Source organism: Onychomys torridus, chromosome 3, assembly GCF_903995425.1.
Source record: "Onychomys torridus chromosome 3, mOncTor1.1, whole genome shotgun sequence".
Lineage (NCBI taxonomy): Eukaryota > Metazoa > Chordata > Mammalia > Rodentia > Cricetidae > Onychomys > Onychomys torridus.
This window is the reverse complement of record NC_050445.1, coordinates 107,733,926-107,875,584: the sequence shown is the minus strand read 5'-3', so window position 1 is coordinate 107,875,584 and position 141,659 is coordinate 107,733,926. Positions and strand designations below refer to the sequence as shown.

Here is a 141,659-nt window from a genome sequence, read left to right as displayed (position 1 = left end):
CAATTTGCATGACCTGGGGCTCATTGGGCCTGAGTTTCCCTGCGTCTCGGCACAGAACTCAAACATCCCCCTGCTTCCTTGTGCTGTGCCCTGACGGCTACCCACGGAACATTACCATACCTGTCCCCCACCCCGTCCACCCGCCCACCCGCCTGTGTTTGTTGCTGTGAAGACAGCTACCAGTGAGCGTGGAGGGGCAGGAAGAGCAGGAGCTGGCCTTGCTGGCCGCTCCTCCACCAGGTGCCCAAGGGTCTCTGGGCCTTGGGGTGGAAGAGCTGAGTCCTAGGGAGGATCCCATATGGGATGCAGGCAGGTCATGAAGGGTCAGGAAGGAGAGCTGCAGGGAGGGACCTCTGGGATATGGTAGCCTGCTGTCCAGATCAACCAGAAGATGGGCCCTCCCTGACCTGGTGGGTTCATTCCTCACTTCAGTCTGGGAGGGCCTTCTGGGTGATGGTGCCCATGGGTTTGAGGAAAGTTCCATTACCAGCCTCCAGGGGGCACTGGGTTCTCAGCCAACAGGCAGGAGTTCCTGGTATGAATGTGGATGCCTAAGGAAGAATGCTGGGGGATTCTCCAGTTTGGGTTCCCCTCAATAAATCAAGGTCCAGACCTGTTTTTTTTTTTCCCCAAGCCCCTCTATGGTGATGGGGTGGAACACTGAGGATGCCCAAGGCTCCCATTTTGCCAGTAATCTTCTCTGTTCAACCTGGGGGCAAGTTTGGAGGAATGTTTAGCTCAGTAGTGACCCTCCAAACTGGAGTTTTTAAGGGGCTGCTGGCCAGGATGGAGAGGAGAGGAAGGTGAGGCCCAGCAGGTAGGAGTCATGTGGAAGCTGGTAGTCCCTAGTTGGGACTTCCTGGTGGGAGGGCAGCAAATGTGACATTTAAGTGCAGTGGCTGCACAGACCCTGGGTGACAATTTCCATTGGCCTTATCCAAAGTGCCAGTTTCCACCTCCGTCTGTGGCCCTCTGGCCATCTTAACCTGAGGGGGACAGCCGGGGCTCTCTATGACCTAGGCAGGAAAGCACCCACCCCTAGCCAGTGATTGTCAACTTAACCAAAGGCACGGGGGGTAGGAGGATGTGGGCCAGCTGGGCTTTCTCCTGCCCTGGATCTGCCCCAACTACAAGACTCATGTTCATTACCATGTGGAGTATTCCCACAGCCTCCACGGCGTCCCTCATACTCCCTCTGCTGGAGTGGGGAGGGTGCCAGAGTCACCAACTGTCCAAACCACTGGCCTGGACCAGACCCCACAGTCTACCCCTCTGCCATGGCCTCTCCTCATCTGACTGGAGGTATCTCCCAGGACACTGGGGGTGTTGACAGCAGTTTATCATTGTGGAGTCTCTGTCAGAATGTCATTCAGGCTCCAGGTTGTTTCTGTGTGTTCTGAGGTAGACAGTCCTGCCTCCAGAGGACCACTGGAATAAAGATTCAAAATTCACCAATCCAGACATTTGACCAGGGCAGCTGCCCAAGATGGGTTGTCGGTGTTTTGCTTTTTTTTTTTTTTTTTTCCCATCGATGGAGACCTGCGGATAGCACAATTCCCATTTTAGCAGATAAGGAAACTGAGGCCCCAGAAGGAGGGTGAGGAGTTTGAAGAATGTCTTTCGAGTAATGAGCAGAGTTGCAACCCTGCTCTGTCAGCTGTGGAAGCGTGAGGCTCATCTTTTGCAGCGGTGAAGGGCAGGAGTTGCTCACCAGTCAGAGTATGTGTGGCGTCTCTGGCGTTAAGATCACTGGGGTTAGGATCTGAGAAAGTGAGGGGTGACAGGCAGGCAGATCTGGGCTGGGATGGTGGCTCTGCACTGTGGGTGGGGCCCAGCCAGGGAAGTGGGTGGAGGGGTCATACAGACCTGTGAAGCAGTTGGAACACACAGGGATGTGTTGGCCCTGGGGTAGGCCTCCCGTCAGGCAGAGCACCCAGAAGTGTGTCAGCTTGGCAGAGTAACCAGGCATGCCCCAGTGGCACAGCTGGATGAAAACTGTGTTGAGACATAAAGGGGGCAGGACAGTGTGAGCACATGGATAAAGGTTGGCGTTGGTTCAGGGTGGTAGGATTTACCATTTGTACCTATTTCATAGGTACAAAAAAGGAGGCAGGAATGGGTTAGTTAACTCCTTGATGAAAGTCCTGAAGTGGATGAGTGAGGATTTGAACCAAAGTCTCAGCTCAAGCTGTCTGCAAGCTATCTCCTCATTTGTATAACGGGGGTTACAAAAAGACTTGTCCAAATGCCTCTCCGAAAGACACCATGTGAGTTTGCTGCATCTAGCAGCTTGTTCCAGCAGAAGCATCATGCCCACTGGAGGCAAGTGTTCAGATTTGGGGCCCATGTAAATTGCTGTCTGAACATTATCCCAGGGGCAGGCGGTGGGGGGTGTGCCTCAGCTGGTACAGTACCTATCTAACTTTCATGAGTCCCTGGGCTCCAGCATTGCATAAAATCAGGGGGGTCTTGCACACCTGTAATCTCAGATCTCAAGAAGCCGAGACAGAAAGGTCAGTCAAGGTCATCCTTGGCTACAAATCAAGTTTGGAAGCCAGCCTGGATTACAGGAGAACTTGTCTCCAAATTAACAAAATAGGAAATCATTGGAGCTGGGTCTGTAATCCCAGCGCTCAGGAGGCTGAAGTGGGGTTATTTGACAGTGCAAGGTAAGCCTGTACTTGGTGAGTTCTAGGCCATCCTTGGCTACAGATGAGCCTCGTTTAGAGGAACAGAAATAAAGATTAAAAAGGAAACAGTCCTAGGAGAACATGTGGACTTTGGCAGAGGCTGGTGGGCTGCTGTGATCAAGGGCAGAAAATGGCTGGAGTTTCCGGGACTCTGGAGAGAGAGAACCTGGAAAGACATCAGTCCTTGGCACCCTCAGCTCACAGCAGCTCGGATGCCATGCCTGTATGTGGCTCTGTAACTTCTCCAGGTACTCTCCTGAGGAATGTCCCCATCTCAGTGATGAAGTGGAGTCCTCTGTGCCCATGAGTTGGGTAGACTAGAGCTTCACCCACTACCTGCAAAGTCCTGTTGGCCTGGGCCCGGCTGTGGGGGCCTGGCTCTGGCAGCCTCCCTTGTTCTCAGCTGGCAGGGCTGGAGTAGCTGTGTGTGTGGAGCTGGGAGGGTGATGCAGGTGGCAACCAGAGCCTGGCACTAAGCATGTGTTGCTTGCATGTGGCTGCCTCAGCCTTATCATCACAGACTCCAGCACAGTGTCCTGCCTGGCTACCGGGCTTTCAGAGACAGGGAGAAGGGATCTCCTTTCTGGAGTCAGCTCTCTTCCTATGGGGTAAGAACAGCAGTGCCCAGCTGTAGGGGCCCTGGCAGGGTACCCTAAGTCTAGCTTAACAGGGCCCTACTAGAGAGTTCAAAGATAGGAATGAACGCACCACCCTGCTTTCATATCCCTAGCTTCCTCTGCACCATTTTTTCAGATAAGAACACAGACATAAAGTAACACCTTCACGGTCAGTTATGCTGTGGGGAGAGGAATGGACCCATGTCATCTGACCCTCTTATGGTGCCTTTTCTCGCAGCTGGTTCTCAGGCAAAACATGTCTTGGTGAGATGTAGTCTCCTCATATACTGTCTTCTGACCCCACCAGCTCCCAGCTTACCAGCCATCCTCAGAGAGGCAGGTGGCAGCACCCCTATAGCCTAGACTAGATGAAGAGCCTGGGAAAATGTCAACCATGATGGCACTGGGTGGAGGTGGGGGTTATAGGGCTGAATGCAGGGGGTTGCCACTTCTGAAAGGTTCATGTGGAAAGCACACTGGGTTTTCTGAAGGGTGAACTGACTGTCAGCCAGATGTTTTGTAGTGCCAAGAGGTGCCCATGGGTGGGTATGTGCAGAGGACCAGAAGGCCTGGCGATCACCTGAGCTTCTATTCATGGCTTTGGGAGTACATAGATGGCCTTTGCGCTGTAACTGGACAGGCCTCTAGGAGGCGGAGACTGTCCTAAGACATTATGGAGCATCTTGGCTCTGTGCTCTTCTGGTCCCCACTTCCTGAGATTTTTTTCCCCTCTTACACTCCCTGTGGGGCTAGGGGTTGCAGGAGGGTGGGGTCATGCTGTACATTCACTTTGCTGGACCTGACATGATGGGTGTGGGAGACCCCAAAAGCTACCTCCCAAGCCTCACCACCCCGCAAAACTTTGCTCATCCTAACAACTTTGGAGGCTCTAGCCTGTAAACTGAGGCACAGGGAGGTCTACAGGTGTTCTTAAGGTCACAGGCAGCTAGCTAAATGGCTCTGCCACTATCAGGATACTTTCCTTGGTTCTGCTTGTCATTAGGTCCTGAGCAGGGAGGAACCATGAACTCTCTGAGGGGTGGGGTGGGGCATGGCCATCCCGGGCTTGAATTCTCTCTATGCATACCTCTAGTGTGATTCTAGACAGATTACATCCCACCTCTGAATATCTCTAGTTGGGACTGTTGAGATAATAAAAGTGAGCTGGCATACAGTAGGTGCATAATGCCACTACTTTCCCTCTACTTCAGTGCAGAAACTGGCAGACTTGTTTCTTAGTAAGTCTGTAGCCTGGGCACTAGGTGGCAGAGCAGGCTGAAACCTCTACTTGATACTCGCCTGGGGGCTGGGTAAGGCCTGGGCAGTTAACAAGGCTATCAGGTGCAGGGACAAGGGCTGGCCTCTGGACACCTCTCTGAAGCTCTTAGAACTGTAGATACAGTCTGCCCCTGGCCGAGGGGGCAGCTGCCTTCTCAGGCACTGTGGTCTGGTTTATGCCTGGAATCCAGTTGTTAGCTACTGTGGACAAATGACATCACTGTTTGTGCCTCAGTTCTCCTTGCCCCACCTCCCATTGTTGTAGGCATTAACTCCCTCATTCCCAGGTTTGGCTTGATGCTGAAGGAGACTAGACAGGCAATGAGCTGGCCTATGTCCCTCACCTCAGGCCTCACTGGCCACCCTAGCCATTAACCACCGTTGACACTGCTTGTCCTGAGACGGTGGCTCCCCTCCAGAAGCAGGTGAGCATGATGGGCAGCAGGCTCAAGCGTTGCCTCTGTCCTTTAGGCAGGTGTGAGAGAGAGCACTTGGTGCCTCAGTTTCCCCATTTGTAAAATGGGATCATGTAAGTACCAGGCCCTCAGGTTGACAGGTGAACAAACCCACTTAGGTGTCCAAACTGCATCTGACAACCAGCTCTGTCACCAATGGCCTGGGTCACTGACAGAGTAAATCACTGGCCTTCACTTCCCTCAGTGCAGAGCTCAGTGACTGCTACCTGATTTGCTGGATGCCAGGCCCTGTGCTGGATACTGGGCTGTAGACTGTATCTGTCTTCCCACTGCACTCCATATTTCTTGAGGGCAGGACTCTAGCTGCTGCATTGCTGAAGTGATCCAACCAAGGTCAGGTCCAGGGTCAGCACGGTAAGGACCCTCATGATCCTGAACCTCTATGCTAGTTAGTTTTTGTCACCTTAACTCAAACTAAAGTCACCTGGGAAGGTGGAACTTAATTGAGGAATCGTCTCCTTCAGATTGACCTGTAGATGAGTGTATGAGGCCTGTAGAATGTGTGGGAGGTCTCAGCTCACATGGGTGGTGCCATTTCTGGGCAGGTAGGCCTATACTGAATAAGAAAGCAGGCAAAGAAAGCCAGTAGGCAGCATCCTCCATGGTGTCTGCTTCGGTTCCTGCCTTGGGTTTCTGCCCTGACTTCCCTCAGTGGTGGACTGTGGCTTGTAAGCTGAAATAAACCCTCTCTTCTCCATGTTGTTTTAGGTCAGTGTTTTATCCTAGTAACAATCTCATGCAGAGTCAGGGACCTGAGGCCCAAAGAAACAGAGAGCCTTGCCCCAAGCAGCACTAGAGACCACAGGGAGGCAGATTCAGGGAGGCAGAGGCCAGGCTTTCCCTCATGGCCACGTGGGCCTATTGGTCCCCACACCAAAAGGACTCAAGTCTTACCATATTGACCAAGAATATCTTGTTTGGAGCAAGAGAGGCATCCTTATAGCCAGTACTGCCTGGGAGAGTGTCACAAATGGAGTGGTCTGGCTTTGAGGCACCCCTGAATGTCAGGGGCGCATGAGAAGTGGCTTTATTCCCGTGTCTGCTCAGTGGGGACTATGTGCCTCAATGAAAGTCTTCTGGCCAGGGTAGAAGAGTCCAGGTGTCTTAGAGCTGCTCTTCTTGCTCTAGCTCCACCCTGAGTGCCCTGGGGAACATGGGCTTCCTGTACCCCAATAAGTGTGTCAGTGGGAGGTTTGGGCCTTTGGACCCGTCTGGCTAAGCAGCTTCAGAAACCTTGCCAGCCCCTTTACAGTTCTGACTCTGCTGTTTCCAGACTGTGGTGGTGGGGCCGTGTCCAGGGGGCTCACACTGGGCAGAGGGGAGTGGGCAGAGCCCAGAGAGGCTGATCCTGTCCACCCTCCAGCCAAGGCACAGCCTGCTGCTCTGTTGTCTCCATAACCGATACGCAGGCAGCCAGACAGTTACAGTGTGTGTCTGCAAGGCTATTTTGTCTAATATGCTAAACGTCTTTGGAAATTCCCAGTGCCCATCTGGTCCTAGTTATACCACAATATTGCTGTCTCTTAGCTCGCAGACACGGGACCACTTTTATTTCTTCCTTCGTAGCTTAGGAATGTACTTAAACACAAGCCGGCAGCCGCCCAATCTGCTCCCCAGTTGCTTGATTGTGGTCACACCCATCATTGTTTTAAAGGACTTTGCTCTTTCCCCAAGGCCTCCAGAACCTCAAGAGTGTTTGGAGAAGGCAGATGCTTCAAAGGTGGCACTCTTGGCTCTGAGGTACTCTGGACCTCCGCCCAGTTTCTCAATGGGTACCATAAACTTGAACAGGTCCCTTGGCTGATCCAAGACTGATCAGGAAAAGCCACCTGAAAGATGCTAAGCTGATGGCTATTCCTTATGCCTAAACCCCTTTGTCACCCATAGCCACCCAAGAACCAGAAGTGAGAGCCAACACTCAGACTCCATATCTAAAGCATCTGGAGGGGCTAGGCGGGCCATGCCTACACTCTTCCTTGGCTGGAGTGTATGTTTGTTCCTACCCAGGAATTCTTGTCCCTTTGGATCCTTTGGGGGTCCAGCTGGCTACAACATCCATCCAGAGACTTGGGGAGCTACTCCGTGATGTCTCCCCTCCAAGCTGACTGACCCTTGGCTGCTGCCTTGGGCACTTCTCTGGGGCCAGCTGGCACCCTGTTCCTTCCTTGAGGAAGTTCTACTCTGGAGTCTGGGCCCAGCCCCAGCCACTCCTGCTGTCCCAGAAGCATGGTGTCATTCAAGACTGGGCATCAATATCCCTCTCTGTTCCCTCTGAGGTGTGATGTGGCGGTACACTTGTTCTATGAACTTGTGAGCTCAGTGGTTTGAGGGATTTCCTGTGGATGCTTTAAGAGCTGCTGTCCAGTCCTGCATGTTCCCCCCAACACAATGCTGAGAGTACATTTCAAGCTGTAGGGCTGGACACTGTGGGTCTCTGAAATCTCAGAATGAAGAGGGCTTAAATCCAGGCATAATAAGAAATAAACCTTTCTTGTGTCTAGGCTAAGGAGGCCTTCGACTGACTTGTTATAGAGCATAATCTTGCCCAAGGTGACTGATACATGTTCCTTGGTGACAGTTTAGTGATACATGTCACAAAATGGAGCAGAGTCATTATACATTTTCACTTTAGGATGGGAGAAGGGACCTTGTCTGTAGAGTTACTACATTTAGAGCAACCGTATTTCCTACCACAAACAGCAAGTGTGTTTGTGGTATTGATAGGTAAAATGCAAGAAGAAAAAGAATCCTGGTCATGTCACAAAAGGGATGCTGTGCAGAGCTGCACGGATTACACACTGCATAACTCTAGAAGCTGCTATTCCACAGGAGGTACAGTAGATTCGGGAACAGGGCAGCTTCCCAGCAGAGAGTAGGCAAGTGTCTTCAGGAAGCCCTTCACTACCTGGCTGGCAATTGCTATGCCAGCTGACAACCATGACTAGCAAGCCTGTAGTTTCAATCATTGTGTGGTCTCCAGAGCTTGAGAGGTATTTGTGAGGATGTATCCATGTGATAAACACCCTCTGCTGTTAACTCTGCTCACAGCAGAGATGTTGACCTTCTGGTCACCCCCAGGTGCTTCCAGCTGGCATTCTGCTTTCCAGGGCAAAACAAACAAACAAACAAACAAACAAACAGTGCAACAGTATCAAAGGATGTGATACAGCCTCTCAGAGCACAAGCCCCAAGTACCAGGACAGCAAAAGGGACTGCCCTGGTTTCCATGTGGCTTTCATTATCCAAGGGCTCCTCTGTAGGAGACCTGGTGCTTAGCTGGCTGTGTGGAGATGGTGGGATCTTTACAAGGTAGAGCCTAGGCAGGGGAAGCTAGGATTCCTGGACATGCTGTCCCAGAAGCAACTGGGGTAGGTCTCATGGGACCCCCAAATGGTTCTCTTTAGAGCCAGAGCCTATCTCCTGAATCACCCTCTGGCTGCCTGGTTGGTGGTTCTTACACACACTCTACCACTTGATGTCCTCAGTCATGAGGTGGTCACCAGAGCCAGGTGGAGCCTCACCCCAAAGCTCCAGGATTGTGAACCCAATAAGGCTCTTTCCTTTAGAAAATTACTCAGGCTCGGGTATTTTGCCTTAGTGTTGGTTGTACGCAGGACTCCAGGATGGAGCCACCATCTCCTGACAGCTGATAGCTATTCATGTAGCGGCCACTGCAGAAACCACAGAAAGCCCTGGCTGAGTAGAGCAGCCAAGTGGCAGGCCAAGGGAACTGTGGGAAACATTTTAACAAGCATCTGCAGACAGACTGGCAAGCCTGATTGTGAGCATTTAGCAGCTCTTGGTGTGCTCTGGGGTGGGGTTTGGGATGTGGGGTGTTCTTCCCCTTCCCCTCCAGGTCTGACAGCTCTTCCCTGACTGGTCATCACTTATACTCTATTTCCATGCCTATAGTCAGCCAATCAGGACATCAGAATTCAACTGAGGATGAAGAAAGGATTTGCCTGAGATGGACTCACAGGAGATGGAGCGCCCTACACACACACACACACACACACACACACACACACACACACACACCCCTGAGGCCTTTGCCTTGGGCAGAAAGATCTGTAGAACTATCTTCTAGAACTGGACCTGACAGGGGACATCTCTGCCCTGGCCTCTGAAGCCCCCTGCTTCAGTTCCCAACTTCCAGATGTCTGTGAGACAATCCATTTTAAGTTCCTTTCCCTTATTTGAGGCTTTGAGGCTATTGATCCTGAATGATAATGAAATATCTCCTGTTTGACATACCTACTCAGTGCTGTCTTCCCCCTGCAATTCTTGGAGGAGGTTGGGACAAGAGCCTAGTTGGGTACAAGTGATGGTCTGCATGTGCCACCTCGATAGCAACACAACCTGGCTAATGCAGGGGCCATCTGTGCAGGTGCAAGAGCCTTTCCTGTTTCACCGCATGGAGCTCCTGCTGTCTCATGCTGGGGCCGGGCAAGTGTCAGCCATGGTCAAATTCTTTAGGAATACAGAGAGATACTGCATAGGCTTTGCTTCCCTTTGCAACCGTCAAATTCTAACAGTGCTGTTGCTTAGAAGAAGGGGCCAGAATTATCTAGGGAGTTCACTGTGTGGCTGAGCTAGATAAATAACGTACCATTGTAAAAGAGAGGATGGTGTCAGCCAAGGTCCAGCTCCCAGCTGTCCTCTTTGCAGGCAGCAGAGCCCTCTCCCTGCCCACTCCCCACCCCCAGACAGGGCTCTGACCCCACTGTGCTCTGCCAAGACAGCAACCTCTCATGATCTAAATGATGGTAGGTTTCAGAGGAGATCTGGGGATAGCTATGGGCCCTGGGGCCAGATGAGGGATGAGGCCAGATGATCAGGGCCAGGAGGAGTCCCAACACTGCCTTTTCCAGCCAGCTGAGGGACTCTTGAAAGCTGCTCCCCGACCTAAAGCCACAGGTACCATTTCTCTGATGTTGACCATACTGAGGAACCAAAGGAGGGTCCAGTGGGCCTGGGCACAGCCTGGCAAGTAAGTACTTAACAAGGCCATCTGTCCCCAAGATGGCCCCTACGAGCCTAGAGCTTGCCGAGACACTGAACTTCATGGCTTGACTCTGGGGGCCTTGCTGAGCCCCTGTGGTGGCATATGCTCTCTGAGGCTTGGCTTCATCTGTCCAGAGAGGATTCCTGGGGTGCTGGAAACACATTCTAGATACCTCTGGCTTCGCTGTTCCTTCCGGCCAGGTGTAAGTGGCAGGCCCAGAGCCTGTGCCTTTGACACGGTTCCAGAACAAGGCTGCAGACACTCAGTAGGTGCTTAGTTAACACCCTGTCATCTGCTTGTTGGGAGAAAAATTAGCTAGTGTGTCTTGGGGCTCCCCATCTTCCAGACTGTGGGGCTAGAAGCCAGCAGCAGCCAGGGGCCAGAAACTTGCTCCAGTCTCACCCTGTGGGAGGACGAGATGGGGGGCATCTCCTCCAGATGCATGAGGCCACTCCCACCCTTGAGTAGACCTTCCACCTCTCTCTCTGCCCCCCTTCCTCCCTCTCATGTTTGTCAGCCAGGCCTGGCACTGCAGTACTTGGAGGAGGAGACTCAGGCCCTCCAGCCACCCCAGCTCAGCCAACACTACAATTGTTTTTCCACCTGCAATGTCCAAGGAGCCATTGGCAGCCAGGAGGGGGCTCCGTCTGAGACACCAGCAGATGCATTAGGAGTGGGACTCCCCTCTGTGTGCAATGGCACCTGGGCTGGTGTAGCTGAGCCAGTAGCTGGTCCTGGCCCTTGTCCTTTGGCCTTGAACTAGTGAATTACTATCCCCCAGTCTCACACTTCCATCATCTTTAATATTTGTGGCTATTTCTCAGTTTGCTACTCCACAGGAGACACCAGATATGCCTGGTAGAAGGAATGTACCAGGAACCAGAGGTCCTCATGATTGCTGCTCTGTCATTCCAGCTGGGAGCTGGTTCTGACCTCTGAAGGTGGCAGCTAAGTGACACAGGGTCAGCTCAGGACCCTTCTTACCCAGTGAGCCCCCACATGAAGGGGGGAATGTGATGGCCCCAGCCAGAAGGAGTCAAGGAGTAGGGGGTGTTTCCTCCCTTCCTGTAGCTTGGGAGAGTCCCAGAGTAGGAGATGGAACCAAATAATGGCAAGAACTGCCTTGTTCCATCTCCCATCACACAGGAGAAAAACAGCTGGGCCAGGGTGATGGGGTCACTAATGCAGCTGGACAGACGACAGTTCAGTGTAGCCGAGGTGTGGCCAGGCTGGGCTCCCTGGGGTCCTGCTGTGGGAACAAGCTGTCCTGACTTCTGCAACAGCAGCCCTTGCTGTTGTTTGTCTGCAGCTCAGCTCCTGCCCCACCCTCCGAGGTGACTTGGGCTGCCACCTTTTACCTCCATCAGAAAAGATGGAGCTATGGGTGCCCTTTCAATTCAAGGTCAGAGAGAGGACAGGTGGTCCAGTGTGGAGATGGGTGCTGACATAGAAACCACTAGAGCCACCCCAGGACTTTCATCCCTGGGGCAATCGCAAGGAGGGAAAAATGGTTGTCAGTGTTGGGTAGACACAGATGTTGTCCTAGCTAATTTATGTCAACTTGACCCAAGCTAGAGTCGTCAGAGAGGAGGGGGCCTTAGGTGGGGGAAATGCCTCCATAAGATCTGGCTGTAAGGCATTTTCTTAGTCAGTGATCAGTGGGAGAGGGCCCCGCCCATGGTGGGTAGTGCCATCCCTGGGTTGGTGATCCTGGGTTCTATAAGAAAGCAGGCTGAGGAAGCCAGTAAGCAGCTCCCCTCCACAGCTCCTGCATCAGCTCCTGCCTGCAGGTTCCTGCCTTGCTTGAGTTCCTGCCCTGACTTCCTTCAGTGATGGCTACAATGTGGAAGTGTAAGCCCAATAAACACTTTCCTCTCCAACTCACTTTTTGGTCATGGTTTTTCCTTACAGCAATAGTAACCCTAAGATAGCTACCTTGACCATGTGGCTCACCTCACGGTGGGGCATCTCTCACAGACATGTACAGCCCACCTGCTCCACCCCAGCTTCATGCTCACTCAGAGTGTGTTTGTGGGGGAGAGGCAGAGTTCATTTGGCCCCTGGGCTGACAGTGGATGTGGTCTCCAGGGAGAGGGACAAAGAAGCACAGGGTCCTTGGGATGGGGAGCAGAGAGGTCTACTAGGTCGGCTTGGCTGCAGTGGAGCCTGGTGAGGCGACGGGACAGAGGCAGAGAGACCACATGAAAACTGTCCCCTGGGGCTTCTAGTCAGCAAAGGATGCTGAGGTATGCAAGAAGCCCAGGTACGCAAGACCCAAGGAGTATTGGCTGCTGTGTGGATAGTGCCCCCACCACCCCCGTGTCTCCCTGGCAGGTAGGAAGTTGCCATCTGTTCAGCTGAGACCAACCAGGCTGTGGATAGGGAGGGCTTGGGGATGTTGAGTCTGGGTCCTGTTTTGGCAGCCTGTCTAAGATGCTTCCTGATCACAAGTCTGTGAACAAGGTGATTCTCTCTCTCCATTGTCTTTCTCAAGTGGAAACTAACAATTCCAATAGAACGCCAGAGAGGAATAATCTCAAATGCAGGACTGGAAGAAGCCAGAGTGTAGCCAGGGTTCTCACAGAGGGCCTGGGAAGAGGTCCCCAGTACATTCGATTTGTGCACTGGTTCCATGTCCTCAGAAGCCTCCAGGCTGCTCCTGGATACCTCTGAAAAACAGTGCCAGCCCAGAGGTTGACTGTGCCTGTAGGAACTTGGATCTGTTGCGGGGCTGCAGGCCAGACAGTGGGGAAGAGAAAAGGCAGGCCAGAGGTGTTGCCGGGGCTCTGTCAAGGCATCGGCATGATACGAAGAGTGGGCATAGGCCAGTGCCAGGGTGTGTGCTACCCACTGAGAGCTAGTCATGGAAGGCTGGGAGCCTGCAGCTGATGAGGGAATATTTTCCCAAAGGATATTGGGAACAAAAAGAACTTAGCCAGATCCCTGTGGTGGCTGGACATGGGATGTGCCAGAGGGGTGCGGTGGCACCTGCTTAGAGTGTGGGGGCCGTTCCGAAGGCTGGCAGTCAGAGTTGACAATGAGGGAGCTGGGCCCAGGCATCTGGCTCTAGGGCCCAATCTCCTTGCTTGCTTGGGAGGGCTGGCAAGACTCAAGCAAGCCTTGTTTGGGAGCTCCCAGCCTGGGGCTCTGGGTTTACATGAGGTATCCAAGCCATCACTAGAGCTGTGCTACCCTGCCAAGCTGGTCTTGGAGCAGTGGCCTCCTGGGTCAGGAAGCAGGTCCCATGCCTTCAGTGTCTCTGTCCCCACTTCCTCAATAGTGACTTCAGACCCATCTTGCCCTGTGCCACTCAGGGTTGACTCCTCAGAAAGCTTGTGAAGACCAAGGAGAAGAAAGCAAGAGGGCAGGAGATAGGAAGAAAGGAGTGCTAGCCCTGGTCCCTAAGGAACCTCCTGCCTCCCCCTCCACCACCCACTGCTGCCTCTAAGATCCATGGTCCACTTCTCCCCAGCTTCCCACCCTTCTGTATCCTGGGACTCTGGGCACACTTCCTCCTAGCCCTCCTGGTACTCTGGATGTCCCACACCTCCTCCCCTCTCACCCTGGGCAGTGTTCATTAGAGACAGAGTTCTCCTCTCTGATACCCTCAGGAGCCAGGCTGAGGGCTCCAGGTCTCTGCCCCTCACTTGGCAACACTGGAAACATGAGCGGAGAGGCAGGGACGGGGAACTTGGTTCAACTGCTAAACTCCATGGGGCTGTAGTCCTCTTGGCTGTGGGAATACTGGAGCGAGGTCCAACTGGGGAGAACACACTCCCGAAGGAATCCTCTTAGGCAGTCCCAGTAGGCCAGAGCCAGGGGCTTCCCTTCTCCTGGAAAGGGTCCCTGGCTGAAGAACCTCAGAAGCCTCTGGTCCATCGTGGTAGTCCAGCATAATCAACATGCCCATGGAAGACGATGTAGGTCCAGGGACCATGAGAAAATCCTTCTAGTCCAGGAGAGCTTCCCGAAGGAAGAGACACATGAGCTAAGCCTTGAGGGTAAATAATACACTCCTGTGTTAGGAACACTGGTCCAGGTAGAAGGACCAGCATATGTCAAATGCCAAGGGTGTAAGGAAGCTTAGAGACAGGCAGGGCTAGGAGCCTGGGATTCTGCCGATGGCAGGAAAGGCGGGGGTTTTCTAGTCTTCTTGCCCCATGCCCTTCTCATGGTACCACTTTCCTTCCCTACCGCCTTAAAGCTGTCTCCTCACAGGCGGCTGTGCTGCGGGGTCCCTCCCTAGCTCTGACCCCACTAGTTTATTTAGCTCTAAGCCAGTTAACTTTCCAGAGTCTCAGTTTCCTTAGCTATAAAATGGGCTTGCGTCTCCTTCTTCCCATAGCTGTTGTGAGTTAAAAATAGTCTATGCTCAGAGAAACACCCTCTCTGGGCCTGACATGGAGTAAGGCCTATCTATGGAAAAAAATGTAGAAGGAAGCAACATTGTGAGCTTCCTTCCCCTTCCTGGGGGGGGGGGCGGCTTTGTCCCTCATCAATTCCTGTCCAGTCGGGGGGGGGGGGGCACAACATTCCAGGAATCTGATGGCTTTTCTGTTGTAGCTTCCCACTGTGATCTGAAAGGGACTCCACTTTCTTCCTGGACCTTGGTTTACCTATCTGTGAAATAGACATCTCTGAGAGGTGCCATAAAGAGGATGCTTGAAAAGGCCAGCCTCACACCCTCCCCCACACTAGACTGCTTTCAGCTGTCATCACTCAGTCGATGGTCCTGCTGTGACCTCAGAGGAATCAGCTGGGATGGACCCCATCGCTGCTGTCTTCGTGCTTGAGTATGTGAGGCCCAGGGCTGGATTGGCACAGTCATAGACTTGTGGCTCAAGCCCCGAGAGCCAGGTCCCTGTGACTCCAGACTGTAGAAGATGGAGGCTTACAGCTCCAGGTGCTCTGGCTAGGAGCTTGTTACCCTGGGCTTTATCCAGCCACCCGGTACAAGGCAGCTGTTGTAATCCAGTTTCCATGCGGCAGGCAGCACCTGCTAGTCTTCAAGTTCCTGGCTGGGCCTCGGATGTGTGGACTCTCAGTAGCTGCAAATGTTCCTGCTCTTGGGTTCTGAGTCTCTGAACGCCTGGTCCTTAAGACTCAGCAGCGCCCTGGAACTCCAAAGACTGGATCCTGCAGTGTCTCACTTCTGGCTTCCCACAGCATCTGTCTTTCTTTGGCTCTTCATGTTCTCACTGGTCTGCAGGCCTCTGACAATGTCCCAAGACTCAGAAGACTCACAGGGAGTGGGCCATTGCTCACATCTGTGATCTCAGCACTCAGGAGGAGGAGGCAGGTCTACCTCTGTGAGTTCTAGGTCAGCCAGGATTACACAGTAAAGCTCTCAGAACAAACAAACCAGAAAAGATTCACATGGTCTGTATTATTTTCATAACAATCATCAGTATTATTCTTTTTGTCTTGCTGACATTTTCAGTGAAGAGAGAAAGACAGAAAAAGTGTGAATCGGGCTGTACTTTGTGCAAGTGTGTGTGTGTATGTGTGTGAATATATGTGCCTGTGTATGTGTGAGCAAAAGCCAGAAGAGGGCACCAGTGTCCTCCTTGCTCACTCTCTGCCTATTCCTTTGAGGCATGGTCTTTTCGGAACCTAGAAGCTCATACTTAGCTAGGCTGACAGCCAGCAAGCCCAGTACTCTTCTTGTCTCTGTTACCCTTAGAACTGGGGTTATAATGATAAGGTTCCAGTTTGGAAGTGAAGATTAAAGTGTAGGAAACTGTGTGCTGGCTTTAGGAGGCAATGCATAGAGACTCTTCTGTTGATGCGGCCAGAGGTACCACCATATTCAAGGCTTAGTAAATAATGGAGTGTGTCACTATTTGAAAGACAAGCAGGAAAGGAGTTCCCGAATGTTAGAGGCGTGTTGTGGGAGCCATTTGGAGAGCAAGGTCAGTCTCAGTTTTCAAGTAAATCGCACATGAAAACATTCCTGCAGCTGATGCACATCCCACACTGCAGCTGGGGTTGAGGAAAGTGCCACTCACTGCCTTTGGGTGCTACAGCAAAGGAAAGCATCTGGGACTTTGAAAAGGCTGTGAAAAGGCTCTGCCGTTTTCTCACCCCACATCTGTGGAACACCAGATTTTCTTCGCATAGGCTCAACAAAAATCAGATCTTATGACAGACTGAAGAATTCAGCTGTTTTTAATGAAGCCAGACATAAAGAGATTTGTAAAAATGCAAAATAATAATGACCACACTTCTCATTGACTTTTCTTCTTTTGAGACAGGGTCTCCTGTAGCCCAGGCTGGTCTCAATCCTGATATGTGGCCAAGGACGGCCTTGAACTCTTGATTCTTCTGCCTCCAATCCCCAAGTACCGGGAATAAGCATGTGCCACCACATCAATTTTTATGTGGTGCTGGAAATCCAACCCAGGACTTTGTGCACATCAGGCAGGCACATTACTACCTTGGCTACATCACTAGCCCATCACTGAATTTTTGAAAGCACTTTTTGGGGCCTGGAGAGATGGCTAAGCTGTTAAGAGCACTGACTGCTCTTCCAGACCTGGATTTGATTCCCAACCATCTGTAATTCCTGTTCCAGGGGATTCTAAGCCCTTTTCTGACCTCCACAAGCACCTTACACCATTTCCAGTTAGCTCTTTCTGCCCCAGATGTAAGCAAGCCCTCAGCTACCGCTTTGGTTCCATGCCTCCTTCCATTTCCCCACCATAATGATCATGGACTCTAACCCTCCGGAACTGTGAGCCCCGAATTTAGTGCTTTCTTTTATAAGTAGCTTTGGTCATGGTGTTTTGTCATGACAATAGAGAAGTCATTAAGGCAGCTTAGGAAGGAAAGGAGATTGCCACCATGTCTGCTCAGGGCCACAGAGACAACCTAACAAGGCACATGGGCAGGAGGACTCAGGCTTGAGGCAGCATGAGCATCAGGCCTGGAGTTTGCAATGAGCTTGTGTCCTTTGAGGACTGTCAAGGAACATGAGACATGACCTACTATGCTTAAATCTGGGAAGGTAAGCCTCTGGAGGTCCAAGCAGTGGACTCAGAAAGGGGCAGGAATTAGCCCAGAGGTCTGCATCAGGACATGACAACCGGAGGGAGCCCACGTCTGGCCCTTCCTGGCTCTTCTTACTGCAGGATGGGGCTGCTGGCCTGAGGTCTGTGGTGGGAGATGCTCTGCAGGAAACTTCCTTCCTTCCTGGCGGAGGAAAAGGAGTGATAGGGGAAGGGTAGAGGACCAGCCAGACAAAGGCCTCTTGTGAGAGGAAGGCTTTGGGGCTCACCCTGTCTGCACATAGGATTAGGGTCACCAGTATGCTGATGCAGGCTGCCTGCTGGGCCCAGGGGCAAGCTGTGGGAAGAAGGCTGCCAAGCAGACTGTCCTGGAGGGGTGGTGAGCTCACAGCCTTCTGAGCTGGGAAAACGAGACAGCAGCTAAGGGTTTCTTAGGATGCCAGGGCACAGCCAGAGAAATGTTGGTCCTGGGAGACTTTTAACTTCCACTGCCACTCAGCCTCAGGACTGGGCTGTGGCCCAGGTGGTATATAGGTGGGATAAGGGCCAAGAGAATTTAGAGTTCCTGGCTGACCCAGGGTACATCTTTGTGGTGGGGCAGCAGGAAAGACCACTCTTTGGAACTGAGAGGCCAAAGCCACTACTGCACTGAGTGGGGGTGGGCAGGCATCTGTCCCAGGACAGCCAATGAGGGTGGCTAGAGGGGACCAAATGCAGAGCAGAGGGAGAGAATAAGAGGGGTGCAAGAGAGGCCGAGGTGGGATCTAGTAGTACTAAGAAAGGAACTACCCACTGCTCCCACTTCCTACAGACCAGATCTCTGTTAATATGACCCCTGGTGGCTTCTGCCTGATGGACAGTCCTGCTGCCCTGCTGCCCTGTTGCTGTGAGTAGTAACTGATTGGTCCCAGCCCCATTCTGCCCTCTATCCGAACTTAGAGGCAGGAGAGTATGGAAGGGGGCCTCAGGAAAAGCAGGGACACTGACTACATGCTCTCTGTGGCCCTCTGCTACCTGACTCCCCTGCTTTTTCCAGCTGGTCTGTATCCTCTGATTTTTTTTTCTAGGCTACTCCATCCTGCCTTGCCGTCCTCTTCCTTTTCCTGCCAAGACCCAAATGGATCAGTCTCATGTGGGGCTTGTCCCTTGCTCAGAATCCCTAGCAGGCCCCAGCACTGCCCCTGCTGGACAGTCCTCCATGCAGCCAGCCCTGGGGCCCTATCCTGGTCTCTCTCCTGGGTACTCCTTCTCTTTCTCACTGCTCTGGTTCCCTCAGGGCTGCCTCTGCTGCCGCCTTCGGTGTGTCTGCGTCTCCCCAGAGTCCAGCCTGGATCACTGGGCTATCCTCAGCCCCAGTGACACTGCCAGTGTCTCTCTTTCCTTTAGTGCCTCACCTCCTGTCGGGACCCTCCCCTGAGCAAGGTCCTAATGTCCCCCTCAGCCCTGTGTTCAGTCCCCCTTCCCACGGTCCCTCTTTCTCCTTCCATTCTTATCCTCCCCTTTTGTTCACCCATCTGCCCCATCCACCCATCTCTTCCTCCCCTTGTCTACCCCTTCTATGTCTCTCCCCTCCCTCCCCTCCCTCTCTCTCCAGCACACTCCATCCTCCCTGCCCCACCTTCTTCATCTGTTCATTTTGTCCCACTTTGTGCCTCAGATGTGGTTCTTGCCCTTGAAAGCAGGAAGCCCCAGGACGGGGGTGGGGGGAGTTAAGCCAGAGCTGGGTTCTGCAGGATGAGTAGGAGTCTTCTTTGGGAGGAGTGAGAGGAAAGGGCCTCAAGGCAGAGGGAAGATGGTGTGGGTATGGGAAAAAGGAAACCACAGAGCCAGCTCTTGAGCCTTGAAGATCAGGCTGAATCATCCAGATTCTGGCCTGGTGACATAGAGGGCACCAGGGCTTCCAGGCAGGGTGTGGCGTGGACAGCTGTATGCTTCTGGAAGAGCCTTCCTTGTGGCCAGAATCAGCTGATTGACAATCAAGCTGATCGACAGGGGTGAGGACCACGTGCTGGGCCAGCACAACACTCTCTCGGTATCCAGACCTCAGCCAACACGGAGCTTGCAGTCAGTGTCTGGTTTCAAGCCTGTTGCTTTTTAGCCTCCGCCTTGGTCCCCCAAACCCCAGCTAAAGCTAAACTGCATGGTATCAGGGAGCTCTGGGGATGTCTCTCAGGACATTTAGCTTCAGGCTCTCAGCTCAGCATGGGAGGCTCAGGGATCAGAGAGAATCAGGCCAGATCAGGGCCACAGCTTGGTCTTGGCTGTGGATAGCTCCGTCAGATACACCCACTGGCTTTTCAACAGAAGCCAGAATATAGACTCTGCAAGTGTGTTGACTTTAAAACTATTCCAGGCAAGCATAGTGCCGTTTGTGGCCCAGCTCTGGGTTGCTGGGAAGATGACATGCCGCATGGGTGTCCCCTCCACATTCCAACCTCACCATGCTTCTCTCCTAGAAAACAGTAGGCCTGCTTCTTCTTTTGAAGCTGAAGGCTGAGCCCCTGGATAGAGCTGAGAGTCTCTGTAGGAAAAAGCAGAAATGTATTACCCCCAAAGACATGAGAATGGGGATGTGAAGAGCTACTAGCATACCCATGCCCATCACACACTAACCACAGCCGTAAGCAAAAGTGTCCATTGATGGGCAGATGGGCGGATGGGCACAGCTCAGCTGCTCCAACAATAAGCTAGACACCCACATCCAAAAGACAGGGGATTGAACAACAGCTGTATCATGGATGAATTCTGGTTATTAAAATGAACAAATTGATCATAAAAGGACACACTTTGGATAATTCTTCTTGTATAACATCCCTGAAACAGTTAGATTCAAGCCAGAAGGAAACATAGTATTGCCAGGGTCTGGGAGTTAGCTTTTAAAAGGGACAGAGTTGCCATTTGGGAAGATGGAAGGCTCTGAGGCATTGGCTACAGGTCTCTGTGACCCTGCCTCTTTCTACTGAGCTGCAGTAGGAGATTGCATAAACACTATAGCATGAGAAAAAGAGAGAGATGCTCATGGAGGAGGGGAAAGGCAGGTTTGGGAAGCTGTTCAGGGCTGGAGCACCTATGGATCTGGGCATCCAAGGGGCCCTGGAGTCATTGTAGTCTGAAGTGACAGCTCATGTAGGTAGGGTCAGCTTCCAGCTCCTTTCCAGGCTTCCTTTATGAGAGGAGTTGGGCTTCATCAAACTTGCTCTCCAGTATGTATTCAAATGGCTGTGGACCTCCTCCTCCTCCTCCTCCTCCTCCTCCTCCTCCTCCTCCTCCTCCTCCTTCTCCTCTCCTCCTCCTCCTTCTCTCCTCCTCCTTCTCTCCTCCTCCTCCTCCTCCTTCTCCTCTCCTCCTCCTTCTTCTCTCCTCCTCCTTCTCTCCTCCTCCTTCTCTCCTCCTCCTCCTCTCCTCCTTCTCCCCCTTCTTCCTCCTCCTCTCCTCCTCCTCTCCTCCTTCTCCCCCTTCTTCCTCCTCCTCTTCCTCCTCCTTCTCTTCTTCTTCTCTTCCTCCCCCTTCTTCCTCCTCCTCTTCTTTCCAGCCTTCTTCTAATAATATTTTATTATTTTTATATGTGTAAGTGTTGCCTGCATGTATGTCTGTGTACCACAAGCATGGAGTGCCCATGGAGACAGAAGAAAGTACTGGATCCCCTATGACTGGAGTTATAGATGTTTGTGAGCTGCCATGTAGGTGCTGGGAATCTGTCTTGGTTACTTTTCTATCTCAGTATCTTATTGGGAAGAAAGGAGATCAAGCTGTGGCCCACACGTATCTTTAATAAGATACTGTGACCAATGTGAGTTTATTTTGGGTTTACAGTTTCAGAGGGTTAAAGTTCACGGCCATCATGGCAGAGAGCATGGCATCAGGCAAGTAGGCATGGCACTGGAACCGTAGCTGAGGGCTTACATGTCAAAACGCAACTATGAGGCAGAGAAAGCTCACTAGGAATGGTGTGGGCTTTTGAAGCCTCAAAGCCCACCCCCAGTGACACACCTCCTTGAATGAAATAAAAGGAATAAAAAAGGAAAGGACATGATTTGCTCCTCGGTATGGTGGAAATGAAGGTTTATTGTAGATAAAAGGGAGAACATAGTTAAAGGCAGAGACATCTGGGAGAGTCCAGAGTGAACATGACCAGACAGCTGGGCTGTGTGAGGAGAGAAGGGGAGGGAGAGCAAGCCAGGATTTGCCAAGCGAGAGGGGCAGCCTGGGCCAAGAGACTGGCATGACCAAAATGGCTGGATTGTATAGGGAAGGGCAGCTAGGGGAAGGGCAGCCCAGCCCCCGGGCTGGAGAAATTTAGGGTAGGGGGATGCGTATGTCAGCCATACCCTGTAACAAGTAGGGACTAAGGATGCAGAAGCCTGGCATCCAGTGTCTGCTTTGACGTGTTAATGGGCACCCCAGTCAGCCATTTGTCCCAGGTTTGAGACCTAACACTCCTAATCCTTCCTTAACAGTTCCACCACCTGGGGACCAAACATTCAAACACAAGAGCCTATGGGACATATATGAGCCTATGGGACTATTCTCATTCAGACCACTACAGAATCTAACTCAGGTCTCCAGCAAGAGCAGCCAGTACTCTTAACTGTGGAACCCCCCCATCTCTCCACCCTCCACCCCCAAGATTCATTTTATTTGACTGGACGTGGTTGTGCCTTTAACCCCATTGCTCAGGAGGAAAAGCAGAAACAGATGGATCTGAGTTTGAGGTTAGCCTGGCATACATAATGAGTTCCAGGCCAGCCAGAGCTGCAGAGTGAGACCTTGTCTTAAAAAAAAAAAAAAAAAAAAAGCTGTGTACACGCCTTTAAATCCAACACTTGGGAGGAAGAGGCAGGTGGATCTCTGAGGACAGCCTGATCTTCAGAGTGAGTTCCAGGACAGCCAGGGTTACACAAATCCTGTCTCAAAAAAAGAAAAAAAAATTTTTTTTAAATTGTGTGTATGGGGGGGGGGCAGGGCATGTGCATGCGTGTGTGTGTGTGTGTGTGTGTGTGTGTGTGTGTGTGAGAGAGAGAGAGAGAGAGAGAGAGAGACAGAGACAGAGACAGAGACAGAGAGACAGAGACAGAGAGACAGAGAGCAAGTACATGTATGTGCACATGCCCAAGGAAGCCAGAACAGAGTGTCCAATCCTGTAAGAGCTCAAGTTACAGCAGCTGTATGCTGGGGACCTTTTCAAGAGTTGTCTCTGGTCCTAACTACTGAGTCTCATGCCAGCCCCATGGACTTCTTTCACCTGCATCTGTGAGCCACACACCTGGCCCATCTGGGCGCCTGGCTCAGGGGAAGCACCGTCCACCCGCCTGCCTTCGCTGTCTCTTGAGAGGGGACTGGATTAGTGAGTTAGTGTTTGTTTAGGGGTGTTCTGATTTCTGTCTGCTAAGAGTAACCGGCCTTCTGGTTTTGCTAGGAACATTGATTGCTCAATCCCCTTCTCTCACACCGACTTCCGGGCTCCACTTCTCAGGCACCTCAGTTGGATGTGGCCCCCAAGCCTGACTGCTTGTCCACAAGCCAGGACAGAGCTTCCTGGGCACCAGTGGGCATGAGCTTGGGGTCTGTTGGGGTAGCAAGAGTGATCCTGGATGCTGAGGCTGCTGGTCTCAGTGTCATTGAGGGAATTCCTACTTGGAGGGGAGCAGAGCCTTTCATAGTGGGTTGGGGCTGGGCCACAGTCTGACTTTCTTTCCCCCCAAACCACCAAATATCCTTTCATGCTTTCTCGAGGCATCACAGGTTCAAATATACATGCCATGGTGTACTGGGCAGTCTGGACTCTGGAGGACCAAGGAACAAAGTCTTCCCTTTTCTATCTGTTTGGTGGTGTCCTGTGCCCCAGGCTTCGATGACCCACATTTTGTTTTGTTTTGTTTTGTTTTATCTACATCTCTGGGTACTCCCAGTACTCAGACATGAAAAGCTAAGCTTAGCCACTGCCAACTGAGACACCCCTGACCTTCCCTACCACGTGCCCTATGGTTCCAGGGACAGAGAACGGGGAGGAGAAGGTATGGCCTGTCTTTCTCTGAGATGGGCAATTGCTACCAGGCCAAACTGACTCTCCTGATCTCTCTGTACCCCTGGCTGCAGTAACTGGCTATCAGTGATGCAAATACTCCTGAAGAAAGCACCCCTTTAGCGCATTCTTTCGGAAGTGCTTGCTATTGGGGGACACCTCTTCTGGGGACTGGCTTGGGGCATTTGGCATTGGAAGGACCCATCTCAACCTCAGCATAGTCCCTGCTGCTTCTGTGTCCCCATGGCCAAGAACAGACTAGGCAGCCCATGCCAGATCCCCTATCATGCAGCCATTCGACCTGAAGAAACTCTGGCTCTCCCACTCCCCCTGTGGTCTTCAGGTCAGGGCAACCAGCTGTGATCACAGCATGAGATGACATCCCAGGGAGATGGAAGCTGCTGTTGCTCAAATTCCTTCCCAGGGGAAGACAGCCTTCCACCGAGGACACAATTCTGCCAAAGCTTCCCTTGGAGAACCAAGGTGTTTATTGTACTTCATACAGAGCATAGGTAAGGGGTCACCCAAAGGGATGTGGGCATTCCTCCTCGAAACTGGCTGTACCTGGAAAGCCTTACCAGTAAGGACGAGGGCTTCCCTATAGCCATAGATGGAGTTCCTCACCCAGTCTTTCCCTGTGTCAAAATATTCTAGCCTTTGCCCCGGGCCTTGTGCCACTTACAGAGTTGCCAGTAGGGAACAGCTGGCTACTCAGGCAAGAATCTCCAGCCTTATGCCACACTGCTCCATGCGGTATAAACTGTCCACAAATCCAGCTGGGAGGATCTTTTGTAAGGGGGCTCTGCTAAACTCCCCATGATAGATATGCATTTGCTTGGAAGACAGTCACTCATGACAGAGGCCCATCTCCCCTCTGTGTCTGGTCACTGGCTCCCTTTAGAAAGTAAGTTTGGGATGCTTCTCTGTCCTGACTGTGGGGTCCAGGCCACTAAACCCTGCAGAATGAGCTGTCCCTCAACACCCTGATCTGCTGGGTGAGATTAAGTTAAGGCTGGGCATTTGCCCACAGCTTCACTGTCCACTCTGGTCTGGTTAAACCCAGCATTGTCATCCTCCTCCTGATACCCACATGCAGGTACAAACCACTTATCATTTCCTCTTGTCCCCACTCTGGAGGCACAGAATATGGGACTGGAGAGCAGGGCAAAGATGGGATAGCATAAAGGAGATGCCATCACTGCTGGGAGCTCAATGTGACTGGATAGTGACTTTGCAGGGTACACCCCAGATACATCTCAGAAAGCCCTGGTTTTTGAGCAACTATCCACCAGTGTACCCTCCTTGCTGGGAGCTCTGCCCACAGAGCCATCTATATCAAGGAGTAGACTGTCCGTGAGGCTGCATGTGACCTCTGGCTCTGGGACTGAGGACAAGAGCCAGGAAATAGTGCGCAGCAGTGTGCAGCACCCTGGCTCTTGTTAACTCTGTAGGCCTATATCTGCACTGTCTACCAGCTGCTTCCTCATGACCCGAACAACCGCCTGTAACTGGCACCCAGATCCTGGACAGAACCTACCACCCTACTCCCCACCCAAGTGGCTCTGGGGATACCCACTCCTGGTGATGGGACCCAGCATGCTAGACTAGGGCTCCACATTGACTTCTAACAGCTCAGATAGTGTTCCTGTTGTAGGATTTTACAGAAGACACACTTGTATGTGCGTCATCATTTACATTGGACTCTTGGAAGCCCAGCTGCTTTTCTTCCATGTGTGTCTCCAGGGTGGAACTTGTCAGGCTTTGGCAGCAAGTGCCCCTACCCACTGAGCCATCTCACCAGCCCCGCCAAACCCCTTTTCCCTGTGATGGTCCCCTTTGAACTCCCACATCAGTGGGAGAGAGCCTCTGTAGTTTCCATTTAATGCCTGCTCTCTGGATTCCATCCCACTCCTTCATGCCCACAGTTTTCATACGCACATATATGATGTGTTCCATGCCCCCCGCTGCCCTTGTCTGCTTTGCCCAGATTAAACCCAGAGGTTCCCGTACTGCTTTCATGCAGCTGGTGGATGGCAGTTCTGCCTGTGAGCTGGACTCTGCAGGAGGTCTCTGCCAGCTGGCTTGCTGTAGGCCAAGGGAGCCACAGCTGGCCACTTAGCTGATCCCTGGGGACCAAGTGGGAGATGGGAGCTTAGACTCACTTCTCCCTTGAAGTTGTCTCCCAAGTGTGATTTGGCCTCTGTCCCTATGAGATAAATCAGAGGTACCACCCCCGCTTGAGTGGATAGATACTATTTTCTTATTCAATTCATTACTTTTTTCTTTTGTTAGACACTAGCAGGTGCTGCTAATGTGAACAGCAGGCCTCTGCTCTAAACACCCCTTTTAGTGTGTATTTTTCCTTTAAATAAGCTAAGATGTGGGCTGGGCCAATTTATGTGTGTAAGTGACAGTTGTTAGACCCTTCCCTGGTACTCAGATGCTGCACTGCCTTCATGGTGCCCTGGGGGTGGGGTGGGAGTGACACTTCTCGCGGTACCCAGCAAAAGGTCTGTGATTGGCGCAAACACGGTCCGGTCCTTCGTTTGCATGAAGGATTGTACTGTAATAAGTGCAGGCAACCTGACCACACCCCTTTCTTGATAAGCTCCCCTGGGCCTCAGCTGAGGGACATGAGGGGCTGAGAACAGTACAGCATAAAATGTGTCAGAGAATACTGGGTACAGCCAGCCAGGAAGAAAGGCAGTAGAGACAGCAGGGGATGTGGGATAGCAGAAGAGGAGAGAAGGGAGAGAGTGGCAGAGAGCCTGTCTGAGCTAAAAGAGTCCCAGGGAGCTGCAGAGCCCTAAGGGTTCAAGGTCTCAGATACTCCGCAACCGAAGGCACTGTTCCAGTGCCCAAGGCCTGTTTAGGAGCTGAGGGTACCACAGTTGCCCAGTGCCGGGCTGCGGGGCTTCATGCCCAGGCAATGAGCCTCCAGTCTGAGCACCTGGACCCCGAGTCTCTGGCTTCTACAGTTTGGAGTAATAGGACCCTGGCTCTCAGTGTTTGAGCTTCAGCCTCTGGCTGTGTCAGTTCAGCCCCTAGGCTGTGGGCAGGGACTGCCAACACTGGGGATTGTCTCCTTGCCTGCTCAGGTTTGTATCCATGGAGTGGGGCATAAGGACTCCAGCCAGCTGAACTCCTATGATGTGAGGCCTACCTGTGCAGTCAAGGGAGGGCATGGTGTGGGTAATAAGGTGGGGTCATCTGGATGCCTCGAGTCACTTGGAGCTGAGCCTGTGGGCTGGGGACCATGGCCTCCAAGGGTTCCTAGCTTCTCATCTGTAAAAGAGCCACCTAGTATTGCCTTTCTGGAGGCTTGGACGTGCTTTGCATGAGATCAGAGGGAGCAGGATTTTCCGGGCTCCCTTGGCCTAGGGGAGACAGACAGAGACTCAGACAAGGGCTTGGTGCCACTGAGGCTGTGGGGAAAGGGGGGCTCTCCTTAGAGCCCATGGCATCTGGGGTTTCTGGCAGGGGCCCAGACCTTGAGAGGGGTCCTGGGATGCTGCCCGCCCTCTGCCTTCTCCCACATGTTGGCATCTGGTTTTGTTCAGCTGGAGCCAAGCTGGGAGGGGGCGGTTCCGGCAAAGAACTGGGGGAACAAGGCCCCTTTGTCTGCTCCAGGGTCTGCCTGTTCCCTCTGCTTAGAATTGTGGGTTGGGCCTCAAGCTGGCCATTAGGGGCACTGTCTGTGATAGGAAAGAGGCCAAGAGTTTCCGAGCTGGAGAGGAAACTGAGGCAGGAGAACAAAATATCTGTCCAGAAAGATAAATGTGTCATCCATCAGCACAGACAGGACCAGCACTAACTTCCCGAGTCCAAACCAGACCCCTTCTCTCATGTACTGTCCTCTGGGCTCCTGGTGGCTTCCGAGGCCTTCCTGGGACCTGTGCAGGAACTGCCACCCCTCTTGACCAGCTCCTCTGTCATGCCCGTCTTCGGAGGGCTTTGGGAAGGTGTGGAGGTGGCCCTGAGTAGACACAGGTCTTCCAAACAGTCATGACCTTGGCTCGGAGGAAGTTTGCTGCCTACGGGAAAAGCCTGAGGAGCTGCTGATAGCACACCTGGGGTCAGTGCTCTGAGGTGTGGCTCCCAGGTGCTTGGGGCGGCTAGGGGATGTGGGGACAGGAGAGCAGAGTGGGCAGCTCCCAAGAGTAAGGGATGATCAGCTGACACCTGAAAACTGAAGGAGTAGCCAGTTAGGTGAGGTTGTGGGTTGGCTGTTCCTGGTGAGTGGTGAGCCCCAGACTGGAGGGTGGCAGAGAGGAGGAAGGGTATGGCAGGCACACAGAAGAACCCTAAAGACCTGGGAGGGGGAGGGGAGGGAGAGAGGAAAGAGTCAGGAAGCATCTCCTACAGGGAATGGAGACACAATTGGAGCCAAACCACCACAAGGTCTTGCCGGCCAGGCTGCTGGGTGTGGACTCTGCTTCTGGACTCAGGGGAGCCACGGGAGAGCTTCAGGGCGGACTTCAGGGCAAGGAGCCACATGGCTAGATCGTGCTTAGGAAAGAGCAATCACAGAAAAGAAAACAGCATTTTAAGGCAAAGGACAGGAGCAGAAGCTTCACACAAGAGGAAAGGCAGATGGCTGAGGCTCATCCTTCTAAGAGGGCCATGTGAATGAAAACCACACAGAGACGCCATTTAACACCTACTGCATGGGCACATGTCAGCAAGGGGCTGGAAGGGAGGCAGCTGCTAGCGAGGTCGCACATGGGTAGAGATACTCGGAAGCAGCAGTTTGGCCTAGGCTAGTGAATTCCATTGAGTGTAAACTCCATGACTCAGCCCCATTGTCCTGGATGACTGCCCTAGAGAGCTCCTACAGAGTCACAGGGAGAAGTCACAAAACTGTTGTGGCAGAATTTTAACAGGACCTAGGCAACAAAACAACCTAATTGCCCTTTTCAAGAGATTCATTCAGCATGTTATAGCTGGGCTGTGGAATATTACGAGGTATTAAAAAGAGACAAGGATAATGCTGGGCGGTGGTGGCACACACCTTTAATCCCAGCACTCGGGAAGCAGAGGCAGGCGGATCTTTGTGAGTTCGAGGCCAGCCTGGTCTACAGAGCGAGATCCAGGAGAGGCACCAAAACTACACAGAGAAACCCTGCCTCGAAAAACCAGCGAGCGAGCGAGAGAGAGAGAGACAGAGAGAGAGAGAGAGAGAGAGAGAGACAGAGAGAGAGAGAGACAGAGAGAGAGAGACAGAGAGAGACAGAGAGAGAGAGAGAGAGAGAGAGAGAGAGAGAGAGAGAGAGAGAGAGAGAGAGAGAGAGAGAGAGAGAGAGAAGGAAACCAATAGGGTTCACATGGACATACCCCATTGTCAGTGCTGTGAGGGACATTTACAGCATAAGTCTCTATATCAAGTTTAGGAACATCCTGAAAGCTAGATTAGGGATGCATTCAGAAAGAGGAACTTCGTTAAGGAAACAGTCATCCATTGAGAGGCCCTGGGAGAAGGGATCTGGGTAGGACAAGCCTGCCTGCCACAGGAAGACAAGCCTGCCTGCCACAGAAACCCTTTCCTCTACTATCACGTAACTTCAATTAGCCCCCAAGGCTCAAGTCATTCTCTCTTGCTGGCTACATTTTTGTGATGGGTGTAACCTGATTGTCTTATTAGTCATCAACCACAGGCAACTGACTTTACTACTGAGACCCACCAAGTTCTGCTCTGGTCAAGCCTAAGGTAGTCAATGATCATGGGCAATGTGGTCCCTGGGTTCTGATTGGCTGGTTTGCTGGTGAGTTAAAAATTCCCTGCAAGGAACCGGTCACCAGGGAGCTTGGTGAAGCCCTTTATGCATGTCGGGGAATTTTACAGAGAACACACTTCTAAAATGTGTGTTAAATGTCCTGCAGAGTCTGAGTCGGAGAAGGTGTTGACCTCAAACCAGCTGCTGATTTGCAGCTCAGTCAGGGCCACTCATGGATTCCTGCCAAGCAGCTAGCACTCACTCCACCTCATTCCCACTCTGCTTCCTTGCCTCAGGTTTTTGGAAGGGCAATAATCTTGGACCGAGCTAATCAACACAGCCCATTCCCACTGGAGTGACTAGTTCAGGGAGCGGTATCTACCTTAAGCCTAGGACTGTGCTTGGTGCTAAAGGCTGATTTTGTCACTAGAAGGAGTGGCCTTGGAGGAAAGATCAAAGAGAAGCAATGGGAGTAGAGATCTTCACCCTGGGGATCCAGCTGTGCTTGAAGTAGGATCCAGCTGTGCTTGAAGTCCACCCTTCTAGTCTCAGTACTGAAGCTCTGTCTCCCCTTTTGGTACAAGCATGTTTCAATCAACAGCCCTGTGATTGGAGGAAGTTCTATCCAGCCCCTTCCCAACTCATCAGTGATGGCTCTGTTCCTAAACTGAGGAGTTCACCCCTGCTCCTCCCTCTACCAGCTCCCAGCATCACCCTAGTGTGCATCATATCTCATTAGCATCTTCCCCAGAAGCTGCCCTGGTCTGAAGTCAATGTCATCTCCACCTGTTCCCTTGAACCAGCCTCTTCCCACAGTTCCCTTGGTTCTCAGAAAACAAAAACAAAAACAAAACAAAACAAAACAAAACACAAACTCTTTCTAGGGTGCACAGGCTACCTGCATCCTCTTTTCTCAATCCTCCCTCCAAATGACTGGCCTTCATCTCCCTTCCACTGGACCTAGCAATTGCCTAGGGCATCTTCTGCAGCTCATCTTCTAGCTGGCTCATGCACTCATTGTGGACACTGGTGGAGGTGGGATTGTTATTGTCTCTGTTTCCTGGAGTGGGTAAGGAGGCCTGGAGAGGACAGACCTGTCAGTAGAGAGTTGTTTGGCTCTCTGGGTTGCTCATGGCCTGTCTTCTATTACAGTTTGACCTCCACATGAACAGGGATGAGTCCTGGTTATTGCTGGTATCCACAGGGCTGCACAGAGCCAGGCACAGAATGGGTGGCCAGAACATTGCTTGGTATTGAACACTCAGTAAGCACAAGCTGTGTCCTGAGTACTCCACACGCACACATAAGCTCCTGAACACTGCGAGTATTTTCCATGGAGGACTCCAGTAGCTCAAGCAGTTCCCCCCAAAACTCACTGAGTTTCTTCATTATGGAGGAGAGACAATGTCTCTGGGTCACAGGGTGGTGAGTGCAAAGCAAAGGCTCAGGCCTGCAGTCAGGCAGCCTGGCCACAGCCTGTTCTGTTCCTTCCATGCTCTACCATCCTATATGGATAGGCGGTGGGCAGATGCTGAGGCTGTGCTCCTTTGGGGGGTCTGGAGCAGACAGCAGGTGTAGAGTAGAGCCTGGTCTCAGAGCTCAAGCATTCAGGAGCTTATGCTGGACTGAGAGCGATGAAGGAATGAAGAACCTCACTAGGGGCTTCTTAGCTACCAAAGGCTGGAGCCAGCTGGGCAGTGTGATCCCCTGGGTATGAGTCCCTGCCTGGTGCCTGATTTGGGCTTTAGCAAGAGACCAGGAGGAAGAAGAGGCTGAAGCAGGTTCTAAGAGGAAGCTAGTGGGAGTAGACCAGAGGGCAACTTAGTACAGACAGCTGGAACAAGTGGACAACCCATATGGATTACCAAGGTCCTCATTGGAAGGTGAAGGAGGCCAGCATGTGTGGCTTTTTAGCATGGTCACCTGCAATAATTACTACCAGCTTGGGTCCTATAACCTAAAGCCTAAAGGTTGCAGTGTGGAGGAGAATCCTTATGGGCTGTACAGGCCATGCCAGAGTCCCGGTCTGCTCAGTCCCTGGGATAGCCCTGGGTCAGGGACAGGGTCATGGAGTCCATCCAGGAGGAAACAGTCATGGAGCCCAGGCTGAGAAGGAGCAGGCAGATGCAGAGGACCAGAGGGCAATCTGAACTCCCAAACAGAGTCACCTCTCTGTGTGAAGAGGCTGTCTCCATCACTGGAGTTGCTGTAGCATATGTGCGATTATGTTGCTCCCAGCTCCATCTGACTCCTTCCTCTGGGTTTAGTTGGATAGAGGGCCTGAGGCCCCCCTCCCTATCCATGGAAGGGGTTTTGCAGCTCTGTCATGCATTCCTATGGTTCCCAGGGTCCCAGGGTGTCAGGGTTGAGGAGATAGAGCTTGCTGGGTTGGCCTAGGACTAAGGAGCCGGAGACTCCAGAGGACCCTGGGGCACAGAGCCTCAGTTTTGTCACCTGTAGAGTGGGGACACGCTGTTAAAGCTCCAGTGTGCTGGAGTGAGATATGAGGTGCCTGTGTTACAACATGGACTCTGTGAGCTGCTGGTCCTGTTTTTGAGTTAGTTTGACTTGTTGTGGAGCTTGAAGAGACTTGGCCACTTGGATCAGGTGGTTCAGAGCGTGTGAGCCTTGGGGAGCAGGAAAGGTGCTGGCAGCTACATAGCTCTGATGCATGCTGGCATGAGAGACTGGGGATGGGAGACTGGGAGCTCAGGATGGCTGGGGATGGGGTTCAGATTCAGAAAGCTCTAGCCAAGCTGCCCAGGCTCAAGGAAAATCCCTGTCATTTGCTGGTGTCCCTGTGTCAGTGCTGCCATTGCCTGTGGGGGGGTAGGGGGGGGGGTGGGGGGCTCAGCTCAACTGCAAGTGTGGGGGCTGAGGCAGTCCACCACCTGTGGGCAGATGTGTTCCCATGACCACCACAATGCTTCAGTGGTTATGACCCCAAATGCATGAAGTCCCAAAGATAGGTGGGGTAGCCTGACAGGCAGGTGGAGGGTGTTTGCAGAAGCCTCTCTGTTTTTCTCATATTCTGAGCGATTCCCTCCCCTCATCCCCAGGCAGCATGCTAAAGGACCAACACGGGCATGCAGAATGAGGCTGGAGAGGCTGGGGTCAGGTGTAAGGGCAATTAACAGGTGGAGGGAACGAATATATGAGTGAGGCAGTTGCTGTGTCTGTTAGAATGGAGGAAGTCATTTTCAGCAGAACCCCTGAGCCTGCAGCCTTAGAGCAGGGGCTCTCAACCTGTGGGTCGTGACCCCTGTTGGGTGTTGAAGAACCCTTTTACATGGGTCACATATCAGATAGCCTGTGTATCAGATATTTACATTATAATTTATAACAGTAGCAAAATTACAGATATGAAGTGGCAATGAAAATAATGTTATGGTTGGGGATCACCACAACATGAGGAACCATATTAAAAAAGTTGCAGCATTAGGAAGGTCGAGAACCACTATCTTAGAAAAAAAAATTGGTGGGTCTGTCCTCATCAACTGAAGAAGAAAAAAATCCCTACATAAAAAGTATGTGAGCAAGTGCAGAGTGTTTGCAGAGAAAACGGTGAGCCCCCTTTCTGTGCAAATAATGTCAGAAAGAGCCTGCTGCAGATGCTGAGTAAGGGCAGCCTAGAGGCTGGGCCCCTGGTGCCAGTGTTGGCACAAGCATCAGAATCATTCGGGATGCATGTGCTCCGTGCCACTGCAACTTCTTAGTAGTGGACAGGTGCCCAGATTCTTAGTAGTGGACAGGTGCCCAAATCTAAATCCAAAGATGCTCTGAAAATCATCTTTTAAAGTAACAAAAACATTTAGAAATGGTCAGAATTGGATCAACAAACTGGGCAGAGCAGAGGGGACTTCTGAAGAGACACTGACCACAACTGTGGGGGTTTGGGTGGCACAGAAAAGAGCCAGGGCAGCTCACAGAGAGACCGTGAGCAAAAGTGGACAGGCATCCACATGCTCAGGCTCACACATTTATTCACACACACATGCACACATACACTCACTGATGCAGATGCTCATACTTACATATATTGATACATTCCTACATGCATTTATTCTTTCATCATACTTACATTTGCATAAAATGAAAGTGATTGAAACAGATTCTTCTGAGAAGACATTTGCTGGTATAGACAGTTTGTTTTATATTCTCTAATGTATTTATTAAAATCAGAGCCAGCCTCTAGGATTTCATAGGTGAGAAAAATCAAGGCTTAGAATGGACAGAAGTTGTACAGGGCTAGGGTTCCTGCCTCTGAACTTTCTGTTAGCTCCTGAGGGTTGTGTTATTTGGTCTTTGGCAAATCTCTTCCCTCTCTAGGCTGTTCTGGAAGTGGGGGGGGGGTCCTCTGGGTAACCCCAGTCAGCTTTCTAGCCCAGATCTTTACTCTGAGTTCAGCATTCTACCCGAGCTAGGAGAGCTGGCCTGAACAGCCAGGCTGGGCCAAGTCTTGTCCTGGGTGACCAGAACTTCTGAAAAGTGCCAGAAATTTCATCACACCAGGCAGAGGGTAGGGTAGGATGAATCAGTAATGAGCTATGCCACAGAGGCAGAAGCCGACCATTCTCAGACAGAGGCGTCAGGCTATTGGCCTTCCTGGAACACACAAGAACACATGGAAGACTAATGGCTCTCCACCTCCCCAGGGGTTCCGTGTGCTTCAGACCCTCAGAGCACCTTGCCAAGGGGCGCCTGGTCTCGGTTCACAGTGCTTGGGACATGGGAGGAAGGGCAGTGTGTGCTGGTTGCATGGGACCCTGCCATCTCACAGAGCCTCAGCTTCTTCAACTACAAAGCAGGAACAGTGATGAGAAAGACCTGGGCACCTGAGAAATGCAGGGGTGGAGTGGGCATGCACATGGTAGGCCATTTGGCTTCACTGAATCAAGTTTACCAGCCAAGCTTTTCTGTGGGAGTATTTGTGAACAAGAAACTTCTGGTCAAATTGGTCAAAGCCTCAAATGAAGCAACCAGTTCAAAACTGCAGCTCAGTCTGGCAGAAGCTTCCAGAAGGAAGTATTTACTGGCCCCTACAGTGGAAGCCTGCTATTGGATGACTCTAGGTTGAGCAGTAGTAAGTGCTTAATTTAATTAATTAATTTAATTAATTAATCAATTTAATTAATTAGTTAAAATTAATTTTTAAAAAAGTAAGTGTTCCTGTGCTGTCCAGAGTTGGTCTCTGTTCATTCCTGGCAGGTCACATGTAAGACCATAGCCACAAGCTCACTCTCCATCAAAGAGCAGCCACGAGTGTCCTCTTTGGGCTCCAGGCATACAGTACTTCTCTTAGCTACCTCCCTTCCCTGATCCAACCATTGAAGCTGGGGACAGACTTTAGCAGACCACACCTGGGCCAGGTGTACAGCCAGGAAGTGGGGACCCTCCCAGTCCAAATGCATCATGTGGACCCAAGATAGAGACAGAAGGTTCTGCAGAGGCCCTGCTACCTGGGGATGTGCCTGGGCAGAGAATTGAAATGCAGACTGCATAGGTATTGTAGGATCCACAAGCCCCACCCCCAGTCCCCCTACCACCACAGGTACGGCACTGCACATGTGGGCTTCTTAGCAGAGAAGTTAGTTAGGTACAGGTCAGGCTGCTATAATAAAGGGACCTGTGCTTTGGTGCATTTCCAAGTGAATCTCCAGAGCAGGCAAGGCTGCTTGTCATACCCAAGGGCTCCTTCCATTCCAACAGGGCATGACCTGTATTCAGCCAGCTGGAAGTGAAAGGAAAGTGTAGGCTTGTCCTTTCTTAAAGCTGGTCATATCATTGCTGCTCCTCTCCAGTGGTCCAGAATGTTTGTGGCTGTGGCAGCAGGAAATGTAGTCCTTAGCCAGGCTTGCATGCCCATCTGAACTTCCTATGGGTAAATTCTAACCAAAGGGTGGGTAGGGGTCTAGTTCCTGCCACAAGGAGAAAGGAGTTGGGTGGGTGGAAAAGATTCATGATAAGCTGGAAGGCAGAGAGGTGGGGATGTCCCCTGGAGGGCAATCCAGCTTCTAACTGGTGAAGACCACAGCTCTAGCCTTGAAGATGGAGGTGTGAGTGAGTGAAGGGCTAGAGAGGTGGGGATCCAGATCAGAGAGGGCCTGAGCCTGGCCCTAACCATTGACTGTGGTTCAAGTGCTAGTTCTTGTCCCAGGTTTCCCCAGGGTCTCAGATGTGTAGGCTGGTGGTGCAGCCACTCTGGGGAGGAGGCAGGGCCTAGGAAGGACATGCACGGGTAGGAATTCCAGGTGGAGTGCTGCCATCTAGAAGGCTCCAGGTGGCCTTTCTCCTTTTTTCTTGTAGACATCCCACTCTCTATGAAGGGACAAAGCTGGAAAGGCCTTCTGCCCAGCTGTACTATAACCTATCAGATACCTGGGGATTACTGAGAACTCAGCTGCTCTACTCCACCCACTAGAGAAGTGGATTTAGGCAGTGTAGACACTTGTATTTCAGATAACGACATAAAGTACCAGAGTTTTCTGTTCACTGTCATACATGACTGTTTGAGGTAGTGCTGGCCAGTGTCTTTGTGGGGACAACAGGATGGGGGTGGGGGTGGACTGACCTCTGAAAGTCACTGGGTGTCGTCATCTTTGAAAGTTATCTTCATTCAGTTTCTGCTGCTGTATGAAGAAAAGAGTCTTACTTAGCTCAGACTCTGGGAGAACTGAGATGGCTGAGCCAGCGTCCTGAGAAGGGCCCCTGGGCTGCACCATATCATGGTGGAAACTTTGTGAGAGGGACAGATCACATGTCGAGACAGGAAGTCAGAGGAGGTGGCGAGGGAGGGGTGGCAGGCTGGGTCTTTACAACAACGTCTCAGTGAGCTGGGCCTGAGAGAGACTCATTAATCCCATCTGAGGGTGGAGCCCCCACAACCTAACCATGCTTCCCCAGGCCCACTTCCTGAAGATCCTATCACTGCAACCTTTCCACCCTCCAGATCCCCCTTTCCAGGAGCCTTGGGGACACTCAGGTCTCATGAGCCTGAGGCCCCTCAAAGGGTATTCAAGCCATAGCTGGAGAGTCTTGGTGACTCTGACATCTCCTGTCCTCTTCTCCCAGGCAGCTGGAGAACCAATGGACTGATGCTCCCTCCCTGTGGCTGTAATGTTTAAAGGAGGGCAGGAGAGGAAATGCAGAGTGGGTAGGAGCATCCGAGAGCCACTATTGGAAGCTGAGGGTCACATCAGCCCCCAGAGGCAGGAGGATAGCTTCCAATAGGAGTCTTGAAAATAGAATGCAATAAAAGATGTTTTTAAATAAATGGAGGTAAGAAGGGGAAAGACACGTGTGTGTGTGTGTGTGTGTGTGTGTGTGTGTGTGTGTGTGTGTGTGTACCAGTGTAGGAGGAGGCCAGGGAATACTGCTGGGTGCCACTCCTCAAGAACACTGTCCATCTAATTTTAAGACAGAGGTTCCCAGTTGCCTGGGGCTCTCACCTAATTAGTTTAATTAGGATGATAGCAAGATTTGGGTCCCTGTGGGTGCTCTTTTCCTTGCAAGTTTGAGCCCCAGTGACAATATACCCTTTCTCCCACAGACAGATCAGGGTGAAGGTTTGTAATGAATATAGTAGCAACCAATGTGAAGCCAAGGGCTTAGCATGGTGAGTCATTGCTTCCAGCATCTTCTACACAACTCCAACATGGGGACACTGGAGCTAAGACTGAAGGCCACTCAGACAGGACTTTAAGGCAAGGCTGTCTAGCCTCAGAACCTACCTTCCCAAGCTCTTAGATGATGACCTGTGCCTTTACAGAGGGGCAGTGGCCTTCCTGAGACCACCAGGTATAGATACAGTCCCCTCCCCCAAAGACTATGAGCCTTTTCTTCCAAGTCCAGTTGTCCAGGTGGTGTAGGTGACCCCCACGCCTGCTGGCTGTGGCGCCTCAGTGTCTAGGGAGGCCAGGAGATCCGCACTGGTGTGAATAACACCTCTGCCCCCCCCCCTTGACACTCTGTCTGGGCCTTATCAGCCTATAACTTCCTTCGACTCTGTGTCAGCCAAGCCCCAAGCCCCAAATTCCTGATGGGTGATGCATACTCTGTCTTCGATAAGAGTCCTGGCAGGCTTCTAGGCCAGCCACAACTCTGGCTCAGATGACGGAGGTGGGAAACAGCCTCTGCTTTATCTGGTGGAAAGACAGCCAGGCCCTGGCTCCTTGTCGGCAGCCTGAGCCTGAACTTTGGCTGTTTGCCTCTCCTCCCTGGACCCGGGACCTGGACCCGTGGTGGGGAAAGGACCCATACTTTCTGCATTCTCGCTTTCGGCCATCTGCTGTTTATTCTCATATGCTATTTACTAAGCACACCCCTTTGGGATTTCAGCTCAACCCCCGATGTAGGCTTTGATGTCTTTTTGTTCAACTGACAGTTGAGAAGGTCAGTCAAAGCTCAGAGAGAAGCGACGTGCCTAAGTCCACACAGCTGCATATGACAGAATTCTTAACTGCTAGGTTATTCTACCCATGACCTTCTATAAATCAGTCTCAAAAAGGGTAGCCAGGGAGAGAGTGCAGCCAAGTAGCAGAAAAGAGTGGCTGTGATGAGGGTCTCAGAGAGGGCAAGTGGGGATACTGAAGCTGTATCTCAAACAAGGATGAGCCAGCCCTGGAGTCCTGGGGGAGAGGTTCTCAGGTAGAGGTTAACAGCACATGCAAAGGCTCTGAGAGATGCCTTTGTGGCAAGGACCCACGGGAGAAGGCCTCTCAAGTTTAGACAGAAGCTGAGGCAGGCTGGGTTAGACCTTTGCATTCAGCTTTGGTCCCCACATCCAATCCTGGTTCCTCTGAGTCCCTGGCTCTTTCTGGCTCCAGCTACCTAACCCTTAGGCAGATGGTCTCCCTTCTCTGTGTTTGTTGGCTCTTGGCTGCCTCACACCTGTTCTGGGCCACAGGGGTCTTCCTCTTGGGCCTCAGCTGCTGCTAGGCTGAGGGGTAATGGCTGTAGGGGCATGCATCTCTGGCAGGTATGGGAGGTGGTTTGAGGCTCACTGTTCGTGGTTTGTAGTATTGGATCCCAGACAGTGAGGCTCATTGTCTGCTTTCTATCACGCACAGGACCTGGGCTTGCTGAGAATGGGCAGTGGCAACCAGACACTAGGATACCCGCCCGCATCGTTTGACGGGTGGGGAGCCAAGGACCCTGTAATGATTTGTTTTGTTTTGAGATTATTACTTACAGAGAATTGACTGCCTGTTGGGCTCTGTGCTGGATGATAGGGTTCTCCACATCTCCCCACTTACAGGGGTCAAGGATATTGGCCAAGCCACATCATGGAGAGGCAACAGAACCAGGCTGGGAAAAGGGCAGGGTGATCTAGACTGTGGAGAACTGAGGTGTGGGTGCGCCCATGCCTAGTTTCGGCAGGCCTGCCCCTGGGCAGCTTTGTTGCCTGGGCACCACTTCTGGCCATCACAGCATGCTCGAGTGTGCTGGGTCCAGGAGGAGAAGCTGAAGGACGGCATAGTACTGAGCCTCAAAGTGTAACCAGAACGCGGAGACGCGGTGCCGAGACCGGGTGCCGAGAGGGGGCTCAGAGCCCAGGACAAGAGAGTCCCGGTTCCTATGCGCGCGTGTGGAGCCTGAGGCTGGGCTAAGACGTCTTGGCAAAAGCCGAGGCCCCGCCCTGAGGCGGGACCTGTGGGGCGGGGTCTCAAGGCCTGGCTCGTCCCGCTCTTCCCCGCCCTGAGCCGCGCGCAACCCGGGCTCTAGATTCACCGACGGCGGGTGCACGGATGGACAGACGGCAGCGCAGCGCAGCACAGAGCACCGGGTGAGTTCGGGGCCCTGAGTCTCCACGCCGCTCTCTCTCCAGGTCGGTCATCTTCTCTTGACCCCTGGCTGCGTCTCTCCGGCCCTCCAACCCCCAGCCTTGTCCCTCGGGGTCTCCCAGGATCACCCCCCACCACCACCATCACCAGAGCAGGGAAGACTGGGCCTCTCGGTCTGGCACCACCCCACCCGCAGTCACACACTGCCACACACGCTCTCGCACTCACGCTAGCAGAAGTTACGGCAAGCTCTGCAGAGGCGCAGGCCACCCCAACCCCCAGTCCAGAATCTCTCACGCAGGGGCTGTGCACACTCACCTCTCCCACATCCCTCTGCATGCGTGCTTTCACACACACACCAGCCTGTCCTTCAGGCATCCCTCAGACACGCAAATGTGACCGTGTTAAACACGTGTGCCCTTGACACCCAGAACAAGTTTGCCCCAACCTCGGTTGGTGTGCCATGCTTATCTCCATCCACGGTTTTACATGCGTCCCCCATACAGGCCTGAGGACGCAGAGGGCCCTCACACTCAGGTGCACAGACAGCATTGTGGCCCCTAGCATCTGTGTTTTCTCGTGGTGAGTGGGAGCCTTAGCTTAGGGAGAAGGGGGTGGCTGCTGGTGTTATTCTTGGCTCACTCTTGCTATGGCCTGGGTGGCTGTGTGTGTATTGGGGGTACAGGAGGGGCTCAGTCTTCAGGGGGTGGGCTTGGCGTCTCACAGCCTCTTGTTTCTCCCCTCCTTCATCCTGGTCTCCTAGGCAAGGGTGCTCATGCCGTCCTCCTCTGCTATCCTGAGATCTTGCCCATCTGCTTTGTGATGAAGGACACTCAGGCCAGTCAGAAGTTGGTTTGAGCCAGCAGGTGTCCTGGGACAGTCCAGAGAGACAAACAGGAGGCTGTGGTGTGGGTGCATGTTGCTCAGAGGGTGATGAGCTAGGCCCTCCCCAGGAGAGGCTGCTTGACTTGGGTGGCAGCAAAGGGGTCCCTGGGCTTGGCACTGAGTGGAACGGTTGCATGTTTGTGAGGGAATGCCAGGAGCTCTGGGCCTGCCTCACCTTCCCAAAGTGCCAAGCGGTGTGTGTGTGTGTGTGTGTGTGTGTGTGTGTGTGTGTGTGTGTAGGACCCCAAGAGGAAAGGCAGGATGGGAGGTGTTGCCAAGGGCAGGTACCCCTTGACTTTCTGTCCACCCCACCATCTAGTATGTAGAAAGCCTCTGACTTGAGGCACAGACCCACCAACCCCAGCCATGATTGGCTCTGTATGTTTTGCTTGGCTCTCAATATGCTATTATTGTTTTTAAAAATTTAATTAGCTGCCAGCATTTACTAACTGGCAGCTTTCACAGAAAAGTCCGGATTTCCGTCTTTTCTTGAAAAACACAAACTCCGGTGCTCAGGATTCATTATGCTTGTGTGGCTTGCTTCAACCAGTGCTGATTGCCTGCCATCCTTAGGGACGGGCCAGGCACACCGTTGGTTGCCATCCCCACCAGGCCTTCCTTCTAGTCTCCTGTCTGACCTTTAGAGACCTATTTTGGCTGTGGCCCTTTGAATGCACTACTACCTCAAGAGTGGGCCCAGGCTAGGCTCCGCCATGGCAGGAAGCCTTCAGTGAGTACCTTGGTTACTACAGAGGTGGGAGTGTCCAGGACTTGGATCTACAGGGGATCTCAGTGATGGGGTAGACATTTTGTGCTAGTCTGTGGGGGTGATGGCCTGGTGTCCTCACCAGAGGAAGGTCAGAGCTCCTGGTAGATCTGAGGTAGACCTCGCATAGCATTTTTCTTCTTGGATCCTGACAGCCACTCTATGAGGCCACATTGGTTCTGATTGACACATAGAAAAGGGAGGCTCAGAGAGAGTTCAGCAAGCAAGGCAGAGGGGTTTTCACATCCCCAAAGCTCTCTGCCCTTCCAGCATTGAACCCTGAGAAAGGGAGACCTTGATATCAGTGGCTCTGGAGCTTCCTGACTCTCATCTACTGCTGACACACAGTAGGTGCTTGATAAATGCTCCTGGCATGACTGGAGGCATGTAAACTGCTCCTTAGGATCATGGTGGAGCTGAACCCAGGGCTCAGGAATAAGATTACACACAGCCTGGCTACATGACCCTTTAGTGTCTGATGAGTGTGACAATCCCCTTTGCTGTGACTCCTGTGGCCACCAGGTAGAAACCACAAAGTCTGGGCAAATCCATGGCACTGCTCAGGTGTGTCCTCTTGGCCATCTTGACCTTGTACCTTAGATTTAGAAGCTAGCCTGTAAGCAATTTTGTTTTATTATTCCTCCGGCTGGCCACAGAGACCATGCAAACCAAGCTCACGTTCCTGTAGGCAGCTGTTGGATGGGCGGCTCAAAGTGTGCTGGCCAATGAGTTATTCTAGGCTGAGATTTCTGTGGCCTTTGCATGTGGCTGATTGTAGGTATGCTGAACACCCCTGTGACATGTGGCTGCCTGTCCATAGCTCATAGGACATGGAGAGTGGGTAGCCACTGGCCTCTCCTTGGTGTTTGGAGATTTCCTGCTAGGGAGCTGGTCTAGAGCTTGGCTGCCTGCCTCCGCTCCCTGGGCCTCAGTCTTCTCTTTTGTATGGTAGAGATTTCTGGCATCTTCTAGTGCCTGTGAGCATGCAGTAAGGAGGTGGAGATGGGGACGTATCGCTGCCTGGGGAGCCAGCGTCCAGCAGCACAGGGCCCAAAGGGAAATCCACAGAAATGGCATGTACTAGATTTTTTTTATCTGAGAGGGTTAGGGAAAGACACTCACATATTCTCTTGATGATCTCCTTCAGACCTTTTCTTTATTCTTCTTTTGCATTCTCTATTCTTTATGTTCCTGGTGATTCCCTTCTCTCATTCTTGATGTTTTCCTTCTAACTCAATCTTTATTCTTGATGTTTTCCCTCTAGTTCCTTCAAACGCTCTCATTCCTGATGTTTTCCTTCTAACTTTTTCATTCCTGATGTTTTCCTTCTAACTCATTTTAACTCTTTCATTCTTGATGATTTCCTTCTAACTCTCATTCTTGATGCTTTCCTTCCAGCCCATTTTAACTTTCTTTAGTCTTTCTCTTACAGCTTATATACCTGAGCAAAATCTTTCAGGCAATATAAAAATTACAATGTGGTTATATTCTGTTTCTCAAGTGCATGATTACAATGAATAAAAAAAAAACAGTAAAAACCAGCATGTTTTCCACATCCCTTACATGACTAAACATTTTACGTATTACAGGTGAAAAACAAATTATCCCAAGAGACCACATACCCAAGGAACTTGTTATAGATCAACCATGTAGGCAAGCAAGATATTTTTCTCAGTCAGATCTTTTACTGGCAGGCTGCAGTTCTGCAGTTATAAAGACAGGGCCAATTACTTTATTACTTATCTTGAAAGGTAATCTTATAAGGAATCTTAAAGGAATCACAAATCTAAACTTTTATATATGAAAAAGAATCAATCATCTCTACTTTAAATCTTTAGGGTACATACCCACTCAATAGTTTTATATATATATATATATATATATATATATATATATATATATATAGAGAGAGAGAGAGAGAGAGAGAGAGAGAGAGAGAGAGAGAGAAAGAAATGAGGGCAGAAATGGGTACAAGGAATTAATCATCACCTTTGGTCATCAACCAGTCCTAGCAAGGAATTGGGCTGCTTTGCTCTTGTTCCCTGAACTTAAAGAGTTCTGTATTCAACTATGTGCCTTTCTAAAACTTTAGATTATCTTCTTGGGTTTTTTAACCTCAAGTTTATTTGACAAAAACATCTTAGTCTAACTTTAAGTTATTTTCAAAGCTTTGTTTCAGCTGTGATGCACACTGAAACCTGTGAACACATCTCCCAACATTAGGATTAAAAGCATTTAATCTAGCTTGGTTAACTGGGACTCAACTGTTTTTCTTTTTCTTTTTCTTTTCTTTTCTTTTCTTTTCTTTTCTTTCTTTCTTTTTTGTTTTTCAAGACAGGTTTTTTTTCTGTGTAGCTTTTGGAACTTGTCCTGAAACTCACTTTGTAGACCAGGCTGGCCTCAAACTCACAGAGATTCATCTGCCTCTGCCTCTTGAATGCTGGGATTAAAGGTGTGAGCTACCACTGCTCGGCTTCAATTGTTTTTCTTAATCATTAACCTAAGCCACAGTCTATATGGCTCCTCAATAGAAACTATGTGTTGTAGCTGTGTGATACTTCCTTGTTTATATTTTTAATCACCAAAATCGCTATTTAAACTAACAGTATTATTATCAATTAGACAGCACAGCTTAAGAAGAAATCATCTTCATAATAATCCACAGGTTAAAATGCCCAGTAAAACAGGATATTTCCATGAGATAAACACATTACATTACAGGCAGTGGGGATGTTCCCACACCCATTCACACCATGCCAGACACCAGAGAAAGATGGCAGCAGCAAACATGTGAAGGCTCAGCAGAAGCAAAAGGCATTCTGGGGTCTGTGGTATCGGGGGCCTTGCCTTTCCAAGATTCACCCATCGAGGAGTTGCCTCCTGGTGGGCTGACCTTGAACTTCAATTGTCACCTGCTGCTCCTCTAACATGGGTACCAGCAGGGATGACTGTCTAACGTTTTGTCCAGGCTAGGTACAGGTGCAGATCTCACAGGGACTGGGAGTGGGTGAAGCAGATGCTGTGTGTGTTGCTATGCAGCTGCTTTTCTATCTGGAGGGGTGAGATGGGGGATTCAGATGGGAACATACCGAGGAGGGAAAGACAGCCAGACACATACCCAGGTGGGCCTGGAGGCTGTTCGTGTGTGTGTGTGTGTGTGTGTGTGTGTGTGTGTGTGTGTGTGTGTTGATCAGTTTTGAGACAGTCTTGTTGTATAGAGGGACTGGCCTAGATCTTACCTTGTAGCTTAGGCTTAGGGGTTGGGGCAAGGAGCTCTTTGAGGAGGGATTTCTAGACTGAGATATAATAGCAATGGTAACAGCAAGGGGCCTAGTGTGGGATTCCCCTTGATGCATGTAAGGAAGAGAAAGGGGAAAGGTGGAGCTTTTGTGGGAAGGGGGCTGTAGGGACAGAGAAGGTGTGAAGTGTGCAGCAGGGAGTTTGAAATTTTCTGGGACTTCTTGTTTGTTTGATTTTGTCTTTTGAAACAGGGTCTTGCTATGTAACTCTGTCTGGCTCCAACTCACTCTGTAGAACAGGTTGGCCGTGAACTTCCAGAGATCTGCCTACCTCTGCCTTTCTAGTGTTCCAATTAAAGGAGTGTGCCAACATGTCCCAGAAGCTCCTGAAAATTTTGAACCAGGAAGCCTCAAGATGCAGGTCCATGTAAAGATGCTCTGGATGGGTCTGGGTTCTAGAGGCTTTGTGCCTCTGCAGAATGGTGCCATGTGCCCCCTAAGCCCTCCTCAGAGCCAGGCCTGGGGGTCAGGGCAGGCCTCATCTTGAGAAAATGCAGGCAGATGGGGATCCAGGCCTGGAGGTGTACACCAAACTTCCTGTGAGATGTGCTGGTCAAATAGAAGGTAGGCTGTGTGGAAAGATCTAGAAGCTCTTCTGGAAGATGAAGAGCTGCCACTTGTGCAGCCATGCTGCCTGTGTAAGATCAGAATACACATTTACAGGGGCCTGCGTGTGCAGCAGCCACTACCCTGAGAGGAAAGGCGTGAAGTGTGCTCGCCTGGGAAGGGACAATGCAAGAGAGGAGAGACGCCCCCCTGTATGCCTTGTTATATTTGGGGTTTTGAGCCTTGTCGTGATGCAGGCTCAGAACACACAGGAGAGGCTGCGGTTGTTGACCAGCAGCAGTGGTTAGTGTGCATAAGGCCCTGGGAGCTACCCTTAGTGACACAGAAAATAAACCTCCAAACAATACACAAAGCTGAAAGCCCTCAATGAGCGGGTGTTGGCTTGTGAGTGAGAGCTGGTCTTCACAGCCCTGTGTTCATGACCTCGTTGAACAGACCGACTTCTCCCTGGCATGAACTGTGAAAGTTTCCACGGTGATTACATTATATGGTGCCAAAGTCACGCTCTGCAAAGTCCAGCCAGTGAGCCAAAGGAAATCCCTCCCCTCTCTCCCTCCCTCCCTCCTCTCTCTCCCTCCCTCCCTCCTCTCTCTCTCCTTTCCTCTCACCTCCTTTCCTGGGGTGTGCACTCCTGGTTAATCCCTGAGGGCTGTCTGAAATGGACATTTGGCATTTGGTGGGGAGCTCGTGTCCTCATTTGGTCTTAGGCACATAGCTCAGCCCCGGGGCCTGGCTCAGACCCCACTCTTGCATGGGGAGAAGCTGGTACAGAAAAATCCCGTTTGGCCTCCTATGAGGTTCACAACTCTACTGTCCAAATATTGCACTTGTTCAGGCCAATTGGCTCACTCAGCCTCCAAGCCTCAGTTTCTTTTCTGTGAAGTGGGTATTGCGGTCCTCTCTCAGTTTTGTCAGAGAAGACGCACCTTCATTCAGTAGCTCTTCACCAAGCATCACTGAGTGTGGAATGCTTTTGAGTGCTGAGAATAACTCAGTGACTAAGGCCACATCCTCCATGTCATGGAGCTTGATCTGGTGGGAGACATAGACCGGAGGCAGATGGTACACACATCTGTGTGAGTAGAGGGGCACATGAGGTTGCCTAGGACAGGGACTGAGGGTGGGCTTAACATTAGGGCCCACACCCTGGGTACCGCTGCCAGGAGAGACATTAAGACAGAGGCCTGTCAGGAACAAGTGATCAGAACCAGCTTCAGGATGAGACCTCTCCTTACCTCATGACTGAAGGGGCTTATCAAGGTGGATAGTCATGGAGGTGGGTGAGTGTGGTCCCTGGAGCTGCCACACTTCGAGGGGATTCTGATGGGTCAGGGTGCAGTCCGGTTGAAATGCCAGATCCCCATGGCTGCAATCAGGAGAGTGGGCTGGAGGTGGCATCCAGATTATCTCCCCCATCCCATCAGGTTATCTCCTACCTTCTACTACAGTTGGAAGCTGGAGCTGAGACCAAAGTGGTTATGATGGAAATGAGAAGGGATGAGATGCTGGGCTCAACTGAAGGTGGGTGTGCTGGGATTCCTGCTGTATCAGAAGTAGAGCGAGGGAAAGGGGAAGCTGGTACAAGACCCAGGGGCCCCGATGATAGATCCATAGATCAGAATCCTTGTATCATTTGAGTCCACAGTAGTCCAGGTCTCTTCCTGAGGCCTGAAAGCTCTTCTGTACTCTATACCCTCCCAACAGGCTAGAACCTGGCAGTGCTGGCAGTGGGGAAGGAGCTCTGTATACTGAAGGGGTGAATGGAGACTGTGGGGTGGGGGCTTCAGTGGGAGCTGTGGAAACTGGTAGGCTATAGACACTGAGGGATGGTTGAGAATCTAGCGGACACTTTGTGGGAATGTCCGTGGAGATGCTTGCTGGAGTTGGGGCTCGTGAGTTAGCTCCCCAAGCCTCCTTGCCAGGGCCGGTGCACAGAGGGAGGAAGATGTCTCTCACGGTAGTCTTGGGGTGCGGCACTCACAGTCTAGGCGCACGGCCAATCTGGAGGAGAGTGCAGGGAGTTCAGAGGCCCCGAAGCTGAGCCAGGAGGCAGCCACATTCAGCTGAGCCTCAGGAGAGCTGGGGAGCTTCCTGGATGGGGTGGGACCCCCTTTTCAATGGGAAGGGAGAATGAATGAGAGACTGGGCCCTGAGAAAGCCTGGATCCTCTTGGTGAGTGGATTGATCATGAGAGGGAGGTAGACAGAACCTCGGGAATGGAGAACCCCTAATTTTGGGCAAAGGGCCAGTGATGGGTACTTCAGAATACTCTGAACACAGGAGGGACAAGGCCAGAACTCTTGAGGTGATAGGGAACGTAGACTAAGGCTCTGAGAGGGCATGCCTGCTGGCAGTCACCCGAAGGAGGAAGAATGGGCTGGAGCCAGCTCTGTCCATCTCCATGTTTTCAGTGGTGGGTGCTACAGGCCTCCTTTTGGCATGTCCTTTCCAAGGGGGCCTTGAGGGTCAGGCTGTGCGTCATTTATAGCCATTGTTCTTGAAGTTACTGTAACCTGGAAATGGTACAGAAATGCCTCTGCATGGGGGCTGATTGTTGCAGAGAAAGTGCAGGTCTGGGGGAAGGTTACTTCCTTCCTCAGGGTGGGAGTCCGACTGTATTGTCCTTGGCCAGGGTTCCCACCCATGTCTTCCAGCTGGTGAGGAAATGGTGCCACCCACCATTTGGCAGAGGCCAAGGGGATGGTGGGAGCCTTAGGAGGTGGGGGCTGGGGCACTGAGCGCTAAGTGCTGCGTCCACTAGAGGACATTGCTTGAGGCAGACCTGGTCCCCCCCCCCCAGGTCTCTCATCCCTTTGGGTCTTTGAGGTGGGGCAGCATTCCTGGCTCTGCTGACCTTTGGGGCTCAAGGATGGTTTGCATATGGAAAGAGGCTTTGGAGTGTGGGGAGGGCTGGCCGGTGTGTGGGATGTGTGGAGAAGGCTGGCTGGCCACTTGCCTTTGGCCTTAGCCACAGGGTATCTCTTCCAGCCTCAGAGTCTCCATCTGGGGAGTGATTGAATTGACAGCCCCCTCCCAGAGGCAGATGGAGATGGAAGGATGGTCACAATCTGTGCATTCCCCCCCCCCCAAACACATACTGAGCAGGTGGGTAGCACTGAGTGGTGGTTTCTCCCTTGTCACCCTTCACTCCTCTGGTTGCTGACGGCACTGTTGATCCTTGTGGTCCTGCTTACCAGGTCTCGGTTCCTCCAGAGTCCGTTCTCCCTTACCTGTGACCCCCCAGCCTGAATGTCTAGCCCTTCATTTTATCCAAGGGAACATTCAGAAAATCTAGAAAGTTCTGGTTTTAGGGTTCTCTCAACCAGGAAACACATCAGAAAAAATTGCAGTAGGGACCCCTTGGGATCCCTGAGCACCCTTCTTGCTAGTCCCTTTGGGTCTGACCTTATTCTTAGAACTGATCCTAAGGGCAGTGAGAGAAGACAGGAAGGTGGAGAGAGAGAGAGAGAGAGAGAGAGAGAGAGAGAGAGAGAGAGAGAGAGAGAGAGAGAGAAGTGTGGAAGGGTAAGTAGCCGAAGGGGAGGTCCTCCTGAGACCCAAGGATCAGAACATCAGAGAAAGTGGTCTCGACACATAGAATGTCTTATAAATACAACTTGCCAGTATACTCCAGTCCCTGACATGCACACAGGCATATGTATGCAAGAAAACACACAGGAATGCACACCCATAGCCACATGTACCCATAGACTCACACTCTCTCCTTATTCTTTTTTCTTTTTTGGTTTTTTGAGACAGGGTTTCTCTGTGTAGCTTTGCACCTTTCCTGGATCTCACTCTGTAGACCAGGCTGGCCTCGAACTCACAGAGATCCACCTGCCTCTGAGGCCTCCCGACTGCTGGGATTAAAGGTGTGTGCCACTGCCACCCAGCTACACTCCTTCCTTTTAAGATTTGTTATTATTTTTAATTATTGTGTTCCTGTGTGCATGCATGTGAGTGCAGTTGCCCTTGGAAGTCAGAGGCTAGATCTGGTGGTTTCGAGTTGCCCCATGTGGATGTTGAGAATGAAACTGAGTGTTCTGGAAGAATAGCAAGTGCACTTAACCCTGGAGATACCCCATTCTGTCACATATGTAGACATGCACACCCATTGGCACTCACACATAGGCGCACATATAAGTTTATGAAAACACATGCTCAGGCAGCGTACTCTCATACCCAGCACACATTTCTACACATAATACAGGTGCACTCTGTCTCTGTTGTCTGTCTCTGTCTGTCTGTCTGTCTGTCTCTGTCACACACACACACACACACACACACACACACACACACACAGAGAGAGAGAGAGAGAGAGAGAGAGAGAGAGAGAGAGAGAGAGAGAGAGAGAGAGAAGTCACAAATATTCACAAACCCTCTGCTCCTGGGTTCCCCAGGCAGTACCCTTAGTCCTCTTTGGTACAGATGACTGGGTTCCTCAGGTAATGCTCCTGGTCCTCTGCAGCAAATCACTGCATTCTTCAGCCTCTCCAGGGTTGCAGAGAGGTTGCAGTAGCTGGATTCTTTGGCGGGGGAGAGTATTGCTGGGGCCCTGGATCACCTTCTTTGAGTTGCCTAGCGCTCATGCATTTGCTATTGGGCCCCATTGTCAGGAGCACCTAGCTTGGTCTTGATCCCTTGTCTCTGCTTCAGCAGTGGTTGCTGGACTGTCTTGGCAGGGTTTGAGGTGGGGTAGGGCTTCTCAGACTCTTGATCTGACAGTTGTACCACGGCTGGGACCAGATCTTGCTGGTTTTTGCATACCACCACCTGCTTTTTGGTCGTCTTGAGAAATACACAACTTCCAGATTTGTGCCAATAAATTGTTGCTTGGCAAAGGCCCTTGGGAGTTGCAGAGAGGCCAGCTGCCCTCTTCCTTGGCTGGCATCTCTGTCCAGCTTTGGTGGCAGCTGGGAAGATGGGTGTAGAGTGCCAGTCAGTCACCGAAGGCCCCTGAGGGCTGTCTGGTCTGGGCAGGGGGAGCAGGCCATGTTGGAGAGGAGGAGTGGCTATACTCCACAGCCAGGGCTGGATTGCTGCCTTGTCCTCAGAAGAGGTGGGAAGTGGCCAGGTGAGGGGCGCCCATCACATGTGTGGCTATATATGCATACATGACCCTGGAAAAGAATCTTCAGGCTTCCCCCTAGAAAGGCCTTGAGAAAGAAGGAAAGACAGAAGTGCTGTGAGAGACTATGGGACCATGTTATTGGCTACATGCTGCCTCCAGCTCCATCCTCCAAAGGCTACCTCGTTCTCTACAAAGAGATGGGCTAGCCCTTCTCAGAGGTTTGGATTCCACAGTGGTGGGTTTTATTACTCATTTTTCAGCATCTAGGGATGTTCATGTTGAATTTTCTTTCAGCTCTTGCCTGGCAGGATGATGAGCCACACTGAGTGAGTTCCAGCCTTGTGTGGCTTCTGGCGTCTGATGCCATTGTGGAGCGTGGGCAGCGAGGTCTTCTCTTGTGTTGTCTGTGTCTGCTTTAGATTTCAGGATTTTCTTGGTTTTATAATGGGAGGAGGGGGAAGGCACATTCCATTTTCAAGGCCTGGAACAATTTTTAAAACAATCTTTTAATAGGATGGGAATTCTGAGGGGCCCTGTCTGTGCTGTTTCACGCTGGCCTCTGTCAAAAGGCTTTCCATTTCATCCTCAGTCTCCTGGGAGGACATTGGTGCTCTTGTACAACAGGCAGGGGACTGAGATCAGAGAGTCACAGCCTATCACTTGTGGACACACAGCAGGGAGCTCACTCTGCTGGCATCTCAGGCCAGTCTGACTCCAGGGCCTGAGCTCTGGTGCTTGTCCCCAGGGCAGGGAGCTGTCTGAGGTGCTGGCCAGCTGTGGAGCCCTGGGGCTTGGTCTGGGCTGTATTGCAGAAAGGAAGAGCTCTGACTCAGGACTTCCCTGGTCTGTCTGTGACATCCATGGACAAGCCTGGCTCTCTATTCCCTTTCGTGCAGTCACTGTCCACTGGCCCATGACTCCATCCATCCTATGCTAATGTATCCAGCTACTACTCACCTCCACCCTCCATCTCGTCACTCACCCAGTCACCAGCCACCTCTGTCCTCCAACTCCTCATCCATTCAACTGCCACCCACCAACTTACTGATCCATCCATCAGTCTGCCTTCCCACCTGTCTGTCCTCCACCCACAAACAACCCACCTACCCAGCTCCCCATGGTCTTCTCACCAGCATCTGCTTACTTACCCATTTTTTTGGATAAGTTCATGTATCCATCTATTAACCCACCTTTTCACCCATCTGTCTTCCTTCTGATTCATTTACCTAACTAGCCACTTACCCACCCATTGACACACTCATCTCCCGACCAAACCATCTGTCCACCCATCCACTCACCTAGCTACCTGTCCACTCATTCATTTATCCATTTACCCAGCCACCTAGTCACCCTCCCATGTATCCATATACACATCCACCCTTTCACTCATATATCCATACACTCACCCATTCGCCCACCTACTACCCATATATCTACCTGTCCTTCCACTCATCCATCCATCCATCCATCCATCCATCCATCCATCCATCCATCCCACCCAGCCACTCATCCATGTATCCATCTACTCACTACCTATCTACTTAACTCTCCTTTTATCCACTTCCTAATCCTTTGGGCTTGACCTTGAGCATGGGATGAGATTAGAGGCTGCAATTTCAGAGGAAAGCTATATCTCAGGTTGGGGTAATGATAAGAGGAGAGTTTGGGAATCAGGACGAATCTTCCAGTTTGGTAGGAAATGGTTCTTTGGAGGGCTCCAGAGGGAGACAGCTTGGGAGACATGGTGGGAAGAAGGGTAAGTGCTTGCTGCAAAGTGATCCTTGGGGTTTTTCATTTCAACTGGGAGGCCAGGCACAAGTCCCTGTCTCCACAGAATATATCTGTTAAGACTTGGGTGCCAGGGACAGCCTGGTCCGAGTTAGCTTAGGTTAGCTCATTGCAAGTTTGGCTTTTCAGTCAGCGTCAGGTGCAGCTAGTGCAGGTGCCCTACAGCTGTGGCCATGCCCTCTCTCTCTCTCTCTCTCTCTCTCTCTCTCTCTCTCTCTCTCTCTCGCTTTCTTTCTTTTTTCCTTCCTTCCTTCTTTCCTTCCTTCCCCTCCCTTCCCCTCTCCCTTCTTTCCTCCCTCTCTCTCTCCTCCCTCCCTCCCTCCCTCCCTCCCTTCTTTCTTTCCTTCTTTCCTTCAAACTGAACTGGCTCCAGTGTCTTCATCTCTTTCTGAGGACAGAGTGACTTCAGGAATCTTTGATGCCTCATACAGGATGATAGAGAGAGGCCATTCTCCACCGTATCCCTAAGCTGGGTCCTGTGGACTCTGACTGGCTTGGTCTCCATCACCAAACACTGTTACAAGGGAAATGGAAGTGCTGAGTTGCATGCAGTGGTCCCCAGTAGGTAATCCAGGGGCTGTTCTTGGAAAAGGGGTTGTGCAGGGTGGTCAGATCCATCCTTCACGGAGGGGCTCACTGGAGACAGCTCAGACAGGCAGGACCTTGAGCTAGCGCAGGGAGGTCAAGCATGCACGATTGTAGGCTGGATGGAGCCCCAGGTAGGAGTGCTGAGATCAGCCTTGGCCCAGGCAAGCTCTTTTTCACTGCTCCACCCTGGGACTGCTTCCGCTTTGAGGGCTAGTAATGGGGCAGGCAAAGATGGAGCACCCCAGAGCCAAAAGCAACATTTTCTTTTCTCCAAGGTTAATTAAGAGTGCTGGGCGTTAAGCTGTGTAATTTTTCACCTGCTTGTCCTGGTTATGAGATTAGCAGTTCATACCTATGAACCTGAGGGTCAGCCCTCTCCCAACACTTGGCAGCATTTTATTCTTTTCTTTCTTAGGGAGGAGTGGAAAGGGAGGGTGAAGCCTGGCTGTTCCAGTGAGAGTTTATTTTTCCAACATTCTCATGAGCTCACCCCATTGAAGGGAAGTCCAGGGGCTGGAGAGTGAGTGAGGAGCTAGCTGCCCCGCACCCTAAGTCCCACATGGGGCCAAGCAAGCACATCCAGATTGTTTTGTTTTGTTGGTTTGTTTTTGTTTTTAAGACTTATTTTATTGTTATGTACCCCGGGCTAGAATGCCTAGGCTCCAGCATTCCTCCTGCCTCAGCCTCCCAAGTAGTTTGGACCATAGGCATGTGCCGTCATGCCTGCCTCTAGGTCACTGATTTAAATCCATGACTTGCTTTTGGACCCAGAATTTCTGTCCTCTTTCCAGGGTAATTGGGGTGGGTGGTACAGTCCCTTTCACTCATTGTCTTCAGCCTGGACCATACTTCCTGGCCCATCCCTTGCCCAAGTTCTGTGCCCCAGAAGACCCCAGACCCTTCTCTGAGTCCAGCTGGCTCCTTCCCTGCACAGCCAGGCTTCATTTGAGGCAGACACACCGTGCGGTGTTCTGACTGCGTCACGGGGAATAAAGAAAGTAAAGCTCCAGATAGAAGCCAGGCCCGATGATAGCTGGCAGTCACGTGGCCTCACGTCCCTTCCCCGGGTCCCTGTTCTTTCTTTTGTTGCCTTTTTCTTGATTCCTTTTCTTTTGTAAATCATCTTACCGAGGAAAAGCACATGTGAAAAAACAAAACCAAACCAAAACCAAAACCAAAAACAACCCATGCTTCAGTGTCAGGGTGGAGCGGGACGGCAGACCCCGGGAGGCACTGTCTTTGTGAGTCGAAAGGACATAGCTGTCCCTGGGAGGCACGGTGGCGCTGGGGACCCTTCTTCAGGGGATTTGGCTACATCCCTAGTTCTGCCCCCCCGCCTCAGTCTCTCCAGCCTTCTACCACATTCACAGATCTGCTGGAAACATGCGGCGGCCTGCAGGCTGGCGGTTGGGCACGTCTACTTGGTAGTCTGGGCTTTTCTAGATTTCCTGCTTTCTAGGACTGTGGTTGTCCTCAGACCTTGGCAGCTTCTCTTTGAATTCCAATTATGCTGTTACCCAGTGACCCCAGGCAGAACAGTGTGTGCCCGTTGCTCTGCCAAGCTCCCAGGGCACTGTACCTGTGTAATTAGGGTCTCCTTCGCCTCTCTTCCTTGTCCCCTGACCACCTTCTTTCTTGTTGTCTACTCCCCTTCTGCTGTCTCTCTTGCATGGTACCCACAGTGTGCCAGACTGGTTTGTGCCCCAGGGCCTTTGCATTTCCTCTGCCCATTGCCATACTCCGGACCTTTGGATGGCTGCATATAGTTTTACTGGGTAAGTCTCAGTTGACATGTCACCTCCTTGGCCTCCTCTCTCCTCTTTTACGAAGGGTATTTACAGTTCACCGTCACAGTGCCCAGATTGTCTTACTGATTTCTTCCCTGTTTTTTTTTCTACATTAGGTTATTGGTTCCATAAGACTCTCTCTCTCTCTCTCTCTCTCTCTCTCTCTCTCTCTCTCTCTCTCTCCACACACACACACACACACATTCTTTTTTTTCCTGTTTGTTATTTATTGTAGTAGTCTTACTATGTGGCCCAGGTGGACCTTGAACTCATGATCTTGTATCACAGTTTTCCAAGTGCTGAGCTGACAGTTGTGCCCTAGAGGGAGGACTTCTGTGGTCTTGTTCACTGTCCCATCTTGGTACTTGGCACTGACTGGGGTCGGGTAGGGGAGTGAGGAGGTGTTTGCTGAACTTGGACTTGGGCTCCTGTCACGATTCAGGTCTGGGTTCATATCCCCTTATCACTTTCTGATTGTGGGCCACTTATCCCATCTAGGCCTCAGTTTCCTCATCCGTGAATTATAGCTAAATAAAACAAACATGTCTGGACACTCACAGCTTGGTGTCTGGCATCATCTGTTCTAAGGAGGTCAAGTGTATATGAAGCTGGTCAACTGCTGAGCTCCTGACAAAGGCTGGTGCCAAGATCAAGCTTATTTTCCCAGAGATCTGATGACTTCCTCTTATCAGATGAGGAGCACCGGGTCATCTTCTAATTTCCCTTTTGGCACTGGCTGCCAGGAAGCTTACTACTAAAGGCAGGTTCAGAGCCAGCACTTGTTTCCTGCCTGGTCTTCCCTGTCCCCTCTTTGTGACTTGGTCACTCTCTTTCGGCTTTTAGTTTGAACTGCGTGTGTGAGGTGGTTTTCTGTTTTGGGGGGTTTTTGTGTGTGTGTAAAAACACACACAATTTATCATTTTTGAGTGTGTGGCTCTTTTCATTAAGAGCAGCTACAGAACCTGCAGCTCTCACTGTTTCTGTCTCTAGACTCTTTAATCCTGAACAGAAATTCCGGCTATTTAGTACCAGTGCCCTCTGTGTCCTGGCACCCACCATTCTGCATTCTGTCTGAGTCTATATTCATGCCCCGGGGCCTTTTCACATGCGTTTCCTCTGCCCATGGCCATACCCCAGACCTTTGGATGGCTGCACATAGTTTTGCTGGTAAGTCTCAGATGGAATGTCACCTCTTTGGCCCCCTCTGTCCTCTTTTGCCAAGGGTGTCTAATTCTCATCACAATGCCCACACTGTGTAAGTGTAAGTGGACTCTTCAGTGAGTGTCCATTTTGACTAGCTTGTCACTAGACATCACATCCTCAAGGAGCATTTACATGGTGGTGTGTGCCAGAATGTTCTTGCTGAGGCTGGTGGCATTCCATCATCTGGATAAGTGGGTTGTCTTTATTGGCCTCTCTACCAGTGGGCAGCATGAAGTGATGAGTGTGGGCATGTGGGATTAGTTTTAATAAACATAGTTTTATCTTTCTGGGCCTTGGGTGAACCCAGGATAATCTGCATTAAAAGTAGGTTCTGGCCAATTTTAGAACAAAGCCATTGTCAGTGTGTATGTGAATGTGACTCTGTGTGTGTGTTTGTCTGTGTATGTGTGTCTGTGTGTGTATATTTGTGTATGTGTGTGTGTCTGTCTGTGTCTGTGTGTGTCTCTCTGTGTGTATGTCTGTATGTGTGCATGTATTCTATGTGTCTCTATGTGTGGGTCTGTGTGTGTGTGTTTGTATCTGTGTGTCTGTGTGTATTTGTGTGTAGTATGTCTGTGTGTGTGCATGTATTCTATATGTCTCTGTATGTGTGGGTCTGTTTGTATGTTTATGTCTGTGTATTTGTATGTGAGTGTGTGTCTCTCTCTCTCTGTGTATTTGTGTATGTCTGTATGTGTGCATGTATTCTATGTATCTCTGTATGTGTGAGTCTGTATATATGTTTGTATGTGTCTGTGTGTGTGTGCATGTATTCTGTGTGTCTCTGTATGTGTGGGTCTGTGTGTATGTTTGTATGTTTCTGTCTGTGTATTTGTGTGTGTGTGTGTGTGTGTGTGTGTGTGTGTGTGTGTGTATGTATTTGGTCTGTGTGTGTGCATGTATTCTGTGTGTCTCTGTATATGTGGGTCTGTGTGTGTGTTGTGTGTTTACTTTTGTCTCAGTGTGTGCTGGGCACTGCATGGCTCCAGTTCCCTCTCACCTGGAGACCTCAGTTGGGAAGTGTTGGCTGCTAATGACTCACACCTGTACCTTCTCCAGCTGCTTGCTCTTGGCTGGCAGGTGTTTCCTCATCTTGGCATCCTGGAAGGTAGTTCTTCCTGGTCTTTGGTGGGGTAAGGGCTGAGCTCCAGGGCCTTTACCCTGCAAGGTCCATTGGTAGCCTTGTGCTGTGCTAAAGCTGAGACTCTAACCCCTATCTTCTCTCCCCCAGGAGCTCTGGCCTGCTGGGGCATGTACACATGTTCACACCCCAGACTTGAGGCCAATGGGGACGTGGGACACATCTCTCGCGATGAAAGGGTTTGAGGAACTGTTGGTTGGATCTGAAGAGACTGACACACTGAGGGTGACTTAGCTGCTAGACACAGTGGCCACTAAGTAGAGGGTAAAGTAGAGGAAGGATTGCCCTGTAGTTTAGGACTATCTTGGTCTATACAGTGAGTTCCAGGCTATCCAGGGCTACATGGCCAGACTGTGTCTCAAGCAAAGGAGAAGCTCAAGTCCTTGTGGAATCAAGACCAGGAGCTTTCTGATTTCCCAGAGAGCTAGAAAGGCTGAGTCAGGCCAGGGCAGCATGTTCCATTTGGTACCTTAACACAAGATCCCACGGGTGGACCTGTGTACAGATGGCCCAGCTGCTGACTTGTGCTGTCCTCTGGCTGGATGTGGGGATGGGTCTGGCAGCCTTGAGGGCGGCACCCTGGCCAGGTGGAACTGACTGCTCATGTTCTGACTATCGAGAAAGAAGGGCTCTCATGTTTATTTCCCTGTGGTCAGCCCAGCTGTTTGCAAGACCTAGGGTTCTCTGTGGCTGCCTGTCATTTAAAGGAGATTCCTTCCAAATGCTTGAGAAGTTTTAAGGCATACAGCGCTAGGCTGAGGCTTTCTTCCAGAGCTGCCCATTCAGTGCAGGCTGCCAGTTAAAATAGGATTTCAGAAACCCAGCAAGTGCATATGTCCTAACTATTGCAGGGGTGTACTCATGCTAACCTAGTGTCCATTGCTGTTCTGAAATCTCAGTGTGACTGTGTATCCTGGGTTTTTATTTCCTAGTTCTAGCAGACTTCTTCTTGTCAGAATCACAAGTTGTCAGAGAACTGGAGAACTTGTCTGACTGTGTAACAGGTGCAGAAGTACTCCCTTGTTGAAAGTTTCTTCTTCCACAGCTTAATTATCTACAGCCAATAGTGGCCTAAAATATCAAGTAGAAAATCTCAGGAATAAATATTGCAGGTTTGAAATGGTGTGCATTCTGGAGCGAGTGATGATATCTAATGCCCTCCTACCTGGGACCTGAGCCACTCTGTCCAGTGGATCCATGCTGTGTTCACTACCCTCCTGTTAGTTACTTAGTAGGCTATGGCATTGATGTGGAGCTTGTCTTTAAGTGGCCCTATGCTACTTAATCATGGCCCCAAAGCACAGAAGTGCTGACAGTGGTAATCGATATTCCAAAGGGAGGTGGGAAATGCTCGTTGGAGGGGAAGTGGTAAGTAAAAGAGGAAGTTTGCCTGCTGAGGGTGCTTTGATCTAAAGTAAGGATGCAGGATTTGGAGATGTTTGAGGTCTCAGGCATCCCCAGGGATCCAGGAATGCTTTCCCAGAGAATAAGGAGGACTGCTGGGAACTGCCATAATGTCGTCATTGCTCTCATCTGGCAACAATAGAATGTCTTCCTGGGGCCACTCTGACCTTCCAGTGCCCTTGCCAGCTCAGTCTTGCAACAGTGTGGAGGTTAACTTGTCAATCACTTCACTGGAGGACTGTGGTGTGTAGAGTGTATGGAACAGTGAGGACACAAGGAGGAGCTGTGGCCTGTCACAGAGACCAGCAGTAGTCTAAGCAACATCTTGGAGCACCCATGACTGGTATGCCAGAGACCTGTTCCTCTTGGGCATCCTGCTTACCCAGGGGCCTGTGTAAGAAGGATGTGGAGAGGGGATCTTCAAAAGGTACCCTTGGAGAGAGAACTTTGCTGAACCAGCCTCTACCCCAGAAGCCCTGTCCATGTGAAGTCAAGGCATGTGTTTTCTAAACATTAAAGATTTTGTGTGTGCATGTGGTGTAAGTGTGTGCACGTTTGCAAGTGTGCCTGTGTATGGAGGCCATAGGTCAGCCATGGGCATCTTCCTCTTTCTCTCTCCCCACTTTGCTTTTTGAGACACTGTCTCTCACTGAACCTGGAGCTCACCAATTTGGCTGGCCCCAAGGATCTTCCTGTCTTCTCTTCCCCAGAGCTGGGATTACACTACATGTGTGGCTGCACCCAGATTCTTAGATAGGCCTTGGGAATCAAGCTCAGGTCCTCATGCTTGGGAAGCAAGCAAGGCTGGCCCAGCTCCCAGCTCCCTGATCATGTGTCCTCCTGTCTCAGGAACATGCTTGTCTTGCACGTGGGCTGCCTCAGTGACTGTGTTCCTGTTCTCTTTCCTACCTTCCCACTTAGCATTCCACTTTGAAGGTGCATGGGGTCTCCACTTTCCATGCCTCTGGGGCTGCAGGCAGGGCAGAAAGGGAGCTGTGGCCACCTGGGTCTGGATGGCTGGGGGCAGCCATGGGGAGCCAACAATGGCTATGATGGGAGGAGGGAGAGTGAGGGACAGGAACTGTGGCCGTGGAGAAAAGAGAATGGCCACAGTATCCCAGAAAGGAGGAGGGAAACAAGGGAGGAGTAGACACCCTGGCCTCTCTGTCCCGCCCTTGGACTGCACAGGAAGCTGGGGAACCAAGATGGAGTCTCAGCAGAGTCCAGCCTCCCTGGCACAGAGCAGCACAGCTGGGGATGGACAGCCAGACAGTAACTCCCACAGGGACCCCACCAACCCGCAGACCAGCCCTGTGCTCCCTGGGTGTGGAGTGCGTGTCAGCTGCATGGGGTGCCCTGTGGCGTGGCAGCTTCAGGACACACTGGATGGAGTTGTCACATGATGCTGTTCTAGCCTGTGTCCTAGCTGCACCTCACCTCTGGAGGATGGGGCTCACATAGGGAAACTCTGGGAGACTCTGGCTAGGTGTGGTTGAGACCTTACTCTGGGGCACTTCATCCATTCATGTTGAGAGACAACTGGGGTTGGGGATTTAGCTTAGTGGTAGAGCGCTTGCCTAGCAAGCGCAAGGCTCTGGGTTTGATCCTCAGCTAAAAAAAAAAAAAAAAAAAAGGCTGGAGAGATGGCTCAGCTGTTAAAGGCTAGGCTCACAACCAAAAATATAAGAGAGACAACTGGGCAGGCTTGTGAAGGCCCCTGAAGGCCTGTGGGATTCACTGGAGGTTTGTAGAGACTGGAGGCTGCTTGGCTCTTCCTTCCCTTCCTACTCACCCTCTGGAGGGGTGAGTGCTGTTTTTAACAAAATCTCAATCATTCAACTCTACCAATGAAGACTCAGGAGCCCGACACTAGGGTGAAAGCCCGCTAGCGCAGAGAGGCAGAGAAAAAATCCAGCTGATCTTTCTTCTCACCTAGGTCCCTGAAACCTCCCGCCTTCCCTATGCCGTCTCAAACCAAACTCCTCCAACTGAGTGTCCCTCCCTTCCACTTCCTGTGTGTCTCTCTATCTGTCCTCTTGACTCCCTCTTGCTCTCTATGGTGTTTTCCTATGTTCACCTCCTATCAACTGGTTGCATGCTCTGCCTCTTGACCCATGGTTGACTTTGTTTAATCCTGTTTACAGTATTCAAGCAGAAAGCTCTTGGATGAAAGGTGTGTGTGAAGGCTGAGCCACACCACAACTAGAAACAGATTTTACAGTAAAGAATGCAATCTCGGGGGGTCACAGTGTGATCAAATATTCTGCAACAGGCAAGGACTTAGGCAGTTGGAGTGAGCTCCAGGGCTCCAAAGATCCCTCAGATTCTGAAATTGGCATGGACCCAGGCTCTGTCTTTCAATGTCATTTTTATGGTATGGTTCCTGGCCTCTCAAACCTTTGCTAGCCCAAACAGGGTTTCACATCCCCCAGTACATCCACGGCCCTCCGTCTATTGTTTACTGCTTTTCCTCCAGAGCCCTTCCCCCTTTCCCTGACTGACCAGATTCTCTATGTCTACACACTCCGTGGACTTGATCTTCACAGCAAGTCGACAGCCCCCTCCACCATCCTCCTTGCTCTCGTGGGCCACCCCACACTTTCTTCTCTCTGTACTCGTACTGCATCAACACAGGGTGTCCACAGGGTCGTTGTCAGGCCTCTGGGCTGCCAGGCATCCCGCATGTCCCTTGCTTGGCAGAAACCTGCCTGCTTTCATGACTCTTTTCCTTTCTCACCTGTGGCCAGCCCTGCCCCCATCCTCCCTCTGGGCTGAGTTCCTCACTATCTCCCGCTGCTCCTGCCTCAGGCCTGTGCATTTGCTGCCCCTGGCCCAAAGCACTTGGGCCTGCTCAAATGCCTCAGTCAAATGCCATCCCCTGTAAGATGCCTTTCCTGAGTCCCCAGGATAGCAGACTTCCCAACCCAACCCTTCCCAGTTTCTTCTCTCTTTATTTATTGTTTTACGGAGCCACAAGTGCCTGGAACAGGTGGCATGTACCATTTACCCCAGGGCCGTCAGCTCGGGGAGGTCAGCCAGCTGGCCCATCTTACTGGCTGATGAAACACCAGTCCCTGGACATACCTAGCACAGATTCCTGCCAGCTGCTGGTGACCACCTGCCATTATTCCATTGCTGACTTCAGGGCTCAGGCCATACTTACCCTGCCTGGGCTGGGTGGGAGCAGGGTGGCCCAACCATGTCCATTCTCTGGAAAGCTCAGCACTTTCTCTCCGACTCTCTCTCTGCTCCTCTTTCTCACCCCATACCTTTAAGAACTTACCACCTATCTTCTTAATGTTTAAAGTGAGAGTTAGGTATGGTGGTATAGATCTGTTACCCTAATACTTGGGACGCTGAGGAAGGAGGATTCTCTTTTGCTCAAGGGCAGTCTCTATTACAATGTGAGACCTGCCTCTAAATAAATAAACAAAAACAAACAAACAAATAAATAAATAAAATAAAATCTTCCCCTAAAACAAATTGACAAATTTTGAGACCCAGGGACTATACTTTATTGTATTTTCTAAACGATAAAAAGCAGGGCTTGGCTTGCCAGGACCTGGACTCAATCTCTAGAATCCATGTAAAATGCCGGGCATGGTGCCATGTTCCTGTAATCACAACTCTGGAGAGACAGAGGAAGGAGACCTGGAGTTCACTGACCAGCTGGTCTAACCTAATTGTCGAGCTCCAGGCCAGTGATGGACCCTGTCTTAAAGGATGTGGACAGTGTTTCTGAGGACAAAACCTGAGGTTATTCTTTGACATCACACATGTGCACACAGGCACACCCACACACATACACATATGCACACATTGTCCCCCCCCAAAAAAAACCACATGCATACATACCCACATACATTCATGCACACACGCGTACCCTGCACCCCCGCACACACATACCAGGTACATCAGAACTGATAGTGTGAGAGTCCCTGTTCATGACTTCAGAGGATTGTGCTGTCCAGGGTCTAGCCTGATGCTGAGTCACTGTTGCCTGTGGGTATCTGTACCCTTTGTAGGAGTGAGGATTGGTGGAAAGATGGCATTTGAGTGGCTGTGGAGGACTTTGAGGAGAACAGGGAGCAGGAAGGGGGTAGTTCCTGGGAGCATTCATGATTGGTGGGATGAACCCCACTAGTACTGGGCATAGTGTGGGTACTGACCTCTTCTTGCTGGCGATGGAAGCCAGACAATATGGAAGTGGCTCCTAGATCACCCTGGCATCCTCGGGAAAGACAGAGGCACAGTGGGGAGATGGCTAATCTGGGCACAAGGCAGGGCAGGTGCTGTGGATTGGTGCAGCAGAACAGAGGAGAGCTGACCTTGGGGATGGACAGGACAGAGGCAGGGAGGTGCTGTGATGAGGTGGCAGGAGCGTCCCAGGTTGACCTTGGAGTTCCAGGGTCTCGTGAGGTAGATGGTCTTGAGCTCTGGAGTTTGAGGGCTGGGGATGCAGCATACACAGAATTGGATGGCTGTGCCAGAGCCTGGAGGGGGCCTGTTCCTGTCCTGTGCCCCTCACCACATCCCCTGGCTGGCAGCCATGACTGGGAACCCAGCCAAGTGTTTGGAGGAGGAAAACTGTTCTAGTGGCTGTATGCAGTGGGCATGGGAGTGTGTGTGCAGGATAACCCATGGGTGTGTTTGGGTGACTAGGCAGGGTGAGACCAAAGTGCTGGACCGAGCGAGCATGTACTCATGGTCATGTGTACTTGCTTTTACATTAGTGTGTGTGTGTGTGTGTGTGTGTGTGTGTGTGTGTGTGTGTGTGTGAGAGAGAGAGAGAGAGAGAGAGAGAGAGAGAGAGAGAGAGAGAGAGACTGTGGGCTAGATGACGCAGAGGGCTCACGTCACCTTGAGCACAAAGATGTGGGGCCACATTGCTGACCTGCTTCAGCATCTGTAGCACCTGAGTGACATGCTCATGTGCCTGCATCTTCCTTGCTTGTGGCTGTCTGTGTGTCAGAGAGAACAAGGGCTGAAGGATGCATGAATGTGGGTAGAGGGGCATGCCTGGAGGTGGAGATGGCTGTGTGCTGTGTGTACACATGCTGGGGTGTGCGCTTCATCGCTCTGTGTGTCCTTGGTGTGACAGGCTTCCTCTCCATCCTTCCAGGGCCTCTCAAGACATGATGCTGCTCCAGGAGTCTGCAGGAGCATGGCTGGCATTGGCCCTGGTCACAGCCCTGACTCTAAGCCCAGGCATGGCAGTCCCATGGCAGGACTGCACAGGCGCAGAGTGTCCACCACTGGAGAACTGCATCGAGGAGGCATTGGAGCCAGGAGCCTGCTGTGCCACCTGTGTGCAGCAGGGCTGTGCTTGTGAAGGCTACCAGTACTACGATTGTGTCGTACATGGAGGTTTTGCCGATGGCCGTGTGCCTGCCGGCCAGTCCTACTTTGTGGACTTCGGTAGCACCGAGTGCTCCTGCCCACCGGGTGGTGGCAAGATCACCTGCCAGTTTATGCTGTGCCCTGAGCTGCCACCCAACTGCATTGAGGCTGTGGTGGTAGCTGACAGCTGTCCTCAGTGTGGCCAGGTGGGCTGTGTCCACAGTGGCCGCAAGTATGCCGCTGGCCACACCGTCCACCTCTCACCCTGCCGGGCCTGCCACTGTCCTGATGCTGGCGGTGAGCTCATTTGTTACCAGCTCCCTGGTTGCCAAGGGAACTTCTCAGATACAGAGGAGGGTGACTCTGAGCGACAGTACGAAGACCCCTACAGCTATGACCAGGAGGTGGCTGAGGCAGAAACCACCATGGCCACGGTGAACGAGATCCAGGCAGGTGCAGAGGGCCCCCCAGCTGCTCTAGGAGGTGGGAATTTGCCACCGTCCTCCATCAGAGCAACTCCCAGGCCAGCTGCTCTCCCCAGACCCACAGCAGCTGCTGCCCTGGGTCCCCCAGCACCCATGCAGGCCAAAGCCAGGAGAGTGACACAGGACATTGATGAGGAAGAGGAGGAGCAAGAGGAGGAGATGGTGGTCACTGAGCCACCAGCAGCAGGTGGCCCTGGGAGGCCGAACAGCTTGCCTACAACACCCCTAGCCATCCCTGACCTCCCTGTTCAAGAGAAGGAAGCTGAAGCCAAAGCAGGACTGGAAGAGAACTTTATTCCTGATGCCCAGGCCACTCCTCCCAGTGCAGGGCAGGAGGGTGCTGCACCTCTGCCTAGGTTAGGCCCAGCTGGTCTCATTCCGTCTCTGACCACAGACAGCTCTTCTGGGGACCCAGTGAAGCCCAGCAGCCATCCCATCCTATCCACACTGCCGCCTAACAGAGCCCAGGTCACACCCTTCCCAGAGGTGCCTAAAGAACTACCCCACCATCCGCAGTTGCAACCTCTATCCCAGGCAGAAGAGGACACAGACCCCAACTCAGTACATTCTGTCCCCAGAGGTGGTCCTGATGGTAAGGCGCTTTCCTGTGTCCCTGCAGGGCCACTGAGTCTGGAAGGAACTGTTGCTGCTTATGGTTCCTCACAGCTGCCATCTCTCAGGCCTGAGACAATGTGGTCTGGGTGGGTGGAGGTTCCCATGGTGCTTTCTTGCAGGCCTAAGACAGAGGGCATTGGCCAGGGGAGTTCTCAGCAGCTGCCCCCTCATAGGCCTGAGACCAAGGGGTACAGAGAGGTCCTTGTTCTAGGAGGTACAGGGCCCTCGGTGGGCTCTGATTGAGGGCACAGAAGGTTTTCTTCATCAGAATAGATTATGATCCTGCCTACTGGAGTCCAAAGGTGTCTTAGCAGAAGTCATAGGGCTCTGCAGATCTGGTCAACTCTCTGTGAATGTCCTCCTCCAGAGGCCCAGTGGTAGGCTGGTGGCAGAGGGGACATGTTCTATTGTGGTTCTAACTCTGTTGCTCCTTCCAGCCAGGAGTCTGGTTAACATGTCAGCCCCCTCAGTGCTACAACAGTGGCTCATGCCTTATACAAAGTAGAAACTAAAGTCCCTGTGGTGTCCACGTGTCCTTTTCAGCTGCCCAGTAGCCTCCTTTCCTCCTTCTCTGACCCCTTACACGCTCAGTCAGCTTAGGCCCACTGGTTTCTTGGCCAGGCAGCCTCTGACCCTGGGACCTTTGCACTTAACGCAGCTTCTGTCTGAGATGCTCTTCCGGGTGTCTGGATGACTTAGTCCTTTGCTCTGTGACAGGTCAGCTCCTCAGGGTGCCTTCTCTGCCACCTCCTGCCTTCTGGCAGCTTTGACCTCTCTCAGCCAAAGCTGGCATTATAGACATCATTACTTGGGTCCTTGCTTACGGTTTTCTGATGTTTAGCATTATACCAGTCAGATTTGGTGCTGAGCCCAAGGGCTCCAGTACCACCTGTACATAGTTGGTGCTCTCTAAATGGTGGATGATGGATGGGACCTGTGGGAGACCACTGTCTACCTCCTCTCTTCCTCGTTCTTCTTCACCCCTGTTGACTCAGTGTCTCCCTGAGAATCTGATCTCCCTGCTGTCCTCAGTGTTTGCTAACATCATCGTTCCCAGCTTAGACAGCACCTCCCCCAGGAAGTCTTTCCTGAACAGTTGGGTCTTGTCTCCCTCCAACCCACCAATTCTATTTTCTCTTCCTTTTCTTTACAAAGGTGCCTGGGAAATTGTGTGGTTTCTAGAAGCTTTCCTCATGGCCAGAGCCTGTGTCTTGATCAGTCCCATACTGTAGGGTTGTTTGTGAGCAGGCCTTGATGGCTCTGGGAAGGCAGGAGTGGGCTGGTGTGGCTCTGGGCCGCAGGCTTTGAGGGATGGATGTAAGGGAAGGGTCTGGGAAGGCTTTCAGGCAGAGTGGATGTGAGGAGCTCTGAGACAGTCACCTTGTGACCACATTCCTATCCTGTGGCTTCAAGCTTTGTGGCCGTGGAGCGGGCTTTTCACCTGCCTGGTGTCTGCCCATCTATGATGTGTCCCATGGCACTTGTTGGGCATCGGCTGTGTTTGGAACCTGTATATGGGCAGCAAGGGTGCCATCGGGGGCTGTGATGCTCCTCAGGCCTGTGGTCCTCATACCACCAGTACCTCTGTTTACAGCCTGCTTTCTTTCCCGTGGCTCCCCGCTCCCATCCTGCTAGGGAGGTGTGGCTGTAGAGGAGGCCAGTAACTGACTGGGACTGGAGCCCAGGCTGTCCTCAGCCCCGAGCCTGGAAGTGCAGGGGGACAGGGAAGGTCTAACGAAGTGCACGTGTGTGGGAGGGCTCAGTGCCCTTAGCCTGCAGCCTCTGGGTTTCCAGAATAGGAACAGCTCAGGCTTCCACAGTGGCTCTGTGGGATCTGGGACCAGGTTTGCTCACCTGGTAGATCTTCCTGCCTGGCCTTCTCAGCTGTGTTTGGGCTGTGGCATTGATGAAAGCCCTGGAGACTAGGCCTGGAGTACCCTCATCTGCCGCAGGGCCATCCCAGCAGGGGCCCAGCTGATGCAAAGGCCCAGAAGATTACAGTCAGCAGGGCCAGGCTGGTACTGCAGCTTCAGCTAGGGAGGAAGGAGTCGGTTTCAAATAGGACCCAGAAGTCTGGGTCTGACCAGATTCTCAGCCTTCGCTCACCATGGACAAATGGCTTGGCCCTTTATGCCTCAGTTTCTCCATCTTCAGACAGCATAGAAGCCTTGCTTCAGAGCTGTTTTGAGCTCCTCTGTGGTTGCAGCCGGCATGGAGCTGAGTGCTCACCGAGCATCAGGAGATGTTACTGATTTTACTCTCATTTGTTCTTCAGCCACATGTGGCCTCTCTTCCCCAGCAGGCATTTGTGGGGCCCTGTCTATGTCAGGGGCAGTGCTGGAGAACAAGGCGGCCTCAGCCATCCCCTCAGGGGCCTAGTGAGTGGAGTGCATTAAGCAGATAAAGGCGCAGACAGTGGGGCATGCAGCTGGTGAGGGTGGGTGACAGCAGGCCTTGTGGGTGGGGCTCTGGTGGCCTGCCAAGCATCTGAGGAAAGTGGGGTCTGAAACTTAGGGTCTTCAGGCTGCTATTGGAGGGACATTTGGGACCATGTGTGGGGGGAGAAGCTGGGAGAGACAGCTTTGCCCTACTCAACCTTCTAGGCTTACTGAGAGGCATGCCGGAAATGACCCCAACCCTGTTGCCATGGCAGCCCTGGGGCCTGGAGAAGGTGGTTTCCATCCATCATCTGGGCCCTACAGGGGAGGGGGTCCTGCCTAGGAGTCAGAATTGTACCAGGGATCCCCACTGCCTCAGCTGGGCTGTCCCTGCCTCTGAGCATGTCCAGATGTTGCCTGAATGGAAGCCACATGCCTGCCTCTCTGGGCCGTGGAGAGGGGCTCTGACGTCTGTTTCTGCTGTCACTCAAGGGGCTTTGGGAGGGTGCTGTTTCTGCTGGGCTAGCATAGCAGAGGGAGCTGCAGAAACAGCAGGAGGTGGCCCTGGCCTTGAAGAGATCGTCAGAAATTTGAGCAGGAAGGGGCCCCTTCCTTGGGGCCTCACTCTGCAGGGCAGGGGTCTATACTGATGCTCCAGTTCAGGTACTGGCACAGGCACTGTCCTCTGGGCACTAGTGTATGAACTCAGTGACTATCAAGCCCTTTTATCCCCACCAAAGCCCAGAGGGTTCCACAGAGCTCTGGCTTCTTTCTGGCCTGTGGACATGGTGACAGGAAACGGCAGAATCTTGAAGTCTGCATTGCTGTGTCCTGTGACCCTCTTCTGAGACCTGGTCACCTTCACTAAGGCAGATGCTGAACAAAATCCAATTCCCTGCTCTTGGGGAGAGCTGGGTGAGCTGGGTTGCTGTCAGAGCCTCAGTTGTTACAGATGTGATGGCCTCAGTGAGGGGAGGCTGGGCATGAGGTGGTGGTGTCCTGTGCCCATCTAGGGGGCTTGGACTTCTCTTGTGGGTCAGGGAGGCTTGCTGGAGGGGGAGGGGAGTGACTGTGCTTAGTGTTGTGGCCACTGGAGGGCTGTGAGAGAAGGGGCTCCAGGCAGGGCGAGTGTCTATAAAGTTTCTGCAGCCAATGGGGATGAAATTTGATTAAGATATCCTCTGGCTGATATGAGGGAGAGTTGTTGGTGCAGGGGTGGGAACCAAACCCAGGGCACTATGCCTATCCTAGGATGCAGATCCAGGCCCAGTGGGGCATAGCTATAATCTGTTACTTGGGAGGCTGGAACAGTGGGACTACAAGATCACGGTCAGCCAGGGCAATGTACTGAGACTCTGTCTCAAAAGGAAAAACAACAAAGGAACACAGGGTATAGCTTGGTGGTAGAGTGCAGCCGGGCATGTGCAGGGCCACCTGTCTATCCTCAGCACTCCGAATACCAAAAAGGTTTGGACCTGTCTTAGCCCACAGGGGTTTTAAACCTGTGAGGTGTCACAGAAGTCACAAGGATGAAGAGCTGTGGATAAGTTGTCCCCTTCAGGAACTTGGGGCTCTGCTGATCCCATTCCTCCCTACTGCCCGCTCATAGGGCCTGCATTTAGGAAGTATAGGGCTGCTGGGGTGGTGGTGGTGTGGAGAGCAGCCTGGGGCTTCCCCAACTTCTGCAGCCTCTGATGTCCTCAGCAAGGCCCTGTCTGCAGCTCATCAGCTGTAGTGAGTGTGCTGACCTTCCTGTCAGAGCTTTGGAGACACAGGGGACCTCATGGTTCGTGCTTCCCCCAGCACTGGCTACAAAACATTTGAGAAAAGAATTGGAACTGTATGGAACGTGTAGTTTGGTCTTTGAGCCCTAAGCAACAGCGTCACAGCAGTTCACACAGCAAAGGGATGCGTGACTGTAGTCTAGAGACAACTTAGAGCCTACAATGGCTGTGCAGAGGCCAGGCTGGCTCATGTACGGGACTGGCGCACCTGCTGTTTGGGGGCTATGCTGGGGTTGGATCCATTGCCCTTAGGACCCCTAGGGAAAGTTGAACAGTATGATCCTAGTACCCTGCCTCTGTTTTGCCGACCTACCATCCTGGCCCTCATTGGTCTATCTGTCAGCTTCTCTGCAGAGCATGCTGGGGATCATTAGAAATGGGAAGGCCTCCAGGAAACTACACTTCTGCTTGGTGTTGTTGAATGATAGGCAGGTACGGCCTTCCTGGGCTCACACACCACAGGCCAGCCACTAAGCAGGCGAAGGGAGGCAGCCCTTCCCACCGGACAGACTGGTTGCTGCTGACTCTCTGTCTGAGCTATGGTGTCACCGACAGTGGTTGGCAGTTGGATTTGGGTCTGTTACTCCAGGTCACTGTTTGAAGCATGGAGTGACACAGCTCTGAGAGAAACGATGGGGACATCCCATTTCATGGAGTGCAGAGACTGTCATCCCAGGTTAGTGGGCTTTTCTGAAGGTCAGAGCAAAGATGGTGGCAAGTAGACCCTGCCTCCCTGTGGGAAGCGTGGGCTCTAGTTCCCACAGAGGACTCACAGGTAGCTCATGTGGGTTTCCTAGGCTCAATCCTCCCTATAGGCACTGGTTACATTTTACAGTTGTCCCCACAGTGAGGGTCTGAAGCCAAGGCTGGACCTTTGGTGGCTTTCTTTAATTGGTTTGTTTTGTTTTGAGACAGATTTTCGCTGTGTAACCTAGTCTGGCTCCAAACTTGCCATCCTCCTGCCTCAGTTTCCCAAGGTCTGGGATTAAAGGTGTTGTCCTATTTGATTTCTGTAGCTTTGATTGAGCACTATGATCAAAAGCAACTTTGGGGAGGAAAGGGTTTATTTGGGTTACACTTCCAGGTCACAGTCCGTCATTGACAGGAAGTCAGGACAGGAACTTTAGCAGAAACCATGGAGGAAAACTGCCTCCTGGCTCAGCCTCAGACACATGCTCAGCTGGTTTTCTTATGTAGTCTAGACCCACCTGCCTAGGGATGGAGCTGCCCACAGTGGGCTGGGCCCTTCCACATCAATCATCAGTCTCTTCCAGACTTGGCCTCAGGCCAGTCGGAGAAGTTGAAATTCCCTCTTCACGGGTGGCTCCAGGTTATGTCAGGTTGACAGCACAAACTATCCAGCACAGATGTACAGCACCATGCCTGGGGGAACAAGACCATGGGGATCAATTTCTCTCAACAGTCTCTCATCTCCACAGTGGGGTGTCCTCATGGTGTCTCTCGGGGCTGTCATGCCACGGGGACCAGGTTTCTCTAAAGTTTCTGTTTCTTTAATGTCTTTCTCTAAAAGCAGATTTATCGAGATCACATTTATGACCATAAGGTCCCCTGTATTTGAATGCGTAGTTCAGTGCCTTTTAATATATTCACAGTTATGCAAAAATCATTCCAATCTAATTCCAGATTATTCTCATCATGCTAGGACACCACATCCTGTCCCGGCTGCTTTCTCTACCTGTGGCTGCTACTCACCTTCCTTTTGCCTGTTGAAGTGTGGGTTCCGGATTCTAGGATACTCAGGAAGCTCTCTACGGGGTTTCCTGGCCACGTGCCACCTCCAGGGCTGTGGGGTTGCTTCTCTGCCATGCTCCCAAGCCATGACACTGCTGGTGCTTCTGGTATTCCTCACAGATGTCCCCTCTGTCCCACATGGTCTTGTCTCTACTCTACATGGTCTCATGTCTGCTCCACCTGGTCTGATCCCCATGGCCTTGTCTCTGCTCTCCCTGGCCATGGTTTCGATCCCCATGGCCTTGTCTCTGCTGTTTACTTGTCCCTGTTCCCCATGGCCTTGTCTTTGACCCACATTGACTCATCTCTGCTCCCCGTGGTTTCTCATCCTCAGCTGGTATGCTGCAGCCTGTGCTAACCCGAAGATGAAAGAGTACACAGTGGTCCTGGTGTGCAGCCTCAGCACCAGTGACACTGCAGCTTGTGATGCTCTCCATAGCCAGCTCTGTCAGGAGGCTGACCCAGGCCCAGTGGCCTGAGGAGAGCGGCTACACAGTCCTCAGCAGGCCCCAAGGAATGAGCAGTGGCAAGACATTGAAAGGTCTCTCTACCCCTAAGTGCCAGCCCTCAGCACTGTGGCAGGGGCTTCAGGGGCCCTATCTTATTTGCTCCCCACAACAAAAGCATTTCCCCGTGATCCCCACAAGGGCAGAGGATGTGTTGTTGCTCTTGCTGCCTAGCCTGCTGAGAGGATCCCCTGCTTGGACGACTCACTTCTTTCTTACTGTATAACCTTCAGGTAAATCACTTGGCTGCCCTGTAAAAGGGGTTTACGGCAGTCCTGCCACCGGAAGACAGCAGGACTTTGCAGGACTCTGCAGGGCCCTCACTCCTATGACTGCATAGTGCTTCCCAGCTTGGTGCTGAGTTACACTGGGAAAGAGCCCAGTTTGATTCTCAGAGAGTGGATTCCAGCCCTCCTGGCTGTGTGATCGCAAGCAAGGGACTCACCCTCTCTGAGCCTCAGTTATGTAGGAAATCCTGTTAGGGCTACTAATGCCACGTGGACCAGCTCAGCGTGGTTGCAGAGCTGTATGGTGTTCCCTGCTTTCCCTGCAGGGGGGTTGTTGTGCTCTGGGGAGTGCAAGGAGGATGGATTTGTGATTTTGTTTGAACAGATCTGTGTCTTTTCTGCTGGTCAGAAGCCTGTCCTGCCTGAGAAAGAGCCAAGGGCCAGGCCTGCTGGGGATGGGCTGGGGTGTTTAGCTGCTTACTTCCTGCCCCACCCATGTGTTTGTCATCCCAGCTGCCTCCAGATGTGCAGCTGAGTGCTCCTCCCTGCCTGCCCCCTCCTTGTGCTGTGCTCCCTTCCAGCTAAGTGTTCTTCGGGGCCTGCCCTTCCCATTGTACTCCCCTGACACGCCTTTGCCAGCTGTGCGTGAATGCCCAGCCTCCAGTCCTTTCTACCTGCAGTGTTGCCTAGCTGTGAGGTGACATTCCATTACCAAGGGCGAGCAGGTGGATTGTATGTCAGGTGCTAGATTCATCTCTGGCTGTGTATGGATCTATTCATGTCTTGAGACACCCTCAGGGGTTTGCCATCTTTATACCCATTTTATAGGTGGGTAACTGAGACCCAGGGAGGTTAAGGGAACTGTCCGAGGTCCCAAGGCCAATAAAGCAGAGAAATGTGCTGACTACCCACTTGGCCTTTTGCCTTGGTACTTCGTAGCCCTGTATGCCATCCTCCTGAGTGCCCAACTATGCTGTCAAAACAAATGGAGGCTCTGGAACTATTACAGGGCACTGGGCCCATTGGGCAGAGCAGGGCTGGTACACAGCTGGCAGACTGCCGGCTCCTCTCTGGCCTCTGGCCTGGGCCTCTTTGCAGCGTTCACTCCAGGGGCCAGACAGCCAGATCCTCTGGGATGTAGATGGTGGAGTGTGGGAAGCTGAGCACAGGGTCTGACTGTCCTGGTCATGCTTAGAGAGCCACTTAGCTGGGGATGGGTCTCTGGTTTACTTTCAGCCCCTATTCTCTTGCCCTCTCCACTCATTCACTGGCATGGTTGTGGGCCATACTCCTGGATTGTGTTGGGTGCCTGGGAGTCAGTAGGAAGCAGAGGTGAAGGCCTATCCTGCTGGGGTCCAGCTGGGGTTCAATGCCCAGGGGCCAGCAGACCTTTGGGAGGCTCCTGGTCTGGAAGCAATTAGAGATGCCTGGCTGGTGGGAGCTCAGATCCCACTTGCATGGAAGCTGCTGGTTCCGTTGTTTTCTGGGCCAGAGAAGCTGAGCATGATCACTCTGGGTTTTCTCTGGAAGCCTGGGATCTGGAATTTCATCTGTAAGGTCCCAACATATAAATATTGGCAGTTCATTCAGACAGTTTAAAGCACCAAGAAAGTGTGCAGTGAGCCTGACCATGCTGCTGGGTGTATTGACTTCCCTATTCCTTCCCATCCCCAGGCACACAACCAGAACTGTGAAGAGGTCAGGGATAGGTAAGGAGCCTACCAAAGGTCCAGCAAGCTCAGAGACAGAACCAGGAGTTCTGACTCCTACCCAGAGCTCCCTTCCCTGTGAAGACCCCTCCCAGCTGAGCAAAAGCCCTTGGGAAGCAGTTTCATGAAGGGGCCTGATTGGATATGAGGGGACCAATAGGATCCTGTGATGGTCGGTCAGCTGCCACTAGGACGCCTGGAGAGCATCAGCTCTGGCTGTAGCTTGAGGAACAGAAGCAGTCAGGCCAGCATGTCATGGCGATTCCAGGCTTCTGCCCCTTCAGGCTGTCTCACTGCTGGGCACAAAACAGGGCTGAGCAGGGTGGAAGACCAGCTTGAAAGAATGAGGAGAGGGCACAGGCTTGGGGAGGGGAGTCAAGAAGGTGCAGTTGGCAAGGGATACGGGACCCTCTTTGTGCCGCTTCCCAGGTGTGGGCATAGCAGCACACTTGCTGATATAGATGGCCTTCGGTTGTGTGCTGGCTGCTCATGCTGGCATACTGGAAGCTTTGGTGTGAGGTGTGGACACCTGAAGAGAGGCCACGTGACCAGTGGGAATCTGAAGCTGGGGTGTCTGACAGTTTAGATCTAGACTGTTGTTTAGAGGTTCATGTGGAGAGGCTTTTTCCCATTTCAGTGCTGTGAGAAGTGGAACTTGTAAGAAGTGGGGCCTGGCGGGGCGGTGGTGGCATGCACGCCTTTAATCCCAGCACTTGGGAGGCAGAGGCAGGCGGATCTCTGTGAGTTCGAGGCCAGCCTGGTCTACAGAGTGAGTTCTAGGATAGCTAAGGCTACATAGAGAAAGCCTGTCTTGAAAAACCAAAAAAAGGAGGAGGAGGAGGTAGAGGGAAGAAGAGGAGGAGGAGGGCCTAGTGGTATGCCTTTAGGTCTCTGGGCATGTGCCCTTGACCATGAGAGTCAGGCCTTCTCTCACTCAATCCATGGTGGGCACCTAGGACTGCTTGTGGGACTGTTACCATCCAGGGCAGACTCACTTGATATGCACAGAGACACATGAGTACACATGTACTTACATTTGTGTTAACATTTCCTGGGGAGGCATGAACAAATGTCTATTGACCCCAGTTAAGATCATGATGTCAGACCAAATGATTCCGCCCAAGTCTACCTTGGTGAGCCCATGGGTTTAGTTGGGGTTACAAGAACATGAACAACGTAATGTGTGTCCCCTAATAGCAGCTGTTAACTACTTGCACATCTTTGGGGAGCAGGCAGGGTTCATGCCTCACTTCCGCAAAGGAATGTTAGAAGACTCAGCCTTCAGAGGGATTGTGTGGGCAATCACTACAGCTTTGATTTCAAGGCAGCAATAGTGTTGTCATGCCTGGAGGACAGCATCATCACCCAACACACACACACACACACAGACACATACAGACAGACACAGACACAGACACAGACACACACACACACACACACACACACACACACACACACACAGAGTGTTCTGGCTAGTTTTATGTCAGCTTGACACAAGCTAGAGTCATTTGAAAGGAGAGAACCTCAACTGAAAAAAAATGTTTTCATAAGATCCAGCTGTAGGGCACTTTCTTAATTAGTAATTGATGGGGGAGGGTCTAGCCCACAGTGAGTAGTGCCGTCCCTGGGCTGATGGTCCTGGGTTCTATGAGAAAGCAGACCTAACAAGCCAATAAGCAGCACCTCTCCATGGACTCTGCATCAGCTCCTGCCTCCAGGTTCCTGCCCTGCTTGAGTTCCTGTTCTGACTTCCTTTGATGGTGAGCTGTGATGTGGAAGTATAAGCCAAATAAACCCTTTCCTCCCCAACTTGATTCTGGTCATGGTGTTTCATCGCAGCAATAGAAACTCTAGCTAAGATACTCACTCACAGAGAATCACCACTGGGTATCTTCAGGGAATTGATTCCAGGAACATCCCCACTCCATCTTGGGTATCAAAGTTTGAGGATGCTCCAGTGAGTCTCTTATATAAAACCTGTGCACAGAACCTGTGTGCATCCTACTTCGAACACCTGCACATCACTGGTTATCCTGAGGCAGGTTGAATACAGTATGGTCATAGCTGCTACACTGCACTGTCTGGGCAACAAACACCAGAAGGATGTCTGTGCATCTTCGCTCAATGCAGATAGAGGTCTTTTAGAAATATTTTCCTACACTGAGTTGGCTGAGGATAAGAGGGCCAAGCATATAGGTACACGCATGCTGGAAACATTTCAGTCTTAACTCTGTATCTTAAAATTCTAAAAAATAGATACTACATCTAGCCCGGCTAATTCCCTAATGCCATCTAATGCTCCACTTTCTCTAATTGTTCCCAAGGAGGGCTGTAAAGCTTGTTTTGTAAAGGCAATATCTAATCAAGGATGATTAGCTAGCCAGCGTCTGGTTTACTGTGGTGGTTATATTCCCTGGGTTTGTTATTCCAAAAGTCCCCTGAAGCCTAATACACACAGTCTCAAGTGTCTTTTGATGTAGCACAATGAACAGGCCTTTGCCAAATGCCCTGTTGGAACTTAATGTGCAGACATCAGGTCTCAGTGGACAGCTCAGAGAGTTCACACCTGTGCACACATGTGGCACTCCACCCCACAGACAGAGACCTGTGTTCCCTGGTGTTGCCTCTACTTTGTTAGCTTTTCTCCCTCTTGGCTCCATTAAAGTCATTGTTCTGACTTGCCAATGCCCTTGCCTATTCCTGAGTTTGTTTTATAGAATGGAATGGTCCGACTTGTGTCTGGTTCTTTTGGAGGAAGGAAACACATTGGGTCCCATCCACATTCTTGTGTGTAGCAGTTAAATTGCTTTTGTTAGTGTTAATTGCGGGCCCCCGTTGAGATGGCAAGCAGAACGTCTCAGTACAGTTCTGCTGTGGGAGTGAATCATAGCTTGCTGCTCAGCTCTGATGCAGATAGACATTTCGGGCTGCGTGGCTGGCAGCATCCCTCTGTGTCTTTGGGAGGCAGGAGGTCTCCCTGTGTATACACTGCACACCTAGGTAGGAATCTGCTAACTAGAGGGTGTGTAGCATTGACTGACGTTTCTCAATGCTTTTCTGGAGCACCCCAAAGTTGACATGCATGTGTGACAGGTGGGGTCCCACCACTCTCATCTTGGACTCATCCCGGGGACAGCCATCTTTCGTCCTTGACCCCAGAGTAGAACAGCATCTCCTCTTGGTTTTAAGTCATCTTCATGAGAATTGTGGTGCTGAGGACCTTTCCTTGTGGCTGGCCCTTTTTGTTCTCATTTGCCTCTGAGTGTGTGTGGCATACAATAGGTCATGCCTTTGTCTAGCTGTAAAAGTGGCAGAGTGGCAGGGCTCTCCACTGAGAGCCAGGAAAGGTGTCGCAGGTGCAGGCTGTAATTCTGCAGTCACTTCTGGACTCAGGCTCGTATCAGCACACAGCAGGGCCAGCCAGGCTTGAGGCCAGGCGAGCCTGACAGCCTGATGGGAGACAGGGGTCCGTGGCATGTGTGTGCTAATAGGGCTGGGAAGAACAAGGGGGCAGAGAGCTAGACATAGAGAAGCAAGGCTGGGTCGGCTTATGTGGAACCCCCATCCCAGCGGCTCCTTCTGGGTCCCCATCACTTCTCTGCCCAGTCCTGTGAACCTGGGGCAGAAGGCAGAGCTGAGGTCAGGACCTTCTCTGATTTGTCTACTTCACAGGCCTCATAACAATGCTCAGGACTCCTGGGTGGCCCAGAAAGGCTCACCCTAAGTTGTACAGGAAATGTCACCACCTCCCTCTAGGCTGGTGGAACCCACAATACTGTGTCATTCTCTGGGCTGTGTGCTGAGGCCCTCAAAGCAAACATCCTGTTGAGTGGGGCCCTGTGGAGATTCCCACTGCTCCCCCCCCCCCACCAGGAGAATCCTTCAGGGCTTTTATGTCAGGAAAAGGGGACTGTCTAGGAGGTCTTGATGTCTGGCCTGGATTGTTTGGGACATCCATTGTTCTGTGATCAAAGGAGGTTATAGTCTCTGGAATCTCTGAATCTATTTACAAGGGAAGAGTTCTGGAATGGCTAATACCTGCCTGCAATATACAGAAAGCTAGGCTCCTCCCCAAGACACCATCTGTTGCTGGGACGTGGGTCTCTGCTCAGATGCCTGGTGCATATCTGTGTAATCTTTTTAAAAGATTACAGTTTATATAGCTCCTGAACTCTGACTGAAATACGTTCAGGAATGATTTCATTTCGTGCACACACCTGCCTCTGGCTCCTTAACACCTGTGTGTGATTGGCTGGGAGCAGCTTCACTATTTCATTTCTGATTGTTAGGTATTTCTGGAATCTTTGCTGTCACAAATGCATCATGCGTCTGGGACCCTCCTGTCTGGGTTCCTGGTGGTGTCTGTCAGTATATGAGATTCCTGGAAAGGGAAGCTCCAGCTCACAGTTCTCTATATTGTATTGCAATGTGTTTTAAAAAATAAGATGAAATTTATGAGTATTGAGTGTGCAGCTGAACATAATTAAATGAAGTCACACTGGAGTGAGATCTCCCATCTTCTGAAACTCTGTCCCTGTCAAACACTAAGGCCCAGCCCCTGGTGCCCACCACACTACTTTCTGTCTGTGAATCTGGGTGGAAACATGCTGTCTGTAGTCTTTTTGTCTGGGTTGCTGCTATATCATTTGTAAGTTTTAGGCCTCAGTCTTCACTATGGGATTTTTCTAGTCCTGTTACCTTATCCATTCCTGTTTTTGTCTCTTCCTGTGGCCAGTGTCTTTCCCCATGTCATGCTTGTGGGATAGGAACATGTCATGTGATGGTTTTGGTCATCATTGGTGACTTGTTGTAGCATAGGGACCATGTCTCTGGAGACATTTCTAGCATGGGCTGTTCAGTGACCTGGGACCCGCGGGCATCCATTTCTTATTTTCTTAATAACAAAATCTCTGCAAAATGAGTTTGCACATCTTCCCTTTCAGCAGGTGGCAGGGCAGGTTTTCCAAATCTCTCTCTCTCTCTCTCATCCAGGGGTTTGGCTGAGTAGGTGGGTCAGGGAGCAATTGTATTCTCTGGCTGCCAGGACCCTGAAGCCTGATACTCCAAAGACCATAGCAGAGTGGTCCAGAGCCAGGCCAGTGCCAGGCCATGTCACTGTTCACCAGGAGGTGAGGAAGCCCCAGTTGTCCTTGGGAGGAATAGGGAGGCCCAGCCAATCCAGAGGAGGCAGAATGGGACTGCACAGTCACGGAGGAGTCCTCATCTGATTCTGGTGTGTGGACAGTCACCTGGGTACCATCCTGGAAGTGACTGGAGAAGCAGAGGGTCAGGAGGTGAGGCAAAGAGAGGAGACAGGTGGGCTGTGTGTGCTTTGGAGGTGGTCCTGGGGGGGGTGTGGATTTGACCTAGAGAGTCCTCAGAACACACAGGGACTTCACTGACACAAGAAGGTCCTGTGAGGCAGCTGCTTAGACATCAGAAGGATGTGAACATCCCAGCCTTGGGAAGCCAGGGGCAGTCTGAAGCAAGTCTACTGCTTGTGGGGTGCAAATTCCTATGACTAGGCTATGTACAGACAAGGGGGCAAAGCAAGGCAACATAGGAAGCCCATAGATCAGAGGGTGTCACTAGAGTCAGAGTGTGAGGAAGAGGAGAGGCCAGAAGCCAGAGAGGTCAAGAAATCCCCAGAGATGGAGGCTGAGGTGTCTGAGGTCAGGGAAGGAGCCAGGCCCGTGGGAGCTGCCTTAGGACCATCTTGGGAATTGTGGGGTGGAGTCCTCACTGTGACCTTGTCTCCTATATCTTAGATGTTGAGTCCACATTAGACCCAGTCCCCCTTATGCACCAAATAGGTTGACCTTCCAGCATGAGGTCACAGCTCCAGATGCCTTTGAAGTGAGAAAGCTGGGGTGGGAAAAGCCGGGGCAATAGTGGAAGTCTACAAGTTCAGGCTTAACTCTGGTCTGAGACCAAGAAACTAGAAGAGAGGACCACCAAGTCCATGTGGAGGTGGCCCCTTGGCCTGCTGGAGGCTGGGTTCACAGGTCTTTCAGGACTGGCTGGGTCAAGTTGCCCATGTTGCCTGGAAGGGAAGGGGAAGAGAGGAAGTGAAGCTCGGCTGTCTAGCCCTCCACTTCCTCTGGGCAGAGGAGTAACAACAGCTGGAGTGTTTGGCCCCACGCCTGGCTTGTTGCTGGCACTCAGCACGTCGCGGCTGTCACTGTTATCTCTTAAGGCATCCATCATGTGTTGCCTGGCCAGGACCCCAGGATCTGGTGCAATCTGGTTATCCCACAAGGCTTTCTTAGAAAAGCCTTAGGGAGGGAAGATTCCAGCCTGCAGAAGGAAGATCAAATATTAGGATTTGGATATGAAGTGCCCCACCCAAGGCTCATTATGTCTTAAAGGCTGGGTCCTCACCCAATGGGTCATCTCTGCCACATACACATGGTACACTGTGTGTGTGTGTGTGTGTGTGTGTGTGTGTGTGTGTGTGTGTGTGTGTGTCTTTATGGAGTCCAGGCTCCATAAATTTGTAATTCCCCTGCCTCAGCTTCCAGAATGCTTTGTTTAGAACCATGTACCTCCTTGCCTAACTTGTATACTTTTATATAGTCACTTTGGTAAATGGAGGCTGAGTAGGGTAATGTAATGGGGTTGGGGTACACAAAGGTCAAGGAGACGTTCTCTGAGGAAATTTGATCCCTGAAAAGGGAAAAGAAAGGAGTCAGCCTGGTTGAGAGCCATAACCCTGCTTCTCTTTGTGTTTAGGTTTTCATTTTGAGACAGTCTCACAAAGTTGCCCATGCTGATCTTGAACTACAATCCTGCTGCAAGACCTTCTGAGTAGTAGATTACAGGCTGGTTCCTCCAGGCCTGGATAGTTATGTGAATTTCAGGATCACCTTGACAAACCCCATAAACAGATTGGTTCTTTTATTATAATTGTATTAAAGTTGTAGCTCACATATAGGAGCATTTACATCTTGAGTACATAGACCCTCTACTCAAGTATGCATATATGGTATGTGTTTCAAATAAAGTGGTTAAAAGCACTTGCTAATTTAGCAGAGAACTCAGGTTCCATTCCCAGCACCCACATAGCAGCTTAAGACCACCTATAACTCCAGTTCCAGGGGATCTGATGCCCTCTTGTGGTCTTCATGGGCTCTGCACTCATGTGGTGCACATACATGCAGGCAAAGTAACACTTAAAATAAATCTAAGAAGAAAAGAGAGAGAGACAAAGAGATTCCCTTCTTGTTGGACAAAATTCTTACTGCTGATTTATCTCTGGATTTCTCTTTTATCTTTTTAAATTTTTAAAATTTATTTATTTTTATTTTGTATGCATTGGTGTTTTGCCATGAAACTGAAGTTACAAACAGTTGTAAGCTGCCATGTGAGTGCTGAGAATTGAACCTGGGTCCTCTGGAAGAGCAGTCAGTGCTCTTAACCACTGAGCCAGCTCTCCAGTCCTGTATTTCTCTTTTAAATGGCATTTTTTTTCTGCTAAATTTCCTATTATTGTATTAAGAATAACCACTATTTAAATACATCAATTTTGGTTTTGGTCATTGTGTTATAATAATTGTTAGTATTAATTTTTATTAGTTAGACTTCATCATTACAATTTTTAAAAAAGCAGCTTAAGATAACTCTTAGTGGAATCCCACAAGCCCCCTGAAGCTCTTTTCTTGTCTCCTGCCCCATCTGGGCTCCTCAGGTCAGGCTCCTCAGAAGCAGAACCCCGGTCAGGGCTTCTGATGTCTGTAATGATTCACTTAGGGACATGTCTTGGCAGAACAGTCTAGGGGATGGGGAAGGGACTAGATAATCACAGGTCAGCTGCTGCTTGTGTGGTCTGATCCTGTGGGCTCTGGAGTGAGCACCCCCAAACACACACACACACACACACACACACACACACACACACACACACACACATTTGCATGCCCTTGGAGCCAGTCATTGGCTACCCATTGTTATACCCACCCTGCAGAAGGACCAAGTCTCCCCAGTGCTTCCTTAGAAGGGAAGGACTGGACATGCAGGGCAGGGGGTGGGTGGGGTTGGGGTAAGTGGTTCCCTTGCCCAGTGCCTGCATATGTACTGCATTTGGTGGCCCCCAAACCCAGCCACACCTCCTCGTTGCAACCCACAGGCTCCACCAAAGACCTGATTGAGACATGCTGTGCAGCCGGCCAGCAGTGGGCCATTGACAATGATGAGTGCCAGGAGATCCCTGAGAATGGCGCTGGCAGCGATGTCTGCAGGTGAGAGACCTGGGCTGGGCAGAACTGCTCTTGCCTTCCCTGGGCCCCAAGTATGTGAAGGTGATCAAATGTGAATACAGTGAGCCATCTGGCCACACGAATCTGTGGCTGTCTCGGTGGGTAAATGCAATGGTGTGCAATTTAGAGCAAGTTCAACAGATCATCATCACCTTGGGGTTGTTGGGGTTCCCCCTCCCCCAGCTCAGCCACCCTGCATGTTCCAGAATGTGGCTGCTCTGTCCTTCTCTGCTACCTGTGATGCGGCTCAGATGCGCATGCTCTGCCTCCCCTGCCAGGATTGGTTTGCTGTTATCTTCCTTTCTCATCTTTGACTGCCTACTCAGTTTTCAAAAGGATAGTAAAGTCCAGAGAGTAATGGCCAGAATTAGAACCGATATTTTCTAACGTCCACCTCTGCCTCCTTCTAAGACTCTTCTAAGTCTGAGATAGAGTGTCATTATGTAGCCCTACCAACTTGAACCTCTCTGTGTAGACCAGGCTGACTTCAAACTCACAGAGATCTGCCTGCCTTTGCCTCCCAAGTGCTGGGATTGAAGGCGTGCACCACCCTGCCTGGCCCCACCCTGCCTTCTTTAGAGAAACTTGAATTCTAACCTGGTCCCTCCCCTTTCGTTTTTTTTTTTTTTTTTTTTGCTACTCCAACTTGGGGTTACTGAATGATGAGAGCATGCACACTGTTCAGACCCCGTGCATTTGGAGCTTTGCAGCCATAATGTATACTTACATCCCTCTTATCACCACATGGACCACAACTCCATCACTGGACAGCTGACCCCTGCATGTGTCCCTCCCAACTAGTGCTGAGTCCTGCTTCCCATGACATAAGCTTTGCTGGCTCATCAACCTCCTCTTCCACAGATTAGCCATGTGGACAGGTATTGTAGAATATTATTTTAAGAAGTGTTACATTTGCTTATGCTGTGGAACATTTGTTTAATGATGCAAAGATGTGTTGCATTCTTTTATGTTGCATTTGTTTAACTCTGTGAAGTTGTGTTGCCTTGCCTGTCTAAAACACCTGATTGGTCTAATTAAGAGCTGAATGGCCAATAGCAAGGCAGGAGAAAGGATAGGCAGGGCTGGCAGGCAGAGAATATATATATATATAGAAGGAGAAAAAGAGGGATTGGGAAGCAAGAGAGATCAAGGGGCAGGAAAAGGGGCCAGTCACTTGGCCACACACACTCAGCCAGGCATGGAATAAAAAGGAAAGAAAAGATATACAGAAATAGAGAAAGGTAAAAGCCCAGAGGCAGAAGGTAAATGGGATAATTTAAGTTAAGAAAAGCTGGCTAGAAACAAGCCAAGCTAAAGCCAGGCTTTTATGAGCAAGAATAAGCTTCCATGTGTTTATTTGGGAGCTGGGTGGCAGGCCCCCAAAAAGTAAAGAGTAAAAAACAACCAACATCAGAGAGGGGCAGGTAGTGACCACTCTCCCCACCAGATCTACCCTGTCCTTTCTGAGGTTGAGTCTCTAACTTTCTCCGGATTGATAGTGGAACTCTGAATGCCAACACCTTCCTTCAGAGGTCAAGGACACAGCTCTGAGACCCGTGGGTCCCAGGCCCACATCAAATCCATATGACATGGTGGGGTTGTGCCTGCCCTTCTGCCAGTACTGGTCCCACTTGCTGCAGACCTCGGGCTGGGGCTTCCCTTTCTCTACACTCCACCCCATCTCCCTCCTGTGAGGTGGGGGGATGTCACCCTCCTGGGGAGGGTCCCAAGAAGACAGGCACTGAAGCAGGCCCTGTTTCAGGATAGCCCAGAGGCACTGCTGTGTCTCCTACTTGAAGGAGAAGAGCTGCATGGCTGGCATTGTGAGGGCCAAGGAAGGTGAAGCCTGTGGAGTCGAGGACAATGATACCTGTGGCGTCTCCCTGTACCAGGCAAGTCCCCCCTTCCCCAATTGTGGGTGATATGGGTGACATTACATCTTGGGGGTGGGGTGGGAGGTAGACTCACCCCCTGCCCAGGAAATGTTAAGTCATGGCATTCGTCAACAAATCCACAAAGTAAGCATCGAACTCCATCAACAACCCAGGTGACATCGTGCCTTCTCTGAGGCAGGTCTGGTTGAGTGTGGCAGGATGTGGTGTGCCTGAAGGTAGTGCCTGAAGAGGTCTGTGGGTGGAGGTTGTGCTGGAGTGCACAGTAGCCCTAGAATCAGTATGGCTGCAAGCCATACAAGGGCCTAGAAGCTGGTTTTCCTTGCATGTGTGTGCTGGAGGCTGGAGGCTGGAGGCGGGCCCAAGCTAAAGCAAGAGGAAGGGGAAGTGTGGCCGGGTAGTAGAAGAGGCTCTTGCTGCTGCAGGCAGGTGTAGAGTCCTGCTTCTAGGGTTACCTTCACCCCATGCCCAGTTCCCTTCTCTCAGCCTCAGTTTCCCTATGCGTAAAATGGAGGCAAGGAATTGTCCACCCTGGGGCAGGCAAGGCCCAGTGCCAGCACCTGGAGCTTGAGGTCATGTGGTCTTCGGCAGTGGGCATGGCAGCATCAGTGGGCATGAAGGACTGGGATGTCACTCACCGGAGCTGTGCTTGTGGCTGGCGTGGCATCAGAAAATGTTCAGCTGGGCTTGTGTGGCTGTCATTGGCCGGTGGCTCCTCTGGAGCCAGATGATGTAGGTGGCCCACAGCTAAACTGGCTGTCTCTGTTCCCTGAATGGAACATTCTCTCCCACAGTGGGCTGGCTGGGCCTGGTTCAGATAGAGTTCTAAGAAAGATTGAAAGCATGTGTTGCTCAGCTTTCCTCACTGTGACACACCCGAGACCATGCCCCTATGAGAGTGAAAGGTTTGGGTTTAGTTCATCTACTTAGCCCTGATGCCTTTGGGGCTGTGGTGAGGTGGCATGGCATGGTGTGCATGGTAGAAGCAGTTGCTCACATAAGAGGGAAGAGACCGGTGTCCCCAAGTCCCCTTCAAGGGCGTGTCCTCGGTGACTTAAGACCTGCCACTAGACCCTTCCTGGGCCCTGGAGTAGGCATCTGCCAAATTCACACTATAATGACATGCAAGACCTTTAGAAGCCCAGGTTCAAAGTGGGCACATGATCACTTTTAGCTAATCCTCGTGACCACAGCAAATGATTGGTCACCCCAAGCTGGAGCCACATGCACACTCTCTGAGTTGCTGAGCTGTCCAGTTGCAGACTGGGTACCAGGGAGGCTGGTCAGCTGGAGCTGTGGCTGCATGCAGCCTGCTATCACAGTTTGACAATGTAAATCAGATTTCCCTGTGGTGGCTGGCAGTCTGCACTGGGTGGCTCTGAGTATCCTTAGGGATACAACCTCTGTCTTTTTGTTGAATTGTCATTGTCGAGTGTTAGCTTCAGGTCCCTTCATGACCTGACATGATGCCAGCAGCTCCAGCACGTATACACTCTAAGAAAGAGGACCAGGGAGAGCAAGACGGGTACACTTCCAAGTCAACCCTGTCACGAGCACTTTAGGTCGTCACCGGGATTGTACGAGCCCTGGAGAAATGCTGTCTTTTTGCTGAGCTGTCAGGATTGGAGTCTGCTTCTAAGGGTGGGGCATAGTGAGTAGGGCTAGGCTTCATTTGTAGTTCTTTCCAAAGGGACATTTATTTATTCATTAAAGAAAATTAACATTAGTCCTACGCTTCTCTAGACTTGGGATGTAGGGGTGGGCTGCCCTCCACCCTGGGAGAGCACACAGGCAGACAGAGGATCTAAATGATGTTAATTCACCCCAGAACCTGTCCCAGGCTATGCCCACAGACCCTGGATGAGTCACAGGCACATAGACCGTGGGAAATCAGGTAGGCTCTGAGGGCTTGATGCTGATGCTCTGTCTTCCTCAGCAATGCTGTGACTGCTGTGGCCTGGGACTCCGTGTGCGGGCTGAGGGCCAATCATGCGAATCCAACCCCAACCTGGGCTATCCCTGCAACCATGTCATGCTCTCCTGCTGTGAAGGCGAAGACCCCCTCATAGTGCCTGAGGTCCGTCGGCCACCAGAGCCTGAGGCCACCCCACGTAGAGGTGGGTGCTGCCCTCCCAGGTGGAGGCAGTTGGAGGAGGATGGTTAGGGCCCTTAGGATGGTTGGGCTGGGTAGCCTCAGGCCTCATTGGGGACCCTGGTCCATTGTTGTATGTGGTTTGAGGTTTGATCTCTGCTCTATAGAGTTCTGCGGCTACTGATTGGACTCTAACCAAGTTTGTACTGGCATGGCGGTCCCACACAGTTCTCTGTACCACTCACCAATCACCAGTGACCATCTGCCCTTGTACCCTCTCCTCACCACCCTGGCTGCTCTGGCTATAGTCACAGCCTTCCACTGTTTCCCCATCCCATCATGCAGATCTGCTTATCTATTTCTCCACCTAGTCACCTGTCTATCAGTCTGTCCGTCCATCCATCCACTTCTTATCCATCCACCTGCCTATCCACCCATTCATTGTTCCACTTCCTCATTACTTCCCAAATCTATTCATCATCTACCTCCCTACTCATTCACCCTCCCACTCATTCACTTATTCTTTCACCTACCCACCCACTCATCCGTTTTCATCCATCTTTCCATTCATCTGTCCCTCTACTTGCCCATCCATTCACTCACTCATCCATCCAACAGCTCATCCAAGGTGCTGGTTAAAAACAATGATTTCTGAAGAACAAGTCACTACCTAGAGAATGGTTCAAGGTAGAGTTCAGGAAGAAACCCAGAATCAGAGGTCAGAACAGGACTTGGCCAGGCAGGGTCCACCCATCCAACTTAACTATTCACATGATATCATAATATCCTTCCTCTTCCTGTGAGGAGCTTCTGGAGTCTTTTTGGGCCTGAGAGACGCTGGTGGTGAGAGCAGACTGTCCTGCTTCAAGTCCTGTTTGCAATGGCCTCAGGCATATCCCCTCCCCTTTCTTCTCTGCTGGGAGGATGGTCAGAAAGGGCACACAGTTGGCAATGAGCAAGGCCTGGACCATGGAAGTACATGCTGGTGTGCTCAGGGAACCTGGGCCTTGGTCTGCCTCTGCCCAGTCACAGTTCCAGGTCCTCAAGGATAGCTGTGGGCACCACCCAGGCCTTCTCAGGATGGAGCTCAATGCAGACACCTTCCCTATGTCAAGTCAATGGCTGCAACTTCACGCCTCCATTCTCTTCTTTGTTGCCTGAGGCTGATAGCAAGGGCTGAGGTATCAGACCAGGGCAGAGCTGCCCAGCAGCAGCAGCCTCCTCTTCCTCTCCCCTGTGGCCCTCTGCAGAGTAGGCAGTGGGTCCCAGGATCTGGAGTCACAAAGAGACCCAGTGCTGGCACAGCTAAGGAAGCTGCAGACAGACGTCACATCCTGATCTGTCTCAACCTAGGCCAGAACTCTTTCTATGACTCTCGTTCAGCACTTTAGCAAGAGCCCCCATTAGGCATAGTCCTGTCCTATTGAAGGGACTACCATGGGTTCACTATCACTCATCCATCCCCCATCCACCTACCTACCCATCCATCCATCCTCCCCTTCACCCCTCCTTCACTCCTCTGTCCCCATCTGTTGAACCTCTGTTGCTTTCCTGGATCCTGTGGGCTCAGCCACACACTGGCCAAGTTGGCTATGTTCCAAATGCTGACCAACCACCCCAGTTTCAGAGGCAGAGATGGCAAGCCGGGAGGCTCTATCACTGGGCACAGAGGCTGAACTGCCCAATAGCCTACCGGGAGATGACCAGGATGAGTGCCTGCTGCTCCCTGGGGAACTTTGCCAGCATCTTTGCATCAATACCGTGGGCTCCTACCGCTGTGCCTGCTTCCCTGGATTCGAGCTGCAGGGTGATGGACGTACCTGCCGCCCAGGTGAGCTGTAGGCAACCCAGGCACAGGCTTGTCTTGCCAGTGGAGGGTGGCCTGGCTAGGCTTCCTGCTGCCCCTGGGTTGATGCTGGCAGAAGCCAGAGGAGGCTTCTAGCTCTGGGAATTCTGAAGACTGCCTGGAGCTGGGTTCGGGCTTCAGAGACCCTCACCAGGCCCTAGCTGTGTCCTAGCGTCATGGCTTTCTCCCTGCCAGCTGTACGGGGTGGAGCTGCCTTTTAGTCTAGACACCCCCTACTTCTTCCTTCCCTCTTTTGCCTTCTTCCAGTAGCTGTGAGATAGCTCTTGCCCAAGGTGTGCTTGTACCCAGGGCCTCAGTTTCTTCCTTTGTGAATGGGCAAGAGGAGTGGTCAGTGAGGTCATTAGTCAGTGCCTGGTGTGGTTGCCTGTGAGTGTCCAAGGCCAGACAGAAGATGCAAGCCTGCCCCCTGCTGTATGCTCTGCTTATAACAACAGATGGAGGCGCGCCACGGTTGGACGCTGCAAGGGAGTCTGCTCCTAGGAGGTCTGAGTCTGCACCTAGGAGGTCTGAGTCTGCACCTAGGAGGTCTGAGTCTGCACCTAGGAGGTCTGAGTCTGCACTGAGGAGGTCTGAGTCTGCACTGAGGAGGTCTGAGTCTGCCCAAGTATCTCCCAACACCATTCCACTGCCTGTGCCACAGCCCAACACCTGCAAAGGTGAGTGGAGGGATGTGCCCTCTACAGGGCCTGAGCTGTACAAGCCTGGGCCATGTGGTGTGGTGGGCTCTGGGGCTGGGTGTATATGAGCTGGTCCAGGCCAATCGGGTACCTCTGCTTTGTGGAGGGGGTGGAACCTGCCTGGTGATGTCGGAGGAGGAAGAGGCAACACCAGGGGATTCTGGGTCTCTATGTGACCCTGGTCAAGTGGGTCATCTGCTCTGTCCCATTCCTCCTATAAAGCCAAATTTTCACTCAGGAATGCTGGGAAGTCCTCCCTGCCTGCCTTCTGTTCCTCAGTGTCCTCCCTAGTACTCAAGGAATGGCTTAGCATCTGAGTGGTGTGTGGGAGAAACTCAAAATATTGTTCCCAGTGCCAGCTGGGGACTGGAACCACCTCCTGGGGACCCTGTGAAAAGGCACAGGCATGGGGTTCTCATCTTTCCACATCTCTGCCTCGCTGGGCCTGCAGCGGAGACCCCCCACCCATATCGCAGAGTTGGGGGATGGGCAGTATGGTCAGGGCCAAGGCTTATGTGTTCTGACTGCAGGAATTTTCCCTCAGACAATGGGCCCTGCCAGCAGGTGTGCCGTGTTGTTGGAGGCACAGCCATGTGCTCCTGCTTCCCTGGCTATGCCATCATGGCAGATGGCGTGTCCTGTGAAGGTGAGTACCTTGGGGTCACACTCTAACTTTTGCAGGTCAGGTTGTCCTGTGGTGAGGTCTTAGGGTAGGGGTGACCAGGACCTCAAACTCACTCTGATCATGAGGTTCAGCTGTTGTGACAGAGAACCCCAGCAGAGCAGTGTAGATACAGATTCCTGGGAACTCTACAGACTCCCCAGATGTCCTGATTAGGGGCCCTGAGAAAGCTGAGAACTTGTGTTCTAACCAAAACCCATGCCAGACCCATGCCAGACATGGGCCATACTCACCTCACTGCTCCCTGGGGGCTGGCCTGGTCTGTGTGGCTGAGCTTGCTTTGTGGTCTCTGAGTTCATCCATGCTCAAGGCCAAGGTGGAGAGAGAGAGAAGGGAGCGATGTGTCACTGTGTCAGGGGCACAACCAGAAGTGGCCTCACGCCCCCCACCCCCACCCCGCATGCCTGAAGTGGGGAGAAGGGCCTCAGTCATGGAGGGAGAGTTGACATTGGTGACAGTGAGCTTCCTCTGCCACATGCACATGAAGAGTGATGGTCCAAAGTCCCCCCACCCTGCCCCCCGTGACCAGTGAAGGTGAGGTCCTGTCTTGGTGGGGTCATTGTAGACTAGGACCTCCTAGCACACAGTGCACAGTGGGAACAGTAGTTCTGACACTTGCTGGTTGGCTTCCTCAGTAAGTTTTGTCTGAACCAGCTTGAGAAATCCCAGGACCTTACCCCTCCTATCTGGACAGAGGTGGCATAGAGAGCTACAGGTCCAGGATATGTATGAGCTCAGGCTCAGGAGACATAGTCTGAATGTCTGCATATAATGATCAGGTCTGTCCAAGAGGGTGCCCACATACCTTTATGAAGCTCAGATCCCACATGCAATCATTCTGGAGCCTCAGTTTGTATATGAGTGACACTGTCCTGTTAGTCTAGAGAAGGTAGGTAGCTAAGACACATAGCCTGGTGGCAACTGACCAACCTTTTTCTCTGGTGGTGGAGACCACAGGCCCAGAGGATACTGTGTTCTTTGGGTTCTGAGTCTCCCCAGGGCTCTGGGGACTGAGAAGGTTATCTTGGTTCAGAAGTCTTCAGATCTGATCCCCACCAGGGACCTGGGACCAGGGTGCCCAGCATGCTGCCTCTGCTGGTATTCTCATTCTCCCACGAGCCCCTTCTCTCCGGGAGTGCTCCAGCAGAGGAGCTGAGGGGTAGAAGCCAGAGGTTGCAAAGGAGCATCTGTGAGAGTGTGTCCAGCTCCCACACAGGAGGAGACCTGCCCTACTCTGTTCTCAGAAACAATTGCAGGAATTCCCTGCTGGGACAGCCTGAGAATTTTTAAAACATTTCCAAATTTGAGTTTCTGATGAAACTTCAAAAACCTGCCCGTGGAGACCCTTTTGCATAGCCCCTCGCCTGGCAGCCTCTGGAGGTCCCCCACCTCCTTCTGTGAATGCCGCTGGCCATGACCCCAAAGCCTTTGAACTTGTAGGTTCTTCTGTTGCTAATTCCTTGGTGGGTGCAGACTTGGACATGACAGAGAGTGGGTTGGCGGCAGCTTGCTGCCTGTGGTGTGAACGTGGGCTGGTTGCTTGCCCTTTCTGAGTCTTACTCCATCTGCCCCTTACTGGGCGGTGGGAGCCAGCTCTAACATCTTCAAGTTTTACACACTCCACTTGGGTCCAAGGTTCAGCCATCACACTGACAGGCGCACATAGGTTGTTTTGGGTTTTGTTTTCGTTTCTTTCTCTCTCTGTCCCTGGATGCCCCTGGCAGCCATGCCTTCTCTAACAGCCTTCTGTTTTTCCTTCCGTGGCTGTCATTAGACCAAGATGAGTGCTTGATGGGCACTCACGATTGTAGCTGGCAACAGTTCTGTGTGAACACCCTGGGATCCTTCTACTGTGTCAACCACACAGTGCTCTGTGCAGAGGGCTATATCCTCAACGCACATAGGAAGTGTGTGGGTAAGCTGGAGCCCCTGCCTGCCGCCTGTGTCACGGCTGTCTGCTCTGCCCCATGCCAGTCCACCACATCATGCCACATGCTAAAGGACCTGTCCTTTGCACGTGAGCTCCCACACAGCGGCCTGCTGCGCTCTGTGTCACACCCTCGTGTCCCGGTGTCTTGTCCCGCTTGTTCTCGGTGGCTATGTTCCCAGATTATGCCTGTGACGAAGAAAGCTAATGAGATAGCTCCCTGGTGTGTCAAGGACAGGGAGGCCAGATGTGGGTAGCAGAACTATGCAGCAGTGTGGAGGCGGAGAGGCCCGGGCTGGAAACAGGACCCTAGTAGCTCTGGACCTTGTCTTTTCTCAGCTATTGGAAGCTGTTGATACCTAGGAGGATTGTGGGACATGTGCAGTGTGCATACAGCCTGGGTCATGTAGCCTGTCACCTCAGTCATTTAGATTGCCTATAGATTAATCTGGAATCTCCCAAAAGGAGAATGGATTGTACTGGGTCCAGATGACTCAGTTCAGCCTCCATTTGTTGTATGACCCTGAGCAGGTGGCATTTTCCCCTGAGTCTTCCCTCAGTGGGCAGGAGGGTGTGGACCCTGTGTCAGCCCACACATGCCTGGGCCTCTTGTCTACCTATACCTGATTGGTTGGAACTCTGGGGTTCTGTGGGCAAGGAAGGGCTCCATGCTGTCTTGTGTCTGGGTCATCTGGTATTCTCACTGAGGAAACAAAGCCATGGACTTGGGCATCTCAGAGATAACCCTGAGTAGTGGGCAAGTCAGGAAGACTGGCCAATGCTAAGACAGGGACACAGGCAAAGGGAGATGTCATTCTTGCCAGTGGCACCCAGGGGACGAGGCATCTACACCTGTTTCCAAGAATGGGCAGGACATGGAGCTGGGGAAAGGCACAAATCAGGGAGACAGCTGAGACAAAGGTGTGGGAGGTGGGAACCGGGTGCAGAGTGCTCAGGGCTTGCGACCAGAGTCCTGTCTGTCTTGCCTGTGCTTGGGGACCATGTCCAGCCTGGACATGTTCTCTTACTCCTGTGTACTGCTGGGCAGCGGTGTTGGCCGACATGTTTGCCTGGCTGCAGCCGTGGTACAACATGGCCCTCCTGACATGCTTGCCGGTGGTGGCAGCCCCTCCTGGGTGGGCTGGGTCTGTGTGTGACTGTTGGGAGGCATGTGAGCCCCCTTCACAGGATGTCCTCCCACCTGCCACTCCCTGGCTCGGCCACTAAGACCTGTGCTGCAGGGTCTTTAGCAGCTGGAAGATGGGCCCGAGGATAAGAAAGCCAAGTTACATTCCATTCAGCAAGATTTATGAGCATGCTCTATTTCTTCCCTCTTTTCTCTGCATAAACTATCAGCCTCCCCTCCTGTTCCATGCAAATATTGCTTGGGGGCTTGGGGGTTCCCCAGCTGCTCCACTCAGGTGTAGTAACTCAGGCAAGGGAGGGGCAGGATCATGCCTGGAAGAAGTGTGGCTTCGCTGGAGTCTGCTAACCCCTCTGAGCCTTAGTTTCCCCCTCCATGAAAGAGGTAGATGATGGTGCCTGCCTCTGAAGGTCACCGTGGAGGTCAGGTGCATTAGTTCCTGTGAGGAGCTCTGGCAGGGTTCCTGAGCCACTGAGGCTGGGGACAGGAGTGGGTGTGGCCTCTGCTAGGGCCCCCTGTGCTCCACTCTTAAAAGTTCCCAGCTGGGCTGGACTGTGGGGAGCTGAGGCAGTGCAGTCTCAGGTCTGGGGCCTCCCTGGCAGTGGGAAGCAAGCCGTGAGGAAAGCGTGTAGCTTGGACCAAGTGCCCTGGCTTCTGTCCCTGCTGGCTGCGTAACTCAGGCCAGTGGCATCCCTTGGGGGAGATTTCCCCGTCTGTGAAATGGCCACCCCTGGATCACAAGACAGTGAGTCTCATCAGTCCTTGTAACTTCCTGGCCCTGTGGTGATCCCGTGTGTGGGGGGGCTGTTACCATTCAATACTGTGAGTCCTCCCAGCTGTGGGAAACTCCTGGGTCCCTGTGCCGGTCCAGCTGTAAATCGTCTTTCTGGTGGCTAACCAGAACTGTCACTTTCCTGTCCCCATTCCTCTCCTGGAAGGGTCTCTTCCCCTACCCCACTCTCCTTCCTGGTCCCCTAGTTACCTCATAGATTCAACTCAAATGCTACCACCCTGAAAGGCAGCTGGCATTGCAGGACCAGGGTAGATAGTCCTCTGAGCTCAGCCCCAGGCACCTCACACCTCTCACCCAGATGTGTCTCCTTCTGCCTGTCTTGATTCAGCTGCTCAGCTGGTCACTCATGAAGGTCAGGGGCTGTGTTGACCCACTGTGTGGCCACAGGAACATGAATAAGCATTGGCCGGTGTGGCACTGAGCGATTGGGCTGTGCCTAGTGCCATTATCTCCCAGGTACAGGCAGGAGAGGCAGGGCTGGGCAACGCCTCCACGGGACCTTAGCCCTAGCCTGGAGGCAGTTATGGGTTGGTGACCTCTGCTTCCTTTTGCCTCAGTCCACTGTTCCCGCCTCCCTGCTGCCCATTCCTAGAGTGTCCCAATGTCTGTCCTTGACCTCTTCCTCATGTACCCATTCCCTCAAGTGACCTCAGCCACCTGACCACTCCCCTCGACTCCTTCAGTGAGCCCGGAAGTTGATCTCTAGCTGCCTCCTAGCCCCAGGACCTCTGAGACCTTCCTCTGCACCCCTGCTCTGGCCAGCTGGCCCACCCCGGGTGCTGGCGACTGTCCAGCTGCTCAACCCAAAGCTGCACTGACTTCCTGGTTCTCTCACCCCGCCTCTGCCATCCGTGGGTCCTGTTGCTTCTGCCCTCCCCCACGCCTGGTGGTACCCGCCACCATCCCTCTAGGGAGAATTATATTTCCTCCTAAACTGTTCTCCAGCTCCAGCCAGGGTGCCCTCACTCCTATACCAGGAACCCTCTATGGTTCCCAATCTCTTCTTGTCCTAATCTCATCCGTTCACGTTTTCTTCTCTCCCCTACAGCCACACCTGCCTCTGGGCTGGCCCTGAACTCACCCGGGCTGTCATATAACTGTTCCTTCTGCCTGCACTGTCAGAGTGGTTCCTGCTGTCATCTCTTCACATTCTGACTCGATGCCATCTTTCTGACAGTGCTCCTCGTTCCTGCCTTAAACTCGCTCTGTCTACACCTCAGCCCACCCTCCTCCTGCTGTGGTCCCCATAGCCCTCTTGACAACCTCACTGCCTTGTGCAAGCATCTCCCAGCGTCTACTCCAAGGGCAGGTGTTTCTGTCTTGTTCACTCACTCGTCCCTCTCGCTGAGAGCCCTGCTTGGCACGTAGAGGGGTATGATAAATCTTTGTTGAATGAAGGGATACTTGGATAAGGGACATCAGCTGCGTGCTTCTCCCTGCATGGTGAGTACCTGAGGTCAGAGGCCGGTGTTTTCTGTCTCCTGGTGCCTGGTTGTGCTAGCTGGGCCTGTGTCCCTGGAGCCCCCACAGGCCTTGACAGCTAGCTGCCTTGATCTCCACACAGACATCAACGAGTGTGTGACAGAACTGCACACATGCACCAGGGACGAGCACTGTGTGAACACGCCGGGCTCCTTCCAGTGCTACAAGACGCTCACCTGTGAGCCAGGCTATGTGCTCACAGATGGCGAGTGCACAGGTGAGAAAGTGCTGAGGTCCAGCCCCACTTCTGCACCCCAGGGATGCCCCCCACTATCTCTTCCCCCACATTCCCGTACTTGACTTTCCTGTCCTTGGGATGGAGGTGTTTGGAGCAGAGGGGTCTGAGGTTAGGGATGGGTGTTGGGACGAGGCCAGCCTCTGGCCCTGGCCTTCCTACCACCTGTTGGCCCCTATGCCAGTCTTTCTCCTCACTGTGCCTCAGTTCCCCTGTTTGCACACTGAAATGGAGCCCCACAGAAGACTGTTCATGTTCCTTTCACTGGAAAAGTCTAGCTTTTTAAGAAGAGAAGGGTTTTTGTTTGTTTGTTTTTTTCTAAGTATCTTAACAAGTATTTCTCAAGCTTCTTTTAATGCCAGATGGGATTCTGGGTACCGGCACTGGTGTGAGGTGACCTTTCTGTGACCTTGTGGTAGGGGGTGGAGGAATATAGGAGATGGCAGAGTGACCATGGGAGATGGGAGGGTGTGTCTCCACTGTGGGTCTATAAAGGCTCCCATAAAAGGGAGAGTGTAGTTGAGACCTTGATGATGGGAGCCTACCTGGAAAGGCGTTTTGGGCATAGGGAACAGCAAGCCTAGAGGCTTCTAACATGATGGATCATGGCAAGGGCCCCAGGTGTGAACCCCTGTGCTCCTCTTTCATGAATATTTCTGTCCAATTCTTGTGAGTGTGGTATGATGAGTGATAGGGAGCCAGATTGCCTGGCATTCTGTAGCAATGGAAGCTTGCCTCTGCCTCAGTTTTCCCCACGGGAAGATGGGCTACTTCTTGGTGGTGCTGTGAGGATGACATAAATCAAATCACCTCACGTGCTTTGAATAGTGGTGGGACTGTGGAGGAGCTCAGGGCATGGAGGAGCTCGGGGCATGGAGGAGCTCGGGGCATGGAGGAGCTCAGAATGTTGAATAGTGGTGGGGACCATGGAGGAGCTTGGGGCATGTGGTTATGTCATTTTTACTCTGGGACACGGGCCTCCCCAGTGTCTTGTCCCTGCCACCTTGCTGGGTTGCAGACCTTTGTGACTGCTGAGATTACAGTGGTGTGAAGATGGGGGACGTGTGGCAGGGTTGCTAGATGTGAGGTTGGGGCCCACCTGCCTCCCACCCCTGATGTCCAACCTCTGTATGGCAGACGTGGATGAGTGTGTGACAGGCACACACAACTGCCAGCCAGCCTTCTCATGCCAGAACACCAAAGGCTCCTTCTACTGCCAGGCCCGGCAGCGCTGCATGGATGGCTTCTTGCAGGACCCTGAGGGCAACTGCGTGGGTAAGTGGGCTGTGGGCTGTGGCTCCTGGGGTCTTGGGGGCTTTAAAGGCCTGGTGGAACTAACTGGTTGCTCCCTTCTCCCAACTTCAATGTCTTCATCCATTGAGTGGGTGGGTGGGACACGCGCCAAATGGTAGCTGCTCTGCTTGTCTCGGAGCTGTTTCCTCCCAAGGCCTCAGTTTACCGTCTTGTGGGACCACACTGGAAGAACGCAGGTCATGTGGTTTTGACCCCGCTGACAGGAAGGACTGTCTGTGATGCAATGTCACAGGGTTCCTGCCTGAAGTGAAACCCACAGGTACCTTTATTGTCAAAGACCACTGCTGAGGTCTTCTAGATCAGCTCCACCTTCATTGTCAAAGACCACTGCTGAGGTCTTCTAGATCAGCTCCGCGCCATGCTTAGGGTAGGGATGTCCAGTGTGACGGAGGCTGGCCTCATTGTTCTGAGAAGGTCTGAGATGTCACCCCTTGAGCTGCTGACTTGGCTCCTGTCAGAAGACAGGTGGCAGAAGGGACAATGACACAGAGAGGAAAGACTGGTCAGGTGACAAGCAGTGCATGTGACAATAGCATATCACAAGGAGACCAAGTGGTGGAGGGGGATCTGCCTGTCCAAAGCTTCACCAAGATTCTGGAGGTTCCCCCAGCCGGCCTGAGTGTTGCCGGTGTGTTGCCTTTAGTGTCTACCACCACTATGCCCCAGGGCACATGGACCACCCCTCCAGGCCAGAGTTGGCAAGGAGGAGAGGTTCTTACATATCCACACAGCTCTTCAGTGGTTCATTGTGGGCAGCATTTCCTGAGTACCTACTATGTTCTAGGGTTCTAGATGGGGGTAGTCATAGCATTTGCTGAACTGTTTAGTGGGGAGGAGATCAAATAGGCAGCCGTGTTCATAAAAACATCAGTAATTCATGTATACTTTGATAAATATAAATAATCCATGACCAGCCAGGAGGGTCTCCTTGAGGTGACACTGGCTAATGGCCTGAGGAAGGAAGCAAGCTAGTACTAGAAAACATTAGGGACAGTGTGTGGCAGGTAGTGGGGCTGTGTGCATGTGCGTGTGTGCGTGTGTGTGCGTGTGTGGTCTTCAGAGTTGGGGGAGCAGCTGGCAGGTCCCTGTATTCTTGGTACTGTAGGCACTGTTGGAAAAGCCAGTGCAGGGCCTGCCATTCTAGTTGCCCCTGTGCAGCCTTGACTTCCCCTTGGGTTAGCTCTTCCACTGGATAGATGTGTACAGGTTATAGTCAGCCCCGTGGCTTCTAGAGGTGGGACTCAGGCACCAGGGTCCAGGGGTGGGATGGTCTAGGCCTAAAGCCCAGAGCTGGCCAGATGAGCATAGGAGGGGTGAGACAGGCTTTCCATCACCCTGTCCCTCCTGCAGACATCAACGAATGCACATCATTACTGGAGCCCTGCCGCGCAGGATTCAGCTGCGTCAACACAGTGGGCTCCTACACGTGTCAGAGGAACCCACTGGTCTGCAGGCATGGTTACCATGCCGATGAGGATGGCTCCAAATGTGTGGGTAAGGTTGGAGCCTCCCTGAATCCACAAAGTCTCCTCATCTAGTTCTCGGCCCCAGAGAGGCCCTGTAGAGGGACCACCCAGACCTCAGGGTGCCCTGCTTGCCTGCCCCACAGATGTGAATGAGTGTGAAACAGGTGTGCACCGCTGTGGCGAGGGCCAACTGTGCCACAACCTCCCTGGATCCTACCGCTGTGACTGCAAGCCTGGCTTCCAGAGGGATGCATTTGGCAGGACCTGCATTGGTAAGGGATGCTGGGGTCTGAGATGCCCTGGGTGCAAAGAGCCTGCCCCTCTGTGCCCCTTCCGCTTTCTGGCCTGGACCTTCCTGGATGTCAGCTTTCAAGCTACCCTCCTCCTCTTGGCTCTGATTCTGTCCTCTAGCCCTCTTATCATCTTGTCCTCCTTGTCTCTGCACCCTTTACTTTGGGTAACTCTGCTTCTGGACCACTTCCCTGATGGCTAGCTGCCCACTCTGTGGCTGCTGTTCACCGTCTCCCCACAGATGTGAACGAATGCTGGATCTCACCGGGGCGCCTGTGCCAGCACACGTGTGAGAACACACCCGGCTCCTACCGCTGCTCCTGTGCTACTGGCTTCGTTTTGGCTGCAGACGGAAAGCACTGTGAAGGTACTGCCCACCCTGACTTCTGACCCCATGCACCTGGCTCCCACTTGGACAGACAGCCTTTGATTCCTACTGTGATCACAGGGAGTTTGCTGCCAAGATGGCACAAGGCAACCATGAGAGTTCAGGAGATGTGAGGGAGCAATGGTCACATGATTCCCATGGATGATGCCATCAAGCAGGAAGGTCCAGGACAGTCTCATTTTCCTGCCTTTTCAGAAACCAAGAATTTCAGTATGAATGTAAAATTAGCTGTTACTTGCACATTGCTGGTGGCATAAGCCTTGAAGTATATACACTGAGCTAAACCAAGTGTAGGCACAGACTATGGCTGTGGTTCAAGTCTTCTCAAGTATGATGGGCCTGTAGCTGGGGCAGTGATGGCACACTGTTCCCACAGATGCCTTTAGTGCAGCTGGCCAAGGTCTGCTGAGGAAGGAAGTCATGGGGCAATGAGAAGCTGGGCCTCAGCTGAGAGGCCATGGCATCTCTGGCCCCATTTTCTTAGCTCTCTCTTCCTCACTCTTGTCTATGTGGGCAAATCTGCTGAGACCTCAGGGGACTCCCGGTCCTTCGGCCCTGCTGTGTGTGGCTGTCCTCAGGACACTGAGGACATTATACTGTGGGCATGCCTCATACCAGGTTGGGTGTGGGCAACTTGGAGCGGACAGCACTTCTATCTTCCCAGCATTTTGCCTAGGCACAATTCCTACATTCGCCTCTGTGCTCCCATTGCTGAGTGTTGGAGATGTGGAGGTGAACTGAGCATGGATTGCCTCCCAGAAGCTCAGCCCAGCAGAATGGACAAGCCACATATTGATACATGGCTTGTCTTCTGTGAATGACATGAGTTTCAAGAATTAGACAGGGTCAGGCATGGCTTGCCCACTTTTACATTCCCCTCAGCCCCTCTAGGCCACGTTTGCCTCCTTGATGTCCTTAAAAACACCCAACAAGCTCCCGCCTCAGGCCCTTTGCACATGCTGTGCCCTCTACCTGGAGAGTCCAGATGGTCACATGGCCCTGTTCTGATCACATCCTCCTTGATTGCTTTATATAAGGCTGCAGCCCACCATAGGACCACCATGAGACACCCCTTCCCATTTCTCTGATGTTTCCCCATGCCATTTGACGTACTTAGGCATGCTGGCTGACTGGTTTACCACTCCTTTCTCTTCCCCTCTTCTCTCCATGTGTGAGCTAGCTTTTCCAGGTGAAGATTTTGTCTGCCCTGTTCATGGCTGTCTCCCCAAGTCCAGTGCAGGACTGGCACAGTCTAATCTGAAACATTCAGTGTACCCATATGCTCCGAGGAAGCCCTGAACTAGCCCTCCTGATGCACCCCACCCCAGCTCCTGCACCCTCCCCCAACCTCACGCAGTGTCAGCTCTTGGTGGCTTAGTGTTGTGCCTAGGTGACTGGAGTCATCTGTTCTAGCAGGATGGCACCAGGCTCTGCCTTGGCTTTGTCCTGGGGCCAGAGGACCTGCCCTTGCTCAATGGCTTGCCTGGTCCCATCCTCCTCAAAGGAGGGCTGAAAGGAATATCTGTCTGTCCAAGCAAGGATACTGGTGAGCCAGCCCAGCCCAGCCCAGTAATGGGCTGGGAGGACCCACCGTGATGGAGACCATGTCCCCACAGATGTGAATGAGTGTGAGACCCAGCGCTGCAGCCAGGAGTGTGCCAACATCTATGGTTCCTATCAGTGCTACTGTCGCCAGGGCTACCAGCTGGCAGAGGATGGGCATAGCTGCACAGGTGGGTGCCTGTCCTCTCCAAGGACTCTCACGAAGAAGGGACCTTTTTTGTGCTGGGATCCCAGAGGATTTAGTGTTGGGTCTGAGTTTATATCCCAGCCTATAGTTTCCCTGCTGTGGGACCTTGGGTCTTTCCACTCTGATCTAAGGTTCCTCAACTGTAAAGTGAGATGATGACCCTGATCTCAACAGGAGGACATCACCCAAGTCAGGCTGGCACCTGAATAGGCCTTGGCTGATACCGTCATGATCAGTAACATGTGTTGTTGTGTGAGACACACTCCAGTTCTAGTCCCCATCTCCTATGTGGCCTTGAACAATTCACACCCACCAGTAGAGCCTTCTTGTCTTCCCTTGTAAACGGGCCCCTGGGATTCCCGGCCTGTGGATGGCCGAGGCTCACCAGCTGACCCTTTCTGACAGACATCGATGAGTGTGCACAGGGTGCTGGTATTCTCTGCACCTTCCGCTGTGTCAACGTGCCCGGGAGTTACCAGTGTGCATGCCCAGAGCAGGGCTACATGATGATGGCCAACGGGAGGTCCTGCAAGGGTGAGTGCCAGCCTCCACTGCGCCAGGCCTTGGGCAGCTCTGTGCCAGCCTCCACTCCGCCGGGCCTTGGACAGTTCTGTTCCAGCCTCCACTGCGCCAGTTCTTGGGCACCTCTGTGCCAGCCTCCACTCTGCCAGGCCTTGGGCACCTCCGTGCTTGCGCTGCGTGCTGTGAACTGCCTCATGCTTGGAGAGCAGCACTAATCCCATGTGCTCAGAACAGCTGTGCTCAGGGCAAAGTCTCCAGGTCCAGACCTGGGAGGAGGAAGGTGATGGGCTTCTTGCCACTCATGCCAGTGTAGCATCTTCCAGGCTTGGCCTTGAATCTGCATCCTGCCCTGGTGTGAGGAGGCAGGGGACTGTCTATGAGCATACTGGAAGCAGAGCCTCAGAGACCTGAGCTACTGTCCTCGAATCTCTGCCAGACTCTGTCCAGTGTCAGGTCGGGACAGGAACGTGTGTGGTCCACAGGCCAGATGTAGGGAAGGAGTCACAGGGAAGTCGGCACTAGTCTAGTCAGGTTGATGCCCCTGTCACAGCGGTGCACATCAGGAAACAGGGGAGGTGGCTCCTGTCACGGGGACACAGCACGCCCCAGCTTTAGTAGTTGGTCAGATTTGCTTCAGAGGAGATAGTCCTGGGATAGACCAGACCTGCAACTTTCACTGTCCCTCTGAGCTGGATTCTAAGCTGTGATTCTGAGGTCAGTGTCATGGACCACAAAATTCTGGGCAAGCCAAGCCAGCAAGACAAGGTGGCCATGGGAGAGGCCCTGACTCCCCCTCAGGAGAGGCTTGGGACTCGGAGCCTGGGTGGCCTTGTTATGTAGTGAGTGGATCTGTGGGGCTCAGTGACTAGCTCTCCTGCCCCTGTGTGTCTCAAGGGAAGAGTGCCTTAGACACGGAAGGGCAAGGCAGATTGCTCTGCATACAGGTTGGCGGCTGTGGGTGCTGGAGTTAGTCCAGCACCGGGCTGCACCCCAGTTTGTGGTTGGGCTTGATGTGTAGTGGGGCACCTTGGACTTTATTCTGAGAACCTGAGAAGCAGGGTCGGGACCCACTGCTGTTGTGTGGGGGTGAGATAGGGCGCTACAGTGAGCTGTGCTCTTAGGTCACATAGCTATCTGGGACCCAGGCCTCCAGTGTGGGTGGGAGTGGTCCAGGCTGGGTTCCTATGTCACGAGGACTCTCCTAACAGCTCTACTCTCCCCTCCCAGACCTGGATGAGTGTGCACTGGGCACCCACAACTGCTCTGAGGCTGAGACCTGCTACAACATCCAGGGCAGTTTCCGCTGCCTGCGCTTCGAGTGCCCACCAAACTACGTCCGGGTCTCGGAAATGTGAGTGCCTTCAGCCCTGAGTGATCCAGGGCCCTTCGCTGCCTCTGTGCCTCAGGCCGAATGGCAGACAACACATCCTACCCTTTCCTATAAAGCACTATGAAGAGAAATAGAGAACTGTCCATGCAAAAAGAGGGCTGTCACCTCCAAGGGAGTAAGTTTGATCTGGAGTCAGATATAAATGACCATGGCCCAGGAACATGAATTAAGGTTGCCTCAAAGAGCGTGTTTATGGAAACAGTTTTATGAAGTCAATCAGTTAATCAGCCTTGTAGAATCTTTAACACAGACATAGTATTTGCTGAAAACTTCATTTCACAGCCTCACCTCCCTACACACACACACACACACACACACACACACATACACACAGCTCATGCATTACCTACTGTGTTAATAACTCCCCAGCATTTGATCCTTTATTATAGATACTCTTTACCTCCTTGGGGGTTCTGGGGACCTGCAGCCAGAGCAGCCTTATGGTGTAGCTTCATGAGGGCTCCAGTTGGGGTCTCCTGAGAACCCCATCAAGCTGTTCCTGTCCCTGCCCCATCATCTGGCTGTTGGCCTGCATTTGCAGGACCTTCCAGGCACTCACCAGGTTGTAGACTGAGGTCTCTGTGCCTCACCCCTCAGCCTCTCCCAGGCAGCCTGTGCTGTGGCCTCCTTAGTGCAGGCTACCAGTTGAGGGAGCTGCAGAACTTAAGCTGACTTTAACTTGAAGTGCTAACACCCATCACTGCAAGAGTGGAGTGTGGCTGCCATTAGGCAACACTGAGGTAGTATCAGGAAGCCTGGTGGGGAGGGTGATAGAAGAGGGAAGGGGAAGAAAGAAAGGAACAAACGTGGATTTAAAAAAAAGTCCTGCTGGGACCCTGTGCCGGTCACTGTCAACCACACACCCCTGGGAGACCATCTCTCAGCTGTGGAAACTGAGGCCCAGAAGGTTGAGTGTTTACTTGAGGCTGGACTCCCATGGGTAGAGCTCACATTTGGTCTCTGGTCTACTGGTTCCTGAGCCACCTGCTGGGGTCTGTCCCGTCTCTGGGATGGGAGTGAGGGTCCCCAGCCACTGACCAAGCATCCTTCCCTCACAGGAAATGTGAGCGCACCACATGCCAGGATATCACAGAGTGCCAGACCTCGCCAGCTCGCATCACACATTACCAGCTCAATTTCCAGACTGGTCTACTGGTACCTGCACACATCTTCCGCATCGGCCCTGCGCCCGCCTTTGCTGGGGACACCATCTCCCTGACCATCACCAAGGGTAATGAGGAGGGCTACTTTATCACAAGCAGACTCAATGCCTACACTGGTGTGGTATCCCTGCAGAGGTCTGTCCTGGAGCCACGGGACTTTGCCCTGGATGTAGAGATGAAGCTGTGGCGGCAAGGCTCTGTCACTACCTTCCTGGCCAAGATGTACATCTTCTTCACCACATTTGCCCCATGAGGTGCCCGTCCCTCCAGGTGGCATCTGGGCAGCTGTGCCACTCCTGAGTGGCTTTTGCTGTGACTCTGTAACTTAACATAATCATGCTGATATGGTTGGTCTTGAGTCTTTGCCATGGAAGGAAGGAGATGTACCCCAGCAGGCGCTGGGTACAGGTCAAGGTCACCCAAGGCTGGATGATGGCCCACAGACTGGACACAGCCACAAGGTACCTCAGAACTCCACTCCACGACTATGGCTAAAGATGACATTTCAATCTTGGTTCCACTGTGTTCTTCAATTAAAAAACAAAAAACAACAAACCAACAAAACAAAAAACCTAGCTAGGTCTGAGGGTCCTTTAATCCCAGCACTGGGGAGGCAGAGGCAAGCAGATCTCTATGAGTTCCAGGCCAGCCTGGTCTACATTGGGAGTCCCAACAGCTGGGACTACATAAAGAAACCCTGTCTCAAAAAAAGAAAAGTGAAAAAAATCATTTTATAAAGTTTTTTTTTTTTTGCTGTTTAATTATAAGAATAGTACATATGCATTATTAAAAATGATCAAATAGCACAAAAAGCTTATTCAGTCTCTTTGTCTCCCTTCTTTTGTAAAACATTGACATTTGGCATCAGTGCCAGAGTGTCACAGGGTCCCCAGCCTAGCTGATGAGCTTGAAGTGAGATCCACGGGTCAGCTAGCTGGCCTTTTCTGTGACAGTTCCCACCTCTCCTCCTGCGCACACTTGCTCCATCCTGCTGCCCCCTTCTCAGATGTGGACCCCACCCGCTTGTCTGGTCACCCTGAGTGTGATGGCGGCAGGTCTAGAATGGCCTTGGGTGGGGCTGAAGGAGATACATTTTTCTTGGAGCTCCTGTGAATTTCAGCTCTGTTAGGCTTTAGCCAAGGAGGCACTATGAAAATGTGGGAAACAAAGGCCTTGGGAGCAGAGGGAATGTGCCTAAGGTCTACAATGAGGGTCAGAGTGGGCATGCCAACATGACTCTGTATCCCCCAAGATGGGATTTCTTTCTAGGAACAGCCTGGAACAGTTACAGGTGGTGAGCAGCAGAGAATATATTAACTATGGTATGGAAACTGGGCTGGGTCGAGATGATCTGTAATCCCAACTACTTGGGACACTGAGGCAGGAGGATTGAGAGTTAAAGGTAACCCTGTCTAAAAGAGTTAAAAAAAAAAAAAAAGATGGGGTGGGGGACTAAGGATGTAGTTTAGTGGTGGAGCATTTGGTCGGTATGTGTGAGGGTCGGGGTTCAATACCCAGTACTACACAGGAAAACCAAATGATGAGACTGGCACAGACATGTCTGAGTGTTCACACCTGGTAACAGCATTGTGGGTGTCTGGGCATATGTATGCTTGGGCCACCAGCTCTGGCTAGGGATAGGAAATACTGTCTTACTGTGAGTGGCAGGCAGAACCTGGGTAAGTGGCCTGCTGGGATGGTGGCACATAGCCCTTAGTGGCTGGGAATTCTCCTTGAAGACATGTTTGCAAATTATACTTTGATGTAAATTCTCCTGGTTTTAAGCTGTGGTTGAAATTTTAAAACCAAACCAAACAAAAATCAGGCCTGAGGGCCAGCAAATGGCTCAGTGGGTAAAGGGAACTCCTGTAGCTGGAGAGTTTCTTTCCAGCTCCCACCAAGCCCCAGCAGTCCAGCAGCCCACTTATAAAATAAACACACAGATGCTTATATTATTTAAACTGTTTGGCCTAATGGCTTAGGCTTCTTGTTATTTAGTTCTTCTATCTTAAATTAACCCACTTCTATTAACCTGTACTTTGCCACGTGGCTCGTGGCTTACCAGTACTTTACATCCTGCTCCTCATTGTGGTGGCTGGCACCGTCTCCTTGCCTCATCCTTCTGCCTCCCAGAATTCTCCTCCTCCTTGTCCCACCTAAACTATCACAGCAAACTGCTACTAAGCCTGATGACCTGAGTTTGATTCCCAGGGTTCACATAGTGGAAGGAGAGAACTGACTCCCAAAGGTTGTCCTCTGACCTCCTCTGCACCACATGTGCTTTGGTACACACACAGAAGCACACACACACACACACACACACACACACACACACACACACACAACACACACACACACACACACACACATATATATATATATATATATATATATATATATATATATATATATACATACACACACACTCACACACACATTCTAAATTTTTTTAAAAAAGGAAAATGTTATGAGCTGCAGGAATGTAGTAAGAATTCAGCCGTATATGATAAAGCTATACCTAGAAGGATCAAGGAACCCTTCTGGAGGAAGCCATATATCAAGGAATATTTGGTGTTGTTCGACATTTAATATATCAGCTATTTCCTGCTATCTGTTTCTTGTGCACTCATAACACCTAGGCCATAAAGACAAATAATATAAGCTTCTTATACCTACTGCTGATCTGAACTAAGGTAACACCCTTACAGAGACAATACCTGTTTCCTAGGAGAGAGGTGGATGTGTAGATGTATAGCTTTGTTTCTTATGCAAATGAAGCTCAGACTATCCTTTCTCTCTCAGGCCAAATGGCATTCCAGAGCAATTGACTCAGGTCAAAAGGGGTTTTTTGCATCCCTGGTGAAGGAGGATTGAGGCAGTATCCCTAGCTCTGAGCGGAGTTGTGTGGTTGGAGAGGAAAGAACAAGGCACAGTTTTTGCAGATGGTAGGTGGATCGGGTCAGGTCAGGAGAATAGGAAAGGAAGGAATGAGCATAGATGGAGGAACTGAGGATGGAGATGAGATCAAAAGCAAAAGAACTTAGTGAGGGCTGTGAGAGGACAGGAAGAAAAGGGACAGAGGAGCTGAGTGTGAGAACAGAACTGAAGCTATGTGGATAGAATTTTGCCTTTGAGAAATAAAGTGGAGAGCCAAAAGAACCTAGTGCACTTAGACTATTTTCCTGCACATCGCCTCCACCATTAGCAGCATCTCTCCTGGGCCTAGGAAGGAGATTATTAGGGCTTGATCCAAATAATTTTTGAGAGGAAAACAATAATCATGGGAGCTGGAAAGAGGACTTAGTGCATAAGGGACCCACATGGCAGCTCACGATTATTGATAACTCCAGTTCCAGGGGATCCGATGCCCTCTTGTGTCCCCTGTGGGCAACACACACACACACACACACACACACACACACACACACACACACACTGCACATGCACACATGTAGGTAAAGCACTCACATAAGAAAGAATAAATCTTAAGAAAACAAAACAAAACAGACACAAGCCAAGCAAATCCTATTGTCATAGCTCTCATGGAGGATCATCACCCTGTGGCTTTCTCTCTGCCCTCCCTTCTCACTGTCCCCTCTCCCCAGGAGTGTAGCAGAAGTTGCTTCCTTGCTACTGGCCTACCTGTCTACCCTCTCATTTCTCTGGTCTTTAGAGTCCCAGGGCTAGCAGCTCTGCTGTGACATCCATCTGCAGGGCAAAAGGCTAGATGGAGTCCCAATGACAAGCACCTCAGGGGCACCCTGGAGGTATAGGTCACTCCCTGGTTGGCAGCACCTGCCCTTGTTCCCCCTCAGTCTGGGTCATCCTGCAAGCTCATGGTTACTAACCCTGGATCTGCATTAGGCTCCCAGGACTCCTTTGGGGCAATGTCTCAGCTGCATCCATCAGTATTTCCAATGGGGAACATGCACCCTAGCAGTGTTTGACTGCAAGCTGGACAGCAATTGGTGTCAAGTTGCACTTCCAGGCAGTCTCTGTGGCTTCCCATCCACAGCTCCAGTTACAGAAGCGTTCCCCACCATGCTGGTCATCTATCCCTGCCCCACTACATTCCAGGAGAGGCGAGATTCCCACCCTTCATGGTGACTCAAGCTCTGCAGTCCCCACTGAATTGCTCCCCAGACTCCCATCTCCCAGGTGTGGTGAAGGCCCCCTGGTCCAATAGAGCCCCATGGGGACATCCTAGCTTTCATATAGCTGGTCTGAGGCCACACAAAGAAACCTTGTCTCAAAAACAAACAAATTAAAAATAGATACACACACGCTTTTCACTTTTTATTTAGGCAGAAGTGAACCTAGGGCCTTGTTCATGCAAGGCAAGTATTCTACCATTAGGCTATTTCCTCTTTCTCTTTTTTTACTCTCAGATCAGGTCTCACTTAGTGGCCTACATAGGCTTTGGACTCAGCATCTTTCTGCCTCAGCTTCCTTAGTAGCTAGGATTAGATGGCTTAAAATAATTTTTGATTAACACATAATATTTGTCCTATATATGAGTTACTCTTTTCCATGCTGGGAATGGAGAACCAGGGCCCTGTATGTGCTGACCAGCACTCTACTGCAGCATGAGGGTTTGATTTGTGTTTCCACTGGGTTGTGTATTTTTCACTTTCCTGTGGGATTACCATTCCAGAGAGATAGCCGTGCATCATGGTGGGAAGTGTGACAGCCAGCCGCAGGCATGGCGGCCTGAGCAGCAAGCTGGGAGCTCACCCTTTGATCTGCAAGCACAAAGAGAGAGCGAATCAGAAAGCGGCACATAGGCTTTGAACTCTCAAGGTCCACCTCCAGTGACACACTTCCTCTAGCAAGGCCACGCCTCCTCAACCTACTCAAACAGTGCCACCAGCTGGGGACCAAGTGTTCAAATGCTGAGACTATGGGGGCATCTTCTTTAAACTACCACTGGGAGTGATCAACACAGGGTTGCTACAGTATCTTAACTTTTCATTGTTCTTCCAAGCTGACTACATTCTAATTCTTCTGGCTACTTTGAGACACGCAAATGCACCATATCAGTTACTCTCCACCACTGTGTACTATGCCATGACACACCAGAACAGCCCCTGCTCAATCACATAGCTCCCCTCACCGATTGTTCTTCCTCTACCCTCCATGGATCTTGCTGTCAGCTTCCCTGTGAGGTCAGCTTTCAAGGGCTCCACTTATGAGAGATTACATGTTGCTGGCCCCCCCTACTCTGACTTGACTGTCCTCTATATTCATAGAGCAGCTGGAGCTCAGTTGGTTCACTCACTTCAGAGAATAGTGCACTGTGCTGTCCAGTTCATCCTCTCTGCACAGAATTAGAAATGTCCCCTGTTGGATTGTGACACCTTGCCTTTCTCCATCTTACCTTTGGGTTTGTCTACTCTGATGGTGACCTTCACTGTACTTGTGGCAACAGGCATTTTCCCCCCTGAGGAGGAGGCTCCAAGAGCAGGAGCTGTTCTCCCTCTGTGGAAGCAGTCTGAGGATGGGGGATTAGCCCAGCTCCTGTCAGAGGATTCTGAGCATCATTTTCACTACTTCCTGTTTCCTTCTACTCCAAGGAGCCAACTCCTTGAGAGTTGGATTGGTCACTAACTCCACTGGGAATGGTGTTCAGGTGTTATACACAATAATCTCAGTACTTGGGAGATGAAGACAGAAGGATCAGGATCAAAGCCATCTTCAGCTAGAGTGAGTTCAAGGCTAGCTTGGATCTCTTATGCAAGGGAAGGCTGGCTTGGATCTCTTATGCTAAGGAAGGCTAGCTTGGATCTCTTAAGCTAGGGAAGGCTGGCTTGGATCTCTTATGCTAGGGAACATTGATAAAGATCACATGCCTGCTTCAGGATATTGCAGACCCCTCCCAGAGTACCACATCTGACCTTACATGATCTTGACTGGATCTCAGCAGCTTTGAGGACTGGAAATGAATCATACGATGCCTACAGTTGGGGTTTTTCAGGAGTCATCCTCATAATTGGACTCAAACTGTGGGGTCCAGAGCAGGAAGACCATGGGTACAAGCTGTGACAGGGCTGCTGATCTTGGCTGCATGGCTGAAGTTCTCTGGTCAAGTTTTTCACTGTCAAGTTCTTTCTCTTTTTCTCTACTGTATCAGTTATTTTTCTGTTACTGTGATAAAACACCAAGACCAAGAACAACTTTGAGGAGAAAAAGGGTTATTTTGGCTTGCAGTTCCAAAGGAGAATCATCTGTCATGGTGGGGAAGCATGGCACCAGGACAGCCTGGTAGAGAGGGAGAACAGGAAGTAGGACCAGGCTATAAAACCTCAAAGCCCTGACCCCAGTGACATGCCAGTGATGGGCTTTCCCCAGCAAAGTCTCCACCTTCTAAAGGTTCCAAAGCTTCCCCAAACAGTGGCACCAAGCTTTTAAATACATGAGCCTTTGGGGCCATTTCTAATTCAAATCACAATACCCCATCATCCTCTGTTGTCACATATTTATAGTTGAGTGACAGTCACTTGATCAGAAGCTCAATTAAAGCAACCAGTGGCATCATGACAGGGTTACTCTGGGGGACTGAAATCTTAGGCTGTGAGGCCTTGCTTGATCTCAGAGTAGGCAGGTGAAAGCCCAGCCTGAAAGTGTGGTCAGTAGTTTCTCAGTTAGTTAAATATTCAATTTCATGTGCATGGCTGCCTTGTCTGCTTGTATAGCTGTGCATTGTGAGTATGTCTTGTATCTAGAGAGGCCAGAGAGGGTGTCAGATCCCCTACAACTGGAGTTACAGATAATTGTGAGCAGCCAGTGGGTGATGGGCATTAAATTTGGGTCCACCTGGAAGAGCAGCCAGTGCTCTTAACTGCTGAGCCATCTCTCCAGGCCCAGTGGATATTTGGCTTTTGAACAGTTTGGCACTCAGCATTTTATGCTTGCAGTGCTATGCATGTGTATCCAGGCCACTGCTATTGACTGCAAGTCCTCTGAGGGGCACCCTCTCCCACCTGGCCCTCTTGAAGCTGCCTGGGCTGTCCCAGATGCCATCGGCAGACTCTGCCACAGAGCACCGTGCCTGTGCGAGAATTCCTCTATAGAGGACACACATGCAGAAGTGCATGCTGTCTGCAGGTGTGCAGGGGTGCATGCTGTCTGCAGGTGTGCAGGAGTGCATGCTGTCTGCAGGTGTCCAAGCTCCACCTGGTCCTTGCATAGCATTGCTCCAATAACAGTGGTACACAGCTGCTTGTTATGTGCTTCTCAAAATGCTGACAGGTGCAAAGCTAACTTGCTGCTGGTTTGTGGTGGGCAGAAGGGGGGTATCCCCAGCACACGGATACCTGGGGTGTTTTGCCTAAGCCACTCAGATATGCTATTAACCAGGGTTTGTCCTGCAGCCGAGGTAACAGGTGGCCTCTGGCTTCTTGGAGTGACATTTAGAGAAGTTTGGAACAACATATGAACAGTGAGAAAATGTACACATGGTTTTAGGCCTTGAGCTTCTCTGAAAGCCCCAGGCTTCCTTTTTTATCCTGAGTTTCCTAAGTCAAGCTATTCTCTTGAAAGCTTCTAATTTGGTGGCTTTTTGAGATCATATGGTTTCTGCAGGGTGGCCTGGAGTCACCACAAAGCTCTTTGTGCACGTGCAGAGCTGTCCTGATGTGTGCAGGGCAGCCTTTTCTAGGGACTCTGAGTAGGGCTCTCAGAAGGTCTGGGGCATAGGATTGAGGCCAATCCCTGCAGCGTTCTGTTGCACAGTGGAGTAAGGGCGCCCCCTTGTGGCTGCCTGCCAACCCAGCCAACAATTAATGACGAAGGTGGATTTGGGCAGACAGAAACCCCAGGGAAAGGTGTTTTCAGTGTCATGGGAGGCTTTGAGGCCTCACATTGTGGCCTGGATGGCCTCAGAAAAGGTTTACTGTGAGCCACGGCCAGAGATCTGTGGGGTCAGCGCTGTCTTAGGCAGAGCCAACAGTCCTCCTTAAATCACGTATCTCGGCCCATCGTCACCCTAGAGTCAACTTCTCTGCCCCACCTAGAACTATTGATCCCTACATACAAGAGTCTCCCTGGCAAATAAGCCCCTCTGAAGGCCTGGGGCTTTCCTGGTCTGTGGGCAACACACTCCAGCCCTGTGGTTCAAGCTCATGCCGAGGGCTCAAGTCTCACATCACCCCCCACAACCTAGTGGAGAGTTCAGCCCTATTTCCCAGAGTTGGGCAGAGGGGGCATGGGCTTACCAAAGGTTGTAAAAGGTTTAAACACCACGAGGACAGCCAAAGCCAGGAAAATAGGAGAAGCTACAGACTGACAGAAAATATCTGCAAAGGACAAGCTGATAGAGGATTGCTGTCTGTGCATACAAAGGACTCTTAACATGTAACAGTAGAAAACGACGTAATGACAACACAGGCAGAGAGATGAGCAGGCACCTCAGCAATCAGGCACACAGATGGCTGATATACACATGAAAAGATGTCCTGTTGCTGTCTTCACGAAACTGCCAGTGAGAGCCAGCTGCCACAATCCCCTCGTGTGAACTTTCCCATTCAGTTACTTGTGGTCAGCAGCCACCTGAAAACATCCAAGAGGAAGTTCCAGAAACAAATAATCCAGGAACAGGTGAGATGGCTCAGTGGGTAAAGGTGCTGGCCTAGTGGCCTGATTTTAATCCCAGAAGGTGGAAGAAGAGAGCGGACTTCATCAGGTTAACCTCTGACCTCCACAGGTGTTGCTGGAGTTATCTCCAGTCCCACCCGGGCCCTCAGCCACTCAGACCCAAATAAACACACAGACGCTTATACTATTTAAACTGTTTGGCCTAATGGCTCAGGCTTCTTGCTATCCAGTTCTTATATCTTAAATTAACCCATTTCTATTAATCTGTAAGTTGCCACATGGCTTGTGGCTTACTGGTACTTTACATCCTACTTCTCATGGCATTGGCAGCTGGCAGCGTCTCCTGACTCAGCCTTCCTGTTCCCAGAATTCTCCTCTGTCCTTATCCTGCCTACATTATACTTCCTGCCTGGCTACTGGCCAGTCAGCATTTTATTTATCAATCAATCAGAGCAACACCTTCACAACATACAGAGAGATCAATATCCACAGCACTTTCCCTTTTCTTTCTTCTTTTCCCCAAATGGAAGGTTTTAACTTTAACAGTAAAAATACATATAACAAAACAATTATCAAGCAAGAATTACAGTTACAATATCTAGTCTATTTATAATATCTAGTCTATTTTCACTTGGCAAAATTAAAGAAGATAATTGTCCCATATCAGACACAGGTGGCAAACATCCACACCCATGTGTGTGCACACACAGAACTCATAAATGTGGGGGCTCTTGAGATGGCTCGGTGGATAAGAATCGGGGAAGTGCTCCCCTCATTTGAAGAGATCCTTGGAGTGTTCCCCCTCCCCTCAAGTGAAGAAGGCTCAGTTCCCAACACACACACAGTGGGTCACAACTCTGGTTCCAGAGGATTTTCTGGCTTTGGTGGCACCTGGCATGCATGTAATATACAGACATACATGTAGGCAAAACATCCATATAAAATATAATTAATTTAAAAAATAATAAAAATTTAAAAGAAGTAATTTATAATTTACTGGCTTTGACCTCTTCCAAATGGATTGACATAAAGTCAAGCTTCCACACTCTGTTATGTTCAGGATGTGAGCTGCCCTGCCATTCTGGGCATCTGCCACTTCCATCTTGGTTGTGGAATCTACTATCTTATCCTAGTATTGGCATTCAAATGACTCTTGTTTTGTGTTTTAATTTTAATTTCTTGTTGTTTTGAGACAAGATCTCCTGTGGTTCAGGCTGACCTTGAACTCACTGAGCAGCTAAGACTGGTCTTGAACTCTTGATCTTCCCCACTTCCTCTTTCCAGGTGCTAGGGTTCCGGGTATGGCCACCATGCCCAGCAAAGTGGTCCTTGTTTTGCTTAGCATGGCTCCAGAGGGCAAGAGTAGTGATGCTAGCAACCAAGGTGTGCTGAAGAGAAGCCGTGAGTGCTCCCCTCAGTGTGACTGGACTAAGGAGTGCTCCTCTGCAGGTGTGACCGTCTTATTAAATAAGAAACACAGAGCCAATTGCAGAGCTAAAAGCCAAGAGGTCAGAGCAATAGTGAGAACAGACAGCCACTAGAGACAGAGCCAAAAATGGCGGCTAGAAAAGGGGTCAGAGCAAGCCATAGCAGAAGCTGGGCCGTGGTGGTGCACGCCTTTAATCCCAGCACTTGGGAGGCAGAGCCAGGCAGATCTCTGTGAGTTCAAGGCCACATTGGAAACAGCCAGGCATGGTCTTCATGCCTTATATAATCTTTCTCTTTCTGCCCTATTCCCTGGGATTAAAGGTGTGTGGCACCATGCTGGCTGTATCCTTGAACATCCAGAGATCCGCCTGGCTCTGCCTCCCAAGTGCTGGGATTAAAGGCGTGCACCACCACCGCCCAGCTTCTGCTATGGCTTGCTCTGACCCATTTTCTAGCCACCATTTTTGGCTCTGTATCTAGTGGCTGTCTGTTCTTTGACTCCAGATAAATTTATTAGGGTGCACAATATTTTGGGGAACATAATACCACCACACTCTACTGTAGTGGTGTGAATGGAAAATATCCCCAATAGGCTCAACAATTTAAACACTTGGTTCTTTGTTGGTGACTCTGCTGGGGGGGGGGGGTTAGGTAGCATGGCCTTGCTGGAGGAAGTGCATCACTGAGGGAAAGCTCTGAGGATATATCACCTTTCCCCACTTCCCTAGTTCACTCTCTCCTTTGTGCTTGTGTTTGAGATCGCTCAGCTTCCTGCTTCTCTTGCCATGCCTGTTAAGTGCAGCCATATTTTCCCACCGTAATGGACTCTTATCCCTCTGAAACCATAAGACAGAAAACCCTCTTTCTTCTCTACGGTGCCTTGGTCATGGTGTTTTATCACAGCAACAGAAAATAACGGATACATCCCTCGTGCTCTCCTCAAGGGGAGAGGAGCCAGATGTGCTCTCCTCATTTGAAGAACCGTGAGTGCTCCCTCATATGAGGAGGAAGCGGGCTAGGGAGGAGAGGGGCAAGGAAAGTCCGGTCACTTTGATCACAGTGCACCATAGCATTTGCTCATTGTATTGTTGCTACCTTGTAATATTTCCGTCATATCTTACCATGCCTCACTGATAAAATGATCATAGATATGCATATAAAAGAAAAACACAAGATCCATGGGACTCAGGGCCATCTGCAGTTTTAGGTGCCTATTGGGGATCTTGGAGTGTGTCCCAGGATAGTGGGGGACATACCCACTTTGATCTTTGGTGAGGTCTGAGTGAATTCACCAAGGGGAGACTGTGCTACTTGCCCAGTGATATGACCATGCAGGTTGTTGAGGAGTTCAAAGAGTGGCTGGGGCCAAAACAACTCGGGATGAGCTAGAGTGGAAACAGAAGGTGCAAGAGGGCAGAGATCCCAGGCAGAGACAGAAGCTGTGGTCTCCATCACTGGGAGAATCCAGGGTGCTGCTGAGCCTCCAGGACTAAGGGTCTCAGACACCCCAACATTTGCCACTACAGGGTTATCATAGGCAATCCAAAGCTTGAGAGCTGTAACATTAGTCACTATAGGAGCTGAGGGGCCCATACCTGAGAGCCACCCCCAGGAACTGTGACATTAGCATGACTGTCACTAGCTGTGACCCTGGCAGCTGCTTACTGAAGCTAATCATTGCTAGAAGCCTAGGGTTACAACAGTTGCCCAATGCCAGGGCTACTGGGGGCAAAAGCCCATGGTGATGAGCCTCCAGCATGAGCACCCATGGCTCTGAGTTCCTGGCTTCTAAATCTTGGAGCAACGGAGTTCTGGCTCCCAGAGCTTTAGCCGTAGCCTCTGGCTCTGCCATCGGCCAGTCTAGACCCCAGGGCCTTGGGCACTCAAGGGCTGGGGCTGCCCACTGGAGGGTTTCTTTACATGCACTCAGACTCATATCTGGTTAGAGAAGGACCCTAATGACCTACCAGTAACAGCAAGGCTCTGGGTGCCGCCCCAGTGCTTCAACAGTCTCTTTAGCCTGGATCCTGACATCTCCATGGCAGTGGCTTCTCCGGGCCACGGGGGACTGTTGCTGACACCTGGAGGCCAAGGGAGGGATTGCTAGCAGCTGGGGAGGTGCAAACTGGGCAAACTTCATCCAACCAGGGTAGGGCTGGGAAGTGGCCAGGGGGTACAAAAACAAGGGTGTGCTGAACTCACATGATGCCTCTCACCTGTTTCCAAACTCCAATGGACATGCCACATTTCCCGTCACTCCAGCTACAGGCAAGGGATCCCTGCTGCTTTGGCTGTGGCTGCTGGGCACTTCAGAACTCCCATACCCCATTTTCTCTTAATCTATAGGGAAATTACATTGGCTTGAGACTTGTTGCTAGAGAGCATCCTATGTGTTAAGAGGCCCACTGGAGCCCTGCCACGGGCCTCTTGGTGTTCTGATAACTGTAATTTCTGTGTAATTGGCATTTAAGGAATGCTAGGTGTGCTCAGCTGCCAGCCCACATGCACACACATGCGCACGGGTGTGTACATGCAGGGGAAGAGGCCCTCTGGAAAGGCAACTCTTGTGTGTGGCCAGGGTGGGGTGCTGACCATAGGTCGCATTTGCTGAGTCGGTTTGGCCACCCATGTGACAGCAGACAGTTCTGATAGCCGCGCTGGGGCAATGGCTGTAAGTGAGGCCTGGACTACACCATGTGCCCGGAGTTCCTGGGTGTCTGTGTGTCTCTTGGTAAATGTGTGTGAATGTGAGGAGTCTGGTGTGTGGCACCTGACCCACAGCTCTGTGAAGTTTGGCCTTTGAGACTTTCAGGACCTTGCCCAGCCACTCTCAGAGGTAAGAAGTGATGCAAGACTGCCCTACCTATATGTGGCCTTATGCCTCATCTTCCCTTCTCTGCCTGTCTTCATTTTATAGACACAGAAATCAAGGCCCAGAGAGGTTCCATATTCTTCTCAGAACCCCACAGGGCCCCCAGCTAGGGCTGATGAGAGGCTGTGGTGAGGCTGGTCCTTCTGGGCCTATCTGCCACACCTGTGATCCCCCTTTGCCTGTCTGCCACACCTGTGGTCCTTCCTTTGCCGGTCTGCCACATCTGCTGCCTTGCGAGGGCGGGGAGGGGGTGTCCATGTCAGGAGCTAGTGGAGAATGCCTTAGTTTTCCCTTCCTGTATAAATCCCACCATAGCTCACCACTGCTTGTAAAACCAAGTTCAAGCTCACAGTCCTTCATCGTGGCCCCACCCTATGCAGTCTTATGACCATCACTCTCTAGTGAACCCCTGTGCACCAGCCACCTTGCCACTTTCCCAGCTCCCTGTAGCCCCTCTTCCCATTCTGGACCTTCTGCTTGGGGGGCCTGGAAACTCCTATGAGCCCTGCAATGTCCATCTCTGACCATCTTCCACAGAGTTGGTGTTTCCCCATGGCCTTCATGATTCCTGCAAGTAGCTCTTCTCAGAGTATGTGCAAATGAACCTCCCCTCTGAGTCTCCACGGCCCGGCACCAGGCATAGAGTAAAGTAGGCAGATAAACGCAGAATGAATCAAATACACACGTGTGCTCTTGCTGGAGTATAAACTAGCTGGGGGGAAGGTGTCTCCACAGTTTGCCAGAATGTCCAGGGTGGGCCAGTACTGGAGGAAGGGGCAGGTTGATGGAGCAGTTGGAATAGGAGTTGTCCAGGTGTCCGCTCTCTACCCTCAAAGCATATGGTTTTGGCTTCTCCTTGGCAGGGGCTGCTGATGACTCCACACTGGCCCCACTAACTGGGCTCGCTTCTGAGGCTCTCTGTGCCCTGGTAGGTCTGTCAGAGACAGCCTCATCCTCATTTCTGTCCATTTTATCAGATCGGAAGCTCAAGGCCAGTTCTGCTTGGCTGAGGCCAAGGTTTCTGTGGCTGCCCTCCCTACTCCAGGACTTTGACCCTGTGAAGCACAGGAAGGGTGGGAACAGGAAGGGACAGTGGGGCTCCTGTGCTGGCTCTCGAGCTTTGCCATCAGGGTCAGGGTTTATGCCTGAAGCTCCCACTCACAGCCCTAAGTCATCAGGGCAACGCCCTTGGGCCAGCTGAGCCATCCCTGCAGGAGCGGGGCTTGAGGCTTTTTGAGCCCCAGCCTGCCTCCAAAGGTCAAGTCCAAAGAGAACAAGGGTCATCTTGTCATCACTGGGGGACAAGAACTCCCGGGGGAAGCCCACCAGCTCTGAGAAGGGAAAGTATGCCATGACCCAGGTCTGGGCCATTCTGGTCGTTGTTCAGTTGAGAGGTCCCAGATTCTCTACTATAAATGGCGCAGTTTTAGTAGCTATATTCTGGCCTACTCACAGCCTGTCCTCTTGGGGAGCCCCCTCCAGACCACGTGGCCTTTGCTGGCCTGTTCCTTGCATAGTATCCTATGTGTGGCGCCAAGTCATGGATGCTACAGTTGAAGCCTCTCAACAGGTAGGAATAAGGTGGGGTTCTGCATGGACGGGAAGGGGAGAGAGGTGGGAGGGGGGCTATGCCGACTGTAAACTGAGCCCCAGTACCTGGCGCCAGGCGTGGCATAAAGCGGGCTCTGATAAATGTTTGTTGAGAATATAAACAACCTTGCACAAGCAGCCCAGGAGAAAGGCAAGCCTTTTCCAGCTAGATGTCAGTTGTGTTTGTCAAAATGTTCAGGCTGGGGCCAGAGCAAAGTGGAGGGGTGGACGGCATGGCCATGAGAGGGTGGGCAGGGTAGTCCAAGCTGGAACCAGAGGCAAGAGAGCTAGCCCATCGACCACTCTGTGACTTGGGCTAGAAATATGGCTCCCCTCTCACTCTCCCATATTCTATCTATTGGATCCCAGAACATTCTCGACCTGATCTCCCTTGCTTCTCCTTTCCCAACCTTCAAACCATTGGTGAGTCCTGCAGAATGAAATTCTCAGCACATTCCAGAACCTGACCCTCTTCCCCCCTAAGCTTCTCTATTCTAGCTGGTCTAACTGTGGGTCATCCTTGTGTGTGTGGACCTGGCTGCTCTGTCCTGCCTCTCTTGGCCTGCCTCCAATGCCTCAGTGTGCACTCCCACTGTCCCTCTGCAGGAGCCTAGCTTCTGTGGACACAACCCTTTCTCTGCACAGTGCCTGGCCACCTGGGCTAAGATGCCTCTGCCCACCTTGATGCTCTTAGTTCCCTGGAGCCCGCCTCTCTGACTCACTCTCCCTCTGCCTTTGCATCCCCCTGATGCTTGGCAGCCTAAACTTGCTGTCCTGGTCAGGGACCACTTCCTCTGCCCCAGATCCTGCTTCCCGATGTTCACAAGGCCTCCTCCCCACCCCACTTCCCCATGTCTTTTCTCAGGTAGGCACTTGCTAACCACAAGGTCTTAACTCCCCCCACTACCTTGCACTCCGGCTTCTTAGAGAAGCATAGCTTTGTCAGAGCCTGATCAGTTATGGTCATTATTCCTGTCCTCGGTGTGAAATAACAGGGGCGCTAGGAAACAGGTGCTGTGGCATGATGGGCTTATGGTGGGGAAAACCAGGATGTCTGGGGCAAGGAGAAAATTTGCAGCACGTTCCTATCTCTCTCCAAGACTCAGTTTCCCCATTTGTGTCCTAATCCTGGGCTGCCCATCTCACAGCCAGTGGCATCATGTTGGGGAAAGGAGCTTTTGCTTTAGTCTGGAAGAGGGTTACCATGGAAACAGTCTTGGCTCAGGCTTAGAGAGCATCTAGCCCTTTGTTAGACTGGGGCCTGCCTTAGGCTCCCCCTCCCCCGCTGCCTGAGGTCTGGTTGGGAAGGGACCAGTGGCTACCGCGGCTACTTGGGTGGAGGCGGGGAGGGCAGGCGTCATTCTGGCTGTACTTTTCCCTCAGCTCCTCCCCAACGTGCTGTTTGCGTCACCAGCTTGTGAAGCTCTGGAGGACAGGGCAGTGTAGCCGGAAGATCAGGCCCCAGGGCACTCGACCTAGGGGCATATTCCCAACCCACGAGACTTTAGGGCCGGGACTCCGCCTTTTTCCGTGCCCCTGGCGGTGGCATTTCCTGCGCTCCTCTCTGCCGTGATAAGCAGGCTGGACGCCACTGCTCGCTCCGTCCACAGGGGCAGAATGTGGGCCTGGCGGGTGCGCATCGCAGTCCTCAGTGTGGCCACAAGTGGGCATCCTTGGGTCCCTCCTGGGCCCAGAAACCCAGGACGGGACACTGCGCACAGTGGGCGGACAAGTGCCAGCCGTAGTATTGCTAATGACCTTGGGCTCTAACCTGCAGCCTGGCCCGGAGCCACTGTGCAAGCAAGCAGGGGCTCTAGGGAGGGGCCTGACCTCCAACAGCAGGTGGCGAGGCGAGGCTCGTGAATGCTGGTCCCCGGCGTGGCCCTGCGCCTATGGCTGGCACAGCCATCGCCGCCGAAGGTGCGGGACGCCGCCAGGGGGCGCTGCGAGCATCGTCCGTCAGTGCGCGCAGCCACAGGACAAACAGGTGCCAGGGCGCTCAGCGCCGGTCCATAGAGAGATGAGGTGCAGGCCCTAGAACTTTCCACCCGGAGGCCACACGCTGTGAGTGTCTATCCCTGCTGACAGCAGGTCTCGGCTCCAGAACTCAAGGCTGGTACACCTTGGGTTTCAGTACAGTGCAGGACGTGGACCCTGAAGCCCACTGCCCTGTCCTGCAAAGGTTCCGATCTCGGTTCTGACCTTTCCCAGCTGGGAGACCTAGGCAAGTCCCTTGGCTTCTCTGTACCTGGTTTCCTGCCTTGTGAGATGAGATTGGTGCAAGTAACAGGCTCACAGGGTTGCGATGGGGAAACCCACACAACTCCCATGTTCCCGACAATCACAGTGCAGTTGACTAGTGGGTTTGGCGATTTAGGGCCCTGGCTATGGAAGCACAGAGAAGTAGGTTGCTGAGCAGGTGGTACCGTGTCCTGGCAGGTGCCAGCGAGGCTCAGAAGACATTTGGATCAAACGTTTCTCCTTGTGGGAAGACAGACCAATGAGAGGTTCTACCAGGTTGTTTTGGGAAACAAATTCAGTGCCAGGCCATTCTCTTCCTTCCGGAAGAGACAACCATTCTTGATCCTTGGGTACCTAGTTGTTCCCCCTGAGCCATACAGTCCGTGTTCCTTGGAGGCTACCTACCTGAGTGCAGGTGTGGTGGGCAGCATCCCGCAGCAGGCGCGTGCTAGTGAACCGCGCCATCAGAGTAAGGACGGACTGCAGCCACCAGATGCCGGGCTTGTGACCCACTGCTTGTCACACTATGAAAGAGGGCCTGAAGCTGGATCAGCTCAAGTTCAGTCCAGAAGCGTGTAGGAGGAAGAGAGCCCAGCCCCAGTCTACTGTGAGATACCTAGGCCAGGCAGGTTCTTTTCTGCACATGGATAATCAATGCATCCACATCATGGTCTTAAATGGTGAAAACAATGAAAATGAACAATGGGTAGAGCTGAGGGACCCTGTTAGAAAGAGATAAAAAGCCAGGGAAGACAGATTTGCTAGGACAAAGGATGGGAAGTGGCTAGCCTACGGGTGTGTGCGTGTGGGTGTGGGTGTGGGTGTGGGTGTGGGTGTGGGTGTGTGTGCGCGCGCGTGCTTGTGCATGTGTTAATGGTGACTGAAGACTCCAGGGCAGGCCTGTGCCCTCAGGCACTCTTGCCTCCTGACCCAGGCGGGCACTCCCAACAACGCTCTTGCAAACCCTCAGCTTTCACCGCTGGAAGCCCCGTCAATCCTTTCTGACCACAGGGGGGCAGCAGAAGCCGCAGCTGTGAGGAGGTACAGGTGGCAGCCCAGCGGGGACTCTTCCAGAAGCCAGGCTGAACACTGCAGGGCTCCTTCTCAGGCCCTCTGTGCTCAACCTTGCGTCTCTACTTGCTCCAAACCTGGAGGTGCATCTCTCCAAACCTCAGTACCTCCACCTGGGAAATGGGAGCAATCAGACTTTCATCTTAGGGAACAGAATATTGAGTGCTTAGTAACAGTGTGCTTTAGCAGATTTGCTGTGGCTGTGGCCAAGTCACCTGTCCTGAGTGTTTCCTCAAGTGACAAACAGGGATTAGAATGGACCTATAGTATGGGATCTAGGGGCAAGATCAGTGAATACCAGTGCACAGTACCTTCTAGGTACCCAACATGTAGGTTGTAGTTCTTGACAAACACAATAGCAATGCCATTTGTGACTTGGAGCTGAAAGGAGGAAGAGACCCATGTTCAGGTGTTCATGCCGAAAGCTTGCCGGGGGGGATGATTTATTCATCTGGTTCTCATTAGGAAAGGTAGTTGAGATCCTCCAGGACTGCCCATTTGACAGAGGGGACACTGGGGACCAGAGAGGTGGCAGATCCAGGCCTGGGATTCCCACCTGATTCCTGTAAGTAGATTATGCTGCCCAGCTGCAGGTGGAGGGTTCACGGGCTGTCCCTTCTTGCTACCGAAGGCCCCTGTGTCAGGCTGTGAGCGAGCAGAAAGCTCTGAGCGGCCAGTCCTTGAAGGGGCATCCTCCTGAGAACTACGAGAACTTCTCATGGAAGACAGGACATTAATGTTTGTGGTGGGTGGGGAATTCCAGAGGGTAGCAGCCCTGGGGCAGGGGGAGGGGAGGGATGGTGGGGGAGGGGCACCCAACCTTTCCCCTAGGAGTGAACCCCAACTGTACTTTTTGCGGAAGCATGTTCCTCTCTCTCCTCAAGCCCTTGAGCAATGCCCACAGCCGGATCAGAGTAATAGCCCCGAGCCTTGGACACCCCTGCATCTCCAAGGTTATTTTCCTTGTGGTGAAAGTGGTATTTACAGCGAAAACAGCCATAGAAGCAAATCGCAAAAATAATGTCAGTTTCCACTTTTGACAAAAATGGGAAGGCAGGTGGCTTCTTGTCTGCGATAAGCGCATCTGCTTCGGCAGTAATTACTATCTGAGATAATTATGAAAAAGAATTTAAATACTCAGGGCATGCGCGGGGCCAGGACAGCGTTCTTTCTCCTTAGTCCTAATCTCTCCTGCAAGTTGGAGTCTTGTCCCAACCGGGACAGAGCTGGGAGGGCCAAGGTGCAGGGGTAGGGTGGGGGTGGGCCAGGCTGGGCAGCTGCCCCTCTCCTGCCTTTCCCAGGCCTCAGTGTCCTTATCTGTAAACTAGGTTGGCCCCAGAAGAGCCTGGTGAGGAAATAGAGCCAGCAAGGATCCTGGAATATTGTGCATAACTATAGCCAGGTCTCAGTGACTTGCCCCCTTCTTCCCTTGGGGGAGCAAGGGAGCATCTGAAACCCTCCTTGGCACCACACAAATAACACCACGCAAATGGAGATGGAGCTCACTCTCAGGATACAAAAGTCACAGCAGCAGGTGCCTAGGGGAAAGCAGTCCAGACTTAGTGAATCCTGGTCTTGGTCTGGGATGGTGATAGGGTGGGGCTGGAGCTGGACCCAGAGCCCAGGGCAGGAAGCTGATTCCAGCCTGGAGTATGGACCAGCTTCCTTGTCCCAGCTCAGCAGCACTGGCTGTACCACAGCAGGCAATCCTTGCCCCTGAGGGGTCTGAGCAGCACCTGGGTCACCATTTGACAAGAGGGCCCCCTGATAACCTTGGTCCTGAGGCTATATTGAATGGTGAATCAGAAGCCAAGAGTGCCCAGTTCTGGTGGACCTGTCAGTAGCTTAGCCAATGAGACACAGAGGACAAGGAGAGGACGGAGCCTTGCTTGGGCTCACCATTCCCTTGGCTGAGCCTAGGCCTTGTGATGGCCACAGGGCCATGATGGGCAGGAAGGAGGAGGGGGCTGGCCAAGGAAACCTTGGAGGAACAGGGCCTGGTGACTCAACAGAACAGGACAAGACAGGTGCTCCAGCTTGGCCTGGCTCTGCCCTGAGTCATTGTCTGGCTACACACAAGACAGCATCTAACTTAGATCTCATGGAACCCTGCATGCAGGGGAGGGCTGGCTGTGAAAGGAAGCCCCAGGGGCTTAAGACAGGAATGTTATCTTTCTCACATTTAAACTTTCCAGTGCCGGCTGGACAGAGGGAACCAGCATCCTTCTAGCTGCTGGTTCTGCCAAACCAAGGGGGAGGCCCAAGATGGCGCCAGGTTTCCAGCCCTCATATCTTGAGTCTACATGGCAGGTCAAAGGAGGACGGAAGGGAAAGGAGCCAAGTGGAGGTGTCAGTTACATCCCTAGAAAGGCTCCCGGAAGCTGCTGTGGAGCTTTTGCCTCCATCCAAGTGTTTGGAGGGTTGATCCTAGACCGCTCCTAGATGTGAGATTGAGGACCTAGTGCCATGTGAAGTGGAAGACAGGGCTGGAGCCTGCAGCTGACTCCCCTAGAATGTAATCTCAGGGCCTTTCTGCACAGACTCGGGTCTGAGGAGTAGACTGGTAAAAGCTGCCATGTCCCAGGTTTCCTAAAACAGAAAACAAGCTGTACAGACTGAGGAGCAAGGCCTTGTGAAGCACTGGGACTCCCCCTTTGAGGATGGCGGTCCACTTGGATGGCAGCCTCCCTGGCCTTGGGCAGCTTTTTCGGCTCCTCATGGAATCCACTTGTCTGCACACATGCCTGATCGTCAGCCTGCCAGGGGCGCAGGAGGGGCACCCAGGAATGCCTGTGCTTTGGATGGAACCCTGCTCTATGAAGACTCTAGAGGGCAGGCTCTCCCCGGGACCTGGGCTGAAGGGAAGCAGCTGCCCTGGGGGAGTGGGAAGGGGATAGTTATTTGCATGGGAGCTCAGCTTCCATTCTAACGTTCAGGGTCTGTGTATGACTCTGGTGTGGGTTCTGAGCACAAAACTACACAGGAAGTGAAGTAGGGTGAATGCAGAGGTCATCAGTCGGTGACTCACTGGCCAGGGGCTTTCTAGGAAGGCACCACCTCAGCAGAGACCTGCGAGATAAAAGGGGGCAATCAGGCTTCTGATCAAGGTGTTCCCGAGCACAGCCTGTGCAAAGGCCCTGTGGCAGCTGTGTCTAGTGTGTCAAAGTTACAGGCAGGAAAGAGAAGGTGGAACACACTGGGAGAAGGAGGAGGTGGTGGGACCTGAGTCCATGGAAGTAACACCATGGGCCTCTAAGCTACCCATCTCTCTCCTGAGGCCCAGTGGCTTCCCTGTAACCACAGTTCCCAATCAGGTCTCATCTTCTCCCAACTGATTCTGTTCTTGTCTCAAAGACTTATCCCCCCCCCACCCCCCATTGGCTTAGACTGTAGCATAGCCCTAGAGTATAGGCATCTAAAAATGCAGCGTAGACACCATCTGTACACAATCCCCATAGAGTAGATGTTCAGTGCTGTAGTATAGACTCAAAGCACTGGAGTGTAAATGCCAAGCCTTTGAGTACAGACACTGAATTCTGCAGTGTAGATGCCCAGCTTCCATTCCTGAGTCAAGTTGGAGGGGAAGTTAAAGATACTCAGGGCTTTATGATTCGGGAGCTGAGAGGAAAATTGGAACCTCCAGGACATATGGCAGGATAATATCCCAAGGTACTCAGCCACACTCTCCTGCCAACTGTCAGGCCCCTTGCAGAGAAGTTCTGTACAGGCCTCATGGGGAAGCCAGGCACAAAGCAGAAAGACAACTTATTCCACACCTCACAGCCCCTCTGTGGCACGACCAGGCTCTAACCCGCTACCACTTATTCCACATGGAGACAGTCTGGTGGAGCTGGGAGGAAGGCTGCCTTTTATACCCAAGTACAAGTACAAGATGGGGAAACTGAGGCAGCTATGTGTGGTAGTCAGGAGCTGTTGATGGCCATGGTGGGAACTGCTCAAAGTCAATACTGGGGGCATTCTTGGAGCTGTGGGATGCCCCTAGAAACCCAAAGAGATGATGACTCACCCAGGCTCACACATCCAGAAAACAGACCCAATGGGCCTCCTCCCATACATGTTGGGATGGGATGAGGAGGCTGCCAAGGAGAAGGAAGGAGAGAGGTTCCGTCTTCCAGGCAGACTCCTCATGGCTGGCAATCACGTCATCGGCTGGGACACCACCACTCCCGGAGTCACTGTCCTGTCCTTCATGACCTCATCTCTTGGCTGGATCCCAGCACAGTGCCTACTGCCTGGAATCAATACCTCTTGGCAGCAACCAAAGTCCCCTTGTCTTCCTGCCCCACATCCCAGCACATCGACCCACAGGCCAGCTCCTGCTCAGCAAGGAGCCCATGGGAAGCCAGCTGACCCACTGTCCTTATCTACTGCCCTGAGCCCTTTAGGTGGAGGATGGAGCCTTCACTCAAATCCAGCTTCTTGCCCTTCGCTCCAAGCCACTCAGCTTGGTTCTTTGAGCCTGGACTTCCCAGGTCTTCCAGGGAACCCAGCTTTAGTGCCCCTGTCCTGGCCACAGCTCTTCCTTACCCTGCCAGTGGTCATCATGGCACAATACCATTGGGAAGTGGGGTGACAAGGAAGACCGGAGTGGACACTGAGTGACAGTCAGCTGTGGTCTCTCATGCAGAGAATGCAGGAAGGCTCCCCCCACTCTGGCTCTTCTCAGCTAGGACTGCTTCCTGGAAAGGAAAGTGGGCATGACTGTGCACTTAGAAGTAAGTCAGAAGGGACCCAAGGGAACACATGACAGTTCTGGTCAGGAGAGCAACAGACCCGCATCCCTCTCTGAATGTCAGTTTCCCCAGCCGTACAATGGGAAACACTTTAGAGAGTGTGTGTGAGGGATGGCGACATGGGTCAGGTGCTCAGCAGAGGCTGGGGTCCTATCTTTTGAGCCCCACATAGGTAGCCTCATTTTGTCTTCATGACACGTATGACTAGGAGTCCTTTGCCTTTCCGATTCACACCTAAGCAAACTAAGCCCTCCTGAGAGGCAAGGTGACTCATTAAAAAATAATAAAATAAAATTCTAGCCGGGCGGCGGTGGCGCACGCCTTTAATCCCAGCACTCAGGAGGCAGAGGCAGGTGGGTCTTTGTGAGTTCGAGGCCAGCCTGGTCTACAGAGCAAGATCCAGGAAAGGCACAAAGCTACACAGAGAAACCCTGTCTTGAAAACAAAACAAAACAAAACAAAAAAACCAACAAAACATGGGTTAGCATGGGAAGTCCTCGTGTGGAATCTACAGTGTTCTGCCTAGGAAGTCAGGAGTGTGCTGATGGCTGTAATTAGTCTTCTCTTTGTGTACTGAGAGAGAGCCTGGGCCAAGCCCATCTCTACAGACCTCACTCTCACTGTAAAGCACAGTTCTCTCTGCCTAAGGTCTGACTGGAGGAGGGAGTAGCCCAGGCTGAGTAAGGGCTATTCCCCAGTCCTAGTGTCTGGGAGAAAGTGAGCTACCTTGGAAGACATGTCTTCCATCTATATGATCATATACCCACTTTTTAATACATGCTGGATTCTCTCCATCTGTCAATGATTTGTTGGGGATGGAGGGGTGGGGCATAGGGCTGAGTCTTTCTTTGGAAACTTCTGGTAGGTGGGGGACTGAAGTCCAGGATGAAGAGAGAAGTAGAGGCTGGTAAGGAATCTTGGGGAAGAGGGGTGCTGGGGCCCCACCCTGGCCCTGAGGCTGAGCTCCTGTGCTGTCTCCCATTCCAGGGAAGATGAGTATCCTCTCTGCTCAAGGCTGGGAGAAGACAGCTGGGCTAAGACGGGCATGGTCTGAAGCCATGGGATGAGCTGGGCTAAGATGGGCATGGTCTGAAGCCATGGAATGGTTTGGTCACACTAGCAGGAAACCTCTGAAGGAAAGCAACTAGAAATAACATCAGTTCTGACACCACATGCTGCATGTGGCAAGAGGGGGAAGATGTGGCTCCATGCTGGGTGCTCAGTAGCTCAGGGAAGCAAATGCCCTCAGGTTTTGTTTCCTAAGGAATAGAGCCCACTGGGAGGGAGGGGATCACTACTTCCACCCTCAAATCTCTAGACCCCCTAAATGCTGTATCTAACACCCGAGAAACAAGACATGTGTAGTCTGGGTTTTTTATTTTATTTTATTTTTAGAAGAGGCAGCCGGGTAAGAGACGACTCCTTTAATGGAGAGCGTTGGGAGGAACTGGCTTCAGAGGCCCAGGCACTGCTGTTCACAAACATTTGTAGGGCTGATCCAATATGGTTGTGGCTGGGAGAGGCAGGCAAGTCTTAGGTCAGACTGGAGGAGAGAGTAGCCCAGGCTGAGTAAGGGCTATTTCCCAGTCCTAGTGTCTGGGAGAAAGTGAGCTACCTTGGAAGACATGTCTCCCATCTATATGACCATGTACCCACTTTTGAATTCACCTCCCCCATTTCTCCACCCATTACCCCCCACACACCCTCCTACCCACCCACCCATCTGCTTCTGAATGCATCTACTGGTGAATCTACCCATGCATTCATATAATCTCTGAGCCACCCATTTACTCACATATCCACCTGTCCACCCATGCATTCATGCATGCATGTACCCATACCTCCATCTATCTGTCCATACATGCATACATGTATCCACATGTTTAGTAGTAGGTTGGGGACTGTTGTAGAAGCAAGCACTATGGCTATTGCATGAACCACCCACCAAGTGGGAGCTTGCATGGACAATGAGCATCCCCTCAGGGGGATGAAGAGCAAGGTAGACATACTGCTGGCCAAGATGGGGTTTAGCTGTAAGACAGGGTGATTTTGATGACTGTGGATAAGGAAAGGCAGGGCAGTCCCTGGCCTCAGGCTTTTGTTGGCATAGACTTTAATCCCTAGCCTCAGGAGCTACCTAGAGCAGCTCATGTACAAGGTCATATTGATTCAGCATCCTGCTGGCATTGGTGGTAGTATGGCTAGACAGGGGCCTGAAGCAGGGCTCAGTGTGTTCTTGTAAGAGGATGGAAAGGCAACAGGTGGCTAGGGCTGGTCCACCCTAATTACTCCAAGTAGGTGAATGTCCCTGGCATTGGGTGTCAGGCACGTGTATGTGCTAACATGCTGAAAGTCCTGGGCTTCTAGTGGATTTGACCAACACTACTTTGCCTCCCTCTCTCCTCCCTCCCTCCTCTTTCTCTTCTCTCTCCCCTCCCCTCCATCCTTTTCTTCTCCTCTTCCTCCTTCCCTTTTGTTTTTCTGAGGTAGACTCTTCACTTTGTAACCCAGTCAGGCCTAGGAGTCCAATCCTCCTGCCTCAGCCTCCTGATGCCAGGGTCATGCAGCCCACCATTACCTCCCATTTTTCTCTTGGTGAAGGGAAGACAAGAGAATTATCACTCCCTGCTTCAGGGCACATGTGATCAACGTGGTCAATTAGAGAAGAGTATGCCTTGACTGGGCACCGTGATTGGGTACTTGGGATGATTACATGACTGAGACAGACCAATGAGGGGCCTCCTGAAGGTGATGCACCTGGTGGCCATCTTGCTTTTCATGGGCGGAGTAGAAGTCTGGGGCAACTTGGAGGCAACAGCAGCAAAGATGCAGGCTCCTGGGGAACTGTTAGTGTCTTCACACCTCCATTCTCCAAGCTGGAGCCCTTTGCCATCCAAACAATCCTCTGGGGAAAGTGAGGCCCATAGTTACCCACCCTGTGATTGGCTCAAGTCTCTTGCGTGGCTTGGTCAGTGTTCACAGCCTGTAGGGGCAGCCTGAGGGCAGAGAGACGGCCACCATCCCACAGTGATGGCAAGGCTTTATTTAATGTAGCCCAGTGCCTCAGTCTACCTCCCAAGCCTGGAATTCCCCTACTGAGGCTCCCTACACCCAGTCTGACCTCAGGCTCAGAAGTTTCTGAGATCCTTTGTCACCTGTCATTAGTGGACCAGGAAGAAGTACACAGGGATGTGGCCACTAAAAGAAGATTTGGCCCGATATTACATTTTTGATTGCAGCCCTCTGCAGAGGGCTTGTGGGAAGGGACTCAGCCCAGGCTGGCTGCTGGGTGGTGGTGTACTGTCCTACCAAGCCTCTGTGAAAGGAGGTGGTCTCCTGGAGCTGTCCATCTGCCCCTGGGTGCTCTGTTCCCTGGCCACCTTTACTGGAGGAAGTCAGCTGTACCTTCATGAAAGGACTGTGATCAGAAGGGAGCTTGAGGAGGGAATAATGCAGTCCCCATCATTCCTTTGTGCTCTGAATGAAATTCCTCTTCCCCACTTGCCTTTCAGGGGAATAAAAACACAGAAACCATGAACAAGGGGTAAAGGAACCTGAGAGATGGATTGACCGTGATAATATCAAAGCGTTCATTTCTGAGCTCATTCCGGAGCTGACAGGGGTCTGGAGGACTTGCCGTAAGCTATAAATAACCCATTTTAATAACGGGGACTTTGATTCCTCTCTGGGGGCCGAAACACTTCTTGGGATTCGGGTGGCAGCTTGTCAGGGCGCCAGCGCGGGGTTTCTTGGGCACTTATTAAGGGATTACATATTTTGGGCATGTGCAGTTCTTCATGGTCCACTGGAAAAGCCTCACCGCTGACAATGCCGTGACCCACAGAGATGGACTGGTAGTGGGAAACAAACCCTCTCCGACCTCAAGTTCATTGTTTGCCAGTTTCGCCCTGAATTTGGTCGAAAGCTATTAATTATTTTCTTCATCTACCCAGCCTTCCAGCAGCACTATGACTCATGGCTAAGTCCATGGGCAGTGGTGAGATTTCAGTGTCTCAGGAAACAGTGGCCCTGCCAGAGACACCTTTGGACCCCACCAGGTCTCCTCTGAAATGTAGCTCTGAACACCCAGGTTCTCATCCTGGCCGTGATCTGCTTTGTGGCCACGGTCCCTTCCCTGCTCTGAGGGGGAACATGATAAGCGCAGTGGCTCTGTGGCTATTTCTTTCTCACACAAATAGGGATGACGACACCCTTCCCATACAAGAGGCACATAGCTCCTTTTGAGCCAATCAATATTTGTTGAAGCGGCTATGTGCCCAACCCTGCTCTGGAAACTGAAGACCAACACAGATGGACACTCTTCTTGTGGCTGCCTGGGTCCTGCAGAATACATGCTGCACATTGACATCCATGTTCCCTGCCGAGGAGGAAGGGGGTCGGGGGTGATGTTGTCCATCCCTGCCCATTTCCTGGACCTCAGGACTGGGACTCAGATTTGGGTCTGAGCTGCCACATGCCCAGGTAAACGATTACATTTCCCAGCCTTCTTTGTGGCTGTAAGTGACAGACCAGTGCTGCCCAGTGAGTTCTAAGCAGAAGTGGCTAGCAAGGCTTCTTGTAGGGTCTTTTTGTTGCTTTGTCTTCTTATTTGCTGTTCTTTCTAGCTTGGATGTGGATGTGATGACTGGAACTCTGGGAAAATACCCGGAAGACGGCAGAGTCAGGCCGAGTGGCGTCCATGGCCCTGACCATGTGCTGGAGCTGCCCAAGTGCAGCTTATGTGGATCCTAGGTTTTCATAGACAGAAAGACAAACTGCCCTCCTAGCTGTTAGGCTCTTTGGGCAGTCTGTTAGCCCCAGAGATAATCACAGAAACAAACAAAAACCAGGGCACAGCTCAGTAAAAAGCTAGGAGCAAATCCAGCCTGGCAGAAAAGTGAGCATGCGCATGCGCAGCCACGCTCTCTGTCAGCACAGCTTTAAAAGCCTATCTGCAGTTTGGACTTTAATCTTCATAGTGTCCACAAATTATAAAAGAGGCACAAGAACAAGCGTGATTGTCACTGTTCCCAGAGACAGCCAAGAGTTTTTCGTGACACTGATTTTTGACTGTGTCACAAGTGGAATTTTCCCCAGATCTTGGTCTCGCGTGGGCACTTGATGCGTGTTGGCAGACTGCTGTTGCTCCTCCCTGGACGACCCACATTCGCATGCAATTACTTTGCCTTTGTGCCTGGGTGTGCCTCACCCATGACAGAGACACCTTTTATAAATCCTTCAATCCATCTCTGTCTCCAAGGGTGCTGCAGGCCCAACTGTCCCATGGCTGGACCCCTTTCTCCATCCATTTCCTTTGGCCCACTCTACCAGTTCCTTCTCCTGGGCTTCAAACACACTCAGCTGACTTGCACCTGAAAGCAAAACTTAAACCCTCTCCTGTTTGTTTTCTCCCTTCGTTGACAAACTTCTCAAGAGCATCGTCACACATGGCTGCCTCCACCTGTGCATCGTTTATGGTCTGGATTCATTGTGAGACCCAGAAGGACTGGTGGCAGTCCTCACTGCCCTCAGGTCATGCATTCATTCATCCATCCTGTGGGCACTGGCCAACACAGGTGTCTAGGACAGAGTCCTGCCTTCATGGAGTACTTGAGTATTTATAAGTGGATGCATAAGCATGGTGTGCTTCATGTCCATGCTGTGGAGGAAAACATGGCGGAATGAGGGAAACATAGCCAAGAAGACCTCACCAATAGGGATGGGGAACAAGGATGGAACCTGGGGACTCTTGAAGGGAATGTAGTCCCAGCAGTGGGGATAGCATGTGCTTGGTGTGGGAAGGCCACATGCTGAGACTCAGCAGGGAGAGGGCAGGAGAGGTGGTGGGTGGAGAGGTAATGGTAGTGGGGTGCTGACAAATCATCAAGGCATCAAAGGCAGCTGTGAAGTTTTGTGTCTTATTCAGAGAATGATGGGGTGCAGGGGGCAGCTAACTAAAGTTTCTCTGTCACCTAGAACATGGACTGCAGGAATGGGGGAGTGGGTAGTGGGGGATGTAGAGGGCTGGGACAATGGCTCCTCTCTGCTCCATCAGTCTTTTATGTGTGTCTCTGTTCATCTTCCTCTGTGGCTCCTCCTCTCTTTGCTCCCCTGCTCTTCTCATCTGGCCTCAGAGGCTCTCCTCTTAGTCCCCCTGGGCTCCCCACCTCTAGCCTCTCCTGCTAACCTGTCTCCCATTCAGATTTTACTGTCCAGCACAGCCATTTCTCAAGGTCCAGGCTCCACACTCAGCAGGTGGTTCCTGCTTCACCCCGCTTTGCACCCACAGCCTTGCCTGCTTCTGTTCTCCTGTGCCAGGATACAGCACTACCCTTGCCCCTGTTATCAGCACACTGGTGAGAAACGAGGTAGGCATTTTGGCTTGGGAGGTATTTCTGTGTCCCACCTACCTGGTGAATGCTGGTGTATCCTTGAATGGGTTACTTAGAATGCTGTGGGAACCCACTCACCAAGGGCATTGACTTTTTACCTTTTTTCAGGAGGTGAATGGGAATATGAGGACTTGAGGGCTCAACAAAGACACCAGGGACCCAATTCTTCCCCTCCTCTTGCGGAGTTCCCTCCGTGTGCTTACTGTTCCTTTTCAGGGTTGATTTTTGGTCTCAAAAAGACTTCCAAGCAGCAACCACCACATACACTCCAAGTAGGAAGCATAAGAATGGAGGGCAAAGGGGTTTTCTCAGCACATTCTCCTGATTTCCGGGTAGACGCCTGTTCCCAGAAGCCTCCAGAGAATCCCTCATGGGCACTCCTTAGCCAGTTACAGACGGATGCTTATGAGAGGAACATCATTATTTGTGTGTGCCTAGTGTCAGGCATCCTCTGAGATGATGTGCTGGAAAATGAGAGTCCTGTTAGCAGAGAGAGAGAGAAGCATGGCTGTTGCATGGATACCAGCCAGATTACTAGGGTGATGTCTGCTAGAACATCCTCTCACCAAAAGATCTAGAGCTTGACCCTGGACCACGTTGTAGTCACCACAGGCCCTGGGATCAGCATTTCACAGGCACCATCCTGAGCCTTCTCACCCTCCATTTGAAGGTAGGACTATCATTCCCATTTACAAAGTGAGAAATAGGATTAGAGTGGGGGTGAACAAGGGAACTCGATGGCCATGCAGGGGGTCCCATTGCATTTCCGCACCGTAGCCACTAAATGGTGGGTATCTGGTGAGTGTCCCCAAGGACTGGCTTTTGATGTAAATGTCCTCCTGGCTACCGACACCTGAGCTGGGCCCCAGGTTGCAGGCAGCACACAGTGGGCAGCAGACAGACAGATGACTTCAAAACATCTGAACCCGAGTTTGCCACATCCTGGCCCGGGTTAGGGGCCCTGGTTGAGAATCTACCAGCAGAAATGCAATTACTGCCCTGGGAAGGGCTTGGCACAGCAGGGAAAGCATTCACCTGTCCATCAAGTCTTGGAAATCACTTGGCTGAGAATGAGGAACAATGCTCTAGAGATCTGGCCTGCCCAGAGCCATTTGCCCCTGGAATCCCTGCCACCCAGTCTCATCTAGGGCTCACTGGGCTCAGGGCACCGGGGTGTCTAGAGATACTGCCCAGGCGGTAGCCCCATTCAGACGTGAACACTAGTCGCTGATCATGCTGGTGACCCACTCTCCACCATTCTTCCCTGTCTGTGGCACACTGTTGCCACACATACACACTCATGTTCTCATACTCTGATACCGACTGACCTTCCAATAAGAGTCTCACGAAAGTCCCATCACACAGCTCCTGCACACACCCTCACGTGGCCACGCTGTCCTACAGCACTTGAAACACCCATACTCTCCCCCCACAACTTTGGTTTCATATCATGTTCTCTGTATCCTGTTAGTATGTGTGCACACATGTAGGCAGGTGCACATGCAATATATGTGTGCATGCATGTGGAGACCAGAGGTTGATGTCCTGTGTCTTCTATTGCTTTTTATCTTCCTATTTTTTTTGCAGAAAAGTCTGTCACTAAACTCAGAGCTCACCAGTTGGTGAGACTTGTAGAGAGTAAGCTCTGGAGATCGGCCTTCCTCACCACCCATGCTAGTGCTGGGGTCGCAGACGTGCGCACCAGTGGTGGGTGCTGGGGATCTGAGCTCAGGTCCTGTTTGCACAGCAAGAACTTGGAACATCTCTCATTCAGAAGTTCCTGAACATTTTTACCTCCTTCCTGTAGCACACCCATACTCCCCCAACACCCCGAGCCATCACAGTCTCCACCCACCCACACACTGACTCCCCTTCAGATGTGTGTGCACCCACAGTTGCTCCCTTCCTCCCACTGCCTCCAAGGCTGCTCACAGGCACTGCTCCTGCACTGAGGTCACAGGCAGCCACACTCCTCTGCGCACTCTTGTCCCAGACCTGCTTACTGCTCCCATAGCTAACCCACCCATGTGCATCCATACCAGCAAACCCTCTACCTCCCTAGATAGCTCTGAGACACAGAGAGCCCCCAGAGGCCACAACTGTTGCTCTTTCCCCATTTCTGCAAAGACATCTTAGGGTGGAGAGCCTATGACCCAGAGGGAGATGGAAAAACCATGGGGCATCCATTGTGAGTCCTTATCACAAAACTAGCTGGGCATAGGGGTGAGCCCCCCAACACCAGTGGTATGCAAGCAAGTGCTGACTTATTCCTTGATAGAGAATGAAGGGGCCAGCAACCCATCCTGTAAAAGATGGGGCTGGAAGAAGAGTCCTGTGGGGCCTTTAGCCATGAGCTCTGGGGCCTGGGCTGGCAGGGCATGGAGGGACTGGGCAAGCCCAAGAAGGGGGTGAGAAGGGGCAGGTGAGGGTGGGGCTGCCCGGCCTAGAGGGTGAGGGCTGTCTCGCCGCAGCTGCCATAACTCAGTTGGGATGGACAGGTTCCTTTCTCCTGCCTGATTTACTGCCGCTTTGGAGGGGTGAGGCCCATTCTTTGAACTTCAAAAGGACAGGGAGTGAGCTTATGTTGTGGTGACAGCCCAGAGAGTTGGGGGCTGGCAGCGCACAGCCTGAGATGCCACCATCCCTGGGTCTCCGGCCACTGGTAGAGCCTTGTTCAGCTCAACCCTGTCATCTGTAGTGAGTGATCCCCAGTGCCAGCCTCTGAGAGGATCACACAGGATCAAGCCCCTTGGCATATTCTAGAGCTGAGGCCTATGACATGGGGTCTTTTCCAGCCTGGCAGCCCAGTCAGCTCTGTGCAGGAATTGGGGGACACCCTCTAGTGCTTCTAGGGATATTTATTTATTTATACCCATCATCCTTCATTGTCTTCATGAGGGAACTTCTCATTTTTGTTCTTCCCCATTTTGTAGATGGATACATTGAGACATTAGTTTGTCTCTGTCACCCAGAGAGGCTGGGAGCCTCTGCCCTTGGGATCCCTTTGACGCTGCCCCACAGCCCGTATACCTGGGCTAGGAGCCAGGACAGAAGGCATTTATTGTTTTCATGTGTTTTTGCTGAGGGACCCAGCTGACCCAGGTTCTGCCAGGAGTCAGTTTCCCCAGGCCTCAGTTTCCCCATCTGTGGGGAGCTGCATGCTCATCCTCTCAAACTTGAAAAATCCCAAGCCCTATGTAGCAGGCAACCTTGGAGCCCAGTCAACGTGCAGACTTTTTCCCCCTGTATGTGGTCTTTTCCATAAAGATCCAGCTTTACACCTTCTCTTTTGATGCTGGTGCTGGAACTCCATGGCTACCAGGCAAGCACTCCATCACAGAGCCACACCCCAGTCTCTCTACCTTCTCTTGAAGAACCAGAAACCATGATCATCCCAGTGTCTCCATCTGTAAATTGCAGACTGGAATGGAGAGTGGTCTCTTGCATAGAGGACATGTTCTGTTCCACTCCATCCCCCCTCCCATCCCCCCCTTGCTCCTACTGGTGCCCTCTACCTGGCCTTGAGTTGCCTGGATTGTGACCTCTGATTCACCTGAAGTAACCTGCACTGGAATCCTTCTTACTTGCTGTGTGGCCTTGGGCAAGTTTTAGAGCCTCTCTGGGCCTCAGAGTGGATTGGAGAGTGTAAATAGAAGAGGGCTTAGCACAGGTCTGTTAGGCAATGCTATGGTTATCTGCAGCTGAGCCTGGTGAGCTCAGGAACCCATCCTTGTCAGAAGGAGGCTGTGGACTGGGGGAGGGGACTGGTAAGTCCACTGAGGCAGGGAAGAGGCCTAATCTTGGCACTTTGCCCCTGGGCTGTGTGACCTCTCAGGCCCCATTTCTGCGGGGCGTTGCTGCTTTAAGCCTCATGGTGGGTGGTTATGGGGTCTAGGGAACTCCTGCAGAGAAGGGTCTGGAGTGTAGCTGTTGCTTGGAGAGCCAAGGAGGGAGGGCTGGGTCCTAAGAGGGCCTGCTGGGACCAGAAACAGGAACAGTGTGGGAATGGCCTCTTCCCAAGGGAGACAGAGAGTGGCACAGTCAGCCCACAGCTAATCTGGGAGGGGGTGGGACAGGGGCAGGGACAGAGGGCAAACCGTGAAATCTGTCTCTGAAGCTCCTCTGCCACAAAAGGGCACAATTGCTGTATTAGCCTCCCTTTGGGGTTGATAGAATATGTCCCTGGGTCCGGGCAGTCCGGTGCTTGAGGAGGTTGGATCTGGGTCTGTAAATTCGAATCCCTGTCTGCTGTCCAGCTTACTTGTCTTACCGTACGTGCTGTGGGAGAGCCACAGCTCTGGATTCAGGAAGACTTGGGGCCCAGCTAAAGCTCCACTCCTGCGTGGGCCGAGGAGATTTCCTGCACTGCCACCCCACTTGGTTTCCACATTGCCAAAGCTCAGGGAGCCACATGCTCTAGAAGTTTCCTTTTAGCCATGGTGTGTCCTGGTGCATTGTCTTCAAAGGCGAAAGTTCATTTTTCTCAGGGGAGAGTACGAGGGCAGATACCTCAGCAGCTCCTCCACTGAAGGCTGGCGGGGGGGGGGGGGGGCAGAGGGCTTGAGGCTGGAGCTGAGATTCTGTGTCTTTGAGGGTGGATGTGATTGTGGTTTCTAGGGGGTGGAAAGGGACCCTCCAGGACTTTATAGTGCTGTCGCTAGGCAGATGTGCACAGACAGAATGTTCCTGGCCCCACAGAACAGATGCCTCAGGCAGCCTGAATGTGTCTGACGTGGCAGCTGTGGCCCTGTTGGTTCACTTAGAGAGGAGCTGGTTGTACTAGAAGGTGGCCCTCGGTGGGGAATGTGCACTGTCTTTTAGGAATGATTTGGGGGTCATAAATTTTCAGTGGCATAGCTGTCCTCCGAGTTTTCATAACGCTGAAGCGTTTGGACTTGTCTTGTGGGGGAGGGCTTCCTCGGTAGAGGGTAGTGCTCCAGCTCCAGAGAGTCGTTATTGCAAGGGGGAATTTTTCCCCCTTAAGGTGGAATCCTCAGATTTCGTGCTCTGTGTTAACTTGTTTTATTCCACCCAGAACACAAATAAAAAGAGCCCACCAAGCTATATGGATCGAGGAGAAGGGTCCTTCCTCGGGAAGGGCAGAATAGTTGTTGAGAGTTTATTGTGTTGGCCTTAACTGGGCTCTGGAGAGTAAATCTCTAGGACCAGGTCTCTGTCCCTACTGTCCAGGGATGGGTAGAGTAGTCAGTGCCTTCCGGTTGAATTCCTGTAATTGTGCCCCTGAAATTTAGACACTCCTCAGACTGGGAAGGATGTAACCTATAGGGCTCCCCAGCTGAGCCTTCTGGGGCTCACATGTCCTGAGTCTGCACTCCAGGGCTCAGGGTTGAAGCTTATCTCCAGTGTCCAGAGCACTCTCCAGCTCAAGTGGGAACTCAAGTGTGAGCAGGATTGCTGAGAGGAGATGCTTCACATAGTTGGCTCTGGGTTTGACTGAAGTCTCCTAGGCATCTTGGCAGCCCTGTTTCCATGCCGACCATCGCCTTGCCACTCACAGGCGTTTCCCCCTATTCACTAGCACAGCTCTCAAAGGGTGTCAAGGGAACCGCTCTCTGCTTCAAACTGGCTCATTTGCATCAATTTGCATATCCATTAAGTTTTCTGGATTCTCCCAGAATAGGCCTGCTGACACAGTGAGCGCCTTGTCTCTCAATCTACAGGACAGGATAAAAAGGGGTCTGAGTTGACTCATTTTGGTAGAGGTACAGGCTGTGCCAGGCAGCACAGCTGTTGCTGAGCATGGATCTTTGCAGGCTGGCCTGGGATGGCTCTGAGGATCCCCACATAGGGATCCAGGGAGGGTGGATTCCAATTCCGCTCGTCAGCTATAAGGTCCTTTGGGATGCAGAGTTGTCATGATGGATTCCTTTGTTTTTGATCCACTGTGGGCTTCTTCTGTGAAGGAGTGTGCTACTTCTCATCTATGGATGGGGGTTGAGCACTTATTCTGCAGCTGGGTAGGGGGCCCAATGAGAAATGGGTTCCTGAACATGGCAGAGCTTGCATGCCTGGCCCAGATAGGGGGACAAAGTATGGAAGAGTGTGCTATTTACTCAGGCTAATATGACACCACAACACAGAGACCCACTCCTTACAGATCCACAGGGCAGGAGTCAAAAACCAAGATGCCCTCCAAGATGGCTTCTTCTGAGGCCACTCCCTTTGGCTGGCGGCTGCTGTCTTCCTCTGTCTTCAGACACCAATATCGTGCGGGGCTGTGCTAATGACATAGTTTTAGATTAGCCACTCTGAAAAGTCTCTGTCTCCAGACACAGCCTTAGCTGAGGCTTTGAGGGTAGGAATTTCACAGCCTGTCATAGTGTGACTAGGCTTAGAGTGTTTGTGGGGACACTGAGGAGCAAAGGAAGTAGAGGCTGAGCCGGGGACAGTGTGGGTCTGGAGCCTTGAGTGACAAGCTGAGGAACTGGTCCTCCTTTTTCATGTGATAGACACATGGCACAGTTCCTAAGTTTGGCGGCTTCAGGATGAGAAGGACATTTCAGCCGGCAGTGGTGGCGCATGCCTTTAATCCCAGCACTCGGGAGGCAGAGGCAGGCAGATCTCTGTGAGTTCGAGGCCAGCCTGGTCTGTGAGTTCCAGGAAAGGTGCAAAGCTACACAGAGAAACCCTGTCTTGAAAAACCAAAAAAAAAAAAAGGGGGGGGGAGATATGGAATACATATGGAGAAGGACATTTCAAACCATGGCCCTACATCAAGTTGGGATGGAGCAGGTCAGCATCCTTGTGGACTCACAGCCCCATGATCTTTACAGTGGTTGTTGACTTGCACATGGGGTCCTTGTGATGCTCGGGAGAAGTGGAGGTCGAATTTGGGGGATTCCCACGCTTTCTACTCTGGAAAGTGTCACCTGCAGCAAGTACTTAAGACCTGCCTGTTTGTTTGGGGGTAAATTGGGAACCAGAAGTAGAAGTCGGAGAGAGGCAGGCTGGGGAGGAAGCTAATCCAAAAATGTACTGCTGAATCAGTCACTGCTGTGTGGAGTGGGGGCTTGCACCTGCTGGGGTCCCTCAGAGAAGTGTGGTGGATGCCTCAGGACTGTTCCTCAAGAACAGAAGAAGTGCCCTCACTACTCCTAGGGTGAGTGCTCGGGGCTGATCAACACTCTTAGTCCTTTCAGGTTTGCCCCTGTATCCTGTCAGCATGGCTCAGGTCTGCTGTGTCACATCCAGGAGGCGAGCTTGGAGCAATGTGCGAGAGATTCCAGGTTCTTCTATTATAGAGATGGTTGTGAGAACCCTAGCTGGAGCAGGGATGAGAAATAGAAGACAAGAGGGCCCTGGGACATCTTCTAAGCAAGTAAGAAGTGTGAAAACAACCGCTAGCTTCAGGGGACCCAGGTCTTGGCTAGCATACACTCTGAACAGGCTTCTGTCAGATGTTCTTCCACACCTGGCCCTGAGCTATGCTAGGCTGGGCACATGGCTGCGGGTCTGATGTGCATGGTCCCAGGTGAGGTACGTTGGGAAGAGGCTGTACCTGGCAGAGGGCAGGGACTTGTCACTTCTGCTGTGGCTGAAGAAATCTCAAAGATGGGCTAAAGAGCTGGAGGCTGGTTGTGCCTGGACTCTCAACCCCTGGGTGGAGGCTTCTCAGGACAGAGACAGCAGGGGCTGAGGTTAGACCAAAACCTGAGATCTGAACTCCTCCCTGGAGAGAGACATCCCTGGAACTCATGCATGGTAGTGACAGAGTTCTGGCCACATGACCATGGACAGGAGTGCTGCAGCTGCCAGCTGCTCCTGGGTCTGTCCTGGAAAGATGTCCAACTGACAGATAAAATTTCTGTGATTTGAGATATTGTATAACAAAACAACAAAACCTTTTAAGTTTTTTGAACCTTGTAGATTGTGTGCCCAATGGAGGTCATTGGGTGTGTGTAATGGCTATGATTCTATAACCCTGAAGGCAAGATGAAATTGATGGGTGTACATGCTTGCATGCACGTGTGTGTGTGTGTGTGTGTGTGTGTGTGTGTGTGTGTGTGTGTGTGTGTATTCCATGACCATGTACCTCTTTCTGTATACTGTTCTATATGCACACACTGTGTGTGTGCACATGGCCTCACCTTATTGGTCTACATGCCAGAATACTCTTTTTTTTCGTCTTTTCTATTCAAATGCCAGCTCAACCACCTACACTGGGCATGGTTGGGGTCAGTATCTTGTTGGAGCTGGTGAGTAGGTAGATTCAGTACTCAGCTGTAATGGTCATTCCTAGGGAAAGCCTGAGGCTCCTGGCCCCTATCTGCCTGAGGAGCTTGTCTCAGCCCAACTCCATCCACCCCACATCATTCAATCAAACTTAAAACATGGAATTCCACAAATAAGAACTAACATGTACTTGCTGAAGGCCTATTGTGTGCTAGACTCAGTGCTCCTCCATGTTTATATTTTACCTCTTTTTAACTACATTTTGTAGATGAAGAAACTGAGGCAGAGGACAGTGCCCAAAGGTAGACAGCTAACTAGAAGGATTTGAATCCAGTCCCAAGCTCCTGAGGGTTGTTCCCCAGCTGCTGTGTTGACTGTTGCTTGCTCTCAATGCCCTGTCTGGGAGAGGGGGTGTCAGGGCAGAGCACCTTGGGGTCATAGGTACCCTCCCTGTCTCTCTGGTCAGCCCATTCTCTGCCCAGGTTGTCCCCCCTTCCCCTAGGCTGTCTTGCCATCATGTCTCTTGCCTTGCTCCTGGCCTTAGTCTCTGTGTCCTGGTGTCCAGTCCTGGCCTCTCAGGCCTGGATTCCCTGGCTCTTATACAGCTGTGGGCTTCCCTTTTAAAACTGGGCCACTCCTTAGCTTATGCCTCCATGCTTCCTCACTGTGCTCCTGCAAAGCCCAGGTTTCTCCTGGTGCTCCAGGACCACTGAAGTCTGGTTTTGATTGAAGCCTGGGCTGAGGACGTCCTAAGGCAAGTGGAATAGGCAGAGGGCAGACGTGGGTCAGGACTGAACTTTCCAGTTGGGGAGACAAGCAGATGAGGCTACTGGGTGCTGCTACTGGGTACTGCTGCTGGGTACTGCTGCCAGGCTTGTGTGTAGGGCGGCCATCTGGAACTGGCTTAAGTGCCAACTCTGTACTCCCTTGGGGCCTTTCTGCCTGCAGCTGCATCTGCCCCACCCCTGCCTGCAGAAGAGGAAAGAGGAACAATCCTGAAGTACGTTCTGAGGATCCATGGATGGAAGGGCTGGTTAGCATCTTGTCTTCATAACCAGGGCAGAGATAGAAAGATGTGGTGGGCTGGTCCTCAGAGGCAGACTTCTATCCTCTCACTGGACCACTTCTTCTAACTAGGCTCAGGTCCTACAGGAGCTACCACCTTCCAGTAGATAGCCCATCAGTGGATTAATCAACTGGTAATGTTAGTGATCCAATCCCTTCCCCAAATCTTCATCTCTGAACATTGTTGTTTGGGGACCTACCCTTCAGCACTGGGGCTCACAGTAGACATTCCAGATCCAAACAGTAACAGCCCCCAGCTCCCCCTATCCATGAGGGAGTCTGTAGGAAGAGAGGCATGTCTCCAGCAGAAGAATGCATGTTCTAGGAGAAACTGGAATGATGTGAGGTCTGGTGGCCTGGGCAGAGGCAATGGCTGAGGTCGGGTAGAAAGTCATCAAGGAACATGCCAAGATGGCAAGTTCTTTCCTGAGGATCTCATCACCTGTGGTTCTCATGTGGGTTCACACAGGTCTTCTCTCTCTGGGCTTTAGGGCTCAGTGTAGTGCCCAAGGGCTGAGACCTAAGGCCTTTTGGAGCTGTGGCTCTTTAGCTGGATGTGTAGTGAGGAACTCCGGCCTCTAGACTGGGTTCAAATGGGGCCTGGGTTCAAATCCAGACTGCCATTTCACATGTGTGTCCTAGAGGCAAGCTGGTTCACCTGCCTCTGAGTACGCTCATCCACAGGCAGAATGGGTGGTGAAGCATGCAAGCCCTCACTGGGCTGCCCAGGCAAAGCTGATAGGGTGTATGGGGAGGTCTGTGGCTGTGCAGGAGGAGGGTGCAGTGTGTTAACCATTCTTTCTAGGGGTCACTATGAGAAAACAGACTCCCAGGGGAGAGGCAGCTGTAGGGGGTCTGTATATCACATATCAACTCCAGGCAGCTCCATATCTTCAGTCCTAACTTTTGGTCCAGCCTTGGACCCTGGGGATTTGGGAGGAGTATCTGGCAATAGGCAGGTCTGACTTGGCTGGGCTCTGGAAACAGGCAGGATATTGTGCATTGATGGGGGCCCCATGGGCACCTTCTGGGGACGGGCTGAAGGTGGAGGGTGGGGAGTGGGCTGAGCACCCAGGAATCTAGCCCACTGCTACAACCAGTACCTCAGGGGCAGCAGCCCCTGGCCGGCTGGTGTCTGCTCAGCCTCAGTCAGTCAGGCTCCACAGTTGAGACTTCTGACGGAGGAGTGGGCATCTCTCTAATTTATTTCATGCTTGTCTTAATTTTAAATTTATTTTTTCATCTAGTTTTTCTTTGGGTCTGTGCTATGATCACATGGTTCAGAAATCAAAAGTTTAATAGGTGTGAGTAGAGTCAGCCTCCAGCTGGGGTCCCACCACCTGGCTGCTCCCTGTGGCCATGGCTACTTACTGTTCAATAGTAACAAACAACAGCTTTATATATGGGATATCTTTTCCCAGGTAAAGGTACTTGGCTGTGGCAAACACATACCGTCCACAGCAGGCTTGTGTCACTTAACCTTGTTTTTAGCCAGCTTTTCATTTAAGTGAAAGTGAGAACAATATGCCACCATTTCCTTTCAAGCAGAAAGAACACCTAGGACAAGGTGTGGCTGCTGCTTCCAGCCTGCCCTGATGTCTCTTGGCCCTGAATGCAAGGCTCGCCTTTCCCCATCTGGGGATCTGGATGTTAGAAGGAGCTAAGCACCCCGGGGAAGCTGTGCTGGGAAAAGACCATAGGGACCTCACACCTCAACCACCAGGACAGCTGGCCATCACTACACCCAAAATCACGTCGTCCTAAATCCTGGCATTTAAGGATCCCGGGTACCTAAGGCTGGGAAGAAGGAAAGCAGTACTAAAATTATCAATCTAGCTGTGGCAGGTCCTGGGTAAGCCCTCATTTCCTGGGCCTCTGTCTGTAGCCCGGGGGACGGTTGGGATGGCCTTTGTTTGAGAATGTTTGTGCTCTTCTCTGGTCCTGCTCAGTTTCTTCGCTTCCCCCAAATTCTCATTTTTCAGACAGACAGGTTTCGTGTAGCCTGTCTAGTTTGATGGCATACAGTTGCTTACAGTATTCCATTTTGTTTCTTTGAGGACAGAGTGATATCCCCTTTTCTTTTTCTGAGTACAACAAATTTGTCTTTTATTCTCCTTCTTCTGAATCTGAGAAATTTGGGGATGTTGCATCTCCATTTTCTCTCATCCAAAGTGTTTTTCCATTTTCCTCTCTGATTTGCTGCATAGTAAGAAGTGTTGTTTAATAACCAGGCATCTGTGACCTT

General features: G+C 51.8%; 2 protein-coding genes across 3 annotated transcripts in view; both read left to right on the top strand.

Annotated features, from left to right (window-relative positions):
* Hdac11 (histone deacetylase 11) overlaps positions 1–1,461 on the top strand; it is a 21,479-nt gene extending 20,018 nt beyond the window's left edge. The window contains exon 10 of the mRNA XM_036180938.1: positions 1–1,461. This exon is cut by the window's left edge and continues 122 nt beyond it. Coding sequence (XP_036036831.1) covers positions 1–94 — 94 coding nt within the window. The 3' untranslated portion in view covers positions 95–1,461.
* Positions 1,462–38,512: 37,051 nt separating this feature from the next.
* Positions 38,513–101,759, top strand: Fbln2 (fibulin 2). 2 transcript variants are annotated; one of them, XM_036182465.1, is made up of 18 exons: positions 38,513–38,593; positions 62,213–63,507; positions 80,012–80,123; positions 81,904–82,033; positions 83,970–84,150; positions 85,747–85,956; positions 86,427–86,648; positions 87,214–87,315; positions 89,126–89,266; positions 92,780–92,914; positions 94,070–94,207; positions 95,597–95,740; positions 95,856–95,984; positions 96,245–96,370; positions 98,008–98,124; positions 98,547–98,675; positions 99,891–100,014; positions 101,112–101,759. In XM_036182465.1, the coding sequence occupies exons 1-18, from the start codon at positions 38,556–38,558 to the stop codon at positions 101,467–101,469; spliced, it is 3,831 nt and encodes a 1,276-aa protein (XP_036038358.1). In that variant the 5' UTR covers positions 38,513–38,555; the 3' UTR covers positions 101,470–101,759. The 2 variants fall into 2 exon arrangements, with proteins under 2 accessions (XP_036038358.1, XP_036038359.1); XM_036182466.1 differs by lacking the exon at positions 89,126–89,266.
* Positions 101,760–141,659: the final 39,900 nt, after the last annotated feature.

Bases quoted from the DNA above. Each gene is read 5' to 3' on its own strand.
- Fbln2 (XM_036182465.1), top strand. From the start codon at position 38,556: ATGGACAGACGGCAGCGCAGCGCAGCACAGAGCACCGG. The intron at 95,985-96,244 runs GTAAGGGATGCT...GTCTCCCCACAG, and splicing joins ATTTGGCAGGACCTGCATTG to ATGTGAACGAATGCTGGATC. The intron at 100,015-101,111 runs GTGAGTGCCTTC...CTTCCCTCACAG, and splicing joins TACGTCCGGGTCTCGGAAAT to GAAATGTGAGCGCACCACAT.